This window comes from Chroicocephalus ridibundus, chromosome 2 (assembly GCF_963924245.1).
Source record: "Chroicocephalus ridibundus chromosome 2, bChrRid1.1, whole genome shotgun sequence".
In the NCBI taxonomy this organism is placed as follows: domain Eukaryota; kingdom Metazoa; phylum Chordata; class Aves; order Charadriiformes; family Laridae; genus Chroicocephalus; species Chroicocephalus ridibundus.
The window spans coordinates 33172276-33316454 of record NC_086285.1 but is presented as its reverse complement, the minus strand read 5'-3'; the positions used below and the strand labels follow the sequence as shown (position 1 = coordinate 33316454).

At 38.8% G+C, this 144179-nt stretch overlaps 1 protein-coding gene across 1 annotated transcript; it reads right to left on the bottom strand.

Annotated features, from left to right (window-relative positions):
• Positions 1-46177: 46177 nt before the first annotated feature.
• Positions 46178-113859, bottom strand: AHR (aryl hydrocarbon receptor). The gene is made up of 11 exons (XM_063324953.1): positions 113246-113859; positions 104931-105118; positions 70744-70859; positions 66951-67040; positions 65040-65163; positions 59902-60032; positions 58807-59009; positions 56977-57086; positions 55354-55495; positions 53277-54540; positions 46178-49276 (listed from the first exon to the last, which is right to left on the bottom strand). The coding sequence occupies exons 1-11, from the start codon at positions 113299-113301 to the stop codon at positions 49121-49123; spliced, it is 2580 nt and encodes an 859-aa protein (XP_063181023.1). The 5' UTR covers positions 113302-113859; the 3' UTR covers positions 46178-49120.
• Positions 113860-144179: the final 30320 nt, after the last annotated feature.

The window sequence follows — 144179 nt, the reverse complement described above, 5'->3', positions numbered from 1 at the left end:
GATCTTGCAGGGGTGACTTTCATAATGTGCTTAGCACCACCCTCAGGAAATCTTTAAGATGTCTCCCACAGAACTGGAGAAATGTCGTATCACTACTTTTTAAAATACTTATTTCTTCCTACCAGGGAAAGCTAATGATATGCGACATACGAACAAGCATGAGAACTCATGCATATTCCAAGTTAAAAGAAACCTATAGCCTGAAAAAAAATATTTCCACAACGGGTAAGATGAGCAGCAGGTGAGAAAAAGATGTATGGGGGAGAATCACAGATTATAGCTACCCATAGCTAATTGCTGTTTAGATGAAACATGTGCATCTGTTTTCAGCAATTAGTGTGGAGATCAATAGAAAACATATATATTTAATTAGACATATGGTTCATTTTAGGGTAATTGGAAACCCATGTCACTTCTGGCTCTCCATATGCAGTATGCTCTAAATTGTTTTCTGGGGTGTATTTGCATCATATGGAAGGTGAAGCGCAGACACCAGCTGATACTCAGATCTCATTGTCTTGTGGTGCTGTTAAATGTAGGCATTTACGGTGACTTAACCAGACCAGAAACCAATAAAACTTTGATTTTGAACGTCATTTAACCCTTTCCCTGATGACTGACCACACTGCATGTCTTGTAACAATACCAGCTGTTAATATCACATCTGTTCACCAGTGTTCCAGTTTACCAGTACTTCGAAGAAAGCTGTTTCCCAAATCTCTAAAAACTAAAGAATTTTTCATTTCAACCCTTCTGAGAAACAGATACATTCAGAATAAGGAAGAATGGTAGTCGAATTATGTTATTTTACTGCTGAATGACTCTTAACCAGTGATTTATGTTTTTAAAAAAAGAAAGGAGATAGAAACAGAAAAAAAATCTTCCATCGAAGTCTGAATCGACAATCTCACTCCAGCTCCCAAGATTTGTCCACTTACATAATACCTGGTTACTGTAGGTCAATCTCCTATATATTAAACTGTAAATGAGGGGAAGCTTCCTCTGTGGTGTCCAAGAGCAGATATAATAAGCAACAGAATTTGGAAGGGAATTAGTAAAGCTTCTTATTCTCAGTGCCTAGACTGTCTATTTGTGTAAGTGTGATATCATAACATGTGTTCATAAATATTTTAAGTGTTTAACTCCAGTGTCTAACTTAGATTATTTTATATGCTAATTAAAATATTGCAATATTCCTTACCAGATTTTTTATTAATTTAGCAGATATAAAATGAACGAAACGGGAACAATTTAATGAAAATCACAGCTTTCACATAGTTCTTGGTCAGAATACCTCACGTTGTAAGCATCTGGTTCAGGTTAGTGGATCTATTTTAAGCAGAACTCTTAATTAATAGCACAAGAAAGCTCTGTTAGAGAGGGTAAGGGAAGTGGCAGAAGGAATGTTGCATCAACAGTAGTTGACAACTATTTCTTAGGCTTTCATGTTAAAAATTCTGTGCTCAGTCTGATGAAAGATGCAGATACCAAAAAGTGTAGCAGTGAAAGTATTCTTTGAAAGGATCAATGGGTACCTTTGACATCTGCCTGTCAAATGACCCAGTAGCTAAAGATTACACAGAGGAACTAAAAACTGAAGTAAATCAGATCTCTCTGAGTGAAAGATTTCAAAGCCACATATCAGGAGAGCACGTTTGCAAACGGATATGGGACATTCTCGGTGAGGGAACTTCCAGTCCTCTTGTTTTGTGCCCTGCTAATGTCAGGAAAGGATTGCCATTTCATGGGGAAAGAAGACGAGCAAGAACGTTAAGGCACCGAATCTTGATTTGGTTCCCTTATATACAGCTACATATACATTTTGTAAAGTGAGACGTTCAGTGTGCATAAACAGTCTTTGTTTCCAGGATTATGTTTCAGGGATGGCGATCTTTGAACCAAATACTCTGGACTCAAAACTGAATATTTCCTCCCAATGCCCTACACTAGAATATTTGATCATATGCACTAACATCTCTTTTCAGTCTAGCATGAGTGTAAGCAAACCTTGGTTTCACTGTATCTTAATGTACTGGCCTAAAAACTTCTGAAGTTGCTGAATAGTCTTTTTATAAGAGGCAGAAGATACAGTTTTGTCACTCCTCAAGTTAAGTAAAAATTTTAACCTTTCTTCCCACTTTTTAGGGAAACATTCTAAACTAGTAGTAGGCGCCATCACCACTATTTTTTGTGAATCTGTTCCTGCCAGAGAAGAAGGTCTGGAAAATGATTCTTCTCATGAGTATTACATGGAAAAATATCTTTATATAATTAATTTGAGGAGAAATTTGGCAAAGTACTCTTCAAAAGAGAACAAAGTTGGATTTTAAATGTCTGAAGAACACCAAAATCAAAGAGTAAAGGATTTGCAGATTTAGAGCCAAGTTTATGAGGAATTTTCTAGATTGCCATGTTGGGTATAGGTCCTGAAACTCTATCCACGCCTCCTTGAAAAATGTTGAGTCCTTTTCTTCTTGGACTTACCACTCTGTAATGGTACAAGCTTCCTAAGATGTAAGCTTGTACCCTCTTCTCTGTCTTTGTTCACTCCATATTGGTAGAGTCCATTGACCCAAGAAACTTTTGGTCTTAAGGAAACAGCTGCACATAGACACACTTCCAGGAGACAAGTCAGCTGCATTAATTAGTTTTCTCAGAAAGTTACTCTGTCTTAATTATATAAATGGTCTCAGAACAGAGCAGCCAGGGAGCGAGAGTTAGAAATGCCAGGGAACGTCATGTAGTTCCTTTCTCATGCACTGCTTCAAAGATCCACTTTGTCCTGCCTAATATTTTTTTCCTTCCTGGCCCTTTAAAGTGAAATTGTCCAGATCAAAAGTATTATTCTTGGACTGATGCCTATGAATATTGTTGGTAATTGCCCCAATTAGTGGGAACTTTCTAAGTAATGTTGCCATTGAATAAATTGCCATCACTATCTCTGTTTTACAAGGGGAAGTTTCTTTCACTGGTATCTGCATTCTTGCTCGCTTCATGCTGCGGTCTCATATTGTTGCTGTACCGAGGCCTCGGCATGGAGTGCAGTGATGCCCAAAATTAAAAAAAGAAAAAACACCTCTAGAAATCTATGGAAAGTGAAATTGTGTGTGTGAAATTTTGTTTTCGCAGTTGACAGAAGAGCAGCTGTTTCAGCCAGGAGACAGAGCGTGCTGTGCTGAATTCCCATGCAATGCCCTGTCTGCGGCAAGAGTAAGGGCACAGCTCACATGACAGTTCCGGTCCCCTTTACAAGAGATATTAACAGTTGATATCCTTCTCCCCTACTTTGTTCAAAACAATTTTATAACTCAGGATGTCATCATCCTTTTTTGGCTGACAAGGCCAGGTTTATTGCAAGGGCCACTTGGCCTACCTTTGCCCCAAGAGCATGTTCCCACTTAGGCTCTGCTGGGCTTCTTGGCTTTGTCTTGGCCACATAGCAGGATGTGACCCACAACTGATGGACATGAGAAAAAAGCGTGTTCAGATCAAGATGCTTAAGTGAGAGTGTTGCTCCAAGCTCTCACTCAGGTGGTGTCTATCTCATCCGTGTTGATAAAAGCACTGTGTAGCATTGGACGTTGTTCCGAGAGCAGTCCGTGGAGGAAGGCAGCAGAGCAGTGTCTGTATGAACAGCGCTGCCAGTGTCTTTGTACTCGCCAGGAGCCCTCGCCCTCGGGCCCGGAGTTAAGCATTGGACTGATTCAACACCTTCTGCACGTTACCACCCACACAGAGATTATGCCTCTGTTCAGGCTGAAAGGATTACTGTTTACCTCAGCCTCTGCCACGGGGTAGATATTGGCAAATATTGACTTTTATGTGTCTAGCATTGCTAGAAGAATCAAAGAGAAAATAATCCAAATGAAAGGCTTGGGCTCCATCTTGGTATTTTTTAAATTTTATGTGCAATTTTAACATTTTATGAGGAGTGATGAGCCTATTCTCTTCTCTTTAAACTGATTTTAAAGAGAAGATATTCTTTTGCATCAGGAGGATAGGTGCAGACCAGGTAAATGTTTACGGATGTAACTGCGTTGCCTAGAGATCAGAGATCCGTGCTAGGAAATGCAAAACTACTGCTGCCACCTCAGTGAAAAGCCCACTGCTTGTAGCCATCTCACTAGCAACATCTCTGAAGACTTAACTGCTCTGGGGAAATGGGAAAATGTCATCTCCTCCCAGCCTGAAGTTATTTAAGTGCTCCAGTGTCAAGCAATATTATTCTGCTTTTATGTTTTTCTCCATTAGACAGCTGCTGGCTCTGCCTTTATGAGAAAGCCACCCTTGAAGTCACTTGACCTCTTGGTGCCTTAGTCAACACAGATGGAACATTGAATAAAACCAGGATGTTGCTAGAAATCATATGACTCATTTGAACTGGGGAGGGAGGACATTTTTGGGAGGTGTTTTTCTTTCTCCTTGGGTAAATAGGAGTTTGGCTTATCTAATTATATGCAAAGGTATACAGATTCTGTTTTGCAAGAATGTATTTTCACAGTCCATCAGTCATCTTTAAAAATTCAATAGCTGTATAAGAAAAAGTAGCATACATTTTGATCTGAAGCAATACCCTATACTTCCTGTATCCAGATACCAGGATCACTGCACGGGAAGAACTGGCATATAGATGATATCTGCTTTATGTATCAAGACTTTAATTTGTTTTATAATTATATTTAGAAGTGTAATTGAATTCTTGTTGCATGTAAAACAATTTAATAAATTGAAAATACAATTTTTTCACAGAGACAAAATGCCACAACCTATAGTGATGACTTTTTCACTATCATGACCCAACAGCCTCCCCAAAGAGCTGCCAGCAGTTGCCTGGAGGTCATGAGCTTGTTTCCTTCCCTTTTTTTCTGGCTTTCTGCCAAAGCAGATTTGTTCAGACATTAAAATCAGCTCTACTTACTGCTTCAATATACTAACAATACCTAATCATCCTACTCTGCCAAATCATGGAGTGGATTTACTGAAGTACCATGGGAAGCAGGAGTAAATACACAGTGTTGCTTTAAAGGTGGGCTGAATATAAAAAAATATGGAGCTGTGAAGTCAAGAACCGTGTGGCAACACAGGTGGAAGCAGTAAAGCTTGAAACCTCAAACTGGGAAAATGCACACATTATCTATTAATCTGTCAGAAGGACAACGTCTCGCTATTTTTCTCACATCTACTTGATTGAAGTCAAGTAGGTTCTCCATTGTTATACCTTACTGAAAAGAAGAGGCATTTAAATATTAAATTGATGTGAAGCTGTGAAATGGTGAGCAATTCCAGAAGGCTGACTCTTTCGTTTAGATGCTTGTAATGCCGACTGAGGAGCTCTGGAGGTGCATGATAGGAATTCTAGTACATCGTTATCTATCTGGACACAGAATATCTCTGCTTGCAAGCAAAGATCAAAGTAATTTTGATTGGAATGCAATGTTCTAGCATCGCTTGTTATTGCAGTGCACTGCTAAACAGTGCCTGGTCAGAAGTTTTCCTTTCATGATCCCACACAAGCACTTTCTTTAGCTTTGGCGAAGGGAGCCTTCACCTCATCGCTCCTGATATTTTCATTTAGCTTTCACATTCGATTTCAACATCAGAAAAGGCTACATTGAAACCACACAATATTTACAGCTTCACGTGACTTTTGGGACCACCAATACATTATGAAAGGTTTGTGAGGTTTAGCGGGTCAGTTGACAGCCCTGGTCTGCACTATCTTCTGAACAGGAAAAGATTGAATCAGGATGATCTCAGAATCCTAAAATGCCTCTGATGCTGTGGCCCTCTTAAAGTTCTGTCATCCATTTATTGGGAGAAATAAACTCTGTAATAATGGCAGTAAAATAAATGGCTGCACACACAGTATGAGAAAACTGCATATACCGTAAGGCTTGGAATTCCATAAAAGAAGCACAGAAAAAACAGATGCGTCAGTGAATCAGAAAACAAAGGACAACGGTTAATTCCAGAGGAGAGGATACATAAGCAGTTTAAAGACATGGCTGGAAGCCCAAATCTTAAGAGAAAGCCTTTGTAGAAAGGGTGACATTAGTTAGCACGGCTATAAAGTAGGGGCTGTGTTCAGTCTTGAGGTCTACTGGTTTAGGCTCACAGAAGGTGTTGATGGTCTCACTGAGAAGGGACCAGCCCACCGAGAGGGACAAAGCACAGGCTTGCGGCTGGTGCATACGCCAAGTTCACATCACAAGCTCAGGAGTCCTGGGAAGGATTTTCATCTCTCCTTCCTTCAGGGAAGACGTGACTCAAGATGGAGCTGTGCCTAAACACCGCGATTAATCTCCATGTTAACATGACAGATACTCTTCGAGTGAAATGTACTCACAGCGCAAATTGTATGGATAAGGCTGCTTGTTATTTACAGTGTACTCCATTGAATCCCAGCTCGCCTCAGTTAGTGATGTGTCCTCTTAAGTACCCTATTCATAAGGCAAATAAAGTTATATTGACCATGATCACATGTTTGTTTCATAACCCCTCGCCTATTGTGAAGCGCTGGTAGATCTGTGTAATTCAGAGACCTGCTTCTTGACCTACTTCAGTGATAACTGCTTTTTGTTCCATCCTTTGATAAACATCATTTCACATCTGGAAGACAGTCCCACATATTTGAATATCTGTAACAGATGTTTTGTATATAATTTAAAAATAGTTTTTAAGTGAAAGTTTAAAGAGTTGCTGCATATTACTTTTATTGTTGTTTTTATTGAAAACAAATAATTTGTAAGTTTGCTTCCTCCATCATTACAGTAGTAGAAATGCACAAAGAACTCCAGTTATGTGTAACAGAGGTTTCTACTCAGCAGAAGTCACTTTAATGAAGTTTCATTGAATAGCATTTTTATTAACCATTGATGCAAAATCCTGATGTAGAACTTCCCCCTCCAACCCTATACTAGAAGCAATCATCTCATATTGAATGTCCTTGTAAGTTATAAAAAGAATATATGTTCCTCACAGGTTGTGGGTAGCCAAAAGTTATTGTTTGTCAAAAAATTTTATAAGAAGGGGCTTAAACTCTGATATTAATGCTGTTACGGCAAGGATTATTTTGTATGCAGACACACACTCTGTAGGCATAAAACTTAAGAGCAGACTTCACCCTCCAGTCTCTTTCATTGATATTGTCTTCTACTAACTTTAAAATCTCCGTTGTCATGATTTCTCTTCAATTCCTAGCATGGCAGAACAGAAACCAATGCAGCAGATGATGTCAATAGGCCTTTATATTTGAAATCTCAAGGACAAGACAAGCATGGGAACAGCACTATTTTCAGAGACCTATTTGGCTCTCTGCAAAGCACAGCTGAATCACACTACTCAGTGGCACTGTTGCATCTGTTCTGTGCATTTAAAAAGAGTTTCAATCCTCAGTGTGCTTTTGATGGTACACATTTTAAAGACATGTGTTCTTAAGGAAATCCATTCTCACCCAATAGTGGGAAAGTAAATAAAAAAGCCTCACTGTTCTGTAAGTGTTAAAAGTGGCTAAACTCTGTTACCTAAACAAAAAGGTTCTTTTTACCCGCATCTCTGTTCCACCCAAAAGTACATCTGCAGAAACTACTGTTTCATAAAGTTGCTGAATTGTTCATTGAATTAGCCAAAGGGATTCTGAACTTTATTGCTAATGGGACTGAAATAGTTATTCACGATCCAAATATTCACTTCCTCAAAAACAGTTAAGAAAAAAAAAAACACATGAGATCTTCATTTTGCAACAATAATAGTACAAATATATGCTGGAAAGTTTATTACATTGTAAATCACTGTTATAAAAGAGTTTTCTTTGGAACAGTTATAAAATAAATTAATGAAAGAAGATAAATAGAATGATTCATATCTTCATGTGAACTCTGCTAAACTACTTATGAAGTGAACGAGAATTAGTGGTTTGTAAGAAGTCTCTGCTATCTTAGCTATGAAGTTTTGGTGTTTGACGGAAGAGTCTGATTGAAAATAATGACCTCATCTACTGATTTACAATTGGCCATTCTGTTATTAGGGATATAATGAGGCTTTCTGCTAATTAGAGCTTATTTGGGCTCATTATCTAGAGACTGACATTTCCCATAAAATAAGAGGGTATGCTGGAGACGTGTATGTCGCAGCTATAGTCTGGCATTCTGGTATCATTTGAGGACTGTAATTTTGAAAAATAACTGAAGACCTCATGGGCTGTGAAGAGGAGGAAGCAGACAGTATAAAGGCTGGGCACTGTGCCACTGTAAATACAGAAGTGTTTGCCATCCATCACATCGCTGGTCTGGGCAATACCCAGATTTATGCCTCCAGGCCAAACTCAAAATCAGGTTGCGTGCCTCTCAAAAACAATTAACTGAATCTGGTATTTGTTTAACCCTTTATTGCTTATGGAACTTATATGAAATGTATCCGTAGATAGAACCACAGATGCTGCCTGGCATTCATGGAAACCTGAAGAAAGTAGAGTATAGAAAGTGTTCAGCTTAAAGAGCAGTAAGGCTGAAAAATATTTCTTCCTAAATGTGGGATCATAGAGAGCTAAAAAAGCAGTATTTGATCCTCAAATATTGCAAAGAACCTTCTAGAATAATTACAAAATATTTTTTTTTCCTATTTTCTGCTTTCATAGGCTTTTGATACATTTCAAAATGTTCTGCAAACCCAGTGAAGTCAGTGAAGTTTCTTAGGTATAACTGAGATTGAAAATACACCTTTCTGAGCTTTGTCTTGCTCCCTCTTTTGAGAGTAAATGTAGACACTTGTAATTATGAAAAATTCCTGTCAAACCATTTGAATTTTCAAATGTTTGTGTAATATTTGCAAACAACTCTGTGCAGTATTGGGCCTTGCTCTGTTCTGCTGCTTGAAGAGTGGTGCATACAAAAGGTACAAATGTATCTCTCCTGGCTTCCTTCTGAGCAAAACAATGACTAACCATACATTCCTTTTCCTAACTGTGTAGAATATCTTGGCACATTTCCCACCTCCAAGTGTTTGTATGTCTCAGTGGAGGCATGCGGTCTGACAGCACCTTTTAATATTAATACAAACCTTGCCGTAGCAACACAAGTGTTGCCACAAAAAGGGTCACTCAAGTCACTTAGAGAAATAATTTTAATTACTATGGGGAAAATTCCAGATTAATCCCAGCTTCCCAAAATTGTTGTAAGACACACAGTTGTTTCAGTCCCAAAGTCTGGCTCAGTATTGCATTCCCCATCCATTTGCAAGGAAACATGGCTTCATTTTTCATTAGATCTTAATAGTAAGAAGCAAGAATACACAGGACTCCAGCTCTAATTGCCAGTAATTTGCAGCACTTCAGAGTGATTTATGGTCAACACAGAGAATTAACCCCCTTAACCAATAAGGTCTGTAGGCCCTGACCCTCAGTAGATGTTCTTTCCCTTCATGGCAGCTCTCAGGAAAGAGTCTCAGTAAGGGTGGTAAACCTCCTCCAAGTGCTCAGGGCCTCTGCAAGGGGATGGAGGAAAGGACTCAGCCCTCAGAGCCACTTCAGTCAGATGCAGGAACCAGCTGGCTGCAACCGTCAGTACTTCAGGCCAATCTGTCTGATACGTTGTAGGACATGGAAGAGGGAATTAATAAGAAATGGAAACCAAAACATGCACTAACAGATCTAGCAGTGCCGAGCTGAGAACTGGGTCAGGCAACGGACAGTTTTTATAACCTCTAAGTGTACCTAACTTCCTCCTCCTGTAAAAGCAGAGGACTGATGTTCTCCTATGTGAGTCTGACCATCATTTTCATTATAGGACCATTAATTACAGTGGCAGAGGAGACCCCAGGTACATAGCAAGCAGTTCACATGATATGTCCTTTAATCCGTCCCTTTACTTACTCTCTGTTCTGTGAATCATTGGCACGAGATTTTCCACAGGAAAAGTTGAAGTTAATACGTGAAACCCTTGACCTGAAGAAAATAACACTGAAACCCTCCAACCTCATGCTAATAACTCCTACATGACTCTGTTGTCCCTGAGTTCAGGCCAGAAGAGTGCTACAAATACAATGAGAAAGCACCTCTGGTTAGGCCACGCTGCCACCTCTTCTCCAGACCACACCGTTACTCCGCAGGGTAAGGCAGATTCCGAAGCAATATTCACTGTGCCCTTGTCTTAAGTTTGCCCATGTATTAGGAACAGAGGGGATATCAAAAACCACAGGCAGAGGAGGGAACTCCAGCGGTTCTCTGAGCTCAGCTACCCTGAGGAAGCAACTCTTTTCATGCTTTTTCGAGAAAACACTAAAGAAGAAGCAACAGGCTTTTGTTTTTAAATGAGATGCACCAGACAATTTAGCTACTCTTTTTTTAAGCTTTGTAAACCCAAATGCCTTCAGAAAAAATTTTCAGGAAGAAATTGTGGACTCTTCAGAGCATCTCTACTTTGGATTGGTGCTTAAAGATGAAAAAATCTCTTTGCCTTTTGAAGTCCACTCATCAGTTGTCAAGGAAAGTAGTGAGGAAAATTTATAGGATGTGTCTGGTACTTTGGTCAAACATGAAAAGATTTATCAGAAACAAAAGAAACCATCGAGTTTACTTTTATCACATGCTCAAGGATCACAAAAAATATTTCACAAGAATCAAATAGCTGGAACGGGCGCGGCTGATCTGAAGCAGCATGAAAAGACAAGAAAATTCATCTGTGCTGGGATCTTAAACTGCCGCTTGATGAGTATTTTGTTTGATGACGACAATTTCTTTGCTGAAGCTGAGGGAAGGTGCTATGAGTGGCAGCTACGAGATGATCATGTACAGAGTCTGTCCCCATTGCTGTTGGCAGCGTTGCAGAAGAGGCAACTGTGAAAGTATCATTATCCATGTGAAGACATGGAGACCACTCCCTTCGAGGGACCTTGGAGTTGAAAATTGTCCCAACGGGATCCTCAAATAGCTAAAAGAAGGCATCATCGTGGACCAGCTACATCTCAAAGTTTTGTCCTGAAAAACATGCAAGCTAGAAAATTGCTGAGCTGCGATGAAGTTATTAAGGCTGCCAACTGAAACATGCAAAAGAGTAATCTTAAAAGCCACCACCCTCCATGTATATATGGCAATAGGGATTTCAACTAACTAATTTAATTGCTTCCAAGACCTGATTACTTGTTAAGTGTACAGGATGGTGATGAAACAGCTCTGCTGAAGAAGTCCAGGTCCTCCAATATCCTGTCAGTTGAGACTTGGAGGTACAGCACTAGAGCCTGCTGTGCACTTCCACCTTCCACTGAGCTGGGAAATATACAGACACTACCCCACATAGGCACTATGGTCCTGAGGATCACAGAAAAAAGCAAGGAAAAAAAAATCAGTTCTTTCCTGACTAGCATTTGAAGAGTTTGCAGTAAATACATCTGGGGACTACACACTAAATACAAGGAGAAAAAAATAATTTGAATGCATACTTATTAGGGACACCTTATCTATGCTGAGCATTGGACAAGGCAAGGGTGGTCTGGGATCCTACCTTAATGCATACGCACAAAACAGCCGGGTTATAGTCACAAAGACAGCCCTTAAGTCTTCCGTTTCCTAACTTCTGAATTATGTGGCTTTTAATTTTGTGTTTTTTCAAGATTTTACACAAGACTGTGTGTATAGTTTTAACGTATGGAAGCCAAAGAGTTCAAATGAGGAGATACAGCCTTCCTATAAACCTGCTGAGAATTTTACTCTTCCTTGAAAACCACAAGAGTTCTTGCCAGAGGTTAAATGGATTTTTGTTGCAGTGTAGATTTCTCACTAGGGCAAGTGACTGCAAATCAAGACATCCTTCTTCTGTTACAAACTCAAGCTACAAAAGTTTGGAGAGATTGATTAAACTTACCTTTCTGTCCATTCAGCTCATACTCCTTCCTGACTTACTTTTGATGCTTAAAATCTTCAGGGCCTAAATTCTTGTATGTTTCTGTCTAAATCCTGACATCATAAAACATGCAAGTGTGTAACTCATGACTAGGCACTGCATGTTGCAGAAATATGTTAGTGTGCCTTCCCTCTCAACTCCTTTTAGGAGCCTATGTGATGCTTATCAAGAAAAACACATTGATTAAAGCCCACGTCTTCCTCTGTCCTTCATCACTGAGAAGTCCACGTTGAGAGGATTAGGCAGGATGGGGCTATCGAAATACAAATCATTCCTCTGCCTGATCTGTGTGTGGGATTTAAAACTAGATCCTCTAACCACTGCAAAGCTAGAGATGTTCAGTTCCAACATCCTCTCAGTCTCCCTTGCCCTACTGTGTAAAAAATACTTAAATATTCATTGAGCTTGGACAAAGTGTGAAAATTACTATATTTAGAACCCAACCTCTGCTCATACAGCTACTAATGTGTGTAAAGTGGATCACCTTCAACAAAAATAAAAAAACTTTGCTAAGCTTGTTCTATGGTTTAAGTGTAAAGGAGCTCTCTTAGGAAGAAATCAATTTTATTTCAAAGCCTTGCTCTAAATCACATGTAAAGAGGAATTGAACCTAAGGATTCAATGCTTTTATTTCACTACGATGACAGCCTTCCTCTCTTGGCTTTTATAACAACACTTCTGCATATACCTTACTTCGGAAAATAATTCGTGGCTATAAAGTATACATTAAAGGAATCCTCTGTCCCTCTACTCAGTAGTTTGCAGATGAATCACCTTTTAGAAAAGAGCTAAATCCTACTCTTGCCTGGGAATTCCCTGTTGGCCATTTTAAGTTGCCTCACATGCATCTGGCTGTCTTTTCTGAGCCTCCTGGGCTCCAGATATTCAAATGCACTCTGTCAGTTGCCTGGCACTAATTTGGCTGTTGAGGATTGCCCATTTGCGCAACTGTGACTTAATTCTCCCATAGGTTCTCAGGCCAGACAGGAGGCAGGGTGAATGGCTCTAGTGGCTCTTTGGAGGTGGCAGGGACAGCAAGGGTGACACTGCCTCCTGGGTGGGGTAGAGTGCCCAGAGGGGGAAAGTCCTGGGAGCCCCAGGACCAGGGGGTGGCACCAGGTAGGGCATAGCCCACCCCTCTCTCTGACAGCACCTGGGGCAGAACCCAGCCCTGCAACATCAGGGAATTGTGCAAAAGCCAGGTAGAAAACATACGGAAAGAATGAATTCAGGGAACCTTGTAAAAAGACTGCATTTAGAAAGATGAAAAACATGGAAAACAACCTGGGAGCCTAAAGCAAAACCGATGGGCACTGCCAGTCTTTTTCTGTGCAAATAGAAACCTTTGGCCAAGATTTGAGGTATGAGGTGTCTGTTAGCAATACTATGGCTAACCAATATCAGGTTGGTACACTTGCAATACTTTTATTTTATGAAATGGGGTGAAGTCAGACTTTCAGAACTTCTTGCACTTGACAAATACTAATGAAAATACTTCGGGTTCCTCAGAATTCTTATCCACATTTTTCTCTCCAGTTCCCATTCCTTCAAATTCCCCTAAGAAAATGTGGTCTCCTAGACTGTGTACCAAGCAGAAGCTTCAGGTAAACTCTTTCAGGGCATTGCCTCCCTGCTCCATTTGCTATTGCTCATTTCCTTTATTTGAAGAGAGAGAGGAATGTGTCCTGCCCCAGTGAATCTGCTCATCACAGTACAGCAGAAAGCCAGCAGTACACTTGTTGAACCAGGGCAGCTAAGCTACTCTCAAAATACTTTGCTGACCCGTCAGTTATGGCAGTGTGCTTTGCATCTTTTATGGTGATCACAAGAAAAACAAGAGCTGGCAAAGGTAGTGTGTGTGATCCTCATGGCACAGCTTGCAGCTGCAAGTGTCCGTGAATCTTTGTGTTGCGTGCATACCGTAAATATGAGTGAAGTTTCTTTCTTTGAATACAATTGTCAGTCATCCTTCGAAGCATAAAAATGTTTTGGGATGGAGTAAATTGCAAGCATGCAATTAATTGAATTATTTTTTTGCAGCTGAGCTACTTATTGGATTCCTCTGTGCTTACGTTGCTCAGACCTTTTTACTTTGCTTCCTGTTCGATGTTTGGTTTATGATGTGTAAATATATCACAGGAAGGCTATTGTCAAGGGATACATGAAGCTAACATTTTCTAATTAATAAATTAAGAATCAATAGTAGGTTACACCTAATATTTCTGAGAATCCAACTTGAACTTTTGAAATTGATAACTCTACATCATCAGTGACTAAAGCTAACAATGATTCATTCTCCTTCAGTAAACTGTGTTTTGCTTCCATAGGCAAATTTAAGACTTTTTCTTATATAACCAGAAAAACCAAGATTAGTGTTTGAAAAGGTACCTCACACAAATTAAAGAAATGAAGTGATAGAAGAACATATGTTAGAAAAGCACAGATAAAACCCCAAAACTTATTAAAATTGAAATACCTTGTTCAGGCCAAAATATATTTCATCCCTACTCTGTAACAGCCTTGAAAAGGACTGGATAGTGTCAACATTAAGCTTTCGGCTAGTGCACCTGAAGTGCAGTAAATATGTTTTGCTATTATCTGTACCTGTCTGAACTTGCTGTGCTACTCCAGGGCTGCTCTCCGCACTAGTGTGTCTGATGGCTTTGCTTGGAAACAGCCAGCCTGTATGGTGGGAAATAAACGGGTCTGTGGCACACCTACTTAATTTTTTTGTTATGCCTGCGTTATCAGAGAAGGAATGTACACATTGCAACCTCTCCTGTTTTCTGTTAATGTAGAGTGACTATAGCATTCTTTCTGGATTACTCTGCAATCTGCAAGAACAAGCAATTACAGTAGGTACAAGGTATTACCTATAACACCAAGCTTACACTTATCGTGTAAGCAGTGAGTGCTTACACGATAGCCATGCTCTGCAACTTAGTTATCTAAAACCCTGCCAAATATTTTAAAGACCCGTTCACAGGGTTCCCCACCAGTATAAAAAAAAAGAAAAAACAACTTTAAAAACCCAATATCAGCAGATGATATGTAGCCGCTGTGTTTTTAGCAGATCTGGGCACTGAAAAGCACCAAAGATAATGGTTTATGAGACCCCAAACTAATTTTTCACTTAAAAGCACAGTGGGCATTCTGTTACTCAATGCAACTAAACCAAAAAACTTTTGCTTCAATAACATAATTGAAAACATCAGAAAAAATAAACAAGTTAGTTAGTCATCTAAAATGAATGCAAGCCACCTTTGATCCTCAGTTGGACATTTCCAAGAGTATGTTTCATTCTGATCTAAATTACACTGGGACACCTATTTTTTTACACCGTAGTGCTTTTTGCAGCTTCTTAAAAATAGACATTAGTAATCACTTCCCATGTTGAAAGCTGACTATTTCTTCTTGCTTTATAGCCAACTCCTTACCCATGACAGAAATTTACCATTTATGCTCTTGCCCATTTGTTGAATTAATATTACCTCATTACCTTAATAATAAATATATTTCTCAAAGGGAATTTAATTCTGTATAGGTTATTACAGGATTTCTATCAGCCACTTATTCATCAACCATCTTTTTGTACATCCACTCAGATAATTCTGATAAATTGAGCTTAATTTTCCATGTGTGGAAGATACAAAAGAGTAGTTTAATCACTGTGGACAAGACACCAGGTGTGCATGAGGGTTTGGGCTCTCGTAAAATTACTTTTCAGGTCTCCTAGGAGTTGTCAGGGCCTCTTCCACTCACATTTGTAACCCTTTAGAGCTGGAACTAAATTCCATTGGTAGTACTCAATTTCTCCACACAGGTGAGCTTGTGATTCCTCTGGCAGTGGTGTGCAATGAGTTTGCCCCAGGTCACCTTTACCCACAGAGCGCCCTGAAACATCCTTTCTTCCCCCTGTCAACCAGTCAAGAAGACTTGCTCTCCCCTCTCCTAACTCCTGCAAATGTGCTCTGGGACTGATGGAGGATTGGGTACAGGGAGGTGAAAGATATTCAGAGAGAGGAAAAAGAACGGGGAGGGGACAATTTATCACATTGCCAGCAGCTGATGGAGAGCTTGTTCTTGCCCAAGAGACTCTGTGTTCCCTGTAAAGTACAGGCATATTACCAAATATAATGAAAAAAAATATGTATCTTTGCAATGGCATATGATGCATTAAAAAAACTATACTTGAGCCTCCATCACAAAAAATCTTAAGCTCAGCATCTTCCCTGAGATAACATCTGTCCTTCATTATCTTCACATTCAGTCTTCTCTCTGATGTGTTTGTGAATAGCTCTTTTTTTCTGTGATAAGCCTGACATTACAGACTCTCACTTACACTAGAAAACAAGGGTTCTTTTTGTTGAATTACCGGTACTGAGTCTTTCAGAGTTATGTTTTTAATGAAAGTTTCCATAGATGGTGGATTTTATTTGGATGGCATAATACTTCCATAAAAACCAGTAGATCTTTATTGTTTCCATATATACCTCTTACAGTTGTTTTTTTGAGCTGGTCACAGGAAAAGCTGATGTCATGTAAAACTTCTATGAAGGGACCCTTCCAAAATTTTTTGGATCATTATCACAGAAATAGAATAGAGCAGAAAAGTGTCTGAAAGACCAGAGAAATTTTTATTAACCCACCTTTCTCATATTGAAGTACAAGGCCCAGCTTAGCTGTTCCTGGCCATGCTTACTCTCACGTGAGCCACAGAAAAAACAGAGAGTGTGGTGCTCGCTCTAGACACGGTTAATTTTATTGCTAGGTTTTAATTTCAGTATCTGCAGATCTCTACACAGAAAACGTCCAGACACCTACATAAAGTGAGTTCTAGGACAGTGTAACAGATACACGTCTTCCTATTCCCTTGGTTAAATCAGAGGTGAATAGTATCTGTGGTTTTGGTTTAGCAGTGTCAAGTATGTAGGATCTCAACTCCATGTATCTGGAGAAGATATGAAGATGTTTCTGTTTCCCAAACTTTCTGAAGATACTGAAATAGCTGCATGAAATAATTTTGACGCTATTAGGCAAGGGTAAGAATTTTCCATAGTAACTTAGGGAGAGGGGCTGGATTCGTCTCATGTGACTTTAGGCATGCAAGTAACAGTCGCTGGGTATAAGCTGGTTGCCTAGGCTGCTTCTGCAGGCACTAGAAAGAGAGAAGAACATCTATGGGGCAACCTGTCTCACTTGACTTAAGAGCCCTCAGCAGCCTTTGGATCTATATAGCTGCCACACTTTTGGGAATAAAACTGTGGTAGGCACCCTTAACAATGTACTCATACCAATTACGTTGCCACAAAGCAAGCGAGTCTCTGCTTAGATATACTTGAAAATCCATCCTTCTTATTGGCATCAGTGGATGGATAGCATGATTCACATGATGGAATAAATGGCACGAATGAGGCAAGAACTGAAAGAAATTTTAAACATATCTTCTCCATAGCCTTGAAGCTATGTTATATATACTTCGGCAGGAGTGTGCACAGTACTTTGCAGGCATAAGAGAGCTCCCAGGGAATTTACCATCTAAGGTTATTTGTCAGTGCTTTACATGAAACTACTAAATTTGGCAGGATCCATATTCTTTTCTAATATTATGAGGCATAAAATAAGCAGCCAGGGATCCCACAGACTGAGTAATGCTAAAAGAAGGTGTTTTATACTGTAAATCTGGCACCCTCCACTCCTGTATCTTGAAAGTAGAGATGCATCTGGTTTCAAGATGGCCTGGAGTGGAAGTGGACATCATGGTCATGTATAAAATTCCTCTATCTCAGCTTGAGAACTTGGCTGCTCCCGAGCCGCAGGTGGTCCTCTGCTGGGGACACCGCTTCTTGCCAGGAGCCCTTAGCCGAAATGGGAGAAAGGAAAGCTCCAGAGTTTCCTGTGTTTTTGAACTGAAGTGTCAATGACCATTATTTATTAACTGACAAAGGGGCCTTTTTTTCCTCTCTTTTAATTAGAAACTACAACAACTTGCTTTTCAAAGCTGAAAATACTTGAAGTGATCCCAAGTAATATTCCAAAACCACTAGCCTAAAGCTGGCAGTTAGAAACCTAATGAAATCTGATCGACTGGCTGAGCCCTCCTTTTCCTACACACATACTCACATGCACACACACGCTCCCCTTGCTCCGGCACCGCAAAAAAAAAGACCCCAGACAAGGCGACCGCATTCCTTTTGAACAGCCATCTACATTTGTTACACAGCGGACAGCTTGGGATCCATCCATGAGAGATTACATGTACTGCTTTGAGAAGCAAAACCTCCTTCACGAAACCTCCCAAAGCAGACTAAGAAAAGCACATTCATTTCACGGGCTATTTTTAATGTCATTCCAGGCTCATCACAGGGCTTTATAATCCTCTTCTGTGGGGAATATCTTCATGGTTTGGACTCCCCTTTAGCGGGGTAGATTTAGTGTTTATCGTGGGAGGGGGAAAAGCTAAATGAAGCTGCATTGAGTTGCAGCAGCTGCTCCATCACAGGCCCTCTCCTTCCCCATTTAGCATCATTGCTATTCTAGCACAGGCTTCTGCAGCACACACACACACCGGCTCACAAGATGTGAGAGGGTTGGTTTTTTTTGTTTTTTTTAATGGCAGAGTTTGACAGACAGCTTGCTGCTGAGGTTCAGCCAGATACAGCTGGTCAAAGCAGTGCTGCTCATTTTACATCTGTCTCCCATGCACTGAATTCTGTCAGGTTTTATTTGTCATGGATGGAGTTAATTGCGAAATGCTCAATACTGAGAGAATATGGAAGATACAACATAAAACAAGCATCTGTTCTATGAGAAAAATGAAATGCTGACACAAAGCTGGCCTAAAGCTCAACCAGTTTAAATGGCTGCTTAGGCCCCATGCGTTTGAGTGCTCCGGGACTGTTTAGTCTGTCCCTTCCAGTCCTCTTAGCAAGTTCTTCTGCCATAGCCTGACAACACAGCTTCTGAGCCTGTTCTTGCACTGTGGCATCACAAAAGGTGCTTGAAGATTGTGGTAGGACACAGATAAGTAAGACTATGCCCCAGGGGTATAAACAGAGATAAGGTTAGAGCTGATATATGGCTGAAAGGGTTTGAGGAAGAGGGACTTGTGGGGATGAGGGGTGGGCGGAAGCTGAGGAGGCTGGAAATGCATCAGTCATGAGACAACATAAAAAAAATACTTTCTAAATGTAAAGTAGGGACTGACTTCTTGAATTTTGCTTAAAGCATCACCTCAAGCCTATCTGTTATGCATGGTCTATGCTCCTTTTGCACAGTAATGCCTATCTGCAACATGCTTCCTTAAAGTGGGGTCAGGTCATCTGTATGTCGTCCAGCAACAGCAGGATCACTGTTAGCTGGCCACAGAGCCTTCATGATATATTTGCCACCAAGTGGAAAATAATTTTTAAGAGACTTTTCTGAATACATTATGATGCCCAGAAGTTTCCACAAGGAAAATATTTCATCTTTCTGAAAGCATGGGAAAAATCCACTGATTTGACTTCGGTCAGTGACTGTCTCTAGGAAATCATGGTTGTAGGAGTATATGAAACTGGCATGTGGCACTTCTCACACAGTGATGGATGCAGCAGAAATGCAGTCCTGACCCATCAGAAAGGCTAAAAACATTGACATTCTTGAGTCAGGAATGAGAAACTGTACCAGATGTGAAGAGGAACAAATCACAGCTAATTGCAGAAAACCGACTGACAGCAACCCACGGGAAGATGCAGAGCTCAAACAGGAAATCCCACAAACTTCAGGAAGAAAAAAAATTCCTCTAGCCCGTGGTGCCTTTACAGTCTTTCTCTAAACCCAACCTCTAGTCCTTTTAATGGTAGGTTAGCTAAGCTTTTGCTTCTTTTGTGTGTATCATTCTTTGCTGCTTTTTTTCACAATCCTTTTCCCATCCTCCTCCCCACTTCCAAAAATGTACAAGTAAATAAATAAGCAGTGACTGTGACCTCTCTCTGACTTTGTTCTGCTTTCAATAGAAACATGGTGCAGGTTCATGCCTGAGCAGAATTCATGATGATTGTAATCCTCTTGAAACAAACGTTTCCCTGTTTTTGTCACCTGAAGCCTTAGGATAAACTTAGGAATAAGAATATGTTGTCTATAGTTGTTTTCATTGTTTTCAAGATCTTTATGTCTATTTGATTTTATTGGTATATAGTGTATTGTCCACTACTAAAAGAGAAGGTGAAGTCTCTGTGGAGCCATAGCTATCTGTGGTAAATCATTAATTTTTCTGTGCTTCACAAATTTGGAATTCTCTTCCATGTTCAGGGAGTCAAACCCCTTCAGCAGATCACCTTCACCATCCTTCTGAACAGAAAAGGCAATATTGTACAGTTTTTTCCTTTGTCTTTGAAATGTCATAGAATCATAGCATAGTTTGGGTTGGAAGGGACCTTTAAAGGTCATCTAGTCCAACCCCCCTGCAGTGAGCAGGGACATCTTCAACTAGATAAGGTTGCTCAGAGCCCTGTCCAACCTGACCTTGAATGTTTCCACGGATGTGGCATCTACCACCTCTCTCGACAACCTTTGCCAGTGTTTCACCACCCTCATTGTAAAAAATTTCTTCCTTATATCTAGTCTAGATCTACCTTCTTTTATTTAAAACCATTACCCCTTGTCCTATTGCAACAGGGCCTCCTAAAAAGTTTGTCCCCATTCTTCCCGTAGGCCCCCTTTAAGTATTGAAAGGCTGCAATAAGTTCTCCCTGGAGCCTTCTCTTCTCCAGGCTGAACAACCCCAACTCTCTCAGCCTGTCCTCATAGCAGAGGTGTTTCAGCCCTCTGCTCATTTTTGAAGCCCTCCTCTGGACTCGCTCCAACAGCTCCATGCCTTTCCTGCACTGAAGGCTCCAGAGGTGGACACAGTACTCCAGGTCAGGTCTCACCAGATTGGAATCATATGAAGCATGCAGAAACAATATATTTTTTTTTCTTAATTTCCCTACTTTTTTATGTCAGTAGTTCTCCATCCTTTCTGTTCATATAATTTCTTTTACATCATCTGTTCCAGAATAAGAAAATCTGCCTAGTCTGCCAAAGATACATGAAACTCTGCCACATCCATAGAAGACCAGCTTTTTCACATTGATAAAGCACTGGACACATAGGAGGCAGACAGTGTGAAAGCAGGTTGTCATTTATACCCGCAGCTCACCAAAACTCTGTGACCGAGCACAGGGCTATGGATATTTCTATTCCACAGCATTCAGAACTCCATTCTAAATGCAATAGGTAACTAGTTTTGGACATTTTGCCAGGTGTTTTCCCAAGGAACTTATGGATTTTCCTGGAAGAAGTGAACTGGATTGCCAGAATATGTCAATTAGTGCTTTTCGAAATCCTGTGTTGGGCTCCACATTGTGAGCATGTGCTCGCAGGTTCTGCATTAAGACAATGGAGGGTCAGGTCTCAGCTTGTCCAGCTGGCAAATGGCAATATTTACACTTCCTTGTCTACATTAGAAATACATAACACATTGATTTAGAGCATGTTAACGTAGGTGCCCAATGTGTACCAATTTCTTTGGGCCCATAAATACAATTTCTTGTTTTTAAGAAATCAGAAGGACTAAATAAATACAAAGGAATAAGTGTACTTTGAATTTTCCCACGCTTTAATAGTTGAAAGAGATTTAAATATGTAGTTGTTTCTAGGTCTTGCAATACTAAGTCTGAGATCAAGCAATTTAAAAGAACATAAAATTTATTGGAACCATGATTAGCTTGTTCTTAAACCCCAACATTTTGTATAAACTCAGATTATTTTTGTGGGAAATTAGTGTGTGCTGCTAATAGCTGGATTCAATTCTAAGAAATTATACCAGCAGCAATCTTCTGATAAACAGTTAGAGATCACTTGTAAATTATCACGTGGCCCAGATTCAAACTTGGTCAGGTTCCCTAGTGTCTTCATTTGCATTAGTGAAAGCTAATTCTGAATTAAGGGGCTTAGTTAGTTGCAAATTTTTGAAGGACAGAGATGATGTTGATTATTGCATGAACAAAGCCTAGGATTTTTGAAGAACTTAGGGAATTAAAGACCCAGCTTGCAGTGGAATGTAGACACCTAAAGCTCTTAAAGCTTATTTATATTATGACTAAAAGATGTTTTCTTACAGAGTTACCTCCTTCCAGAAATGTCGTGCTAACTATTGGTTAAGTTTTGACCAGAGACCTCTATTGCAGGCAGGAAGATGAGAAGTGCATGACCCGTATGTAGCATTGTCTTTCTGGGATCTCCAGCCATAACCATTAACAAAAATGCCAGGCATGGCAGAATGAAGCAGTAACCCATGATAGGGAAAAGGTCCTTGTTTCACATCATGTTGTCTTAATGCATCATGGATATGAGCAGAACAGGGACAGCTGGGAAGATGCAAACTCAACGTAATGAGCAGTGGTTGCACGTGTCAGCTTCTGCCACCCCAGTAATTGTGTGTAACCGTCTCAGCTATTAGAAAACCTTACTGCTGTCCTTACCACCCACCAAGAACTGCCTCAACAAAACCCCAGCGGGAGATGGGAATAAGAAAAATAGTAGTTTAAACATGAGGGAGAGCCTTCAGTTTTCCTTTTTCATTTGACATGCCTTTGCTGAATCCTCAGGCTTTCCCTGAAAGTGTTACTTTCAGTTGAATACGTGGCACTGTGCAATCCTGTATTTTGGGCATAGGGGAAAAAAAATATAAAAAAGGGGTTTCTTAATGCTAATTGTAGCCAGTTTTTGAAAATGTGTGGTGTTTCTATCTTGCGTGTTACTGTTGGCAACAGAGTTCTGCACCCCAGTTTGTGATACCATTCACAGCTCTAAAACACCTCAACTGTGCTGCCTGGGGCACTAGGAGGGAGCCAATCTGAGCTGTAAGGTTAATGAGGCGTCAGTATTTGAACCTGGTGATTTCTAGCTGTGCCCATGGATGAACAAGAGTAAAAGTACTAAGTAGCTCTTTGCCACTTGCTCCCCTGAATCCTGGGTAGCCAAGAAGAGCAACAGCTTGGTGAAGTTCAAGGTCAGGCAACATTTCAATTAAACGTGGTGATCTAAAGTAAAGGGGGAAAGATGTCTTTGGTGGAAGAATAAGTTTGGTGATTGGAGATAAGAGTGTGAGATGAGTGTTCCCACTGCCATATAGTACAACAATAATTTTTGAGGTGGACAAGCTGTGCAGTGCCTTGCTTATTGCATTAATTTTATTGGTGAGGTTTAATAGGATGTCATATGTAAACTTATGGGATTATTCAGATCACAATCTCCCCAAAAAGAGAATTTTTTTAGCTGTAACTAATAATTACAGGGCACTAACTTGGAGTTCTGGTCCAGATCACAAAGAAATTATTAGTATAACATTCACCAGATGAGGGCAAGCTGAGCGCCCGTCTCCATGCAGCCACAGGCAATGGTCAGAAATCCTCAGACGCACCAGTGTCATTATGTCCAAGGTGCAAATGTAGAACTGGGAATAAATGCCACAGTCAAGTCGACTCTGGTTATTTTACGTGTGTTGCTTTATGTCAGGTTGCTCTGCAAGCCATCACAGCATCTTTTCCCTCAACTCAGAGGACTACCAGTAGCATCTTATGAGCTGGTCTGTTCTGTGTCTTTACTGATTGAAAGAATAAATGGGCACCACCGATGTTTTAGACACATTTTTAGATCACACTTGGCAAAACCCAAAATGGTTAGCGCGCACACACACACACACTCTCACTTCAGATTATGTTTCAAATTGAAGTGACACCTCTCTCTTTCCATTTACTTTAAAAACAAGTAATAAATCATTGACATGCCTCAAATGAGCAGCTGGCTAGCCCTATTATTTTTCTTGAGATGAAAAAAACCCACAAAACAAAACCTAATAGCCAAAACAGGACTAGTTTAGTTGCAATACAATAGAGTTTTGGCTGTAAACCCCACTTGTGGTGTACTGTAGTGTTAGTAATTCTTCTACCCTGTGGATAAGACAAAAAAGAATATGGTTGTTCTAAAGCATATACACACAAAAAAAAAATACCCCAAACCTTATTCATTTTGGATGTGTTTGTGCTTATCTAACCATAATTGCTAAAAGTATTTTGGCAGTGTAACAGTGCGTTATATAGTTTATTGCTTTTTTGTTTTGGAAAATGAAAGCTGCTAAGATATTGTGGTTTGGAAGCTGTCCGCAGAGCGTGTACAGTGTTCCTTACAGGCATACACTTTCACTGTATTTTTGTTTTGTCAATGGATTGCAGACTTCTCATATAGTTAGACTTTCATGTACTTTTTTAAAGCCCCTTTTTAAAAGTGTATGTCAACTCAACTGGTTTAATTTGAGTCGCTCCTATGATATCAGGAAAGTTATGTATTATACCTTAATAAATTTAATAATAATGTATTATACCACCCCAGGAGACGTTGCTTTTTATGTGTTGTTATTACAGTTATTGATTCCTTACTTAATAACTAAATCTGTATTCCTCTTATCTTTCCTTAAAGAAGGTTTCCTATCTATAAAAGATATCCCTTTCTGAGATTTATTGAATAAATAAAAGAGAATGAAATTCCACAATCTTTTTTTATTGTGTGTCATGTTCAATGCCAAGATACATACAGAAGCAGTGTATGGAAAGAGAGGTGAACAGAGCAAAGGAATTCAAGGGGAAATGATGTGAGGGGTGTGCGGTGGGGGGTTGATTCTGATGGGATTGAAATAGCAACAACAAAACCAGGTTTTATACTGAGGAAGGATCACAATGTCTATGGCATATGGCTTAGGTTATTTTTTCAGGACACTGAATATACAGAGAGATATGATGAGCGATAGTGTCAGGATGGAGCTGGAGCTTAACACTTAACTTGGAGTTAGAAAGGCTGTTGACCAGCTTTACACATTACGGATGCTGGGTCCATCAGAGTTTTACCAGAGTTTTATTGCTTTGCCTGGAGACCTGGAAGGCTATCACTGGGTTGTTGATGGACCGTGTACCTTGTTCTCACCAGTATTTTAATATCTTACACTTGTTTTCTAATTACATCTCAACTATTTAAATCAGGATTTATCTTGCATTCAGTGTGCTGGGTGGTGATGGGGAGATTCCTTTTCAATTTTGCTCAAAATGAATCCAAGCGTGGTGAGATTCCTAGGATTACTAGGGGTAAAATAAGTTGTTTCATTCCACAGGTTATAGCAGAAGCATGAGCTCTGTTAGGTCTCCATGGACCAGACCTCTTTGTTTCCTAGCATGGTCCCAGTCATAATCCTTAATTTGGGATACATAAATTTGGTTTGAGATTTTTCACAGGTTTCTGTATTTCCTCCCCTTTACAAATAAAAGGGCGAGCTGCAATTTAAGCCCATTTCAGCGCCTTTTTCATTTTTTTCTTCCGCTTGTTTAGCACTATCACTGGAACAGTAGCTTGAGCAAGAAATAACTGACAGTTTTTAAAAGGGATAAAAAAGTTCTTTGTTTGTTCACTTTTATCTCAGGATAGAGAGACTGGTGAAAGTACAAGGAAATAAATGACTAACTTATTAAAGCGCTTGTCAAAGAGAATGAGCTCCCATTCTGCATAGCCCAATGTGTGAGTTGAGAGGAAGTGGGGAAATATTTTTCTAGTGGAAAAATACTATCTCCAAGACAGCCATGAAAGCGAGCAGAGGCTGAGGGGTGCCCAGGTGCCAGCCTCCTCCCACCACAGCCGTGTCTCGCAGGCAGCTTGTCTGGCTGTGCCTGGCAGCCCGCTCACCCCCAAGCATGCCGGGGCAGGCACCCTGGATTACGGGCTCCGGGTATGCCTGGGGCCACATCTGCAGGCACACAGTACATGGAGCGGAGTCTGGCCATGAAGAAAGCCTGGTCCAAATGCAGTTGGAGACATGGCCAGAAATTCAGAGCTTGAGGCATCTCCGTTTTCAGTGAGGATACAGGTTTTAAAGACTACAACACATGGGGAATGCAGACTGCATTTTATATGTGGTTAAGCGAAGCATTTACTTAATAACCAAGCAGCTATCGCAGTAACTATACACGCAGTGGTTGTTATAACACTATTCCTTTGTTATTGCTTTCTGTTACTGTAGTCATGCATTGACATATGATAAAGATATGTGGGTGTAATAAATATTAGGGTGTTCTCATCTATGGTATGCCACTGAGGGGAGTGAAATCAATAAAGAGGAGATAAAAAAGGAAATTAGTCTTAGAGGGTGAAGCTATGATTCAACCTTATGTAAAGTGCCAGTCAGGTTTATTTGGTGCTTTTACTGCAAAAATAAATAGCAATAGGAATTGGCTTGTGTGGGTGACATAACAGCAGGCAGGGCTCACAACCGCACCTTTACCTTCGCTGCCAAGGCCTGTCCCTGCCACCACCAGTATGCTCTGACACTTACAAAGGGTCTCCTTTTTTGTGTTAATCTATCCACGAGCATCCTGGCATCTGCACCCGGGCTCCCTGTCAGTGCATGGTGGCCAGCAGACACCTGGTGATGGGAGCCAGCCAGGCTGGCAGCCTGGAGAGACATTGACCTCACCAGCAGGGCTCGCAGGCCATGCTGCCAGGCTGGTTCACCCCCTCTTTCGCAAGAACGTCCTCCTCCCTGTCTCTGCTGCTGTGCAGCCATGCGATTCCCCCAGATCTGTACCAGATACTAGACCAGGTGGGGGCCCACATGCTTCTACGAACTGGATGCAAACTTATTTCCAACACCTCTTCCAGGGACCGTAGCCTGCCTGCTGGCCCGACTGGGAAAGATAAGTGTAGGTCTAGGCTGGGTTCCCAGATCCTGCAGATAGCTATTTGGAAACAAAGGTGTTCTTCTGCAGCCCGGGCAAGTGCTTTAACCCCGCGAGTGTTGCAAAGGGGCCCCTCATGGCAGTGTCTAAAGGAAAGTGGCGGTCACGAGTGCATTCAGCATGCTTTGCAAATGCCTCTCCGATCATGCCCCTCTGGGGATTTAGGCAGAGGAATGCCTGGTTCCCCAGCTCCCAGCTGCTCAGCCCCATCAGAAATGGGCCCATTCTGGGAACGTGCTGAGATGTGAACCCTGGCACCAGGGAATGGCAGCGAAAGAGGAAAGTGCCTCTGGTGTTTGGGTGCCTGCAGGCTTATGTGGCAGCTGCGCAGTGGTATTTGGTGTCTTAATTTTGCATTCACTACTCAAATTCTGCCCGAGACCCCAAGCTTGAATCTAAGGTCTGGTTGCAACCGACTCACTTAGAGTGCATTGACTGGTGCGCAGAATCATCTCTTCCCTTTCTAAAATGTGTCTTTGCTTCTCTGTCTGTTTCCATTCCTTTATTTCACCTCTTATTGACTCCATCCCTTCATCTGGCCCCTAAACTTAACGTCCTCTTCTGACTTGCAGGCCTGGTCCCACTCTGGCCAGTACCAGGGAGCACCTTGTCCAAACTTGGCCTGTCCTCCCAGTATCCCTCCCCAGGGCCTTTCCTGACTCCAGACACATACTACAGCTCCAGTGGATCTGCCTCAGACTTTTCCCCAAATATCTCCCAATTTTCTCTAAGGCTGCAGTCAGGATCCCTCCAGGATCTCCCAGTCCCAGTGACAACTGCTGCTCTTCCCCACAGCTGTGGAGCAAGTACTAGTTTCCAGACGAAAGGGCTTTTATGTGGGAACTGCAGGGTTTTTGGGATCTTTTTTTTTTTTTCTTTATTAAGTGTTTCCTTCCTGGAAGTCTTCTCTGTGAAGGGACGGCAGGTAAAGCACAGCCGTGCATTGCGTAACCTGGTGCAATTATGTGTTTGCTCAGGCAAACAAACAGGGCACAGAGCCCGGCCCGTTCCCAGATTTCATACTTTCCCCAAATGTTTTCACAGGAAAGAATTCACATTTCGCTTCCTCTGTTGTTGCAAAGGTTCAAAGCATTCATACTTGGCATATGGTTTTTATTTTATTTTGAGTTTTATTTATCCTTGTTTTCCCTGAATATAGAAGCCACCATAACTAAACTGTACTGTAATTCAAATATGTGTTTAACTACGTAGTAAAACAATGAAAAGCAAATTTAAACAAAAAGTAAATGAACTTGCCACTAAACCACAGCATATTTCCAAATGGAACCATTACTGCCCCACAGAATCATTACATTACCTGCATGTCAGAAAAAAATGATAATTACCTCTGTGAACATTTTTCAGCAAAACGACAATGGAGACTATACAAATATATGTATATATACATACCTATGTATAACATAACATTGGCTAATATCACTTGAACTTTATTTCTCTCTATGATACCCTTGATTACACAGCCGTTGCCTTTGATTTATGTCAGTACAAGTCAGAGAAGGACCATGCCTTCCTTACCACTTACAGGCAATCGTACCACCATGTTCTCAAATGTAACCCCTCTAACAAGCATGTTGTTGATGCTGTACTTCGTATTTATCTCTGTTGTGATTTTTTTTTCTTCTGAAAAAATGATTCCTTTGTGGGAAGAAGGATTGAATTGATTTAAACAGCTGTTGAAATTTTCAAAAGTAGAAAAAACATTTATTTTCTATCATTTTCTAGTGTAAATTTATACTAAACAGATAATTTTGTCCAAAAGTGGTACTTCTGAATTGTTTGGAAACAAAGTGTACATGGCATAAAACCACCCAAACAAGATCAGAATACATAATCCAACATTTTATTCCACATGAGACTCTAAAAAATGAAAAAGGGCAATCTTCTTTATGAGAAGGGTGAATTCCATACATTAGGAAGATAATACTTTTCTAGCTAAAATAGCATTAGACATGGGATTTATTAGTGCAGGCAGATGTCAGTCATTCATCCTATTTGTTATTACTCCTTTGAAGCCAAATGCTCAATGTAGGTTAACAGAATTCCTACCAGTCACAAAAAAACACTGTTCCAACTGGAGAAGAAGACGTTGGCAAAAATATGGGAGAGTCATAGTTAATCTCATGGAGAACAATGAGCTCTTCAATAAAAAAAAAAATGGGAGTTTCTGCACTGCAGTAATTTTATATCCCCCATTTAAAATGAAATAATGATCAAACAATTTGCTGTGCAGATGCATTCTCGTTGCATTAATTGTGGCAGGGTGAACAAGTTCTAACATTATGGTGATTAAAACCGATCATATTTCAATCTAGAGCTAAAAAGACTGGAAGGTTTCAGTAGATAAGTATTGTGAGACAGTGTCTTTCATCTTTCTATAGTTGGCCTGAAGCAGCCCAGGTTAGTAGTAACCAAAAGTTTTTATTGTCCTTGATAAAGATCTTCCGAAGTCTGTTTTCTAAGTGAAATGAAGCAGCAGTTTCAGTTCCATGGACCAGTAAATCTCTCATTGTCGTCAGGGGCTTTGCGGGCTGTCCCAGCACACCGAGCAGGAGTTCAGCGTTCAGGACTGTGCACTTCTCACTCCGAGAAATGTTCCCCTGGAGGACAGGTCTGGGAGAGCTTGCTGTGGGAACGTCTGAAGGACAGACAGCATTAAAGTCACCCATACTAAATTAACATGTAAAACATACAAATTGTTTCAAATAATTATGCTTTTTCATTTGACATGTTGAGACCTGCTATGGACCTGTTAGAGACCTGCTGAGCATCTTCAGAGCCTGCAGGAAATGTACTGAAAGTCACACGCTAAATGATCTTACCATGAAACCAGAGAGCGTAGGAAGACTTTATCTTCACCTTCTGCACTATTTCTGTTGGTTGGTCTTTTACAAGTGAGTTATATTAACACTCAGTGAGAACCTTATACTGCTCGTTTCTGAATTTGAACCAGTCAGGAAAAAGTCTGCATTAAATTTAGAGAGTAAGCTTTGCCTTCTTTCTTTATTAGTGTAAATGATTTTGCTCTGAGTCAATACAAACCTCAAAGCTGCAAGACTTACGGGAAATGATAAGTAGGCCTCTGTTTTGCATGTAGGAGAAAAAGGTGGGAGGGAAACTCCCTCCGATTTATTTGAATGGATGATAGTATTTCTCTGTTGCCACGTTGTGCAGTGCTTGAGGTACCCTTGTTGAGGAGCTGATGCTCTAGTTGTGGAAATGACACCCTGTAGTGAATCTGAGTAGATGTACAAAACCGGTGGCAAAGAGAGGAGGGCAGGAACAGTGCACATCCCTGTACAAATAGGCACAGGACTCTTGCCTGAGTAAAATATAGCCTTTGACACGGCAGACTGGCTGAAACAATTTTTTCATCTCGTCTTGAATCGCTCAGCCCTATCTAGATGTTATTCCTCCTACTGAGAGCTACTCTGTGGGACTGCTTAGGTAATAGCTGAGTTAGCGAGCTAAATTTGTGATGCTGGAGCATATAGCTGATACCACAGAGATATCTCAGGTCAGACTCCTCCTGCCTCTTTCAGTAGTCTAGACAGATATGTAAAAGTAATTTGGGGTGACAAGGAATTATTTTTTAATTGTCCGGGAACTAATCAGTTAAATTTTTGGACAGCAGATTGGACTGCATGCCTGATACTCATTTATTGTCTTCTAACTTCAGATTCTGTAAATATCTTGCCAATCAAAACCAGCCCGTATTCCCAGAGATCTCAGGATGCTTTCGAAGAATCACTGAAAACATCACTGGTGGCCAGGATTGCTTATGACCCTCCGCCCTCCAATTACAGCCTCAATACGACCCCTCAGGAATTTCCCATGTGCTGAGAAAACCGAAATGTTCTAGAGCAGACTGGCAATTTGCCCGCTTGCTTCAATGTCCCCGTCACATCATATGCCCGGGGGACCAAAAAGAGGAGACCATATGAAGTTAACTCTGTACATTATATGTCTCTTGCAAGTATCACAGGCAGGAGCCTTAGAGGCAGATTTTTTCTTTTGCTCTTGAATAGAGGTAAAAGAATATGTTGGACAAGAGGATCTTCTTGACTATTTTTGAAGCGCAAAATGTATTTGTGGAGAGCTGGAAAAAGAAGAGTAATAATTCTAGATTCAGGAAATTCAATCTTTTAGAGCATGGGCAAAGCCCTGAAAGTCTTGAAAAACAAGGAGGTTTAAGAAAATAAGGCATATAGATACATAAACATTTTTTGAAAGTCGCTGCTCATGCTACCAAGGAAGATGAGAAACTCAGAGAGTCACTTTGCACACATGCCAATGTCACTTTCTAGTCAGAAATTGCAACTCGCTGAAGGCTTTTCACTTTGAAGGCAGGAGCCTGAAGATGTTTTTCTGTGGTGCTCACAAATAAGCTTAAGCTTGGGCAAGAATAAATTTCATTACAAGAAAGCTGACTAGAAGGCAATCAGAGAAATTAAAAGGACTCACATTAGAAGCGTTCGTTCTGCAAATGAACTCCATTTTGAATTCTAATGGATTCTGTTTTGGCTATAGTGTTGTGTGCAAGCTTGATTTGTAATGTTTTATGTACATGTAATGGTAGGTTAAAGTTACATGTTTATTAAAAGAAAAGCTACAGGGCTTAGCCAATATATGATCATCCTAGATAAAAGCTGATTCATTTTGGCCCAAGGGCAGAATCACTGGAATAAATCCTACTAAGCGCTAAAATCAGAGAGAATCAAAGCTACAAATCTGGCATGCAAGAGCTTTAATCTAGAAGCACTATATACATTGTATTATAGTTTGGATTTTAATGTACTCATTGCTTCAGGAAAAACCATCTGCTTTATATTATGCCGGCAGTGCAGAGTACATTGATTTCATCACATCTCTGTACAGAATAACAATAAATGGACTGTGAACCATTCTTCAAATAACTCCTTTAAGAATATAACAACTGGTATAATATTTCAAGGTATGAAAACATAAAGAGAATGAAATAGAATAACTGTAAAAATGCACTGGGAGAGCATGTTTCAGAACTGTATCGGTCATCTTCCATTTATTTTATTCTCCCTTTTGACAGTTGGCTATCTTCAGCTGTCACTGAAGAAATTGATTCAAAACTTTCACTTTGTTCCTATTTTAGAGATACTGTATTATATTAGGAAGAGATATTGATCTGCAACATGAAAGCTGCAGGACATGTCCTGTGCCCTTTTTTTTTTAAGAGAAAGTTATTACTTACAACAGTAAAGAAAAATTTAGCAGAACTTCAGATTTTCAAGAATAGATTAAGGCAGAAAACATTTACAAAGCTTTATAAATTGCTGAGTTTAGAAAAAGCGGATGTCGGGTTGCTTTCTGGACCTTCCAAGGCAAAATAAAAACCCAAAAGCACAGTGCTTGCAAGTGTTTTGCAGAAGTCACTAACATGTTTTGACACAGAAGCAAATCTATCTAGAACTTTCAGAAAAGGCAGAATAGACGTGACGATGGGCATAATGTTACACAAGGTGTATCACTATGCAAACATTATCTACAACACAGGGCGACATACGTGGTTATTATGGTCACCGACCAGCACAAAGGAAGTTCAAAGGATGAGGTAAAGTGATGAAAGTAAATACAGACAACAGCACAGTTTTCCACTGCTTTGATGAAGAATGTGTGGTTGCTCCGTGCAGTGCAAGGCAATGGTATTACAGCAGGAACTCATCCCGAAAATATTGTCGGCAATATTTTGGCCGACCTTAAGTCCTGTCGTTCTATCACTGTATGATCTGGGTTCTCCTACTTTGGAGGATAAATAATCATTGACAAACCATGATTAGGCCAGTAATTAGAAAATTTATCCTAGCTGTCAGAAAAATTCAATGGTGCTTGATAACTTTGCACGTGGGTGGTATGACCAGGTTCCTTTAACACTGAAGGGCCAGCTCTGGTGACCCAGAAGTCCTTCTTAACTGGATCTGTTTATACTAGACCAGGCTCCAATATCTGAATCACTCTCCAGACTTCATCGACTGTAGGTCGAGATCTTTGCTGGCAATAACAATTGCAGCACTCACACCAAGCTCACATGTAGATTTCTAAAATTAGGCGTCTTCATGTGGTGCTTGACTCCCCACCCTTTCACTCTGCTGTTCTTTCTGTTGTGCTTTTTCAATCGTATGAGTCAGGACAGCAGTAAGTTATGACCATGCAGACTGGCTGGCACGGATCATTCTGATTCATCCATGGATCTGTAAATCAAAAGAAGTTTCAAACGCTCAGTAAAATGGTCTCAGATGCTGAGGTCTGCACACAGGGAATATGAAAACATTTTTTTTTTTGACTCAACCTTAATTAAAATAAAAGGCCTCATATTGAAGTGGGGAACTAGAGAGTAGTTACATTTTATCACTGGGGTAATCTCCAGTGCTTTGGGTCGGCCCCATTACATGACTCAGTGCTTCACAAGAGAGCAACCAGGGCTGCAGGTTCCTCATTTCCATCAAGATTTAATCATAATTATGGGGGGAGGTGAATGGCTCACTTTGGAATGAAATCTGCTCCTGCAAAGGCAGTAAAAGAAAAACAATTAAACTTTTCCATGGGAGCCCACTCATTCTCCCTGCTCAGACCAGAAAGGTCCATCGCCAGCAGTTGTGTGGGGTTGCTCAGTGCCTGTGCCATTTCACGTCGGTAATACCTGCCTGCCCCTTCTCCTGCCTGATTCCATGAGGTGGCATCGACAACGTCTGCCTATGCAGTCTTGAAAAACAGAAAGTTTAGAAATAAACTTAAGCAGTTCTGACTTCAACAATAATGTGGCAGAGCTGGTCTATGCTGACTTCTTTGCAAGAGAAAAAAGGGGGTAGGGATAGGGATAGGCAGCAACAAGGGGATGACACCAACACACCTGAACACAGATAGGGATCTTTTTTCTATTTTTTCTAGTCCTCCCTCACCACTCACCTCTGCCCAAAATCTCCTCTTGCTCAAGCACCACAGCACGCCTGCCCCATTCCTACTCGCGTGTCTTCATATCCACCATCTCAGGTGCTTGGCAACTCAATCTCTACCTGGTTTTGGAAGTCCTGCTGCTGCCCCGTGTGCCCTGACATTACATGTGCTGGCCCATGACTGTCCGTTGCTACCGCCCAGCAGCTTCTCTGGCTGAGCCTGACTCTGTCAGGAGAGAAAGGACCAGAGTATTTCTGTGAGTACATTAAATGAGCTACATTTCTTTGAATCTATTTTGACATACTTGTGAAGACGGAAAAAGCAAGAAATGTCTAATAAAAATGAAATATAGGCAATAGGAGCCAAAATTAATCTACATTTACATTTTGCTACTCTACATGTTATTTTTAGCCTGTGACAGAAAATAAGATTGATGCAGGAGGTCATAGAATCATAGAATATCTCAAGTTGGAAGGGACTTGGAAGAATCATGTTATACCCTAGACCTTCATTTTTCCGTTTTGTGTACAATGCATACTTTTTCCACTGCAGTAGGCAGAGGAAGTGACCATACATTTCTAGTTCCCTTTTTGGTACCTAAAAGAAGACTATGAAACTAAATGAAATTATGCTAGCACTTTGCCTGATGTGACATTGTATATATTCTTTTCTTCCTCAATATAAGTCAGTGGCTCTCAGCAGACAGTAGAATCCAAACAAATGGAATAAATAGAAGAGAGGGCTTTCGCAAAACTGATCGAAGTCATGGGGAAAGGCTGCTAAGTGAGCCAAGGGGATGAAAACAAAACATTATGCTATCATTACACTAAATACAAAGAAGAGGTCTGAAGACCTGACCCTACCCAGCATCTGTCTGGACCCAGATGTCAGAATGTATCTGAGATGTTGAGAGTCTGGCACACATGGTCAGTGACTGCATGACTTCAAAGGACAGTCATTCGGTGTGTAGGACCTCAAGGAAAATGTGTTGTACAAAAAACCCCTTAAGTAAATGACCTTTCTGGCAAAGATCATGTTGGTATTTCAAGTAAATCAGACTGTGTTTAAAAGAAAATGCAGTAAAACCTTAATGAATGCCTCTGCATTTGGCATAAAGCCAAAGAAAAATGCTGTACCACTGCTTTTCAGAGAAAGTGAAGTTATTATTGATGGGTGTGGGATAATTATTATGCACTTCTTTGAAGCCAAAGTTTTTCAAAGGCAATTTAAAGCACCAGGCAAATTGCATGTGTCTTCAAAATAAAATACCCCTTTTATTGACAATACACACATTTGGCCAGGAGGAAATCTATGAAAGGAGCAGATTTATTGGAAGAAGTGACAGGAAGGTTTTCTAAAGATCAGGACTCTCTATAAAATACAATACTTCTGTGTGTGTTTGTGACTCTTACTGTCTGTATTCCAGCAAGCTGATTTCAGTGGGAATTTGGTTCCTGTGTTTACAGGGGTGTGTGTGTTTTTATATATATATATACAAATATATACATATAACTGCCCGATTTGCCTATAAGCCCAGACCTTGGTGCATGGTAGGAGTCCTCAGCCTCATTCACTTCATGAGGGAGATGCAGATTCTCAGTACACTACCTCTCTGCTCATATTTTAACGTTATTTAGAGTAAAATCTTGTCTTGGATAGATAGTCCGACCAATTTAATCACTTACACCGGCTAATATGGGGCCTTACATTGTGCGTATGTCCCAGGTGAGCCTTTCCATGCAGTTCTCTAAGTTTTTGAGTCACAGATCAACCAGTTTGTAAAACTGTGCAGAACTATCCACAGAATTTTTGGCCTCGTCAGCAAGCTTGTCTTTGGCCCATTACCTCATCTGCAAGCAGAAAGACTCTTCATAATGAGAAATAGGAGATAAGAGGGGAGCAGTTATGGCAGAGCTTCTATTGGAGAAGTGGATGCATCATCTATGAAAAATATCCAGCACTGTTCCAGCTAGCTGATGCTGCCCAGATACACGCAAAGCATATGCTTGAGGGATCACAATCAGCTTTAAAAGACTTTGCTTCGAAAATATCTCTTCAGAAACGTTCTCCCTCCCTCACCAGGCCAGAGACCTGGGGGAAGAAGAATTAGCATAGAAAACCGAGCTGAGTGCCAGCAGTTCCAGCAGAGCTGAAGCTCTGTGCTCACTGTATCTGGATTTCGTGTCTGCCTAAGGCAGCCTGGACCGATCGCTGCAACACCCAGTGGTTCTGGCAAACGGCCTGTCCTGTGTCACTGGAAAAACTTTCTGGTTGTCTCTCTTATCCCCTGTCACAGAGAGGGGAATGGACAAGACGCCACCGGCTGCAGCAAATGGATGATTCCCAAGGTCTTTTGCTCACAAAATACTCAAAAGCAAGATGCAACCTCGCTGAGTGTGTGGGATACTTGATCAGAATGGTTTTATATTGAAGGCCGAGCATCAGAGGCCAGAACTGATGCGCTATCATGCTGTCACTTTAGGACAAATGCACTGCATTTTCTTTAGTGAGATGAGATTGGCAGTGTTTTGCACATAAAAATGGAAGCTGCTTCTGCATTCCAGATGCTCGGGTGATAAAATTAACTTTATTTAAATTTGAAAAAGTTTTATCAGTACAATGTCAACCAGTTATGGGCACAAAATGACTACGACCTGGTGGCAGATTTGAAAGCTAAAATGTTACTAAATTCAGTTTTGCCCTCCTAATTTCCAGGTCTGTGAGATGGTAGGTAGTTCAAACTGTTTGAATGCTGCTCTAAAAGGTTGCGAGATAGATTGCTTATGTAGATGCCTTGGATAGCCTGTAGCTAAAATGGCATTAGATGCCTGTGCTTAGGTCCCTGAATATCTTCCAAAGTGTCATTCATTGATGTGGGTAGGGAGATTGAATTTACGAGTTCAGAATTTCAAAATTTATTTGTGTAACCACTAGCTATGTATACCCTGAGTAGTTAAATGGATGATCTTGATCTTGACCATTAGTCATGCTCTTGATATTCTGTAAAATACAGAAGAAAGCTACATCTAGCATTACATCTGGTAACAGATCCTTTCCCTTTGCAGCAGTGAAGTATTTCAAATAGTCACTCTTCATTCCTCAGAGTTAAGAGTAAAACGGATGATGACATTATCGCTGAGCGAGAAGGAAAAGATGCATACCAGCAAGACTGTGTCAGTAGATTGCTAATACAGCAAAGGTTTCAATTTCTCCGTGAAGGGCAGGGATTACATTCTTTGAAACTACCCAGATGCTGAGGAGAGGTTGAGGAAAAAAATAGAAAGAAGGAAAACCACAAAAGCTGATTCTCCACCTGTAGAAAAGATAATCTTCCAAAAGGTGTTTAGTTTAGAAAATAAAGTAAAAAATTCTTTCTATTGCCTCAACCACTTCAAATAGTATATCATCATTTATGAAAAATGTCTGTCTAATAGACCAAGTTATGGCAGGACTGAAATGCGGCAAGAGCCCTGCTTTTGTTCTAATGTGATATTTTCTATCTTCTCTGCTTTTTTGACAAGAAGGTCGTAGCCTAAATCAGAAAACTAAGGTTAAAAAACCCCACAACAGTCAGTGTTCTCCCAGCTTGATCCATATTCATTTTTAAAATGGGCGTAAGAGCTTTTCTGTGTTTTATATGAATGACAATTGTCTCCAGCGTCAGAGGCAGTAACCACTACTGCCAGGATGGGAGCGAAATTAGGAGGTCCAGAGGTGAAATTCAGAGCTAGAGACTGCCAGAACTGCTTTAGGTGCATGTGGAGAGCATGGTTATTTTCGCAAATATGGTCTGTATTTTTCTACATGGACAGGTAGAAGTGATCTCTTTCCTGAGGCATATAGGTTCTAAGTAGGGTAGGCCACTTCTAAACTCACCTGTCAGCTTTAAACAAGCTAATTGTCTTACTTTGCAGACTGAACTAAATCCACTGTGACTGGGCCTCCGGGTGAGGGAGAACAGTCAGGGTACGGACACAGGCAGGAATGGAGGGGAAGGCAGAAAGTCAGTGGGTAAATTTAACCGTGTGTTTGTTCGTTTGTTTTCTCCCATAGGCCAAAGGGATTACAAAAACAAATGTTGCAGAAATATTTAGAAGCAGCAAATATAGGATTTACACGCAATTTTTGTAAAGAATGTCAGATAACTTACGCTGCAGTTTGTCAAGTTCCATGAGCTAAAACAATATCACGAGCAAAGGAAGATGTATGTTCAGCTGCCACGAGAGCATCCTGATGATAGCTGGGAACACCCGCTGCAGGCTGAGATACGACACACAAAGGCTGTCAGCTAGGGAGTAAACGCCTTCCCTTTCCAATTTTTCTGGATGGATTTTGAAATGTTTGGGTAAGTCACTTCCAAAGGCTTTGTACGTTTTTCAAAAATACGCGAAACCAAAAAGAAGAAGCAATTTGGCAGGCAACTAGGAGCCCTCTAAAAACACACAGGGAAGCATCCACTCTTGGGCTGTGCACACATGTTTTTCCCATAGACTGAAAGGCCCCAGTCATGGACTAAGCAGAATCATGAATAAAAGATGGGAGAAATCCATTAAGTTGTATAGATTGCTCCCAGAGTACAAGCTAGCTCAGCCCAGGTCTGAGTGCCCCCTACACAATGGCACCTTTAACTAACCCCCATGGGACCATCACTGGACCTGCTATTACTCCCCCAACCTTCCTTAATATTTTGGTCTATCTTTCTTTCACTTTTTTATCTAACAGCTTCCTGCTGCATCCTCTTCTGTCAGAAGAGTTCTACCTTTCCTTTTTGCCTTTATTGTTTGGGACATGCAGCTGTCAACTCTTTCAGAGAATGAAGAAAACAAAGAATTCTTAGCAATGGAGAAAAAGACACTGGATAGGACATTTGACAGGAGTTTGCAACATAATGTTCAGCAAAACCAAACCAATGCAAATTTGGCATGCATGAGGAATTTCCTCATATAAAGAAGGAGGCAAGAGATTTTCCCATGTGTGTATGTCTCTAATGCGATGAACAATGGATTCAAATAATGTCTCTTTGTCCAGCATTGACATAACGGACCTTATTCTCTTTGTCCAGCATTGACATAACGGACTGTATTCAGTTTCAGAAAAAAACCAAACCCCCAAACCCCCAGCTTGCTAAAATGAAAGGATTTTGGAAATGCAATAATAAAAATGGGCTTGTGTTACAAGGGAAAGGATTGAAGGTTTTTATTGAGAACTTGCTTTCTTTTCGAGAAAAAAATAGCAGCTGGTCACCTGCCACTTCTGTTGGATTGGTGTATTTCTTTTAACTTGTCTCTTCATACCAATTATTTTATTGCATGCTGTATGGAAATAGCAGTCCTTGAATCCATACTGTTCAACTATGAAATGAGTAAGTGTAGTAGTCAAGAAATATTTTGTTCTGTGGCTGTCTGGGAGGCAGTATCTTGAGATACCTACATAAAGACACTGGCAGGAAGCAATGAAGAGTCGGAAAAGGTAGGATGAATGAAGGGGAATCTTTCTCCCAGGGAGAGCTTGTACAGGCTGACCACAATCTGGAGTGAATAGGATTTGCCACAGTTGCCCTAGTCAGACAGATGAAGCTTTTATACAACAAGGAGGAATCCTGTTCTGTCGGTGAGAGGAGAGGAATGATGCAAGAGGTCTTTGCATCATTCTGTGATTCACTAGTAATATTTCTGTTTACTGATGCAGTTGATTAAAGTTAATCAGGTGATGTACTTCTACTAAAGGCTTTGCTGTGAAATAGCAATTTTGAAGGTTCCTGACTGATAAGCAGAGATTAAACAGTCTGATCGCAAGCTATAGAAAGCCATAGGTCATAGCTTGTTTATGCAGCTCCCCAGGAAACACTCCAGCAGAACGGTGACAAGACTTTACATGAGCAGGGTAATGAGCACAATAGAGCTGCAACTCCCAGCACGTGACTATTTTTAGTTTCTAATGTGCCTAAAAAGCAGGCTTTGAGACATTAAGAATCAGAAAAATCAGAACAGGATGCAATTTATCCTGCAAGGCCAAGAATGTTAGCCTAAAGATCTCTTTAACGTGATCTTAACGGCACTGTACTGACATTCATCTGATATGAATGATTTTATTTAGGCAGACTAAAAAAAAATAAAATATCTTAAAAGCCACAGAGCCTGCACTGTGGTTACAAATGAGCATGATCCCAGAAGCAGATAAGTAGCTGATTTGCTCCCAAATGCGCAAGATCTCAAAATACATTCATGGTGGGTGAGACTTTTTTAATCTCCAGCCAGAAGTTACTATTTTTCCTCCTTCTGCTACTAGGCAAAATGTGCCTGGACATTTTACAGCGTGTTATAAATTAAAGAACACCAAAGGGACCTTTCCTCTTTATTATAGCAATCTACACCAAAACCACAGTCTGATTTTATATTGTAAATAAAACAACATATCTGGTTTCTAAATCCAGCAAGCTGAGCAGCTAGTTGTTAATGTGGCTCTGAAAAAGCATTTCATGCATGATTTAAGAAGCTGAGTGTAGGTAATTGTATCTGAAATTATACTACTAAAAATATAGTATGGTAAATGAAAGGTCAAATAGTGGTTCTTGAGGGCTGGAAGAAGGTCCTTCATCATTTGTTGCATGCTATTTTTAAGTAGTGTTTCTCAAATTTTGGGTTACAACTAGGAAGTTATAGAAGGCTTCAAAGAGGTGACGGGTGGAGGAAGTATGTAGAAGTTTTATTCCTCTAACATTGTGAGCGACGAGGGAACATGAGTGGGCTGTAATACCTGGCTGGGTATGTTTATCTTAGCCAGGGAATTGCTACCTACCTCTTACTGCTGGCAGTGGCTTGGTTCCTCCTGGGCAGAAGAATTGACTCAGGGCTGCATGAAGACTGACAGGCCAAAAAGTTGAGAAAGACTGCTTTGAGGGAAGACATGACTCAGAAGCGACTGGCAACGAGCGCGCTGAACTATTGCCTTGAGTCTGGCACCGGGACAAGGTCTCTGTTCCCAGCACACGGCGGGCAGAGGAGGAAGGGTGATGACAAGGCACAGACCCAAGACAGGTATCCTACTTTCCAACTCTGCTGTACGACTGACCACCGAGGCCTGAAAACAAAAATCAGTCTCTCTACTAAAGGTGAAAAAAGGACTATTATGAAAAAATTCCCCACATGCTGCAAAGTAGGAGAAGCTGTTGAAGTTAACACACACAGACATGTAGGTGAGATATCTGTGGTTTTTCCAGTGTTACCTGCTCTGAGGTGCTGCAGCAGGAACCAGTCACGGAAGCGCCACGGTAAGGAGAGAGGCTGGCAGAGCAGTGAGAAGTCGCAAAGAACAGTAGCGAAGAAGTGTGGCGAAGCTACAAAAAGCAGGCAACGCCAGCAACTTAGCAGCTGTTCCAACCGGGTTGTGTTACCCAAGAGGTTTTATCAATTGAGGGCTGCTACTTAAGGGATATTGCAAAGTGGACATGAGTTGACCCAGCAGTTGCCACATCAGAGCAAAACAGACACAAAAATAGTTTGGTATTTGCTTTAGGCATTAGGTGTTATAAATCATCCTGTTTACACAACTTGCTGGAATTTTCTCCCCCCACCCCCCTTAAATAACAACTGTTAAGTGATCTGTGTTTGCAAGCGGGGAAGTCAGCTCATTTTGAGCATTAAGTAATTCAGATCGGTTCTTCCAAGTTCCTGGGTGGGAGCTCACCCGGTGTGTTTGTTGTGATGCTCTACATTTGAATGCAGTCCTTCCTGCTGCCAGTCAAGCCCTGGCAGAAGGATGGTACTAGAACTACCAGGCTATTGCATAAAAGGGAGTCACGAGTTTCTCCACAATTGTCTCAGACAAGTCTGGTCTAGGAGCTTACAGTCAGTTTTGGGCTCTGCGGTGTGAGTGGCACTTAGCAACATGGTTCTCCCCGCAGTATCTGTAAAGGGGTTAAGAGCCTTGGCAGCAATTCTGAGCCGTATCCTCCTTTTCCTGTCCCGTTAGCAACTTCAGCTGTGCGCAGTATCGCGGCAGAAGTCTGGCTACCTTGTTCCATGAGGAAACAAGCAACTTCTCCAGCCATAAAACAACTATTCTTGTGACGCAGACTCCCATCTAAACTCCTTGTCTGCCTTTGCCACATGGGAACAACCTACCAAAGTGATTTGAACAGACATTCACACTATACTTTGGCTCTTTCTGCAGAAGCTACTGAGCTGTCTTCATTAGGAAGCAGCATAGGCTACGAGAAACATTGATAACATCTAAATGATAAACTTAAACTGGTCTTATTCCGTTAGCATCTATTGGAGCAGACTCTACACAAGGTTTACATGACTCTTTAGAGTAGGTAGGCAAGTATATCCATTAATACACAAATACCTACTTCTAAAAATAAATAAAAGCACTGAAATATGTTCCAGCGGTGCATCCACTCAGATCTGGGTCTTTTGCCACATGTTTCACTGTTGTCCAAATTTTATCATTAGGGAGCAACTGGCATGCTGACTTCAAAGCACTTTGAACTTCCACAAGTTTTGAAGTCACAGCTGAATCAGAAAATCTGTCTTGCTCTCATCTCTAGCAAGTAACATTTTAAATGCTGGGTTTAGATGTTTGCAAAACAAGGAGGGAATGGAATCAACTTGATGAATGTGACTTCACACAGCTGTATCTGAGGGGAAAAACATGACTTTAGAAATGTGTTAATGAGGTTTATCTACATTCTTTTAACTGACCATTTCCATATTTTTGCTGCTTAACAATAACATTCTTGGACTGAGGTTCCTGCCATTGTTGTTTTACCTAGCAATATTAAAATTGAAGCATTAAGTTAAGAAAACTTTTCTTTGCCTGAGAATTTTTTATTTATTTTATTGAGAACTACTGAGGGATTGAAAGTAGACTTGAGCCATAAAGCTAAGTACATAAAAGTTTACGCGCTGATTATAAGTCTACGTCTGAAGCTTAACGCAAGTCCTTCTTTATATTGAATGAGGTGTCACAGGCTGTTATTAGCCTTTCAAGGTTTGATTAGGTGCCAGTGAAATTAAAACATTCTTTGGCACATGATCAGGTGCCTTCATGATCACAGGCTGCTCTGTGTGCGTGCACGTGCGTGTTACACAGCAATGGTACCACCGCCCACCAGGGACTCACACATGCTGTACCATTTTGTCCGGTAATTTTAGGGACTTCTGCAAGCAAAAGACTGTTCTTATCTTTTTATAATGTTTGGCGCTACTGGGAAGCCCTGACCAGCTCTTAGCATTGTATTTGAAGCTCTACTGTAGAAAGTCATTCTCCTCTACAGTTCCATTTATAACTGGGAAGAGCAATTTGCAGCTTCTGTAGAAACAGGTCTCAGAGACACTGATAAGAATATGATATAATATAATATGATGATTATAATGTTTAAGAGAACTTGGAAAATATGTGCTTTAAAAACCAAATACGGCAGCATGGACAGCTAAAATCAAAGGGAATAACCTCTCTCATAAGACCATCTATAGCATATTTCAGCTACAGAAATCCTTCATTTACTGCAGACGTAAAACCAAACCAAGTATGAAGGTCAGGCCAAGTTGGATTTTTTGTTTTGTTTTGAGTCTTTTACATTTAAATCTCCATCCAGAACTGATGACAGTTCTCCCCTCAAGAGAATGAAAAAGATGCTGGTGAAGAATAGAATCAGTGCCTGAACTGCTGGGCCACAGACTGCCCCGGGCACTTAGCACCTCTTACTGAAGAACTCAATTGTCCTAAGCGCATGTCCTAGCTTCTAGACTAAAGGATGCATCCCTTACGCTCTTAGTTATTCATGAACTCTTTGTTCCAAGTGGAACAATTTAATAGGAGAGTTTGTTTCATTCAGGATGTCCTACGAACCACTTCAGAGACCCTGATTTCATTCACATCCTAACTCCAAACAAGGCAGAGGAGGGAGCTAACTTGAGTGTTCGCTTGCCCATTAGTTCATTTTGACAGGCGGCTTTCTGGCTGCCTTCTGTTGGACAAATTTTTTCAGTATGTTCTGAAACCACTTACTGGTTTGGGCCCCACAAAGATGAAGGAAACACCTGCTACACAACTTCTCGAGGGTTTGGTCGCCAAGTAGCTCAGTGTTGCCAGGATCTGAGTGGTTATGGAAGAATCAAGGTAGCTGGCAGCTGAGTAAAGACTCTGAAGGTTTAAATTTGGCTCTTTAAAAAAGTGTGGATGACGATTCAGAAAGCAGAAAAGAATACAAATACCCTCAGGCATCTTTCAAGTACCTTAAGGGTGAGACCACCCTTTCTCTTCCTGCGCTTCCCTCTCAAAACTTCAGACTGGTGTCACAAAGTAAATTCAATCGTTTCTTCTAACTTAGGTCTTACTTTCATTAGCAAGGAGCCAAATTCCTCTGGCTCATACCACGTACCAACAGATGCCCACTATTCCATGTTGAGGGAAGTCTTTGTGTCCATAGTCAGTAAAAAGGGGGAAAATTGATAATTTTTTTTTCTCATTTCCTTTGTCATTCTGTAAATACAGGAGGGATTGTAACATTGAATATTATTATGCAGTATGAAGGATTGCAATTAGTCCCAACATCCCTCTGGCTTCATCTTCTGTATTTATGATTTTTTTTTTTTTTAATAATGAAACTCCTCAAATTTATTTGTATGGATTTTAGATATCCACACAGTGATGATCACACACAACCTTCAAAACAGTATATAAAAAAAAAAATCTGTTGAAGTTATTACTTTCTGAATATTGCTTATACTTTTATTTGCAGCCAGGCTGGATTCAAGAGAAGATAAGATCCTGTTGGCTTCAGCATAAATTATAAAAGCCACAGTAACTCTAACGTTGAGAGCTTCTCCCTTTCTCAACGACTGGCTACTTTGAAAATTAAATTGTATATAGATTTGTTTAATGCTAATAACATTCCCTGCTGGAAACTTGACTAGAAAGGTTAGGTATAAAAGAAGAAACCTCATTATCCCACAGACTCATCACATCTTCAATTTCCCATCTTTGGTGGAATCACTGAAAATCTTGCACTTAGCTGCTGATGCCTTACAATTATGGTCCTTCTCTACTTGTCAGAAGGATCAGCTTCAAGAGGTGAGAGGACTTATAAAAATGTAGGTTCACCACAAAAATCAATGCACTCAAATTTGCCTGAGAAAGAATGGATGTTTTTTTGACGAGCTGTCTCAGAGTCCCTGGTAAGCAATCAGAGTAAATATTGCTCGCTGGAGGTAACAGAAATGAAAGGGGGAACAGCGACAGTGGCCCATGCTGGAAATCATTAAATGTTCAGATTATGCAGAGTATACACAAAGGGTGGAATTTCATTACTAGTTTTAGATGCCAACTTGTATTCTGGCTGCCTGAAGCTGGTTTGATCTAGTGTTACTTATTCAGCACTAGAAGTGACAGCCTGCAGGGAAGGATGCCTGGGCAGAGAGGGAAGAGGGCAGGAAGATAAGTTGTCAACTTAATCAATGGACAGAATCGAAATACTAAAAGTAGAATCAGCCTCTTATTCTAGATAGTAACTTTAACCTAAATTAATAAGCCAGTTCTCAGGTGAACAAAATCACCTGAGAATAAAACAGCTCTCCAGTTTAAGTGTGTGAGTGGGAAATGTGGTTCCTCACTAGGAAAGCGCATCTCCAAAAGAGCTATTTGGGAAAGCCTCCCTCTGCCAGAGCCTTGAGTAAGATGACGACTTCCATCAACAAACTGCCCGAGCTCACGATGCAGTGGCTTACTGCAGGTTAGGTATCACCATGGTTAACTTTCATGTTAAATTAGAAATAGAAGTGAAATTCCATACGTCACAAAGAAAATGGCTTAGTCCAGGAGAAAGTATCTCCCTCCTTCAAACAAAACTGCATAGTGAGGTCTTACACTTCAGGAAACAGGTTGATACGTGGCCTGAAGGTATCCTTTTAACAAATGTGACAGAGTACAAAAAAGGATGGCCCGTGTTGCTTATATTATTGCCTGATTATTTCCAGATGTTACTTAATAGATTTGCAGCCTTGTTGAATTACTTTTGTAACTTAGCTTATCTTTTTGTGGTATGCAAGAAGAGTAAACAAGAGGACCTACATACAGAGCTCACAGCCTAGTACTGATTCTGGATAAGACATGTGTCTTAATACATTACAAGAGAATAGCGTAGTTGAAGCCAATTACAGTCTCGCCCATCACGTCACTAAACCAAAGAACTATTCTAAGTTTGGTAAACTGCATAGGGGATTACGGTGCAACATTTGGTTCAGCATTACAACTGATTTTAAAAGATCACCATGCAAAGCCAATACAGCGCATGGAAAACAGTAATATCAGTAATTACAAATAAACTAAAAGAATTGTTTTCTTAACTTAAATCCACCATTTGTGAAATGGCAATAAACAGTAGATGGGATACCAATGGCCATCTACAAATCTGAAAAGAAAATATGCTTATTTTTAGCAGAATCTATGCAGAAATCTATTCCTGCCTCGGTACTGTTCAACTGTGAATTTACTGTCACTAAGCAATGAATATAGGAGCCTTTCAACTGCTAATTGTGGCTTACTATTTACAAAGTTTATTTATAAACTCATTTTCATGCAAGTATAAAATACTAATTCCGTAGACAAATACACATTTGTTCACCACTCTAAATTATATACATTGCATTTGCATCTAATACTCAGAGAAGTGCAAAGTCCACAGTGACGTAAATAACAATAGTTCTGTAAACTATTAGATGAACTCTCAAAAGATATTAGGAACTGCATGATACTGTCTTTTTGAATACTGCTGACATCAAACTGTTTTGCAGTAAAAGAACATACATTTCAGCTACATTCAAGTGATTATTTTATTACCATATATTACGTCTTACAAACTTTACTGGAGATGAGCGAGAGCGCTACAAAACCATACCTTAATGCAAGAAGTGTACTGCATGGTATGTGCAGGCATAGCAAAGGAGAGAGAAGAACTGGAAAGAAAAACAAGCTAAGAAAACTTGTACAAAAATGGATAGTAATACTGACGAACACTGGGTTATAATCTTACTTATAACAGACCTGAAGGGCTAACAGAGATTGAATTTAGAAACATCTGTGCACTGTAGGTACAGTTTGGTGCAGATAAGAGTGCGCTAATACAGTCAATGTTGTACGCATAAGATAATGCACAAAATACGCTGATATGCATATAAACAACTAATTTGTTTACAGTAAGTAGGGCAGCACAGTTGTGGTACTGCATCCTTGGCACTTAGTGATAAGACGACGTGTATTTGGTTTAACTAAATTCATAAACAGGATATATACTGGTTTGTAAGATGTAAAACGTACATTATCCCTTTGAACCTTCCAGGTTTATAGCGTTTTTCTAATTTTCAAGTTCAGATGCAAACATGATACACTCGGCTAGATATGGAAGACATTTCAGATATTGGGTTAAAACAAGACCTTCGATAAAAAAATGACAGAATCGCAAATTAATTCACATGATATTAATTAAATCTGTTACTGCTGTCTTGTGCTGAAAACAAAATCTGAAATGTTAAAAAAAGAAAAGCAACCTTTATTTTCCTGAATACTAATCATTTCCTTAATGTCCCTTTCGTATATGGTAATTTCACGTTAAAGAACTGCTGAAGTTACTCATCTGAAAAGTTGTAAATTAATTGGGAGTTTGGCCTAGCATATTATATCACACAGAATGGAAGAAAATACGCTCCTCTTCAAAGAAACCGTGTTTCGGCTATGAAAGGATTCCAATTTTAAGTGATTGTCCTTGTATTAAACAATATTAACAACCGTCTGGAGGGAGCCAATTTACTTTTGCCTGTTTTAAACAAACTGGCTAAACTGCCATTTTATATTATATATAACAAATGTAATAAAACTGTTCTTAACATATAATGATGTAACACTTTAAAATTAACTGGTTTAAAATATTTTACAAAGACATTTTATTATATATGAACTATACAACACACAAGAGTATGAAATACTTTGAACATATACACATTTGTGTATTTTTCACGTAGATTATTATTTTGCACCAAACATTGGTGTCTGCAATTCCAGCAATCCTCTCAGATAAAACCAAACGAAACCCCAAGATGTTTCAAGGATGTGGGTTTTTTTTTTCCTGAAAATAAAACCTATTGCAAGGAGAATGTCTCTAATGACTTTTTTCTTTTCCCAATTTCATATTCTGCACAAAGCTTTTCAAATGGGTCAACATACATAAAAAGAATAACCTCTCTGTACTTTCCAGTGCAATTTGCTAGGGATAAAGTTTAAACCAAAACTGACCCTTTCCCCACTACGAACATTGGAAACTGCAGTCAAAGTAAACGTCAATACCAATCGCTATTGAGACTCCTTTCCCCCTTATTTAAAACGCAATCCTTTTCAATATCCGTTTTAATGAAAGTATTTGCATAGAGCAGCCTTGTATTATTTCTAAAGAACATTATGAGCATTTTAACACAAGATAAGGCACATGTTTTTCAGCATTAATAATCTAAATCTAATCCTGAGGATCTGCTCCTCCCCCTCAGCAAAATCTGCTTTTTTAATATACCCTGTATTACCTGAAGAAAGCAGAAAAGCAGTAGAGAATAAACCAAAACTGAACTAAATTTAGCTGAACTAAATTCAGAACATTAATAACTCCTGATAATAACGTAACAAATCCACAGATAAAGAATTAAGTCAGTCTCTAAACAAATTATCTTTAGGGGGGAAAAAAAAGAAGATACAGCCAGTAGCAATGCAGACGTTAGATAAAATTCACATAATATGGATGACATTTATAGTGAGTTTTGCTAAAATAAGCTCCCATCAGAAACAAGGTAGCTAAACTGTGAGGCACTTAAGGTTAACAAGAAAAGGAGGAACGCAAGGGGTCTGTTTCATAGAAAACCTGAAGTTGCATATCATATCCTCGTATTAAGCCTTCTATTAAAGTGCTAGAAATGGAGACTTAAAACAAAAGGATTTAAATATAAAATAAGTGATCAAAGAGCTTAGTATGCATTAAAATTAAGTGCTTTTGATTCTCATGAATTTAGAGCTTTTTAACAGTTTTTAAAAAATAAAGTCTGGAAATAATCCACGTGTGAAATCATCTTCCTTGTGCCATTGATGCTACTTGTAAAGTGCCCAATTATTTTCCTAAACAACAAAACCATTTGCCTTATCTTATGTTGTAGAGCATGACATAGTCTGTAGTACATATGTAATCCATACTGCAACGACACAGTCAATCTGATGGAAAACAGCACGTGCATACTTTTAGTCAGAAGTTTTAATTCCACCTGCCACTTTAAAAAGCCGGGTCTTGGATTACATATCCACCAGTACATAGTGCAACCAACCTCATATTCTCAAAATGTAATTTAGCTGTTAAAGTCTGATGCTCAAAGATAAACTTAGCAAGCTTTTTCTCAGAGCAGCCTGACACCCAGACAAAATCACAGATGGAGCTCTAGATCTGAATCACATAAATCCACTAGATGCCAAATCTGAGAAGGATCTGGGTTCTGTCGGATGATGAAGAGGCTGAAGATGTGTGGCAGTCTGTGCATTACTGATCACATCTAACTGAGAGGGATATGCTTCATTTACATTTCCTCCATTGAAACCGTTTTGGAACTGGCAGGAAAAAAGACAATATAAATAGTTAGTATGGGAAACTGATTTATTTATAAGTTTTTAAAAATCTTCCTAAAGACACAGATTGGATGAAAACATCTTAAAATATAATGAATAGTTTTAAAACCTTTTTTTTTTTTTGATGATGAATGATGAGAAGTTTATTTCCATTAAACACAGCCTCTGAATCATCATGGTAACTTACCCGTGTTGAAGTCAATGGGAACCCTACTTCTGGCTAAATAAGGAAACCGCTATTATCTAAAGCGTAATATAGTTTCCATTTGTAGAAAGTACAGTCTGACTGCACACTGCTAATTTCCACATCCAGCTGTTACTTTTTTTGCAACCCATTTACATATTTTCATGTCTGCAATGGGATCCAGACTTTACAGCTCTTCCAGGAGTGCACGTGCACGTCCTATTCATAAGCTGAAGCGTACCGCGTTCAGTCCACAGGCTGAGCTGTCGGAGGGTAGGCTTTTTTGACAAACGGTCTTCGTATTGACAATGCCAAGTAAGAGCAATGAACGGCTTTCATCAGCCTTGACATAATTGTTCATAGGATTATTTTAATCATCTGATGTAATGCTTCCTGTCATCCTATGGAAAAGTCACTTTACCTACAAAATACTCCATTCAGTCATGCAAAGAAAATACAACAAAATATTTTAAACATTTCCATCATCTCTTCAGAAGTAGCTTATGTCATAAGTACTCATTCATTCAAGCTTTGTCCTTAAAAACATATATTATACATTCATTTATTCATCTATCAAAATATGCTGCGTTTTGGAAACTTTTTTTTCCTGCTATGCAAACACTGAAATTTGAACAACTCTGCACAGTTCTTCTAAGTTTTTAGCAACAAGACTACAGCCATGTGAGTTATGTTTTTAATCAAAGTTGTCATGCTTTTAAAAACAGCTACAATAACATAAACTAGGATTACTTCTGACAGAAGCAGATTATTTCAATATTCTTCATTCACAAGATGAGCACACTCATTAAAATTTCTACGAAAGTTCTCAACACAATCTAGTAATTAGCAAGTTTTCTCCTGTTTAATAAAGGAATACCGACCTTAAACAAGCAATCAAATTATCTAAGGCCTTTCTGCCTTTCTCCATCACTGAAAGTGTTTTTAGACTACATTGGCTGCGATGCTACTGCAATTACAAGTTAGGCAGAAGGTCAAGGCAGATGACAATAGACCCTTCTGGCTTTCTAATCCCCTAGTCTTTTCATGTAGAAATCGATGGGAGTTAGAAGGCTGCGGAAAGGATAGCAATCATGGCTTGTGTACCAACGTCTGTCCTCTCTCCAGACTCCAACCACTGATAAGGACGTGTGTGCGCTAAATCCCGCCACAAAGACTGCCCTACTTTGGTTTGGCTGTGTGAACGTAGGCTCAGACAGTAGGATCCTATCTGCTTAGTCGCATCCTTACTAAAGTTACCAATCAGCAATAACAATCGAACCTTACGTTTATTACCATAAGCAGTCCTATGTTCTCTCTATTTACAATAAAGAAATGTATATTATTTGCTGTCATGGCTTTGGCACAGGTGATATTTTACAAAATTACTACAAGTGCAGCAGCCATACTTCTGATTTACTAGTTCCAATTGGTTCACATATTTTCAAGTTCTTAACTCTGATAACAAGACTAAATACAATCTCTGTCATATAAGCATATATAAATATAGGGTTATCTTTCTCTGGAACAATGACATTTCTCAGTTAAAAAACCCCCCATTTCTGCATTAAAACATTTCTCAACATAACAACTTTGGTTTACACAGAGCCTTACTTTGCCCTCAAACTATAAAAATATTAATCGGCAGATGCGACTAGAGGCCAAAACTGGGTGCACTGTGATACAAGAGATGTTGGTTTTTTTCCATGTGAATAGTATATAGCAGTATGGCCTGCAAAAGTTAATGCTATATGGTTTAGGAACAAGCAGTCTCTTGCCAGCCCCCACTGCACCCAGTTGGCATACATTGAGTTTTCAACCCCCAAGGACTTGGGGAGAGCTATCAGCTATCTACGATCGCTCTTTTACAAAAGGGGTTGGGGGAATCATCCTTCCTTATCTCATCACGAAGTGCTCCTCTTTTAAGCTCATTTGGACAAATGTTCATCAGTTCTCTTCAGAGGTAAACAGGAGCCAACGCGCACAAGGGTAACGAACATCAGTTCTGCACTGGGCTTCTGCTTTGCAATGCAGCGCAGGTATACCATTGCAAGAGGGGCTGAATTTGCCCCTGAACAACTTCAGTAACAATAACTTTTCACAAAGTGGCCTTTGTTCATTTTTTTTAAGGACAAACAAGCTAAAGGCAATATTGTTATTGCAGTTGCAGCACAGCATTCTAGTAAATACGAAGTAACAGACGTATTCATTTATAGCATTCAGAAATGCTGTCTTAGTCATTAGTCACTCAACTTTTTACAGATAGATGAGAAGAAAAAGTAAGCTAGAAAATAACAAAGAGGGGGCGTAACAAACACAATTAAGGCAGCATAACAAAATAAACTACAAAATAAATGTATTCGAAACCAACCATTAAAAAGAAAGAAAAGGAATTGCTTATGTGCTGACAGTTCAAAACTGATGCACCACACCACGAGAGCTTTTGTGAAAAGAGCAATTCTATACTATTATAGGGGCGAACTCGGATGACCCTGAAACCCTATTATCAAGCACTACGAAGGACTAATACACTGACCACAGCCAGGCAACATACAGCCAAGCACTGTGCAAGCTCGCGCACTGCATTGTCAAAGTCTCTTCATGCCATTTCAGCCCTTGGGCACTCAGGCAGAAGCTATTCATCTTGCTGAACCGTCCTATATTTTAGCTAAATTTCTGCAGTTCTGCAATTATATTTTTTCCCACTAGTGAAGCAGTTTTTAAAAGGATATGTTTTGTACTTGCATGAAGCATACCAAAAAACTGGGTATATTCTACTCGCATTCTTCACCTCTGTCTTGTGTATGTTAAATGCCAGCTAATACTTTAATTCTGTAAATGCTTATGCATGTGCATAAGCATTTGTAGGATCAGTACTTTAGAACATTAACTCCTTGAGGTTAAAAAAAAAATAAAAATGAATTGTGGCTCTGTATTTGAGCAGCATTAACAGAAATAAAAGGTACAATTTAAAGTACTTCAACACAGGTTATTAAGAATCAGGAACCACCTTAGTAATTGAATTTTTTTATTTCTAAGTTAATTTTATCTATGAAGAACTGTGTAAAACTGTAGCCTCTGCTACAGCCAGGCTGCTCTCTTCTACAGTTTATTTTGCATTCTCCTTAGCACAGTGTGAAAAAGGTCCAACTTATCTATTGTGAACATAATTTTTTCCTGCTCTTTTGTCTTCAGCAGAGAATCCTCAAGCTGACTGTCACTTATGGCAATATATGAACATATTTTGCAGTATCATCGTGTATAGAAATGCAATAGTTCACAATATTTCATGCTATTTATGTGATATTATCATCTGATACTGTAAGCAATCCTAAAATCATCAAAGAATCTGAGTAGCTAGAGAACACTTACATTTTAAAAACAAGATATTTTTCTGGATCCTTACAAAAAATGTCATGAAAAACAATGTGCCAGACTGCCATCATACCACTCCTCTAAAAAAGGTATATAAAGCAAATTCCAAGCTTTTGACCATTCTGCTTTTCCTTTGCTCCTACTGGGGAAATTACTGGTAGGTACAACAGACTACTTCACTCAACTCTTCCTTTAATACTGCCAAAGAGAGTTACCAGGATGTGGATAGGTGTACATAAAAACTTGACCAAATGCAGCTCTCTTCAATCTAATGACCAAATAAAAACAAGGACATTCACACATTGCTAACCCATCAGTTTCAGACTCAGTGGTTCAATTATGACAAACTCTGCATGCTGGTAGCCACCCAAAACAATAAAAACACAATTCAAAATGCAAGCAATATAGCAACGCCGTTCACTTTACCTTGTTCAACAGCGTTTGTTGACTTGACGTCATAGGATCGTATTGCATTTGATCCACACAGCTGGGCTGTGCTTCTTGCGTGCACTGGTACATAGACACAGCGCCTGCATAGCACGTTTGAGGAGTTAGCATAACCGACTCGGAGTTTATCCCACACTCATGACTTTCAGGGACTTGCTGCAAACAACTGAGAAAATCCTCCAAGTTGGAAGAAGCAGAATAGGTCGATCTGTCAAAACCTGCTACAGGGAAATCCATTGGAGCAAAATTAGAAAGCTGTGGCACCACCCCTGTGTGTTGCTTGTAAGGAATAAACTCTTGCCTGCACGCATAAGGGGAAGCGTTTACTTCTGATTTGTAGAACTCGGGTGCAGTGGCGTGCACGCCAGGGAACGCGTATTGCTGGGGCTGCTGCTGCGAGCAGCCAAGAGGCATGCTGGTGCCAGAGCTCCAATTTGTGAACATCCCATTGACTTGCATATGTTTCATCTTTTGACAGAGCTGCTGCTGCTGCTGCTGTTGCTGCTCCACGAGCTGTTTCTGGTGCTGATGAAGTTGATGTGGATCTAACTCCTGCTGTACCAAGCAACCTTCATTCTGGACCAGGGGCTGCTGCTGGTTACAGCCTGAATATAAGAAGTCAGACTTACTTAAAGAATCCTGAACATAAGTCAGGATTTCATCAGTTATGTCAATGTCCCCAATATCATCCACACCAGATAACTCAGTTTTAAAAAACTCCTCATCCTGCTGAATACACTTGAGATCTTCAAAGTCAATACCCAGGTTTTTCATGATGCTGTACAAATCACTGGTTTTGTTGTCTTGAAAGAGTGCTGCACTGTCTTCAGGAAGCGGAACAGTACTGTCCTGGGAACACTCCATAAGCTCCCGTTTGAGAACGCTGTGATTTCCAGCAGGCAGGAAATTATCCGTCCAGCCACTGCTAACACCACCCCCCAGTTCATCCCTGCTGTCTGCAAAGAAGTTCCGCTCAAAGGAAAGTTTATGTGATGCTGGAGGACAGAGATACACAGACTCATCTTGCCTTAACATGGCACCTAGGAGGGAGTTTGGATCCACAGAATCATTGTGCAGCGCTGCTTTGGTGCCTTTTCCCGTTGTGCTTTTATTCTTCAGGTGAGAGGGATCCATAAGGCTCGACATAGGGAAAGATACCTCATACAACACAGCCTCACCAGTGGCAAACATGAAGGGCAGCTTCATGTTACGCTTTCGTAGATGTTCTGCCCCTTCTTCATCTCTGAAAATAAATCATATATATATATATATAGCATAATCCTGCAGTACTAAACAGTTACTGTAATCTTTTTGTCCCCTGGAATTAATATTTAAAAAATGAACTATTCTATTTGCAGGCATTTTTCAAATTCCCAGCTATTCCAGCTCAACTTGGTTGAGTTAAACCAAGAGGCAGATTATGAAATAAGGAGCTTATGACTGTAATACCACCTTTACATATTACATTTGTAATTAAATCTAGATAGCATACACCGTTTTCTGTGCCTTATGAGCTGAAATGAAAATAAGTAGGCTTTGTTCCATGCGTTATGTTTTTCTTGGCATAGCAAGTAAACGAATACTTCAGTACTGAAGTATCTCTTTTTCTCCATTTTACAGACTCCTTAGCAAAAACCTGTATAACAATGCTGAATTCCATATTATGTAGAATTTAGTTCAGCACCATAACGACCTGATTTCTTTATGTTATCTGTTGTTTCTTTTACACAACTGCAGTTGGATTTCTTAATTTTTGCTGACGAGGATACTGAATTAAAAATAGGTTGGATAGAATAACTTGGTGCTAGTAGCACTGCTCTTATTCTTTACATGAGATAAAAATGTCTAAAGATTTGCACATAAATGACTATGACACATAAGTACCCAAAGACCAGAATTCTTTTCAATGTTTGTTCAATAATTGAAAGAGCTTTTCTTTTTGGAGTTCAGGATCTAAAGGGGGTTTATTTAAAAATAAAGAATTTCTTTCTGAATATAAACAAGCTCAAAATTTTCCAGTTTTTGAAGTATACTGCTTTATGTGATGATGCCTTACGTAAGAGGTCTTTGCGTGGCAATGATGTAATCCGGTCTTCCATTTTTGTAGACAAGACGTGCGTTTGCCTGTACCCAGGCCCATCGATTTTCTTTGGTTAGAAGCCTAAATACAGTCATTCCACTCTCACCTGTCTTCATCACTAGAGTTAAAGAGTGAGCATAGTGTTTACTGTCCAGTGAACAAAAATAGGAAAATCTGGCATGTCATGAAAATAATCCCATTTGTACAGCAATTTTACAAATCTCATGTTCTCAATCACTCATTTCTACGTGGCACTAATGTATTCCTAGTGAAACAGGAGGATCGATTCCTTCAAGATGTCTGCTTTAATTTTCTGGTAAAATAAACGCCAAAACTGCAAGCAATTGTATCCGCTACAGATTGGCAACATCCTATATGGAGCTTCATCCATTATTTCTGCAATAACAGAAATTAAGAAACACTAGAACACGTAAATAACAAAAGCCTAAGTGTCTTTTACATCTGAAAAGTGACTTTTACTTAAGAAATCAGAATAAACACATTAGCTCTGAATCCAATTCTTTCACATTTTGACTAGTTAATGCAGAGGTACTTCATTATTTTCACTCCCACTATCACTTCACTAGCAATGCTTGATGAACATACTACATTTTTGTTGTACATGGTTGAAAAAGCTGCATTTCTAGACATAAAAACTAAATACAAAAATACTAGGAAAGTTTAAGAATACTAATAAAAAATGAACTTTGCTACAAGACTTAGCATAAGAAATGGAGAAAAAACAGTTTCAAACCAAAACTTCAACCCAAAATTTAATCCCATTCTACTCTGGCAATATTTTCTTTCTTATTCCTTACCAAACAAACAAAACCACTGATAGGCAACAGTGACTGAGCTATACCTGAAACAGAAAACCTGCTTAATACAGGCTGAGAACTAACATACTGAGGGGGGTTACTTAATTGTATATAAGGGGACAAAAGAAAAAACAGTTTTTCAAGAGAAAACAGTAGTAATGAAGCACTACCAAAATATCCTCAAGATGTTTCTGTAACTTCCAAAGACAAATATGTTACAGCTAACAAAAAAGTAAAGAAAGAAGTCCACTAAATAGTTATATATCAGATAGCGGATACTTATTTCCTTAGCTTAAAACATTATACTTCTCTCCTTAAGTAGTTACTTAAACCAAATCAAGCTGCAGAGAATGAAAACCACAAACCTACAGGACACTGGCATGCTAAATCAGAGATTAATTTCTGTTAAAAATCTTACATTGATATAAAAATGAAATTCTTTATTTAACTTCCTAACAGGAAAGCTATCTTTGAAACAGTCCCTTTGCCCAATGGAAGTTGTAGAAATAGCAGAAGTTGGTTTGAGCAGAGAAGGAAGCAAGAAGAGCAAGACGTGACAGAAACTGGAATATAGAACCTAAAAGGGTCTAGACAGGAATATTAAATATTTCTTCATCCAGTGTAACGTTTTATAGGGAGGGAAAGATCACATGAAATGAATAGTATTTTGTTAAAGACCACTTTTTTTTTTTTTTTTTTAAAGAGTACTTCATAGTACTTTTTCAGTATGAATATAATCCATGCTTTGATTTTTCAGCCTTTATTAGGGAATGAAGCTTACTTCGGACATGATTTTCAGCACAATAAAGCATATCAGCTGCGTGAACAAACTGGTATCCTGTTCCTCTCATACACAGCTCTGCTTCGGTGTATCCCAAGACAATCTTTCCTCTGGAAAGTAAAAACAAAAAATTGCAACACTGCTGATGAACCAACTCACAGAACAAATGCCAAGCAAGTTAATTATGGCTAGAACATTTCAGACGTAAATGCTAACTGCACTTTCTTGCAATATCAATTGTATGCAGAAGCATGACAGTTCTAATAAAAAATACAGTCAACAAATCATAAAATTTTTACTAGTCCCTCAAGTTGCCTTCAGTGACTAGTAATGGGTTCACAAAATTATTAGATCATTAAAAAAAGAGGAGTATGTCTACAGTTCAGCTGGACTATAATTTCCATACTTTTGAATTTATTTACTTCTAGCAGGCAGCTCCCATTTGTTGCAAAGAAAGACGCTGTTTGCCTCACCCTGTTTCACAGCATATACCTGTAAGTGCTCGCATGTAGAATTAAGTAGGGTCTCAACTTTAGTTATCTAGAACGTCTTGCCTAAATTAGTATTTTTAGTAGCTTAAAATTAAAAACAGGGCATTCCTCAGAACTACATCCCTTTTGCTATTGAGTGTCTGGGGTCCCCTTCAATTTGCATTTAAGCTTTCTAAGATACACCTCAGAGGAGTACAGTCAATAGAGTCATGTTTGACCTCCACAGATAACATTAGAGTACTTAACTAGAGGTCAGGGAGATGAAGAATTTTAACAGCATTTGTGTGAGCACTATGAGATACAGGATAGAAACAGTCAAAGTGACTGAAACAGGATTTGGAACAAAGAAATGGAGATCCGAAGATGGTGCGGGGGGGGGGGGGGGGGCGGAGAAAAATAGGGATGGGGAACGATATATGCAAAAGCATAAAACATGGCAAAAATTGAAGGTTTCAAGTGAAGCATAATGAGAAAAAAATAAATCAAACACAGGAAAGAAAAGCCTGCATTAACATTTTGTTAACTTTTACTCATATCAGTTCATAGAACCCAAGAAAAACATTTTAGTTTATCAGTAGACAGAATAACAAGTAATTTCACTCTACATGATCCTATAAATAGACATGGAAATCCATATGAGAGATTCCACTGAAAATGAGTCTGAAAACACTATTGTCAAAAATAGGAGGGAGGGGAGCAAGAGGGAAAGAGGCCAGAGGCTTTTCTTTTGATAAAGAAGCATCTTAATTAGGCTTCTTGTCATATTGATGCATAGTTACATTATGTTGATCTAGTAATGGAATAGCGTTTCCAGTTTTTATATAGGGAAAAGAATGGGTAAAAGTCATAGTGGGGGAAAAAAAAAAGAAAAAAAAACCTTAATTTATTTAAAAGTAAATATTTCCATTGTATTTTACATCTATTTGAACTGAAGGGGAAAATATGCACGTAAACCAAAATGAAACACTTGTTCTATCCGTTCCAAAACTAAATTTCAACCAGATTTAAACATTAAACTTTTCTTCTTCCCTAATTCATTAGTATTCTGTCTTTTGGGGTTTTTGTTTCGGTTTTTGTGGTGGTTTTGTGGGGGTGTTGTTGTTTTGTTTTATAAATGATTGAGAGTCAGAAAGCAATATGCACTTTCAAGGAAATGCACTCTGACAAGCCCATTTCTCTTTTTTCTCTTTCAGCAGGGCTGAAGAGAAAAATCCTAACAGTTCCTAAACAATCATCAATATTGACTGAAACAGTAGCCAGCTTTGTATTTCAAATACACACTTGAAGCCTATCTCATTAGCAAATTATTAGAGTATTATGCAGAATAATTTAGACCTACTTTGCATCACAGCCAGTAGGCGTGAAATCCAGTTTATGTTTTGTTCTGAAGATGAAGTTTTTGGTTCGTATCTCAAGGATAGATGGTGGCTGCAGGGGAGTAGCTACTGCAAACAGAGCAAGCTGAGGAGACAAAGTAGCACCATCCTTCCCTTTCTTGTTTTGTCCATGGAGAAACTTTAATCGTCCTTGAAAATTCATAGCCTTAGGGTGAGGAAAAAAGTAATCATTATATGTTGGAGATACTTAAGAGTAAGATATTTCTGTCACGATGTAAAAACATATATTTATTTCTTTAAGACTCATCAGATTCAAGCTTTGTAACACAGCATACAGAGAAGTTAGCAAACGAGTACAGAATACTGTTGTTATACCCCTGAGCACATCATTTTGAGATCTATTAATAAACTCACTAGAAAAAGAACTAGTGAGAAGGTTGTTTTTTAAAAAAAAAACACAAACACAAACATAGAATAGCAAATGCCAACTGTATCTTCTAATATTCTAATGAACATGGCATTATACATATATACAATTAGCGTAACATTATTTCTCTTGCATTTCTGTCAGTCATTATTATAAAGTATGCAAATATGCACGACTGCAAAATCATATATAAACAATTCTATTCATAAGAAGTCACCTAAAGGGTGATAAACCTATATTTCTTCCAAAATCTACAGCATTGACAAGCAAAACCATGTATTAAAAAGAGCAAACACAGACTTTTCCAAGTAAAAGGAAAACTATGGTTTTGTTAGTTATTATGACTTATTGCATCTCAAGATACCTAGCAGAAAATAATCTTTGTAATGCTTTTTTATCCGCAAATCACGCAGTACTTCACAAAAGCAGATGCTTATTCGTATTGCACCGAGGAAACTGAGCCATGAGAAATGAGAGAACTGGCACCTGGTTGTAACAACGTGTTAAAGGGGACACATTTAGCGTCACTAACTGAAACATACTGGTTCAAGCAGCTCAGGTATCTATGGAGACTTAACAAATAAAGTAAGTTGCTGTACATACTGTAAGGATAATGCAGATTGCCAACTTGCAAGCATGTATGGAAGTTTTTACATAACTCCATACTTACCAGGAACCCAGATGAATTATCCAGGAGGCATCGTAACCTGCAGATGAAATTCCTTTCCATAAAGGAAGAGTTCTCTGGAGGAAGTTGGTCTGGGTTATAATAGGTTGCTGGCTGTGAAAAGCCATTATCTCCTACAGGAAAGGATTATTTATAAGGATTATTTTTAGAAGAACACCTAGCGAAGGCTATCTATAACAAATCATCTTCCGTCTCATAAACAAAGTGTTAGGTCGTGACCTGAGCAAGAACAATGTAAACTGGAAAAATCCTATGAACCTACACTGATTATAACACTAGGTGAAGTATCAGTTCTTCTCATGGGATTATGTTTTATACACTGTGCTATTTGAAAACTGCATGCAATTTTTTTTTTTTTAAGTGGTGGTTTTTGTTCTTTTGGTTTGGGTTTTTGTTTGTTTGGGTTTTTTAATTTATTCATTATGTTTGTCAACAATCCAGGTTCTGAATCGGTTGTAGAAATTAGAGTACTCAGCAGAGAGCACACCACATTTCTGCAATGGCAGGATCTGCAAAAGGCACAGTAAACGAGTATTCCGAAGTTCAGTAGATGGTATCGAATTGTGAAACTGTTACTTTCCAGATAGCCAGGTGAAAGCTGTAGCAATAAATAAAAAGAAGGGAATCACCACAATAAACCAATGTGAGTACTGCCTCTAATGGATGCAAAAAACCTCTGCTAAATAGTGAAAATGTTTCTGGGCCATGCTGATCAAGAAAACAGTGGTTACCTCTCCAGAGGAACCTGGAGCATTTGGGTTTTGTTTGTGGGATTGCTGTTTTTTGGTTTTTTTTGTTTTTTTTTTTTTTTTTTGTTTTTTTTTTGTTTTTTTTTTTTTTTTTTTAAAAAAAAAGACTCAAAAACATGATTGACAACTAGGATAACATGACATTCTTCTGCAATTTCAATTTGCTGCTAAGTGACATTTAGAAAACAGACTTAAACATTTGGAATATAAAGTAAAAACAGAAGGTAAATCTATAAACTTATGATAGAATACGTATGTTCTGCATGAGACTACGTATACAGAGATACCAGAGCACGTCTACTCAGAGCAAATTTAGCAAAATTATCTCGTTTGTAATACATACAAAAAAAAATTTACAAACTGTTCATTCCCTAGGAATTCATACATGCAGAAAATTAAGAAAAAACAGCGTAAAATGCTATTTTAGAGTGTTAACACTGTAATTTTAAAAGTAGTCCATATGCTCTCAGAGAACGGATTGCCATGGACAGACAAAAGAAGAATTCAGTTTTTAAGAAAGAACCCATATTGACCTTCCAGACTTGGAGATGAAGTCAGGGAGAGCAAGTCACTTAATCACATACCACATTATGTTCTCTGGAACATAATTCTGTCTCTTGGACAGATGGAAAAACTCACAGATAGGCTAGGTGGTTTTTACAATGGCAAATCAAAGCCAATGGAAAACAAATCAAGACCAAAAGCCAGTTCAAATTAATCTCCTATTAATTCAAGGGACTGAACTGGAGTCAAATAAGGTTGCTGCAGGCTCACCAAGAGGCCTTGCAACCTAAGGCCATATAAATCCAACAAGAACACCGAATAATCCAGTTTTTCAGATAAAATCAGGAGATACCTTTTTTTTTCCTTAAAAGAACTGCCATGCAAGGTCAATTTTTGCTGAACAAACTTCAAAGTATAGAGAAAAAGAAAAAGGGCTGTAGCTGATAGTGCATATGAAAAGGGATAATCTGAAATTACAGCCATCTGCAGAACTATGTATTGGCCAAAGCCACCATTATGAGCTGATCCCACAGGTACAGAAACTCAGATTCTTCCAGTCCAAGATAGTTACCACCTAACTTTGATATTAGAAAATAAATTGCCACACACATGGTTCTCAACAGACAAAAGCAAACTTAATTCCTACTGCTGCAGATTATTTTTTTAATTGCCTAATTGCTGGTGAGAATTTTCAACACTTCTGAGGCACTGCTTCTCCACAAGGCGCTGAAAAGGGCTAGAAGCTCTCTGAAGAAGCAATGAGTATAACAAAAGGACATCAAAGAAACAGCTTGCAAATCCCAACTCACCTTTCGAAAACGCCAACTCTAACATCCTTGAGAATCTCTGCATATACATTACTCGAGGTCTCCTCAAAATGGTTAATACACCGCATATATCAACATTCATGAGTATCAGCACCAAGGAAACCACTAAAACACTTCTTTTTTTACGCCACCACCACCCCCCCGCCCCAAGCAATCCCAGTATTTCTGTTCCTTTTCCATTGCCATAACTTTATTCCTGCAAGACCAGCTACTACTGAGAAAGATACTGACAGCAGTGAGTAGTTTAGAGCCTTAAAGACCCTGTGTGTGTTTCTTCATCCAATTTTTTCATGGAGTTTAACCAGACTATGGGCAACTTCTTGGAGGGGATGTAGGGAAAGACTTTAATCATCAGTAGCAGGCTCCTTGAAGGGCTCTGATTAAGTCCTCCAACTCAGCTAAATCTGGCTGAGGAGCGCCTACCGAGTATATCTCTAGTATCCAAGAAGCAGTGCAAAGCTTTCTGCTGGCATCCGTGGCACTGGTAGGTATGCCTTTCAGCATCTCTGCTACAGGAGCACCTCAGTGTTACTCTTTTGGCAAATACAGAGCATTTGAATGCAGTTATCTTTGAATACAGGTATCTTGTCTGGGTTCTCTCGAGCCTCTGTCAGCCTCTCTTGGAAAATGGGCAGTTCCCAAGAGTGAACAAGGCTTTGGTGGAAGAAGCAACAGTCTGTAGCTCGCTAGAGGAGGGGAACAGCACTCAACACAGGAAGGAATGGGCTTCAAGCCCAAGCCTCCTACATCTGTGAAAGGAATATTGCTGCATTTTCCCAGGCAGACAGGAGGCAGAGAGGTTTTAGTGCCAGGATCTTGGAGAAGTGACTCACTGTAAGAAGGCATAGAGTCTTACAGAGCATCTGCAATCCCTGGAGCAAAACTACCAGTTAACACTACAGTGGTTGGACCCGTATCCCTCATGAAGCTCACACCAGATGTCATCAACACCATGGAGCGATGTGCAGAACATGCTGCGCATTAAGTCCTTTTCTTTCTCTTTAAGCTGAAGACCATACATGGTTCCATAGCAAGCAAACTTTAAAACATAAACCAGACTTAAGGGCCCAAAGCAGATATTTGGGACTGAAAAAAATCCAAATTTTGCAAACTTCTCCAGGAACATGACAGGACTGGGAGGAGTGTCTGTGAATAGACACTCCTAAAACACAGAAGGATATTGAATGAGAAACAACCAGTCCAGGCTGAGGCAGAATTAGTTCCCAGACTCAGGTTGTAATCTGTGCTTAAACCTGAGCACAATTATAATACGTCTATAAATATCTACAAATGCTATCTGAATGTATTAAAAAGGAAATGGATTAAATTAGCAAAAATGGAGGGGATCCTTTGATCATAGCATTATCCTTTGTTATAAATCTCAATTCAGTTTAAAAATCCTCCGTGTCCAAACATTTTACATTAACTGAGCCCCCCCCCCCCCAAATTATCAGCTTTTATTAAACTAGGAACACGAGATACAAAGCAAACGATTGTTTGTTATCCTGCTCAGCACTTCCTGTCATTCAGTCAAATCTGATGCCAAGTCAACCTGGCATCGTACTTTTCAAACACAACCTTTTCTAAATTCATGTGTACTTGCTCAAGCGCTATAGAACACCATTTCACTCTAAAGCAAACAGTAAGCCACCACATAAAAACCTGATTTCTGAGGGCCAGCACCTGTTTGCTATACCAAATTGTAATATTAACTAGTTCCGTAGCATGTTTTCAACTGGATTGTGTAGATTGATCCATAGATGATATAATAATGTTGACCATTAAATGAAAAATTGAAATATACTGAGCTGTGAGACAACAAGTAAATAACATTTGCTGGTTTTTTATTTCTCTATAAAAGTATGGCATTTCCATACTATAAAATATTAAATGGTAAGCTGTCAGAGTTTTAAAATCAAGTTGCTTTATAAATGAGAGATTTATTAAAAAATAATATGGAGTTTTTCTGAATTAAAAAAAATTATCTATAAACAAGTAACTTAGAGTAACATATAGCTTTACCTACATATTTCAACCACTGTTGTGCAAAATGGAGCATTACAGTTGTCTCAACAGATCTGTTATTATTATCAGGCAGGTATATGCTTCCCGAATTACACATAACTACCTGTACCAACACATCCCTGGACCAATATGTAAGCAATGTGTTTCTCAACATAGCAGGTCACTTAAGCATCAGTCAATAACATGTGACAATCTGATGCTCTAACAAGCATACTATTTGGTCTTAAAGGATCATCTATTTAATCTTTTATTCCTCTTCCCCTTTTACTCCCAAGAGAAGTACTGGTCTATGCGGCAGCCTGCATATAACAGTGACAGATGGGGAAGAGTAAAATTCTTCCATGACCAGGAATGCACTATTCCATATATTAACACTGTAACTAGCCCATTCTTAGTCATGGAATGGATCTACCAGCCTGAAGAGCTTAAAGAAGCTGTCATACCCAATTGTCTGCTGGCCTTCCTAAGCTAATAAATTTGGGGTCATGATCTGTACCCAGGAGTAGCAGATGTAAAAGGGAGATCATTACTTCAGAGAGATCACTTCCTCATTCAAACAGTGATTAAAGGCGAGCTGTATAATTGAGGGCGAACATAGGAAAAAAAAAAAATAAAATCAAACGTCCTTTTTTCTTATGTCACCAAAAGAAACTGTCCACTTCTGACTGCCCTGTTTGCAACACAAACATGCAGGATTACCTGCTGTGCTATTTACCACAGGACTACTGATCAGGCATGTGAGACGTTCAGTCATTTATGCTTCAAATTAAAGTCTTCCAGTTTCAAGCAAAATTAGTGTTTTAATGGTGCTATGCTATAAATAGCAGTGCTTATTTTAAGTGCAAAAATGACTAATTCCCACTGTTGGTTAAACATATCCATAAAATTCAAGCCAGTTTAAAAGATGTTATTCCTTCCTTTGTTCATGTAAAAGAATCTAATTTTTTTCACATACAGAAATTAAAAAACCCCAACTAATTAGACAGGCAAACACAAGAGTTGGCTGTATACTCACCTTGCACGCTTGGTGCAGAATCTGCAGACTGGGCAGGATTTAATGCCCAATGTAGCTGTCGTTGAAACTCAGGTCTGTCTTCCGTGTGAATCAATTCAAACACACTCTGGTGTATAATATCAGACTATGTACAAAAAGGAAAAAGGTGGGAATAAGAAACATATATCAATATGATATAAGTTGCCTGGTTGACAACACTGCTATGGATATAGCAAAATCCATTTTGCTCAGAGATAAAGACATACATTTGCATGCACATGGCAAAGCTTCATGAAACAATTTTTAGCAGCACAGAGAAGAATTCAGTCACACCCATGACTGCAAAGACGAGAAATAAAAATAAAAAAAATATTACCTTAGAAAAAAACAACATTACATCGGGTATTTCTTTACCTGCTTTTACCTAAGCAAACCTGGAACTATTACGCTTAAGTCTTCTTTAAATCATTTAATTTTACATACTGGTAGATAAAGTCCTTGCCAGCTGGTACTTGGATCTGACCCATTCTAAGTGCTACAGGAATACAAAAGAAGCCAAAGGCCCAGAACCAAACAACTTCCGAAACCAAGCAAAGTAGACTACAAACATTGGTTTTGTTTGCCTGAAAGCTTTGTCACTCCTTAAGGATGCATTAAAATCTGTAATTATTAACCTCTCAATATCACCACCAATTGCATGGTTACAAACGTCATCTAAATGGCAAAGCTACAATAGCCGGGATCAGTGGTTGAAAGAAATTAAAGGGAGGGATACCCACCCAAAATATTCAAGAACAGCCTCAGTCAACTGAGAGGAGTTAAATTACCTGTTTTCTGCATGGATCAAAAATTAACCATTATATAAAGCAGAAAATATTTAAAACAACGTACAGATATAAAGAAATTAAGATGAGCTGGCAAAAGCAGAAGCCTAGCTCAAACTGTGCTTTGATGAAAGTGCTTTCATAGAAGAATCAGTATTTTCCAGAAATTCTAATTTTTTTAACTTTAGGACTTCACTTCTATATCATGCACTTGATTAGCATTACTATACAAATTTTATGCCAAATTTGTCTTCCAAGCTTTTTTCTTCATTCCCCAACACTGAAAGAATCTGTAACCCCAGGAACAGCAATGTTTTGCTTGGAATATTTTCTTTTACACAAACATTCCCCAATCTTTTATCGGTTAGCTAAAATTGCAGACAAAGCAGAGTTTCTCCCTATTTTTAGACACCAACTGAATCTATCATCACCCAGTACCCAAAAACATGCATCGATAACTGTAACTAAGCTTCTATCATCTTAACATAAACTAATCCCAGGAGTTCTCTAAGGAAGGCAACATGCGCCCGCTGGGTCTTGGTCTTTACTACTTTGGTAACTGGCTTGCAAGCCCAAGAAAGTTAGCCATATGTGATCTGCACCATAAATTGTAAATACCAAATGCTTGTTTTGAAATAAATAAGTAAATATATAAAGTAAATATGAGCAAGAGAACACTAAAATTCTGAAGATACTAAAATCACTCAGTTGATGCTTAAAACTCTACGGCATACGGAGTTAATTTTGTATGAAAGGTTTCTATTAAAATAATTACCTTCCCATTGAATTATGTCTCACTCAGCATCATAAACTGGGTAACACCACAGTATAAATTTCAAACAGTTGTTCCAGTAAAGACTAATTAAGTGTGAAAATTTCCTATCTTGCCTAACTCAGCTTTGGAAATTATATTCCTGTTGTGTTTGGCCTGAGGTCCCATTTCAGCTATGTTAGCGGGTAGAAAAGTAGTATGATTTCAAAGTAATCCATCCCAAAGTACCTAACTGAGATTTTTATTACACAAACTATCAGATCCTAAATATGAGCAGTGATGCCCTCTGAAATTAAGCAAAACCTTTAGAAAAATTAGAGGAAAAAATATACTTACTTGTTGGAACCCCAAGTAGTCTTGGATAGTAGAAGAGACATAAAAAACCAGAGCATCGGCCGTAACAACTAATACAAAACCATTTAATGCCTGCGGAGGAAACACACCAATGTGTCAGCTTCAGAGACAAAATTCCAGATAATTATTGTGGCTGTAAGTCTACCTATATCCTAGTGTCCCAATAAAATGTGAAGCATGCAAAAACATATCATTATCTAACAGCACAAACAGAAGGATTCATCATTGCACCTCTACAGTATACCTGGCACCCCTACAGTATACCTGGCACAATGAAGAAAACAGCATCTCATGGAAAAAAAAAAAAAAGTTATTTTGGAAAATTCAGGGGAGAAGCCAAAACCTGTTCATGAGTTTTAATTACTCTTGATTGTAGGAGATGAGGGACAGCGGTATGAACAACTCACTATAAGTTTATCTAACATCAAGCATCGCTCACAATGCTCACATGGCTCAATCTTTCCGTACACCCAGCTTCCCCCAGCCCAATGGGGAGCCATGTCACAAACCCCTTCCCCAAATCTGTTCTATTCATAGCACAGACAGGCCTAAAGTGGACAGGAAATCAAGTGATCAAGATCCCCTATAAGGTCCAAGAAAACATTTTATGGCTTACTTAAAATAGAAGACCTCTGCACAAGCAGACTGTTGCGAGTAAACAATGTTTTTGAAGAGATTTCCCCCTTGGTGAAGCAGCAGACTGAGCGGCTCCTTACTCAGAAGTCACGCAAAGGGCATTTATCTGAACTCCCAATCAATACGGTTCATGGCAATTGTTGTGATAGCAAACAGTACATTTGTGACTTGGCAGCTCATCTGAAAGGTGCTGATTTACTTCTATGGAGTTCAGTCAAGATTTAACAAAAGGCTGTCTCGAGGGATTGAATTAAGTATATTGTGCCACTTAATTTCCTCAGCTGCATTCAAAGTCAAATTTGGCCAGCGTACTCAAAACACATTTTTTAAAACTCTTTATTATGCAAAGTTATTGTAACATAGAAAATGTAAAGTAAGTGAAGGAATCCTACATCTTACTGTAACAACTTACTAATATATTTTTATTATAAACCAGCATCGTTCTTCCATAAACATTAACTCCCATAGCCCCACACAACGGTAACCATCATAGTTGCTTTTCTATATTGTGAAGGGATATGGTTTTACTATTTATTTTCTTTTACTAATACAGTCTTAATTAAGTCAATTTAAATATCCAATTCAATGACTGGTCTTTAAATGCTGTGAACCACACCCATTTAATGTGGAGTCATTTCTTAGTCTATTCTCATAAACAGCTGTGCGCTCTATAAAAACTCCTTATATAAGTTTAGTCAACTTTACCTGAATACAGTACAAGCTAAAAAAAAAATTTAATAATAATCTGAAATTAAATAGCATAGACAATCCAAGAAATCTTAAACAGTTACGTAGAATCCTTGGTTCTGATGAAGTTCACAGTAATTCCAAGGGAGCAGAATGCGGCAATGGCAGGTGCTTATGTCCTCTGCTGACCTATTCTGCAGGGCAATTCACCTTAAGTGGCTGATATAAAAAGCCTGCAAGCTGCACAGTACCTAATTCTGGCGCACATGTTAAAATTGGTTTTTCTGCTCCGTTTCATACAAAGCTACGTACAGCTCTTGTACCGGGAATTCAACCACATTTTACAGTGGCTCTGGTACGCGGTTCATCTCGAAACAGGATGGTTACTGCAGAAATCAGATGCTTTCTGTAAGCCAAATATTCTGTAAAATATAAGTTTTTTGCCCCAAAACGTAATGCAACAAATTACTGGAAGTTCCTTAAAACATGCAGGTATTCAGGATATGCCAATAAACTGGGGATCGGTTCTGATGGAGGTTTTGGCAAAATGCAATCCTAAAATAATTATCTTTAAAGGCATAATGAAATTTCTCAGTGAGTTTATTCTTCTGGAGCACTGGAGATAATATTTGTGCTTGTAAAAAAATACTCTCATTATTCCAAATACAGGGGCAATTATAAAACTGTTCATTACTGTTGAGAATAAAAAAAGATGTCTTAAAAATTTCTGAGAGGTTGTCATTTGACTCACACTTCGTATGATAAATTGCTTAGACTGTCATAGATTATGTATCTAAAATAAGAATTTGAAATAATTTAAATAATTTTAAAGGAGACGTAGCTTAATTTTAATGAAGGCACGTCTATGTATTTGATCTCTATTTCCACCGACAAATTTCTGTTTGTTAGGAAACAAGAAAAAACATCTGATGAACAAATAAAACCAATATGGTATATATTCATACCACCTTTGCAAAAAATAGAGAGAGAATGAAAAGGAAATGTTCATCATCAGTTATAATTTATGGAAAACTCTGTGACATAAAAGACTTCCGAGCTTATTCAGAAGGGAAAGATTTTACCAATATTTACATCTTACTGATGCTCAGTATCTTCTAGAAAATCCCCACTTTCATCACTCATCATTTCTTACACTCCCTAAGAAAACTCAATCTGCATATTCATTCTTGAATTTTTTTTAATATGTAAAATATTTACAAAACAAATTCATTTAAGAAATTCAGTTATTTCCCAAGGGGGCAGAATTTGCAGGAAGAAATGCATCACCCATTTCATTTTCCTGCCGGAAAGCACTTTGCTATAGCAGTTCCCTCACGTAACTTCCATTCAGAAGTCATGGAAAATAACTAAATTTCACATCTAATAGATGCCTCCAATATAAACCATACACTGTAACTTTTTAGATAATTTCTGTTTAAAAGAAAACCATTCGCCTGCAGTAATTCCATAACAGTTCTTTGCCTTTGTCATATGTCCATAACATACTTTATTAAGGTTAGAAAATTACATACGTGTCCTAGTTTAGTCAGTTAGGAAACAATTTTCAAACAGCACTATTTTACAGTAATTGTTTTGTGGGATTCTTAGAACCTGTTTTCATTTCTACCCTTTGAACAGTGAAATTAATTTTGTTCTAAGCAAACCATTGGAGCTGACTGACCTAATGATCTGCCACTTCTGATAGGTACATCAGTGTGAAACCCGTGCACAAGACAGATGATCAACACATTTTAAATGGAGCTGCAGGTCGCAGTAAAATCTATTTTGTGAAACTAATTAGAACATTGGAATACTTACATTAGTAGTTCTTAAATTTAAGCTAGACCTAGTATTATATAATTACATTTCATATGCTTTGACACTCTAGGACATTAAAACAGACTATAAAATTAAAAAAAAAAAAACCCCTATTTTTCATTAATACTTGCCATTAGTTCACACTGTTAAAACTTATTGAAAGTATTTTAAAATTTGTCCTGAACCTATACTGTGAACTCTGAGTTCTTTCAAACCACTGAGAAAGCAAGATATTCCAGCAGGTCCAAGATCTTTTAAAAATAAATTGTTTTTTTTAGACAATTAGTCACCAAATTTACAGTAGATGACTAATCTATCTGACCTTTAAGAGGACTGTTTCTTTATATTAATATCTTTATTAACAATATATTCAAAAATATGGGAAAACACAGCTCTAAGAAATGACTCAGAGTTAAGAGGACCCTGTAGTCTAACTGCTCTCCGAAGTCACAATTATCACTAGAGAAAAGTGCAGGAGCTGTATAATATTAACCTAAAGAAAATGAGGAAAGAATTTGACAATAGAAAACTTCCTTTTTCAATCTCTTCAGTGAATAACTGGTATGTTAAATGCAATATAATAGGTTTTTTTTAAATGTAAATCTCTGTATAATACATCCACTGCAAAACATACCTGCAGTAAGAGTTCTCCTTCCAGGATCTGCATCCCTTCTCCACGTTTTGCTGTTCTGCAGTTTTCCTGAGCGCCATTTCTTTCTGGTCTTGTAGAGTTAGAAGATTTTAATGCAACTAGAAAAAAGAAAGAAAAAATATGAGTGATCTTTGAAAGGCTCAATTTACGTGATGATGTGCTATTTAGCAATTTACGTGATGATGTGCTATTTTGTTTAAGAAAAAAATGATATTTTAAAAATACTTATAAAGTCAATCTAATGAAAGATTTCTGCTTCATCGTCAGACTTTTTTCTTACCTTTAGGTATAACCCCCAAGTTTGTCATCCATCTCCTATCTAAACTATAATACTTTCACAACAGAATCAGTATTATTGAAATCAATCCAAATCTCATTATTCCTTTTTTTTTCCTTCTCTTTCTTTTAACTATAAGGCTCACTTTCAGTTTGTCACTCTTGTTAACAAAGGACATTTCTGTTTTCATAGAACAACCTCCTATAACCTGATAACAACTCTGCTTTAAGGTATGACAACACTTACACTTATTCTTATACTACCTAATTTCAGACATCAAACTATGGTACCTCAGATATAAGCCTGCTCTAGGCCTAAAGCTCCCTTCAGAGAAAGGAGGGAAAGACACAGGAACCCTAAATGCATATTACACATTGAAGAAAAAGTAAAAAAAGCTAATGCAAACAGAAAGGCTTTTTTACTTTCTCCCCCCGCCATAGTTAAATTTTAACAATTTAAACAATTAAGTATATTTTTCCAATTTCAGATAAAATACTATAACCAGGAATCACCAATCACCATTATTCAGCTCACAAATAAATCCAATTGAAAGAAAAAAAAATTACTCAATGAACAAGGGATGAAGAATCAGACCACATTGCTACAAAGTACCTGAAAAACATACTATCTCCCATCTCTGCACTGTGTCTAATAAAGAGGATGCTGTCACATAATACTAGATACTCAAAGACTGTCTGTAACTCAGAATTTATCTACTTTCCACATAGTTCTAAAAAGAAAAAAAAAACAAACCTCTCCAAATCTGAAATTAGTCTGAGTGGATCTGTAGTATTTAAACAGCTTAAAATTACTTGAGTAATTGTGCCTTAAACCTTTACCATAAAGTTAAACACCACCCCCAACCCTCCTAAACCCAAAATTTCTAAACTGCAAAGCAAGGGAAATTTATAGAAGCAACTGCACTTCTGTAAAATACCAACAGTTTATCTCATAACGATCATATAGTCACCCTAAATACCAAATGATTTTTCAACCTGCTGAAAACCTTCATTTTTCAGCTGCTCAGAACTTTAGTCAAGAATCCTAAAGAACTCCTGCTCACTCACTTTTCAGCTATGTTAAATGATATTTTACACTAAGTATATTAACTGAAAGATAAATTATGCCTTTCAGGTTTTTTTAAGCTATCACTGCAGCTAACAAATTTCAAGCCAGACAGTTTTCATTAAAATATCCCTCAAAGGCACCGCAGAGGAAAAACATGTTCTCAAAAGACATTAACTGATTAATCAGCCAGGAATTTATCTGAGTGTTTGCTTTGAAATTAAAACCTTAATGTTCTTCTTCCTACCAGATAGCCAAAAAGTCCTGTAATAGGCCACACAAAGTTGCAATTATAAATTCATTTTAAATTCAACTGAGTGCAAGATGTAGCTTTTTTTTTTTCCTAAGCATTATTATATCCTAAACGATATCTAGAAGATTCACTAAAAACCCCTGAAAACCACTGGCAGTAGAAGAAAACCTATTCTCCTTTTAATGTTTACTGTATGATTATTGAGAAAGCCCATACTCGGCTTTGGAAGTTGCAAGTAAAGATACCTAATTATGCTTGCCATTCTGAAAAATACCGTATAAAAATACACCCAGGTGGGTTGGTTTGTTTTTTTTTGTTTTGTTCTTTATAATGTGCAAATAATAAACGAGGGGGAGGAATTACAGGTGCTTGACTCTTCTGCTCTACATCTATTATCAGAGCTCTAGAGCTCAAGCACAGCCTACGCGCGGGTATGGCTATATTCCTCCTAACTTTCAAAGCCTTGCAATAGGTACACATGAAGTTACATATTTTGCTGAACGGAAACCTTCACCTTTGCAGAAATCAGAATGTGAATGAAACCAAGCTGCTGTAAACTGAGACAGACGGAACATTGCTGACCATCTGAGTTAAAAGCAAAAAGGAAGATACAGTGGAAATTACAGCTGTATGCATCATTGGATGTGTACAACTCCTGGGAAAAAAAAAAAAACAAAAAACACACGACTCAAAAAACCCCACAAACACAAATTTACCTTGTTCTGACAGATAAATCACAGGCCTGGTAGTGCCTGCTACAAGCCATGCAGTCCTGGGAGTTTCTTCCCCAACACCCATACACACGGTGAAGGGATCACACTACAGGGGACTTCACGTTCTGAGACTTTGGAGAGACATCACTAAGTGACAGCTCTGAAACACCCACACGCTTCTAAAGACTAAGTTGGAAAAAGGTTAACTGTTCCATCCACGGAAAGGAAAATTTTTATCATCCCTCCTCTCACTTAATAAAGGGGCATCAAAACTGAAGTGCAGATGTTGCTTAGGTAGGTGTGGTCTTCACTTGATTTAATAAAAAATAAATTGTATTTATTAAATAAAACTCAATTTTTGTTTAGCTGATACTGAAAAGGTCGATTTCACAAAAATCAATTCAGCTAGAAGCACATAAAAATCGCAACAACAGAATTGGTTTGCAGTTAGGTGGAAGTGAGAAAAATTTAAATAATAACATAGAAAAAAAAAACAGGAAAGATGAGCAAGTATTTCTATTTAGTACTTCTGAGAATAAGTGAGATATTCACATTTCACGATGACAGTCCTTTTAGTCCAGCAGAGCTAAACAGAAGTGACTGAATACGGATATTTTAGATCAACAAGACTTGATAAATTTTAGTCAAGATTTTAAAAACAGCTTGCTGAATTTCCTGCTGGGGAGACAAGACAATGGAGATGGATGATACAGAACTTTGAATAAGAAATATTTAAACAAAGGTAGTAGTAAAAACAAAATAAAAAAAAAAATCAGTATTCAAACTAAGTATAAACTTTTATTAAAGAAATTATAAATGTAACTTGTAAAGTTTACAATGTTAATATAATTAAGGTATGGTAATTACCAGCCCTGTGTGATTAAACTTCTTTATCAATACTTTTTAAGAAAACATTAAAAAAAAAAAGACTAGTAAGATTTTAGGTTGACACAAATACAATGGGAGTAACAGAGAGAGACAAGACAGGTCCCTGACACTGAGCAACCCCCGCTACCTGGATGCAAACTTGCAAGGTGTGGTTCAAGGCTACCAGATCCCAACAACAAGTGGCCTTACAGTATGGGAGGGACACCCTGGGACGCAGTAATTCTGAAGAGAGTCACTGTGCACAATGCTGCAGCCTCAGAAATACCAGCCAGAGATACAGTAACAGATGATGATACGGAGAACTAAAGCTAAAAATCCTGAGGTAATACTACAGTCAACATCGCCTAGTTGAAAATCAGCCACATATTCTGCTGCTTCCCAGAGTCTATGTTACTCATGTTGTCAGACGAAATAATCCGAATAGTTCACTGCTTTATAATCTTTGAATCTCTGACTTAAGTACAACACGCCAGCCTATCCCCTCTTAATTTTCAGCCACAGGAAATTAAAACATGAATACTCCCATAGAGTAAATAGGGAAAAAAAATCCCTATACACACTCTAAAAGACACAATCAAATTACTTCTCAGAATTTCCTATCAATAACATGAAACAAAAAAACCCCAAACATAGTTGTTTATACCTGTACAAAAAAAAAATATTTCCTGCTACGCAATTTTAGCAAGAGGACTGGACCGTAAGCACTCGCTTTCCAAGTAGTTTAATGACTGTCACTTAATCCTATGCCCAGCAACAAGCATCATTTCCATTGCCTGGACTTCCCTGATTTGAAGTAAAAGCTAAATCCCAAAGACAACAAAACTAGATAGCAACATTTAATAGGTTTTCTAGACACAGAACAACATTATAGTTTCTAGTACATTTGTTTTACAATTGTGAAATGCTTTAGAACCCAAACCAGCAAATGTAAAAGATAGTTTTATATCATATCTATAAAGACAAATTATAAAGACAAAATTATATCATATCTATAAAGACAAATTAAATAACAATGATAACATCAGTGGTTTACCAGCTCCTTATCTCTGGCTCTAACTGTTACTTTCAAGCGATGGGAGATTTGTACAGAGATGTAGTGTACTTTATTACAAAACAGTATATCTGGGAAAAAAAAAAATGTGACACACAACTACTTCTTCAGGTCTGGAACAGAATTCAGGCAACTGAGTTCTAATTACTGCCAAAAGCCATCTTTCATTTTAAACCCATATAGTAGTCATTCAAAAATTATTTTCAAAACCCAAGGAGAGCAGGTATTAAGCAGTCTCCCTTCTTTCCAGGGAGTGACATTCAGTACGAGAAAGTGCTTTGGGATATATCCTAATCTGCATGAGTTACAAGCAGTGTGCTGAATCAACTGATAGTACACGATAGATGAATTTCATGAACTATTTGTTGAGATATTTAGAAATTATTCTCTTTGCTATGATGCAGAAAGTCAGTATGGTTTGCAGATGCTGGAGTTGTAGGAATAACAACACATCTAGGTCCTAACTGGCCTGTTAAAACACATTTCTCTCAATATTAGACCTATTGCTTTCACCTTTTATGGGAGAAAATTCTCAGATTCTTCCTCCCTTCAACCAGGTCCCTGAACTAAGACCCACTCAACATCAACTGTGATCACTCAGTGGATCCAGCTGGAAACAAACCTTCAAGTCATTCCCTCATTAGCTGGGACCAGCAACCAAATTAACAGATTTTATGTAATGCAATACTCTTTACTAACGACACAAACATAGCAAAGAATATGAGGAAAATTATTTAAAAAAAACCCAAATGAGTCTATCCTCCATCTCATTTAATCTCCACGCTGTCCTCCAAGAGAGGCCCTAGACCAGGGTGACAAAGGCCTCTCACCTTCAAACACCTGATGTCCAGGGTTTCTATCTGGCAGATGTGCTTCCCCCCATCTTCAACCCACAACTGGTGTCTGCTTCCTTCTGGGCTCCCACTCCTGTTCTCAGCAACCTTTTGCATCATTTCCTCACTTGAGAGCCAGTTGCTTTGAAGTCCCATCTCCACTATTTCAACCACTTCAGCTTGCAAAATCAATGACCATGCAGCCACCTGCAGCTACCAGAGCACCTTCAGCTGGAATCCTGTAAACAGTGACTCCTTACTCTGTTTACCAGAAGTTACACCACCAGAATACCGTAAAACTGTCACAGAGCAAGTGCAAATACACTCTACTGACATACTCGAGGGGACACTACCCATAGTAATCGTTGATAAAAATAAAGTAACTGGACATACAGAGAATTCAGCGTAAAGTATGTGTGAGCAACTATCTAGCCAACTTTACGAAGGACATTCACACAGAAGCCTGATTTAACACACTAATGCTTGTCTACGATTACTTTAAGAAAATAATATTGTCAGTTAAACTTCTTAAAGTAATTGAGAGGCATTAAAAAATGGTTCCAGTTCCCCTTTCCGTGAAAGAAGTGACAACACTTACAATATTTGGACAAATATGCAAAAGGAATAGCAGTAAAAACGAAATCTAATAAAAATGCCTTTGTCCTGTGTGTGACTACTGTTTTATGGATTATTCAGTTGTCCGGCCATAGAAAGAGATAAGAATCCCTCCTAGTAGTGTATCAGGACACTGGCAATACTCAACTCAGTCAAACCAAGTTCTATTATACTGTTTTCCTCAAATCTAGAAACTACTTAATTTGAAAAAGAGTGCATTTTGCAAAACATCAGAAAGAAGAAAATAGTTAGCACAAATAAATAAAGGTACTTTTTTCTGTGTTGAGTGAATAAATAAGTTTTTCTAACAGAAATGAAGAAAGTACACTACATGTGCTGGTGCTCAGCTGTGGGGGCTGGAAAGATTATTCTCAACTGAAACCTGCACGTTCCCACACCAAACGTCTCTTATTATTATTAAAGGAGTGAAGAAATGTATGATTAAACAGACTTGCCATCTCAAAATTTGCCTAAACCAGACATGTGAATACAAACCGATTCAGTGATTGCTAGCTGAAAACCTTTATGGAAACCCTGTGAAGATACTCTGCAGTTAGAACCTTTTCTCTTTCCTACTCTTTCTTCCCCAAAGAAAAAGCATAGCAAAAAGTTTTTGAGGAGCCAGGGTACCTCACCCGCAGGAGATGCAGAGAAAGGAAAAATCAAGATGTCAAATTTTAACTGGGCCTTTTAAAATCGTATTGAGAGGCAAAAAATTACTTAAATCAGGCTGGCAACAATTTTTACTTTTAGGTGAACGACCTGTTCAAGCTTAAAACTGTATTGAAGTAACACTTGCCTAATATCACAAGTATATCGTTAGCACATCAGTCATGTACTTCTGGAATTTAAGCTTCCCAGAACTGCATTATATCAAATTTTGGCACAGTTCCCACAATTTGGCCGAACAGGTCAAAGTTTGCAGTCAGAGCCAATTTAGACTGTTTCATAACCTTTTCAGTAGAATTACAAATTCAACTAGTCTGCTCCAGATTACTTCAAAAACAACCATTCTCACGAGGGGGATGGTTTTACTCGATTCAGCAACAAATGCTAACCTCTAACACGAAGTTCACCAGCCCAAACAAGACACCAAGGGCACTAGTGAGAAAGCAGAGTTTAATATTAAAGTCTTGCCTAAATCATTAACATACGCTAAGCTGTTTATACTGGCAAAAGATCCATTCTAAGCATGAGAAAATACATTATATATATCAGTGTATCTATACACAACCTGAGCTATCTCCATTTCTTAAGATTATATGAAACATTTTGCACCTGCTATCTCTCAGACTGTAAAGTGAAAAATGGTTGTGAAAGTTATTAAGTAACGCAAAGAAAAAAAAATGCAATTACTGGTTTTTTTTAGAAAGATAAAACATGCATGGATTGCACATTTTGTAAATAGGTACACTTGTACTAGATAGCGTAAGCTGTACATTTCATTAATAAAACTTGCTAAAGATTGGTACTTAAGAGATACAAGAGAAAACAAATATACTGAAGTTTTGCATTTCCTATCCCTTCATTTATGAATTCTGAATAAATTTCAAGATAGCTTTATATTGTTTATTGATATCCCACTAACAGTTGAGCAAGTATTTACAAAGTACTAAAAAAAAGAAGGAAAGGCAATGTATGATAGACAATTTCTCTTTGTTCACAGAAATTCTGATAATTCAATTAAATTTATAATTATTCCATCAATTTAGCAAAATTTTGTCATTTATTTTGTCAGTTGGCTCTTGCTCTCATGCACTCAGTTTCCAGGTGATCAGATTTTTGACACATCCTTGTTTTTAATACTGACAAGTTTTTAATATTGAAGAGCTACATATTTTCATCTTCTAATTTCAGTATCTTGGCCGCTAATTATCATGCCCTCTATTAACAATTAAACCTGAAATTTGTGATATGCATTAGCATTTTTGTTTCTTACATGTCTGAAGAGGAAACAATTTAAGGGCGTCTTCCTCATAAACTGTATTACAATTTACTATACAGCTTGTAAGTTACAGTAAACTGTGAATGGGTGAATGTATAGCATGTTTTTTCCACAGTATCAAAACACCAAAAAAGTAAATACCTTAATAAAACTGTAAAAAAACCTCATGACTATTCTGACACAGTTCGTAGCAATACGTGCAGAAAACAATTTACAAAACTAGTCGTTGAAGTTGAATAACAGGATTTTGCAAACTTAAGCAAAATTAGGGTGAAATTGTACATTTGGGAGTGACTAGTAACAAAGGATACCTTTTTGCTCTTAAGCATGTGAATGACTGAATATACCAAATTACGACAATGCTAGAATTGCTTTCAAAGAATGTATTTTACTTTTAAAGCAGAAAAATACCAATAAAAATAAGCAGGAGCTGCCTGTATTTTGACATTTCCATAACAAAAGCCAAACAAAGGGTAAAAAATTAGTAACAATGCACCTTTGACCTCAGAGGAGGACATGGTGCTTTGATTTATGAGTGTATTTTCAGCTAGCGTTGAGACATATAAACATGTCTACATATTTAGGAAAAACAAGTGAAAGACGCTATGAGCCATGGGAGACAGGTTTTTCTTCATTTGGCCTCAAAGAAATCATTCATGGTTCAAGAGAGAGAAAACGCCGTGAAGCAGCTATCACAAGAGGATAAACATCACCATGAATACTTGCAAAGAAATACTAGTAGGTTATGGCTGGTTATTTACGAGAATAAGTTTTAACAAGAGAGATGGGGAATAAAAAAAAAAAAGCCTAAAAACCATTATTTCCACTAACTAAAAAAGGAGAAGAGAATAAGGGTAAAAAATAAGTGGTCAGGTTCTGGGAATTTCCTGGGCTTTTGCAAGTCAATAACTTAACTGCTGTACAGATAAAAATCACCTACTGATGTGTAGAAATCTCTAGAAATCAAGAATTGCCAGGCATGTGTCTCGTTTGCGATGCAGATTTTGTGCCAGTGACTCAAATCAGAGTCCCTCGGAGCCCCTCGGTTCCACAGACCTGCACTAAACACAATACAAGTTCTGCCCGTGTGCATTCCTCAATTTTCAGTCATCCAGTACTTTCTAGTTCAACCCAAATTCAAACCAAGGAAAACGCAGACTCATCAGCTATAGAATCAGACACAGCAGAGAGAGCACAAGTCCACCCAGCTGTGAGGATGTTCAAGTATCCAAGAAATTTTCTTTAAGGGAGGAAGAAATGTAAGCTTTGCCCCAAAATGCTCTAGCTGGAGAGAAAACAGAAAAAAAGAAATTTTCATCTCCTAAAATGGATGACTCTGAGGGTTGAAAGTGCCTGAATGCAAAAAGGTTTCAATAGATACCATCAGGAACCTTTAGGGGTTGCCACCAAAGCAGCTACTAAAATAAAGCTCCATTTGTTTGCTAGACTAAAAAGCACCATTTATACCATTGGTATAAACAAGATAAAGAACTCGCAATGTTAAAGTTCTATTAAGAACTGTCCTTGAAGGTTTCACAGACCATGGATGAAAACACACTTAAAAACCAAAAATAAACCAGTAAATATTTTGTCAGTATTGGAGTGAAATTACTCAAGGTACAGCTCCAGAACTTCCCGAGGGCCTGCTGTACTTACTTTTCAGACATATCTTTATACATATTTTATACTCAACAACAGAAAAGTGCAGAAGTGGTACATGTTACTTTAACTGCTGCAGGAGTCTAAAATAGTCTCTGAACTGAAATCAAGATATAACCAACATACACGAGGAATAAAACCAGCACACAACATTTTTCTCAATGCCAAGTAATATGGCTTTTGAATATGCGGTATTTCTGATTCACCTAAGAAAACCCACCTAATTTTAAGATGACCTTGGGTTTCCCCCACTATACAAAAAAGGTCCAAAAATATTATTTTCCATTTATCTGTGATCAAACACCGTGCTTAAATAATTTAGCACAAAAGCTATTTTTGGCATAAGGAAGTGTGTTGCTTGCCCTTTCAAAAGTGACATTTCTGTGAGCTCAGACCAGTGCTACTTGGTTTCCAGGTCTATGGCAAGGATACATTTCCAATGTTCAGAGTTATAAATCATAAGATGGACAAAAACTTGGCAGAAGTATCACCTTTTTTTCTATCTAAACTTCAATCAAATTTCACTGGCCAAGACTCAAAGGGAGCCGCGAATTTCCCAGAAATTACATTTCTGGATCACAAGATTATTTATGAGACAGTAAATGAGTTTACTGTTCTACTGCAAAAAAATATTTTTTTAAAAAAGTCTAATATTTCTGCTTGGTAAAATTCACTAACACCAACAGGAAAACAAAACGGGAAAAAAAAACAGGAAAAAAAAACTTTCAAAAGGTTTCAAAATCCTTCTGTACAGCTTTTGTTGATAAAGCACTTTATCCTGCAATACTGTAACATATTTTAATTTCCCTTTCTTCAGTCTGGTTTTGCTATGTTGTACTTTAACACAGTATGTATTTGAATATGTGTCTTCCATAGAAGAAGATTTTTATTTAAATTCATCATTTTTGTCATTTAAATAATTTTATTAGATGGTATATTTGTAAAAAATTTCATACAAATGCACATCGGCAACTTTTAAAAGTTACACAAAGGTGAACCAACAAGTCAGTAATTTCCTTGGCGTTTTACTGCATGTAAAGTTATGCGTTTACTGAACTGCAATTTCAATCATAAGACTCATTTATAATAAAACTAGGAGATATATTTTAATAGTTTGTTGTATTGACAATGCATTGTTCTGCTAAGTGCGTAACTACATGGGTAAATACTAAGCAGGAGGAAGAAGAAAACCATAAACCCCTTCTTTCTAGCACCTGAAATATGAGAAAGCCTCTATGAAAAAGTTCCAGCTCTCCCTGGTATTATTTTTATACCAGCATAAAGCCTCTTAGAAATGAACTTTAACCTCACTCTCCTACAGAAAGCCGAATAGGTAACAGCAGGTAACCAGGACAGGAATTAGATCTTACCTAATGAGTTTATTTGTGATGGGCTAAGTGTACTGCAACTTCCTGAGCCAGAATCTGGACAAGACACTGGGTTTCCACTGTGATTTTGAAGAATCATCACAACATTCATGGTTAAATATCCTGAAAGAGTGACGTTTTAATTGTAAGAGTCTCCAAAAGTGAGAGCTACGTTTCCTCACGGCTTCAGCCATGGCAGGGCTTTAAGGCAATAGAACTCGTATCTAAAAATGAGAAAGGCCATAAACAGTACAGCAGCTGGGCCTTAGGTATATTTTTCACATGGCAACAGATACTGTTATACTTTTCAAGTAAATGCAGGTTTACAAGCTACACTACAGTGCACACATGGGGCAAGGTGTGTGGTGGGCGAGTGAGAAAGGGAAAGCCAGAGAGGCTGAAGACCAGGAGGAAGTTATCGAATACATGCCTAAAAGTGGAGAGGATGGATGGTTTTGTGGTTCCGACACAGTCTTCCTGTGCGATGTGGTGGAAATCATACGGGCACCACCACACGCTTCATTTCCTTAACTGTGAAACTGGAATAAGAGCACTTCTAACTCCAGCAGCACCGCAAGTATAAATGCAGTAAAGATTTAAAAGTTCAGATTCTCTAACTGGGACAGATTTCAGAGGCTCATATGAAAATCATAATAGATAATATATTATTTACAGGTTATGATTTCACATTATTTCAATATCATCTTTCCTGACAACTTTAGTTTGTTACACTGAACGGTAAAGTTTATGAATTAAAGACCTACGAATGGTTATGGTCTAAATATAACAAACAAGGTAAAAAATTCAAGATCTTTCTACAGAGAGAGCAGAAAAAGAGAAAAAAAAAAGGTTGGACTGGATTTTATCCCAGGCACTTTAACTGAGGACTGTGCTCTGGGGGGGGTCACACAGGACAGTGGTCTGTGGTTTTGATCAAGCAGCAGAAAGCAGAATTAGCAGCAGCAAGCATTACATAACTTATGTTGTTGAAGGTTAGACTGTGACGCAAAGGGAGACTATATTTTATTCATTGCAACCCGAAGGAGGAAGGAAGGAGAAAGGCAGGGAGGGCTGAGAAGAGGAGGCACTGGAGCACACAGGCTAAACTCTGGAAGAGGACTTGAGGGAAATTGGAACCTCTGCCTCCTGTCATCTGCTCTCCCCCCCCGAGGGCTGCATTTCACAGAGGGCCTGTGTTAGTCCACCCACGAGTGAGCCTGTGACTACCTCCATCTTCATACAGAGGCGGTCTGATAAAACCACAGACAAACCAGGGGTGTAAGTCTTGCAAAGCTTATTACATTAATTCTAACATTAGAAGATTTTATACTAAATATTAAAATATACCTTGGATACATTACACTGAGTATTAACACACACGTGCGACTGGACATTTACTCATTTACTAGTCTCTCAGAAGAGTAACTGCTCAATTGAGTGGAAGGTGTATGAAGACAGCCGTGGTAAAGATAAAGCAAAGGGCTAGTCTGATTAGTGCGTTACCAGGCATATCTATCAGTTCTCACAGACAGAACCTTTTTTTTTTCCCTTAAATATTTTAACGTATTTTATGTTTTTCAGATGCAAAATTTAATTAGAGTTTTACTTATGATTTAAATAATCAGTCCACTTAAGGGTCTATTCCCAATAATTCTAAATACAGAAAACATACATCCCTTTCACAGCACAAGCTTTTCAGTAAACCAAAAACTACATAAAAATTGTCTGAATATTTTCAATACTTTCATTCTACTGTTAATATACTGCCTCAGAAATCAAGGTAGATACTCAAGCAGTATTCATTAAACATCACCACTTAATTGACCCACTGATATACATAAACAAAGCAAGCTCCTGCCTTGAGAATATTGCACTGGAGGGCAACCACACAAAAATACCCAAAAGATGAGTGACAGTATCTCAGACTTCTAATACAAATTTCAGTTTCTTGTTATAGTTTCACTCTTTATAAGAGCTACATGACTTGTGTGGACTTGCAGAGGTTTGCTTTTTTTGCAGTGGAAGGGAGGGATTGAGGGATTTCGACAGTTTGGCAGTTTTTGTTTTCTGTTTGTATTGTTCTGTTTGTATTGGGGAGGTTGTTTTCAAACTATTTAGACATACAACTTGTTGTGAGAATCTGACAGCACAAAGGACCTTTCTAGAGTTGTGACACTACTCGGCCATGGAGCTGATAAGGTACCCATGATGAATTGTTACAGTATCTTGTATCTCTGAAGCTGACGATTCTATGCCACCATTTAAAAGGTATTTCCATCTGTTTCCACATAACTTTGTTCGTTTTATGGAAACTATAAGACTTCACTAAATGCACAGAAAGAACGGCCCACTTCACTGACTTCATTTCACACACATTCCCTTCTTGTTTGGGAATTCCCTATATCCTTATTTCTGAAGAAACTTTGACACTTGAAAGGCTGAATGTCAGTAACTACCATTTCCTCTCAAAATGCTTTCTGAAGCATATTCAACCTTCACTGTGGCTGAAATGCCATTAGAAAGCTAAGCTGGAGGTGCAATGTCTTAAAGGAGACAAAGCAACATTTTCAGTCAGTAACTGCTGTAAGAATTTAAGACTTGAGAGAAACCACAACACCACAGTAAATATCATAAATATCAAGCTAAATCTTAAGAATACTTAGTCCCTTCCTCTTTTTTTTCTGAAATTCTAGTAAGGCTTATTTTGCTACTAGAAACCTTCAGATCTCCAGTGCACATTTTATCATGTCCGGTTTATTCCTATGTCCTCCTGTGACACCACCACCCTCCCTGGTATATTCATAGACAGTAATCATGACCCCTAGCCTTCGTTCTGCCACGCTAAACACGGTAAACTCAAGAGTAATTTCCTGTAATAATATACACTCTCTAGGCCTTCTCTGCACCTGTTCCAATTATATTTGTAAAGCCCTAACTTGATTTTACAAACTGAACGACATCTCGCTCTCTCGGATCTTATAGAGAATCTCAGTTGTTTTAAATTCAATTTGATAAATGGAGTAACCATGTATCATGGGGACAGACCATCCAATACTATCTCCAAGACTGCTTCAGGGGACTTCACCAGAATCCTCAAAAGGAAGATACGAGAGACAAGTAGTCCAACTTAACAAACAGTCTTCCTCATCACCGTATTTAAGTCCCACCAGAAAAGCTGAAAGAAGAACAACTACAAGTTTACAAAAATACTTTTCATCAGTATTTATTAAACTGTAGATACTGAAGTGAAAAAACATTCTTAACATTTTAGTAGGTGGTTTGAACAGTTATTGTCTGGTTCCCCGACTTCTGAAAACAGTTACATAATAGGAAATACTGTTTTAACATGAACAATTGTAATAGAGATTGATATGGCTGTAGGCCAGAGTACTGTACAAATCGACTTCAGAAGGCCAGATCCATATAAAGGACTTGATACATGAAATTTGGGGTTCTATACCCAATATACTACTTAGAAACCTCACAATCTCAATATCATGCCTACTTCAGTTTCCTAATTTTCACTGTATGCCTCACCACGTACAGCTGCCATACATCCCTCTGGATGGGAAAGAATGGCTTGGTACCCACTTCACCCTGACTCCAAGTGTGGTTTGGAAACTAGGTGCTCTTCTGACTCTCCCTCATACAGCTTAAGTCTAGGTTCTTCTGACAGCTGGTAGCCACTGATTCTTTTCCATGTCTGGATAAAGTGACATAGCCCTTTTTCACAGTATCAGGATATGCTAAACCCAGGTTCCCTTCCCCCCCCTCTACAGGTGGTTCCCACTCCTTTCTTCCCCTGCAGTATAAGTAAGTCTTAAAGCTGGGGGTACAGGTAATACCTACTCTTTCTGTTGAAAATTTTCCATCATACAGAAAAGAATAAAAAAGTTTCCCAAACCTGAAAGTTAAAAATCAGGAAGCAGGTTCCCAGCTGGGGCAGTGACCGCAAAGGCCAAGATCAGTCCCTGATCCAGTCTCCACTGAAAGGGCCATTCCACTCTTACTGGATGGAGGCTTCGTGGGAAATGCATCTCCTAGTCCAGAAAACTCAGTTTTGAAAGGACCTTAGATCTAGTAAGTTAATTAAGAGAAACCAAAAGTCATTTAAATAGGGAGCATACTGAATTAATCTTGACAGCACATTTCTTATGATGTAAAAAGTGTTTTTTTACAGATAAGGCTACATCAGTAAGGATATCTGCCCGCAGAGTGGACACTGCAAGGAAGAATTAGGATTTTGGCCTCTGCATAGAAAGAAAAACAAAAACAATCTTAGAGCCAAAGTTTGATGGCAGCTTTATTTATAATGAATGTAATAACGTGCATACATTTGCTTGTCGAACACCTGCATGATATTAAACTTGTTTTTACAGTTACATAGATTGTTCAGGTTCTTACCAAGATAAATGTACTTTGGTTTCTTTGCTTCAAAATTTCAGTTAGAAGTTGGTGCCATGCCTTTATCAAGTATATTCAGATTCATATTAGAGTAAGCACAAATCAACTCTTATTCTAATGGTGCCATCTGTCATTTTTTTTTGTAATCTTCTGCCAATACAGCGGAAGATCAAATAACATAAAATCTAAACATGAGGTTTCACTTACCCTGCCACAAGAAATAATGTTCAAGGTGGCAAAGACAGATCTGTTTGATAATTATGTATTTTCTGCTAAATTGTTCCATATGCTTAGAATATTTGGGATTTAGCCAGGAAGAAAAGCAAAAGCACTTCTGGTAGTTGAGCAGTTCCTCCTCAAAATGTGCATCAAGTTGTCTTTGCACAACTGATTCTTACATAAAAAGATTTACATTAACTATTTCAGTTCATTATGTTCACCAGAAAAAAAAACACCACATAACTCCAAAAATACATGCATTTAGCTTAACAGTTTAAAATGAGAGAAAATTGTGCAAAAATACTTTGAAATGCACTATTGAAAGTTTCACTCAGTTGACACTATCTGCTTTACTAGGCCTTTAGAATTATGAACAACATTTATAAATATATTCCTTTGTCAACTGTCATTAATGAAAAGATATTGTTTTATATAAACAATCCAGCACAATTGCAACTATTCACCATCTCTGTTTAATCTTTTAATAGAAACTAAGTTTTACTCCCATGTTTATAATTTAAGACATTTGCTTTAGTTCTAAAATTAATCCATCTAATTAAAGATTAACTTTGATAAGACAGAATGAGAAACTATAATTAGTTTTAATATGTCAGTGAGGGAAACACATAGCGGACAGATTACAGGATGACACGGAGCTCTCCGTGGGATTCAGACGGTGACTAAGACGAACCCCACTTCCTTCCTGCATCCCAGACCTTTGTGGAGGGGGAATCTGAACTCATCAAGACTCTTTTAATTAGCGATTGTAAACGACATCATATTCTGATTTTCTTCTTCCCCCCCTTCTCCAAATATACTGCTGCCATGAAGTGTTTTGTACAAATGAGTACCACTTGATTCCGGGCACAGCTTTGTACTATCTCCCAGACACTAAAGTACGAAAGAAGGAAGCACCATGAGAATTTCTGGCAAAAGCTATATGCATCTCCCTTACTGCCTTGCACATCACCATTTCTGTAACAAAACTGCCAATCATAGTTTAGGGAATTAATTTCACCTTTACATTTAATACATCACGTTAAGTTTGTAAGAAGAAATAGAAAAATGTTTCTATTTCTCCAACAGAGATAAAAACTTCTTAAAAGAGTTGATAGCACTCACATACAAACAGATTTTGGATACAGTTTATTAATTCTGCAGTTCAGTTTCAGATATCTGCATTCCAAATGAGTATGAAGTTGAATGATCCTCATTCTGACAGCAAAACACAAGTAGCAAGATGGAAACAAAGGCAACAGTTCAAATTATGGAAGGATCTGATTTGTGAAGGTAAGACAGCCGTCAAACACTACCCCCAGCTTGCTTTCCCACCTGGAAGGGGACATTACTTTAACAGGGGACATATTTGCCTTTAAGCTATGATAGTTCACAGTATATGGCACGCATGTAAAACAAAAACAATAGTTCTTCCTTAATACAGCAAATAACAGACTGCTGCAACTCAACATTCATAGCCACCCAGCTTCAGCCAGTGCAGCACAGCTCAACTGCTAACGCAAGACAGAAGCCCAAATAAAGTTTAACAGAACAGGTTTAGTAGCATCAGCTGCAACCTCTAATTTTGTAAGCCCCCTTTGCATACATTAAATTATATTTGCAAATGCAATGACCAAATATTAAACACCGCTGAATCCAACATTACATTTATCATCAAAGAGACCAGACAACCCCTACTATCTTTTCCCTACAAATGTTATTATTCCATAAACAGCTCTTAACTCTCTCTGACCCAAATTTATTCAATTAAAACTAGGCTGTGCAAGGCTGCTAAAAAGTTAGTGATTTATGTTATTTTACCAATTTAGGAAAAGTGAAATGAGCCTGTACTGTCTCCAGTTTAGTGGTACATATGTGTATCAACCACTAGCAAAAAAAAAAAAAAAAAAATAATTTCACCCTGCTAAAAGCATAACTTCCGACTGGTCTCTCAGGTATGTTTAAACAGAAAAGTTCAAGTGCAAAAGGGAATTAAAAAGCCATATTAATGGTGATGACTATACTAACGCGTGATCAGAGGAAGGTACCAACCTGTACAAAGCTAGGGTAGACACGGTCTGTTTTGCCTAAAGCATATCAAGAACCTCTGAGATGGAACTGATCTTATTCAGTCACATAAAAAGACAGATGCAAAATTGCCAGGCATTCGTTCTTCAGGACGGCCTGGCTTTCCAAGGCAGACAAAAAATTATCACATTGCTATGAACTTTCCTAGCCTACTTGTAGCTTTAGCAACAAAAGAAGTTATTAAAAAAGCAGCATCTATAGTATCAGATTTGTTTTCCTGCTCTTCAGACATGGAAGGTTGTGAAAACTAGCAATAGTTGCCTCTCTCCTCAAACATAACTGGCACAATTTAATGTGAATTATAAATAAACTAGATGGAGTTCAGTAATGTATTTCTTAAGGAACTATGGATGTTTAGTCTAGTTAGTACTGTAGTAATTTACAACCTTCTGCTTTTAAGTACCAAATGGCATTTCCATCCTTAGATCCTAGTGCCAAAAAATCTACTATTTCATTCCAAACATTTAGCAGTATTACACTGACTATGCATACATAAACATATAGTTGCCAGCTTTGCAGAATAAATTCAAGTGACAAGGTACTTGACACCCAACCTGTTCCCTGGAAGCAATTTACTGTACAAGCAAAACAGCAATAGCTTCTGCTATAAACAATTCATCCTGCTCATAAAACTAAAAATAAAATTTGGGCATCACAGCCGATTACCACTTTCATTGTTGCATGGCAGAAAAATACAAAAATAATCAGCTTTTATAAAATTATTTATTATTTGCATCTCTTAGCTCTATTTATCTTGTGTGTGTAACTTTGTTATACAGAGTCTTTAAGTGGGGTGATGATTCATCTTAAATTCAATTTGAGAAATGTGCAGTCCATTATCCCATTCAGAAAGGAGACAGCAACCTTTATTTTCAGAAAAGTACATAGAAAAGATGACATAGTAGCAATGTTGTATTTGAACTTACTGCATCAGCTAACAATTTACTAGGTTGAGATTAACTTTTGAGTTACCAAGAAATATCATTTAAGTGTAAATCAGTTAAGGCTATTATCAATGCCTTGAGAGGAAAAAAGTTCCACTTCTGGCATTAATATATATCTAAATATAGTAAATATCCCACAATATGTATTTTTTTTATTTCCTAGCTTGATTTTTGACAAAAAGTAGCATTTAGTGAAACGTTTTAGTGCTTCGGTTCCTACTGATTTAAACAATGAAGTCACAAACAAAAATACAAAGCTATTAAAATACAGAACTGATTCCCTAGACATCTCACAGATGCTGTCAAAAGAGCTACACCCTCTGTTAAGCATTAAGTTTCTAATTAAGCGAGATTAAATCCTCCTATGTCATATCACAGTGGTAACATTGAAAGCGATAATCTTGACTGCGTATCTTCCCAGAGAACCTTCCACACAGGTATGGATCTGAAGTATGCCTATGAGCATGTAATGGTATGATTTGCAGGTTCAAAGTCCCTCAAACATGGAGTTCAAAATCTTGATGCTAGGAATGGTCCTAATAGCACCTACTGGGTTCTTCTATCAGAGAAGGTGAATGGAAAGGAGAGAATCTGGTCATGACATATAGTCAGTAAACATCTACGTAAAGACAGCAATTCCCTCCAGGGAAAGACCATGGAGCCCGAGAAGGATGCCTCTAAGAATCATGTAGCTGTGCAGACAGTACTCTGAGTGAAACCTGAGTTAGAAAATCTGAAAACGTCTGAAATGCAGCTGTATTCTCACTGCTGTAGCTTGCTAAAGGAAAAAAAAACAAAACAACACAACACAAAACTGACAGAGAGAGAAGAATTAAGGCAATTCTTTCAAAAGTCTCTTGTACCTTCCATTTAATTTAATATGGCTTTAATTTGACATTTACTTTAATATGGCTGTGGGTATGGGTTTGGCTAATGCAGCCAAAGAATCTTCAGACTACTTGAAAGGTAACTCAAGTATGAAAATATTTATATACAGTGTAAATTCCCATGTTTTATTTTCATCCTGAAAGGAATGTGACCCATTTTACAGAAGAGACCAACTGTAGGCTTGGGGGCCATTACCAGAAGGGAGACAGATCTTTTCCCGTACAATTTCACAAAGATGAGATCCCATAAAGTTTCAAACAGCAGATAATTTTGAACAGCACTGAAAGATTCTCCAAAGGCCACTTTCTCTAAGACGTGTTTAAAGCACAAGTGTTTTCCAAACAGTTATAACCATCTCACAGTGTCTCATTTGAATCTCCCCCTTTCCCCTAATACTGCCTTCTCTCCCGGTTCATTTCCATTTATGTTGCTTAATCAGACAAGTTCTCCACAAGAGATTATAAAGTAATTTACATAGGGGCTTCCTGTGAGAGAAGAGGCAAAAAATGAATATGGCTATATTCCTTCCTAGGACACTTAGGAGCTTAAACTGGGAAAATAAGGGGAAGGGCTAAAAATGAGAGAGAGTCTTAGCTATTTATCACCAGGTTAGAGGAAGGCATGAAAAGACATCAGATAATCTGTCCCCACTCTTGTACTTCATATAGTTTCTCCATTAAAAGACAGAATAAGAACTACCTATAAAATGTTAATAGCGTTCCCCAAAACATGTCTTTGTATATAGATAGATAGATGTATATAGATATAAATAGATGTATATAGATAGCAACTCGTTTGAGCCATACTATTCCAGAGATGAGACGCATTTCACAACACAAGCTGCTCCTCAGCATTGCTACCTGAACTGGTAAATGGAAACGTAAGTAAATGGTAGCACCAGAAACACATCTCCTTCACACTAGACAAACATAGACAGGAATGGATGTTGCAGGTGACATACAATGACAGTCAAGTAATTTGAAGTTGGGAGGTGTGGAATACAAACACCTGACAAGGTTCTTCTCAAACACAGCCATATTTCCCCATTTTTTGCAAGTGTTTTGTTGCATTCTTCTGTTTTGGTCTAATTCAGATGGATTCAAATCCTGCGAGAAAAAAGCTTGTGTGCACACATAACAAGTAGAGCCTGATGCCATATTATTTTTAAAAGTTCACCTGCTCAGACACTTCCTTTTCTGTCATTAGTATCTCTAATATTGTTAGAAGAGTCAGTATAAGGCTCACTACATTTTTTACATTATTAGTAATCCAACTCTTTGCTTGAATTTTTTTCCCCCCTATATAGCTTATAACAGTTATTAGACTATTCCACCATTCCATCTTTTTCCAGGCTTCCTTATTGCTTAATGTAAAATGTTCTTCTTTGTTAGTCTCACTGTGCTTTTAAACTTCTCATTTGTATACACGAATTTTATAGCTTTCCTCTCTCTTTGACCAGGTGTCTGTCTTATTTAATTCTCTGACCAAGCATCCTAATGATTTTATAGAAGTGTCCTCTGCTTTTATCCAGTCTTGACTCCAACTGCCTTTTTTTTTTTTTTTTTTTATTAAACAGTCTATATTTTACTGGAAAAGGATTTGCTGAAAAGGTCAAAAATACAACAACAAATGCATTTCATGCATTCTTCACTTCTTGAAATTGAAATTTTGCCCCAATTTTTTATTCTGAACATACCCCAAATCACATTTTATAAGCCGGCAGCTCAGATTCATTTGGTGAAGGGTGATTCTGCTTGCATACACAGGCTTGCTCTCACAATATTTTTTTTTTTTCCTTAATATTGAAGCCTGTTATTGTTTACAAAAGTTAACCTTTACTTGGCCTGCACAGCAAAACATGATCGGGAGGGGGTTTTAAAGTCTGTTCCCACTACCGCAAGCACTTTCAATTAAGCAAGCAGAAGTTGTGTTTGAGAAGGAAACCACATTGTACAACATAGTGCTCAAGAGGCCAGGCAATTAGCCACATTTGTTTTCTTTAAATATTTTCTCAGTTGGTGTTTCTTTCTGTATCAATAATGCAAAAATGTTAAAACAGCAACAGAAACACAGTAACTTATCGTGAACTAAAACTGCCTAGTAACCTTTTCTTCTCATATGGTTTGAGAGAAGCTAATGTCTATTTTGCTCTTGAATTCTGAAGTGAGTTAAATATTTAAGTGCTGGGTTTAAAATGTTTTCAAAATATACAAATCAGACTAAACGCAATTGGAAAACCTGCTGACAGTGTTCCTCTAAACTCCTCCTAATTCAGCTCAAATACACAAATCTCATAACATCAGCAGTTTATCCTCAAAAATTTCTTGATAGAGGTCTCTTGACTTTTGAGGTACCAGAAATATCACAGGTCTGGGGGGGGGGGGGAGGGGAAAGACAACCCAAAAAAATTCTAGTGCTAGACCCAGTGAAATGAAAAACTAGCATGAGCATCAGCAGTTCAATGCCTGAGCTCTTACTGTTTTCTCCTCCCACCCTGAAATATCTACAAACTGTTGGCTAAATCCCACTCCTGAAGTCACAGCTGCTACTGTCTATAAAATTTACTGCTACCAAACAGTAAAGTTGTATTAGCAACTACAGAACAATTATGGCCAAAAGTAACGAATTGGGGTAGGGTATTTTTCCACATCTGTAGCATTAATTCCATTTTCCATACCTTGCATAATACTGAAGTCCTTCATGTGAGACATCAGAAGAGGGATAGTTTATCAAGTTAGTTACATGGCAGATGATGTTGATCAACCCCACTGGCTTACAGAAAAATGCCAGCTGCAGGCTTAGAGCAAAATGCTTTGCAAAATGTAAGTTGCAGAGTAATTGAATTCTTCTCCCTCCAATATCACAGCCACATAGAGTCAGTGTTTCTTTTAAAAGCATTAACAGCAGCTACAGCATTCTTAAACAAGACTGAAGTTATGACATTGAAGAAACACACTTACTGGTTTTAAAGGCACTTTACAGAATGAAGACATTAGATTTTACTAGATTTGCCTAACATATATGCCATAAAGGTATAAAGACATGTTTTAAAACATTCACATAACCCGAGCACTTGAAGTTTAACCAGATCGTATACGAGATTTTCCTCGGCTTTCATAGGATACTTTCTTTTGACCCCTTCCCAAAACGCAGCTCAGCAGGCCTCGAACTGTTTGTTGAAGCAGATTGGTGTTTCTCATATAACCTTTAAAAGACTAAAATAAATAAAAAAATCTGCTGTTAAAGATCTGAAAAACCATTATACACCACTGAATTGCCCACAATACAGATTAAAACCAACTCAAGCTCTGCTACACAGGACAGCTGAACTCAGGGTTTTTCTATGTTCTTATCCTTTTTAATGTTGCTTTTTAAAGAAAGAGTAACAGCACTATTAAGCGTGGAATGTTAAGTGTTTATGCAGTAGTCTCCCTTAAATGAGGGACATATCTTCAGTTGCCACAAAGTGGTACTTAACACACTGCTATGTTTTCTTAAGTAGAAGGAAAAACCAACAACAAAGTTGTGTATTTTTTTTTTCCTTAAGTGACTAACTGAGTGATGCTGAACTTAGTTCATAGCGGGCTAATTAATCACTCCAGAAACACCACATAAGTCAACATGTGCCCACCTCTAAAAATGAAACTTCAGTCATTGCATTTGGAAGACTCAAGTCTTTGTTCCCACAAACACTTGCACTACCTAAGGCAGATGTTCCTAAACCGTGCTATGCAAGACACTTCGAAGTTACTTTATGTATGCGGTAGGCATTAGGAGCCACTGAGCCAGGGCTGGGGGGAGAAATAAAGATGAAAAAAAGAAAAAAAGTCAGAAGCTGTCGCAATGATTACGTAATAAAACCACATCTCCTTAAAGCCTTCAAGCTTGTGTGTGCTTCTTGCTCAGAATACCCCCATCAGGCTCCCAAATTGGGAGAATGTAAAAGGGAGACAGAACAAGACTTTTATGGGGGTTGAAAGGCAAGCAGTCATTTTTGAGAGCAAGAAGCAAGCAGAGGGTTACAGGACCATGAAGTGTAGGATCAGGAATAAACTATGATGTCTTTGTCTGAGAGGGTCAGACAGTCAGGTATCTATATGCTGTCTGGAAATTTATGAGCTTCTAATACACCAGTGATAGTTCTCCTCAACTTAAAGTAGAGCCTGGAGTTGAGAAAAAACAACCCTGAAGAATGACTGTACATGACATAGCTATAACGCAGCAGAACAGCAATTAGCGTGCAGTGCTTTTACAGCTAGCCAGTTGTACCTACTCACCTGATGCCACAATTTTAGTTCAGGATTTTGTTTTAATTTTTTTTTTTTCCAAACACACATAGGGAATAACACTTTACTTTTGCTTTTATCATTCACTTTAATACAGAAAAGTAACTATCAGGAAGCATGCAGTTGTTCAAATTTGTCAACTCTCACTTGGGCTTTGAAGCTTAACAACCACATACCAAACCATACACTGCTTGTGGTTTCAAAATTTAGAGGCAATGAACTCTGGTTCCATAACTATCACAGAGATGACAGTCACCTGCTGAATCACCAAACCCATATCCTGGCACACCCGCATTTCTTCTGAGGTATTTCCCATTCAATTGCTTGTCTGGGTACATCTTCCTTGCTTGTACAGAAAAAAAAAAGTCAGCGAGAGGTGCATGCTTGTAAACTGTAACCTACCATCAGACCTATTAATATGATACTGCTTTAGCCACAAAAAGGGGAGGAAAAAAAAAGCTTGCTAAATTTTTTTGATGTGAGGGAAGTGATTTATTTGCTTGTGGAGTGAGATCTACAGGAAGTTGATCCTAGATGCATAGAGGTACCTACCTATCATGTTCTTGAACCTTCGGTTCCTAAAGCAGAGCTTTCTTTTCCTATAACTTAATGTTTAAAAACTATCATCCATTTGTTATGATTTTCATTTGTAGAAAAGACAGGTTAATACCAAGTAGAAAATGACAGTTAATACCATAGACTTTTTTTTAATTAAATCACTAATTCTGAAATAAATGGTTAAACTCCTCCCTAAAAAAAAAAATGTAACAACCTCTTATCAAAATAACTGTTTCTCAGTTTTACACATCAATAGTCATTTTTTTTTTATTATAAAGCCCAGGAATCTAAAGTGATTTTTAAATTCTCTTTACAGTTCACAGTTATTTTCTCACCTATCAGTTTCAGTGAGGAACTCGACTCACTCAAACTTGGACCTGGTACTACTGAAACAGCACCTTAACTTTGGCTTCACCCAACTGATGGCTCAATTGCACAGTATTTTTGCCTGGGGAATTTTCTCTATGATTTTAACTAAAAAAAGGAAACAGTCAATCACATCCCACATATGAAACAGGACAGTTTAATTATTCTGCTAGTAAAATGTGATGTTGAGTTGCGCCACTGTTATATTAGAAGGTATGGAGGTGGGTTTGGAAGGTGTCTTTACAAGACCATTCAAGTCCAACCCTTGCTCTATAAGGGTATTAATGAATAACAACTTTGTAACATAAATATCTCTTATTAAAATTGAGGAAAAAAACATGCATTCCACCAAAAGAAATTAAGTTGTCTTTTTATGCCAACTCAAAATTTTTCAGCAATTTAACAGAAGACTTTCTGCAACGATTGAAGCACAGCAAAGGAGTCAAGTAGGCTTTGGGAGGGTTGCTTGCTTTCCAGCCCAGGACTGCCTTTTCTCTACTTGGGATATTGGACATATTCCCAGCTTATTTCACTGTCAAGGCCCATGGATGTATCCTGTTAACGCCACATGTATGTCCTCAGTTTGAGAGAGGAGTCCTTCCTTGTCCCCTGCAGGAACCTCTAGTCACCCCCTGCACTTCACAGGTTACTGTTGAGGTCGACAGTTAGACCTCAATTGTACTACAGAGGGGAAGAGGAACTGATCACTTGGGACAGAACCGGAGGGATGCTCTGGAGAGACCCTAATGCACCAGCTTGGTGATACAAAAACAGTAAGAGTCAACACTGAAGACCTTGTTAAAGTTATAGGAAACAACATCCACCAGTCTCCCATTGTCCACAAAACCAGGCATCATTCATAAAAGGTAGTCAGGTTTGTCAGGCATGATTTGCCCATAGTCTACAGATGAATAAGACTAGTATTCTCACAGGGTAAAAGCTGAGGAAGAACTTCTTCGCTTAACTAAGGCAGTAGCCATTTCAGAGTAATATATCCATGTTACAAGAAACACTGAGGAATTCAAGGTAGCTGATGTTCCTTACACTGAAGGTAAGGAATTCCAGCAGAGGGTCCCCAGCCAGCTAATACAGCTGGAGACAAGCAGAGGAAAGGGGGACACTTCAGAAATACACAGGCTGACGCATTCCTAAAACTTCTTACAGCCACGGGGCCCAAACCCTTCCTGCAGGAGAGCGTAAGTTTTGCGTTCTACCCTCAAATGCTGATGAGGTGCATGAAGAGGGGAAACTTTTTTTTACCTTCCACATCACTAGGTATAACTCATTAGCATTTATGCCACCTGATTCACATACTGACCAGGAATTCATATTTGCATTGTTATCCTTCTGAAGGATCAGCTACAAAATGCAAAATTACATATATTAGGCTCCACCTGTCTACAAATATTCTCATTAAACAGGTCAAGAAAGAATATTAACAAAAGCCTTTAGTATCAGTGTGCTGTATGACACCAGATGCATTTCAGCATCCTTTAGTATGATCAAATCAGCAGCCTGGACTCTGGTTAAGATGCTACATACAGCACCATACAGACCATGACACTATCAAAGCAAAATTAAGAGCAGTTGTGAGAAGGACAAGATGAAAAGACTGCGATTGTTTGTTCTAGATGCATCTCTCATCATTGTCTGATGAAAGTGCACCAAGCAACAACTGGTATAAGCAAGGGGAAGACTGGGGGATACCCTTACCTTTTCCTCCAAACACAAGAAATATTTGTGTGTCACAGTGACTAATTTGTCAATAAAGAAAATAGCTTGTCAATAAAGGAAAGATATCATCCTTCACGTTGTAACTCTGATGTAGACAGCAAGAGACCAAAATGAATTCACTACAACTGAGTATTTCCGTATGAAAAGGTAGTGTCTCCTGCTGGCCCACAGGACTTGTACCACTGAAGACACGACAATGGAGTCTGATGGGGGAGTCAGAATATTTGACCAGCCAGGCCATGGACTTGCTCCAGTAAATTCCTACTTTATGCAATCAGTTAGAATTTGTCTCAAGGGGCCAAGTTATGTATGTCTTTCAGCTTATTAGATGTTATATGATGCCACGCATAAAGTGTGCAGTGCTGAGCAATTCAAAAGGCACATGGGTTGAATTTCAAGAGGCAATTATTCAGTGGAAAAAAACAAGCATCTCTTTGTTCAATTAAAAACAGAGTTTAGCATGCATCACTGAAGGCGACTAATTCCTATTTGTGTGTCCCCTTTAATGTTCACAGCTGGCAAACAGCAAACCTACATTTTCTTAAGGCAGTTCCCTATATTCTGGTTCTTACAGTTTACTTCATTTAAGTTTCCAGAATAACTATGGTAAGTTTTATCATTAACATAATGCCTTATTAAAGTCCATCACTGCACTGAGATGCAGGAACACCTGTGACGCTTTCCACAGGAAACATTTATCAACACATCATCTGAAACTCTGAAGAGCATTTTTGAAATTAGTTATTTCTTTTACCTTTTTTGAAGTCTCTTAAAAAGAAATTCTAAATTAATCCATTACAACAACCAAGCTCTGGTAAGTAGAATTAACTTCTAGCTATCTAGCTAGATTTCCAAAACAATTCACAAAGTAATCATTCTTTAACCAGTTAGTGCCCTATCAAAACACGTATGGAGCAGAAACTGGTTTAACAGAGCTAAAGTTTTTGTTTACTCAGGAAAAATAAACAGTGTTATAACTGGCTAGAACTGTAAACATCTACAGAGCTTAATCATACAAGCAAGTCGTATTTCCTTATCAGAATACAGATAAAGTCAAACAGGAAAAGCTAGGGCATTTCTCCTATCAACAAGCACATACAGGAGGAAAACTCCTGAGTCATAATGGCACAGGCAGCATTAAAAGCTATTACAGTATTAATAGATTATTTGTACACATTTTTAAAGTGTATTCACACTGAAGTCTTAAATTACCAGAATGTATTTTTAAGGTCGTAGTCAAGTAAGCTATACTAGTACAAATAATGAATCACGAAGTCCACGGAAGCCAGATGTTGAGACACTGGTGCTACCTCTGATTATACTTCTCCACTCGAACTGTCTTTGGAGGAAGGATCAACAGTCATTGTGGCTTTAATCACAAAAACTCCAAATCTCATTCTTTTTAGGTGCCACAGTATAGTAATAAAAATGTTAAGGATTGCAAGATTTGGAATACACGGATTCAGAGAAGCAGTGGGTACTTCCTGAGGCCAGGCTTTTTACCTTGCTACCTGTTCTGGATTTGAATATCATACTAACCCTAACAATGTCGATCTGCAGAACACTTACATGGTTAGCATAGGATAAATTCTATTTTAGGCTCTGATCTTGCAAACGAGAGAATATTCACTGCAACAGGTATCCAGAGCAAAGCCCAGAACAGTATGCTTAAAACTAATCTCCCTATTAACAAGGGCTATAGAGAAAAGACAAGCGCTCTGCATACTGGGACAGGGTTTTCAAGAAATTTTACAACAGCTTTGTGGAACTTAAGAGGCTCCTACACTGACTTTCCATATGCCTTTGATTAAACAATACATACAGGGCAGAGAAGAAGAGATAACCTTTTATTTCTCTTCCTTGCAAAGGGAGTTTGAACAATTATTAACATTAATCACTGAAATACTACGGTGTGAAAGGAAAAGAATACCCAAAGAATGCATTAACTATCCATATTTGTACGTGGTTTCTCCTCTTTATCCTACAAATATATTGACATATTGTGCTCTTACTTTGTGATATAAACAGAATTTTCAATTTTAGATGTTTGGTTTGGGGTATATTAAAAATCAAATATATCAATCCATAGGGCTGCCTAGCTGCATGATGTGCCTAGTGACACAGCACTCCTAAAAATAAAGTGTTTCTGAGCAAGCTAAGAATGAGCATGTAACAATGAAAACATACACATTTAGAGATTTAAAGTGATGTCACAGCTATGTGGCTCTCTAATCATTATTTTTGAAGATCAGAATTTAGGACTTCAAAGCCTAAATCCCTACTTATGTTCTGTTACGTAAAATACAGGCTAAAATAGCCTGCAGCAGACAGCCACAAATGGCCAGTGTGAATCTCGGGGGACTGGGGGCAGGCGGGGAAACATTTGAAAAGAAAAAAAAAAAAGAAAAAAAAAAGAACAAGTACAGCAGTGTGGAAGAGCAAGCATGGATTAGGAAATAACTTGAATGGAACGATAGCCCGATACTGAAATAACCATACAATTCCAAGGTTCACATTTTGTAATAATTTTGGATTAGGGCCAGGAGGGAAGACAGTACAAAGGGAAACACAGTTAGTTTGTTTGGGGTTTTTTCAATTATTTTTTTCCTTCAACTCTCAGATAAGATTCAAAGCAGCTCACTTAAAAATGTGAAAATGAATTCATATGCATGGTAGAAATACTGAACACAAGAAAAGCTAATTAGACAGAGAACGACATAACTTCCAAGGCAGGAAATGAAGCAAATTTAAATCTGAATAATATTTTAATAGGATGATATATCTGCTAGAAGAATTACCAAGAGATGTGGTGGATTCTCCATTTAACTACTTCACATCAAAATCAGATGGTGTTCTACAAAACCCACAAACAATCTCTCTCAAACTCTGGGGCGTTTTGTACCTTGGGAGTACAAAAATGGCTCATGACTGAATCATTGAATCAAATACCACTATTCAAGCCTACCAGAAGCTGCTGGCAACAGTCAACTCCTATATGGCATCAACATAAACAGTTGAAAGGAGTAAGTGCAGCCTGACTACCTGGCTCCATCCTGGAGGGCTTTCGCTTTTCCTGAGTTGGGAGTCAGGAGGGGCTATGTACGCAGCAGGAGGAGCAGGGAAAGGGTAATGTGAAAGAGAAGTCACACTTTCAAAAAATACACTAGGAAAGCTGCGTTAGACAAACAAGACAGGTAAATATAGTGACAGTCTGAACTAAAAGCAAGTCAGGCCAGACCTGCTGTATTATCCCAGCCTTAACGGGTTGAGTTTTAATCAGTTGGTTTTGTACTTCAGGTTTATGTTTCAGACTGCCACCTAACCCTTGGCAGAAAAGATATCTATACGCGCTAGACTGCAGATATGTTGCAGCCCTTCTCAATGTGACAGAATACGTACATTGTCTCCCACTTTGCCTGTCTTTCCCATCTGTACATCTTATCTTAAGCTATACTCTCCAGAGCAGGAACCACATACAGTCTGTTCTCTCCAGTACACAGTACGATAGAACAGCGGGCATCACAGGAAAAATAAAATCTATTCCTTGATATAATGTATGTGATGACAATGGGTGCGTTGCGAATTTAAGCTATGTTATGCCAAGGAATGTGTGTTAATTATATTACAAAGTAAAATTAGGCAATGCAAACTTACTGGAAAAAATTCTTAATTATTTTGTTATTGCTCTGCTTGCCAGAACCACTTGCATACAACATAAGAAACCAATTCTAAACTAATTTTGAGCAGAAACTTTCTTCTGTAATTGCAGAATACTGTCCAATAAGCAAGAGGGAAAAAAACACATACTTTAAACCACAGGAATTCTTAGTGAAATGGATGAAAGGATAATTAATAAGCAACATGTTAAATTTTGTTTCTAATATATAGATACACACATGTAGCACGGCTACTTCATTTTAGATTGTGCAAGCCTCTCCTTAATTCTCAGTATACCTTTAAAATGAAAAATCATGCCCCTAACATTAAAAAAAGCGATCAATCATACTAACTCTACTTTTATCCCTTTAATCTAACCGCTCCACCAAAACCCTGAGAAGACTCATTATAAATGTTCTTCCTTACAGCTGAAAAGCACTTAAATGATTATCAATTCATCATATCAGGACCAAAGCTAGAGGCAAAAGGGCTTTTCCCTTTAGTATACATGGGGAGCACAGGCTATGCCTAAACGATCATCCAGTTGTGCTCCAGATGCTGAACTCACACCAACCTGCACCCACACAAAGAGCTGTTGTCCCATATTCCACTCTATATTTTTCACCGCCAATTGCACACATGCATGGGCACTTAGCATCAAAACGGAGTGAAATAATACCAGGACAACATATAAAGTCTTTCTTTACTGGCTGTCAGCAGATACCTGCCTGATTTATCCTAGTCTCTTAGAAATAAAAGGCTTGCCTTAAGCCACTTTCCGAAAGCATCTCACAGGCACAAAATAAACACTCCAGCGGTGATTTAAGCTAACCTGCTTGACTTTGAGGACTGCTAATCCACTTCAGTACAGGCAGGTAGCATCGCACAGCTGAGAACTGACACCACCTTAGATCACTTCTTAGCTTTGAAATCACCACGCAAGAACTTTGACTTTATAAAGAAACAGACATTATTTTAAGCCACTACTGAAATTTCCTTCTTGACTACAAGGTCAAATTCATACATATAAAAGCATGCCAGAGTGCTTGACATGGGGATACAGAAAGCCTTCTGACACCACGTGGCCTTGAGACTAACCTGACCACACACAACTAGGGTATCCAAAGGGTAATGATACAGAAGGATCACTTTGCACAACTTCACTAACTACAACAATCAAAAGCAACTTCTTAACAGAATACAATCACCAACAGAAGAAAAAAAGATGTTCTGAGGTCATGGAAGAGGAAAATAAACCATACACCTATTTTCTACAACCTGAAATATGGTAAGCATGCAGAAGTCTAACACATTTCAGTCAACGCTATGGAAAAACTCGTCTGTCTTTAGCCCTGAAGACAATTCGGTACCATCTTAATGACTGAGGGCAGGGGAAGATGCTTTTTTGTTTTGGGTTGTTTGTTTGTTTTGGTTTTTTAATATACACACACTTAAATTTTAAAGTAACAAAACCATCCCTTGTAGATGTCTAACTGAGGTACATTTATTCAAACTGATGTAACTCCTTGAGATGTCTTGCACAAAACAGGTTTTCCCCCCTTCCCCCAGACTTCCGCCTTCAGAAAATAGACATTCACTCTGGGTTATTTAAACTTGGAAAAATGCAAGTGTTTTCTTTGAAAAAATATCTATTGTTACAGCAAAAACTTGGGTTTCCTTTCAAGCAAGATCATATGATTACGCGTTTATATTTTACTTTCCGCAGGAATTTACACACCCCCCATTTGCATCCTGTTATTCATTTAGCGTTTCCCTTTACTTCAGCATGCTGCGTTAATAAAGTGGACCTGTTGGCTCTGTCTAGGCACTCAAGGTGACAATCAGTGCTCACTCTTGCATTTGTCAGATTTATTCTATAGGGCTTTCCGCATATATTTAACAACACAAATCATTGCTTCAGAAAAACAGTTCTGTGAGAAGCACTGCATAGACAGATCGTGAAACTCTGACCTAGGGGGTTTCAAGGTATTTCTGTTAATTCTGTACTTCAAAGCACTAATTTCTCTTTTGGAGAATAAGTTTCAACTGAAATAGATTCCATGTTATTTAAGTACATTGAAATAGTACAAAAGGTCTTACTTTCAGTACTGGATCTGTCAGTCATAGGTTGGTTACTCTTGCTTATCTTTACCTTAGTTATTGATGTAAGCCTTTAAACACCTTCAGACAGATACTGATTACTAACCTGATTTAGTCCTACAGTTCAAAGGCCTAAAAAAAAAAGTATCAAAAATCCTTTTTCTGCTAAAAAAGGTAAGACAGCTTCTACTGAAGCTATTCCATCTGAAGGTGTATGTTAAACTTGCTTCATCTTACACTGTTCAAAGTGTCTTGCACAAGATGAGCAACATCAAATTATTTATCTTTTCACATTTACCAGGCTTTTTTATTTTATGGAAACTACAGGAAAAATATTTTTAATGCACCTAGAATATGCACTTCCTTGTTGCTTGAGAAGTCCTTTCCCACGAGGCAAATCAAAATTCTCCTACTTAATTCATTATAACACAATTAAATACCCTATACTCTACAGCTGTAGTCCAGTATGGTAGCATTAGCTACATATGTTTGTCTGATGTGGATACCGTCTTAATAGTATGCTACTGAGTTGAAAACACAGGTTAAGTTTGCTTCAATTCTGGAACCACAGGAGTTAAATTGCAACCTGAAATGCAAATGTAACTTCTCTGTCACTAACGCACACCTAACGTCACCACTCTAAATGGCTGAAAGCTACCTTAGTGTTCAAATTAGAAATGAGCAACTGATATAAATTTTGGTGTGAAGTGATTCTGCCTGACTCTTTACAGCCAAAGACATGAATTTTTTTCCTATATAGAAATCATAGTCTTAAATCCCTTTATTCCAGGACCTTCAAGTCCATTTTTTTGGGGGGGTGTGTGTATCAAAAAATCAAGCACTTCCATCGCATCCCAAGTAAGGCAAAACACTTGCAATCTTCCATTTGTTTCAGACCCATAATTTTTAAAAAAAAAAAAAAAAAAACAAACAACAACTTGAGCAGATTCCATACTAACAATTGTCCTGAACAAGTACAGAAATCAACACACTTGCATATATTCTTCAAACAATAAACCACCGTATATAAATTTATAAGCACTACTAGATTGAAGCCAGTAGACACAAAAAATGAAAATAAGTGTTCTGCATTCCTGCAGGAAAAAGTGGCACTATCTTAGGCAGTTTTAGGTTTCTTCAGTCCATTCCTCCATGATATGGAGTCACTATCAAGAGACTGAAACAGGAAATCTTAAACTGCTGGGGACAGAGGTTATTTTAATATCCAAAAACCTTAGTAAAAAAACCAAACACCAAAACAAAAACAAAAAAAACCAAACCAAAACAAAACCCAAACAAAAAAAAATCCCACCACACTTGCAATTTAATATCAACTCCATTGCAAGCAAGATTCCTTAATTACAGCTGATCAACACAATTCCATCTTCAGCATAATATTGTAAAACTTCACTGACTGATAAAAAAAAAAAAAAAGGACAAGCACTTAAATAAAAGCTCCCTGCTTTATTCCAGCAATGAAAAGGACCAGACTACTTCTGCCTTTGAAGAAACTGGCATGAAGCCAGCCATCCTCTTCTCACCCTGCAGCACAACTCCAGTAGGGAAGGAGAGGGGTAGGACTCCTTGGCCAGCTCCGAGATGGTGTAAGACGACACGTGTTTCTGGCCTGATTAATACTCCGAGCACTGCTGTATCACCCTTGCCAGGGCTGGGGCCAGGGAAAACCTGCCCACACAACTGGAGAACCTCAGCTGTCGTCTTAATGCCTCACGCCCTGCATTAATCAGGGCTTGAACACAGGACAGACTTTGCCTCTATTTCTTTAGAAGTCGCCTTTGCAATAAACTATAGGAAGGGGCACTAGCAATCACTTTATATCAAAACAAAGTCATTTCTGATGCATCATTAAGCAAAACATACAGCTGATGGGAACTCATATGACTTGCTTTGATCAGTAATGGTTTTATGAAGTCGATTTTGAGAGGGGAAAGAAATAAGTCTTCTCAGTGTCTTTGAAAGTCTAAGGAAAAGAACTGGAAGATTCATTAAGGGCAATATTACTTCCAAATGCAAAGCTTTGAAAGGCTGGTGATTTAAGTGAAATATAAGTAGTTACATTTGGTTTTCAAGAAACTGGAAAGCTTACTTTATCCAGTTACATTGTATATACCCAAGAAACTGGATGTTCCATTAAAATACAGATAAATTAACGGTTTTAAGTACTTAAACAGCTGAAATCAGCATACAGCATGAACAGAATTTTACAAGCAGTCCAAACCCAAATAAATTCCCAGCTCTTACCATCAAAAAAACTTTTGGCTCTCAGGTAACTGACACTAAGCCTAAGCACAGACAGCTTATCCAATTTGGCGATAACATCTTGAGGGAAAGGCAGAAGGCTGGCCAAGCGGTCCAACTCTGCATTCAAGCGGTCCCTGTGTCTCTTGGATGGATTGGACTTGACTCCTTCAGCTGGGGATGGCTTTACTCTGTGGCAAAAAAAAAAAAAAAAAAAAAACAAACCACAAACACAATATAAATATCAGTTCCCACACAAAATTAAGGTAAATATTCACCAAGCCTAATGTTACAAATTGTCTTTTAAAATTTAACAAGCAAAATGTTTTTCCCAATGACTTCTGCTTCCCATCAGAAAAATAAATAAATATCTAAGACGGTTTAACCTCACCTCCAATACACATGCTGTTAAATGAAGCGGTTAGAGCCACAATAGCTATCTGAACAGGTAACGAGCATTTGAAACCTTTGACATTCAATGCTTTTTTATAAAAAGCTTCCCACACTTTCACTCAAATGTCACATGAATTCTTCCAAATGTTCCTATTAGAAACAGTTCACTAACTTTTAGTAATATTTGTGTACAAATGCATTTGACTGTACACTTTTTCATTTCAATTACAATTTTTCCACAAGTGTCCTTAATTTCTGTCAATGTTTGGAATAGGCTACTGTCAGCTGAATACAACAAAAGTTTTGGTAACTTGTTAGACAACGAAGCATCCGAAACTGCACAAGAAAACAAGAGATACAGTTCAGTCAGCAAGTAGAATCTTTGTAGCAAACACTATTGAGCTTATCCTTTAAGTCACCTCCTAGCTGAAGGCATTTCAATTTCAATAACGAAGGGATGCCTTTGTACCCTACAAAGTACAATTTAAAAAGCTTTCAGTACATAATGAAGTTTTTGGAAACTTGCTATTTTCCATTCATATCCACCCTGAGCTCCAATTCCAGATACTTGGATACTCACACCTTCCCACGTACGCAGAAGTCCTCAGAACAGGTTTAAACCCCTACTCATTTGAATTATAATTAGTCATTACAAGCCAACACTGAAACCAAATAATTTATCTCCACAAGCCATAGTACATTTTATGATATCTATTAAACAGTTTTCTAATTAAGGAGTGATTCATGCTCACTTTTCCAGTATTGCAGTTCTACTTGAGACCTGCAGCAGTTACCAATTTGTGCTACTGTCATAGGAACGTTGGTTCTGCAAGACTTATCACTCACAAAAATAGTGGGCATAAAGACTTTCAGCAGTCAATTTCTTCAGTATTTCATTTAGTCTGCTTCCAAGCTTCATCCTCACATCAGTTTTACGATGAGAAATTGCAAAAGCTACAATAGTTTTACCACAGCTGAAAGTAAACCATACTGAAAAATAATTTCATTTTTTATTTCCAGTCAAATAAGTAGCAATAGAATAGACATTCCTATTTTCAGCTTGTTTTTACTCGATGTTTCAATTACACTTCTTATTAGTTTAAATTCAAGCCCTTTTTTTCACAGGCATTGTTTATTCAAGTGTCTCTTGTCAAAAACTTGCTCTTAAGTCTTGCTGCCTGTTCCCTACCACTACGGCTGCCCTTTGCACATTAGAGGCGGCTCCTTATGCGGAGCCTGGGAACTTGAAGATGCCGTAATACAAAATGTTGTTAACATAAGAAATATAATATATCAGCAGCAACTACTTACTCCCCAGATGGATAAAGTTAAGCTTGCTGTGGGGTAAAGATTGTCTATAACACGGTTCTAGTAGAGCTTTATCCTAAAAACATTGGAAAAGTGGGGAAAAAACAGATCACAGAATCATAGAATCTTCACGGTTGGAAAGGACCTTTGAGATCATCGAGTCCAACCATATGCACACAAAAAACAAAAACAACAAAAAAAACCCCACCCCTACAATCTCTGCCACTGGAGATGAATCAAGAAACATGAAAATTCTCTCTTAAAAAAAAAAAAAAGAAAAAAATAGGTTCATCATCAACTGCAGTGGATGACAAACTAAATATTCAGTTAGATGCGTGTTTCAGTCACAAGCCCTGACTTTGAGATCTGCAGCTCACCATATCCCCAAGTGTATATTAAACTTAAAATAATTTAGTAAAGCTTTCTTCATATTCTCTTATTCTGGCAGAACATTCACTTGTAAAAGCCATTTGATTAATGCAATTTAAATATAACCCTAACAAAATAAAGTTCAAAAATCACCAAACATTACCAGTAACATTAAAAGCTACTTCATAAATTTTTTTACATATTAAACTGCCATAAATGAGACAGAATAATAAATTCCAAACTTTAAGCAGATAACTGTTGTATAACAATCAGTGAACAGCTCGCCGCTATCAAGTCAAACAGGTCTGCTTCCAAAAAGTGGAGGTCCCCATGGAAAGCATTCAAAACACACAGTCTTTTCCAAATGAATCAGCACTAAATACCAACTTTTCTATTTTCACAATTGTGCTGCGCTTTGCTTAAAACTTCTATAAGCAGTTCACCAAGGTAATTGAAACTATATGCAACTGCACAGTTACCTCGTCAAGTTGCTAGTTAGACCAAATTGTCTTTGCTTTACTTTGTAATGATTTCTCTTACTTCCAACTGGTTCAAAGCATAAAGATTTTCTAAACGTAGCATCCAATATTTCTGAATATTCACTTTACTGGTATTTGCAGCATAAATCTTACCACGTTCTCTCCCTCCAAACCAAACACTGATTTTCCCTAATCTTCCCTTTTGTCACTGAACTAAAATCCATTATATAAAAACGGATCCCTTAGTGACAAAGGGAATAAGGGCGGAAATGCCGGGGGTATAAGTAGCAAGCTAAACCTTTTTCCATCCACTTATGTAAACCCTTGCTGCTAAAGACAGCCCTAGCTGTGCCGCAGAAAATTATCTTCAAGGAAAATTACACGCTATGTCATGATTAAAGCCACGCATGTGTTTTATTTAAAATGGGGGAAAAAAGACAAAAAAAGACTAAAGGAGGGAATGGATTTTAAGCTGATCTTTCAGTTCTTGATCTTTTACCTTTCACAGGAAATTTGAATTCCCTAATCAAAGGCCAGAGGTCTCTGTACACTCAGCGTCCCCGAACTGAGCTACAGTCCTTATCAACCAACAGCTGCAAGACTAGCAAGCACTCTTAACTCTTGTTTTAACAATTCAAAAGGATTTGCCATCATAACATTAGCTGACTACTATTTTCACAGGTCTGCTACAGACTACTTAATCAGAAGTTCTCACAACACATGCTTACCATGTGCACCTTCACCGACATTAACAACACTAAATTATTAAAAAGAAAGTGCACAGGTACCTGAGTCTTAATTATTATCAAAAGACCAAAATAAGTTTCAATATTAAAATGTTAATTTGTATTTTTTAAAGGGAAATTGAAACAGTTCTTTGAGAAGGTGAAAAGAAAGCATAAATTTATTTTGTTCATAATATGACAACAAAAACTTTGAAGAGAAGGAAGAAAACCCAGCAACCAAGCACTGAAAAGCATCGTACCTTATTAACAAGACTGAGGTGTGAAATGACATCAGGAAATAAAAGAATGTGCAAGAAGAGCACTAAAGATACAGTGACATTTTAAAAATTTAATTCTGTTAAAAACAACTAATTAGAAGCTCATCAGAACTGTTTAATTGCTTAGGAAAAAAGGACATAAGGAAGAATATGTATATTAGCTATATATTTAATCTTTTCAGCTACATATAATTTTTCATCTCATATTTAATAGTACATGCAATAACATATTATTCTTATGTATATTATTTAATTTAATGCAGGTCAGGGATATAAAATGCACTAGTTACCACTAAGCAAGTATTACAATAGGTGACATGCTCCAAAATTATCTATTTACTTCAGCAAATGAAAAATACTTCTGAGCACTTACTCTTCTATTGCCCACACTGAATTTACAATTACTCAAAATTTAGCTGAAAATTCCTTTGGAAGCAACAGATGACTGATCTCTTTGATCAACAGTTGTTGGCAACCTATCTTGAAGGGGCAAGACACCCTTTGCAGTGGCTCCTTCAGCAGGCGATGAAACCAGCAAAGATTTCGGCTGCTGAAGGGATAAAGTTGTTTTTACTAAGAAACCTCAACCAGCGCTGTGCTACTCATCTGATGCTGTGCAACTGTTTGTCCTCCAGTGGCAAGCAGAGTTCTAACTTTGCTTGTGGTGTTTTGGTGTATGAAGGACTCCACAAGAGTGACAGAGACAGCCAGAGCACCAACCAAGAATGAAAGTTTCACACCCAGTTTTAATGTATTTCATTACTGTTTAAGATGACAAGCCAAGATTATTTGGAAATAAATAAAAAAAAAAATAGTATGTTCCTATCTACTGACTGTGTTATCTACATTTGTCTACTCCCATTCGCTGCAGATTCTCTTTCTAAAAATTATGCTTTTGCAAGAAGCATTGACCAAAACCTAACCAACAGAAAAAACCCAAACCTTAATTTTAAGTAGCAGCCTACATGTAACATACAGGTACCCCAAGACTGACAAGGTTATCATTTATATATAATAAATTTATTCTACATATGACAACAGCTTTATTGCCTGTGTTTCAAATAAGAGGTGCAAACTGCTGTTTGTAGCAGATAATGCTACAATCTTTTTATGATGATTTTTCTTTTCTGACGAACTTCTATTTTGAAAGCTTGTTCTGGCAATTCTTATTTGTTTGCCTTGAAAGAATCCATAAATGGTTTAATTTTTTAAATTAAAATATCTCTACACTGCTTTCTGAAATTACTATATCTACTCACAATTAAGGATCAACCAGTCAAACATACTTCTCTGGAGTATTTAATAACATAAATACCTTTAAGCTAACAGAACAAAATCATATCATAACTTCTTATTTAGTCTGCTAAAGAAATATGCCATTCTGCTTTTTGCGCCTGCTTAGTATGGTGCAAACATTTAGACCTCCTCACCCCGTTCCTTGTCTGTAACATTTATGTCCTTCCTTGTCTGTAACGTTTATGCAGTTATGGAAAACAATTCCTATCCAAACACTACAGTAAAGAAGAACAAGGCAAATTGGAGCTAGAAGGCAGAAAAGTGGAAAAACTACAAGGTGGAGCTACTTTTATATAATATCCTTCACCTAATGTTAGAATCTATCTACAGTAAAACCCATTTCCATGAAATTTGCATTTTATCCTTCCTACTCCAATACTAGTATATTAATTCAGCAGTTCAGTTAATCACTAGAAAAAAAAAAAAAAAAAGAATTCGAGACTTTAAAAAAGGAAGAAGAAAAAGCAGGGGCCACCCATTGCTTCCCAAGTTTCAGTGGGGACCGAAACACCCCACAGACGTGCTGCCACCAGGGGGACTCGCAGTATTCAAACATTAAATGAGGAGGAAATTCAAAGGCTCCAAGGTTTTGAGAGTGATTTCTGTAGCATATTACATGCAATTGGAGTACACATGGTTCAGCGGGCTTTTTTTTTATTTTTTAGATGACAAGATAACAAGATGAACTGCAGAAACAGTTGCCTATTAAGTTCCCCCATGATTGCTTTTCTTTTTCAGCTGTGATACTGTATTTCCCTACTGAATCAAAAAAGCACATTTCAACACTCAGCACTGTAAGGCAATAGCCCGAGTCTCCTTCTCAAGTGCAGTTCTTTACTTGGCACATAATAAAAATAGGGAGTTGCAGGGGGGAAGTTTCTTACGCTAGTTTTGAATTACCATAATGGCTTTAATAAGTGATTTGCACCTGAAACAAGTAGTATTTCTTCTACTTCATTTTTTTCCCATAGCAACTACGGCATTATGTGAATAGCTTCTTCCATTTCTATAAACTAGCTGCCTATTGCCACAGGTTACCAATTACCATGCTCCATTCAGAGTTACATATATGACAAATAAATCATTAGAAGAACTATCTACAGAAACAGTCTCTTCTGTAAAAGATACTGGTCCCAACAATGTGTCACCTCTTCCTTTTTTTGTTTTTTGTTTTTTTTTTTTTCTTTTTTTTTTTTTCCCCTCCCCTGAAGAGCTACGAATTCTACTTGGGGGGAGGAAATGCCAACTTCAAACAGATTAAAATCACAGTAGTGTCAAACCATAGGACATGAAAACACAACACTGGAGCTGTTCATGAAGTTTAAAATCTTTCTTAACCACCAGCAAGTATATCTTCCTTCCCTCCTGCAATCATTTACAAAAGCTTATTGTCTCTCCTACTTTTTTTGGCCTAAAGGTATGGTCTGTAATTAGCTACGTGAGAAATCAGAGCCCTCTGACCCACTGGCAATGTTCTGTAAGGTTGGTCTAACAGAAGAAGCAACCAAAGAGCATAGCCATTATGAGGAGAAAAGCAACACAGAAGCGAGTTACATACGAGACAGATTTGTCTTGCATAAACATAATGTCTAGAAACACACACAAGGTGGGTTAATAATCAGCCTCTGCTTCAATTTATGAGTGAGGAAACTATTTTAATATGAAAACTTTTACTTTAAGAAGAAACACACACTTCTCCCTTTGGTCCTAAAGGGCAAAGTCCCTCAATAGATAAATGGTTCCCATTAATAATAGAAAAAGGCTTCAAGTTCAACTAATCAGAGAAGCTCAGCCAACTTACATAAAGAGGAGATGCATGGAAAAGGATTACTTACTTAGATACTGTAATAACGTAAAAGAGAAGATTTCACATCCTCTAACCAAGACTAACCAGAATTTAATAGTAAGCCAGACATTAAGTGATCTTACCAAAAAGGCACTTCACCCTTTCACAATCAGAACTTAAGATTTGCCTTTAGCAACTAATTCACCGATAAATTTTTTTTCCTTCAAAAAACCCCACTCATTTCATTCTTAAAATCCAGATCTACAGTGTGCATTTAATTCAGTACCTCTACGTTTTTGTTTGGAAATGAATGGTCAAAAAAGCAAACACTGCTATTTTCATAATGAATAAGTCTTCTAGCAAGGGACTTTTTTTTTTAAGGGCATTTTTAGACACACTGTGTTAATTCCTAGGGTGAAAACCCAGCTATGTACATGCATTCATTCTAACAACTCCAACCGTAAAGAAACAAGCACTCAAGCTAATTCCCCTGCCCCCAAGACAGTTGTCTGCTATAAATCTAAAAACATATCATTCACAATAGAATTTCATTAAATATTTGTCATTCTCTCCTTTAATGCTTTTGTAGTCTTGCCAGTTATTTCACATCTACAGAAACACCCCGCAGAAATACACTGGGATTTTTTTTGAGCTTTGCATCATGGTTAGCTTATTTTTCTTGCAACTCAGTAGTTTAGCTTTGCTACTTTTTATAACCTATAGATTCTCGACTTTCAGCTGAAAGTGCAAGTTAAGCATCTCCTCCGGCCTGAGAAAAATCACTCTCATGAGACCTGTCTTTTAGCAAAGCATGCAAAGCCTGGCAGTCAAAGCTACAGCAGGTGCATAATATGAAATTACTCAGGTACTAAGCTGTTCCCAGAGTTTCAAAAAAGAGGAATTAATAAACAAAAAGCCACCATACGGCCAGACTTCCCCCCCTCTCTCCTCCCCGCCTCTTTCGACCGGTCTGCAGCCCTTAGGTTTGGTTGGAGCCGAACAAATAAAAACATCTCATGTAATACCGGAGGGTTAAAGCCGGTTCAGCCCTCCCGGACCGGCTAAAAATAGCCCTAAAACGGTGGGAATCGGCCGAGCCTTTCCCGGCTCCCACCCGGCGCTCGCCGCTGAAACACCTGAGCCGCCGGCGGCCGCGGTGCGGGGGGGAGCGGAGCGGTGCGGGGGGGAGCGGAGCGGTGCGGGGGGGAGCGGAGCGGTGCGGGGGGGAGCGGAGCGGTGCGGGGGGGAGCGGAGCGGTGCGGGGGGGAGCGGAGCCATCGCTCGGTGGCCGGCCGGGGACGGCGCGGCACACGCCGGCGGCACCCACCAGCGGGACCCGCTGGCCGGGGGGGCGAGCGCAGCCGCCGCTCGGGAGCCGTCACCTCAGATGCCTCCCAATCTGGGTCAGCCGGCTGCGCGGCCGGCACCGCTCCCTCCTTCCACCGCCCCTACGCTCCTCGCTTTCTCTTGTTTTTAAGGAGAAAAAAAACAAAAACAAAAAAAGCAACAAACACCCTGGCGGCACCCCCAGGCACCACCTATCGCGGGCGCCCCTGCACCCCACCGCGCCACCGGCCGACCCCGCTGGGCCTCCCCGGCGCGGTGCGCGGCAGGACGACGAGCCGCCGGGGAGCCGGTCCCTCCTTCCCTCCCCGCCTCTCTCCCCTCCCGCCCCGCCGCTTACATTTTCTGCACAGGTTTCCGCCGCTTGCGACTGGCGTAGGTGACATTGGGATTCATCCTGCCGCGGCTCCAGCGCCCCGCGCCACAGCCTCCGCCGGCCGGGGGCCGCAGCCGCCGCCTTCCTGCCCGCCTTCGCCCCGGCTGTCGGGAGGGGGCAAGTCCCACCGGCGCCGCAGCCCTCGCCTCGCTTCGCTTCGCCCGCGGGCCCCGGCCCTGCTGCCCGCAGCGCGCTGGATCGCTGGCAGCGGCGGTGGCGCCTTCCCCAGGCGGGCGAGGACGGGAGGCGGAGGCGCTACGGGGCGGGGATCCCAGGTGATCGGCGGCGGCTACACCCACTCACCGCCCCCGGAGGGCACAGGTGTGGGGGCGGCCGGGGCTTTCCAGCGCCGCTCGTCCCGCGTCTACCCCGCCGAGGCGACGCCGTCTCCCGGCCGGTTCCCTCAGCGGCGGCGGGAGGGTGCGCGGCGGCCTCTGCACCCCGGCACGGCCGCCGTCTGCTGGCCGAGCGCCTGTCAGTGTGCGCGGCGCCGGGCCGGGCCGCGCCGCCCCGCCCCGCCCGGCCCAGCCCCACCACCGCTCCTCCCGCCGCCGCCGAGCTCCCCCGGCCGCGTCCCGCCCCGCCCGGCTGACAGCCGCCGCCGCCCCCTCGCCGAGGAGGCCCCTGGCGGCGGCGGCGGAGGGAGGAGGGGGGCGGCCGTGCCGCCATGTTGGGAAGGTCAGGCGAGGAGAGGGAAGACTGGGGCCGCGGCGGAGGGGCTCGGGGGTGCGGAGGGAGTCGGAGGGTGGCCGGGGAGCGATGCGGAGGGTGCCCTCGGCAAGGTGAGAAGGAAGGTCCGCTCCGAGCGCCCGTGTAGCCCTAATAGCAAAAAATAACCGGGGGGTGGGGGAAAGTCACAGCGTCCGATTTTGAAAGAAAAATGACGCTACCGCAGTGGCGCGGTGATGCGCGTGTCTGTCACCCACCGCCATCCCCAGGGCTGCCACCTCCCCCGCGTCCCCGGGCGGGAACCGTGGCGGCTGCAAACCGCCTGTCAGAGAAACCAGAAATAACAACACCCCGCCGCCCAAAATCGGGCCGGGGGGGAGCCGCGGTGAGGGGTACCTAGCAGCGGGGGGAGGCGGCGGGGTCCGCCGGGGACAGGGACAGCGGGACACCTGGGGAGGGAAAGGAGGTGACCGGGGACGAGGCTGCCACCAAGGCGAGCGGACCGGCGGGGCTTCCCGGACGAGGACGTGGTTCATATCTCGTTAGGGGATAAACCCCTGAGTAATTGCACTGACGTTTTTAAGCTAAACGCTTATTTTAAAGGAGAGGAGCAGCAAAAAAAAAAAAAAAAAAAAAAAGGTGGTGCAAAACTGCTGACAAATAAAACCATCCGAGAAGAGCCCCCCGTGCCTTTCTGACCCGCCGCCGCCTCTCCCGCCCGTTTTCTTCCCCTCTTTCCCTCCGCCGCCGCCGCCGCAGAGCCCTTCCCCCGGAATAACCGCAATAAATTGTGTCTCGGCGCTAAACCGGGAGCCGGGGAGTCGCCCTGGGTAAACATGAGTTGTCCGCGGTCACGGCGGAGCCGAAGAGCCGGCGGCAGCTCCCCTTCTCTCCCCTTCCCCACGCACCCGTGTCCCGCAGAGCCGCGGCTCGGCCCCGGCCCCGCCGCTCGGTGCCCCCGCAGCCCCCGGTGCCAGTGGTGCCTCTGGCGGTCTGTCCGCCCGCAGGGGCTGGCCGGGCCATCAGCATCGCACCAGCGGCTGGGACCCCGCACCTTCCAGGTATTACCCTGCGGTAAAAATAAAAAAAACGTGGGATTGGGCAAAACCCGGCCGTCCCGCCGCCCGGGCCTCCTCCTCCGCGGGCGCCTGCGGCTGGGATTAGGCAGCATAACCCGCGCTTGTTTACCAGTTTAATTGCTCGGGTTTAATTGCCTGGGAAGCTATGCCAGATGCAGAGTACGCTGAAGCCACAACATGCAGATAAAATTAATTTGACTAAACCTTAATGATGTTAGCAAGCCAGGAATTGATCAAATGATGTTCTGAAAAATAAGTCTTCAGCATACAAAATTCATGAAAAAATACGGTAAAAGAATTGTGCACCTTATGAGGTCGGTGCCTTGCAGTCACATTCCTGCCACATTCCTGGCCAAACGCCTTTGCAGAGGACATCAACTATTTACTAACTTCTTTCTCTCCTCAGTCCCTTCCCTCTTCACTCTCCTCTCTCTTCACAAGGTCTTACCAGCATCCTGGAAAAAAAGCTGGGCTTACTCAATTGCCTTCTCCAGCCCCTTTCTTCTTTCAATTTTAGGGCTGAAAGTGGAAATGAATGCATTTTCTTCACTCCAAACCCATCCATCTGTCCAAGCACTCAGTTTCTTGCAGCCTAAACTTCCCAGTCCCTTTCAGTACCCTTTTCATCCCTAGCGTCTCCCTGCTCACTGGTTTCTTCCTCTGTCAACACAAGTGTGCTGTGATGGCTCCATACACAACATAAATTGCTGCTCTGCTTTCATTCTTCTCTTCAGCTACATTATCTTTGTGTTGAAAGCTTACAGGCATTGTTTAAGGCTCCTCTTCTAATTTTTAATTTAATTGCTTCCAGTCTGTCTTTTACTTCCTCACTGAGATTGAACAAAGTCTCTTATTCTTCACTGGACCTCAAGATCTCATCTCTTTCTTGATCTTTTGTGCTACTTAGATACTGTCAGAGACATCCATACTTACGCTGTCTCATCTCCGAATCTACTGGGGGCTACATGAAGAAGGAAGTAGGCTTTAGCCTCCTATGGTGGACTTCATCTCCCAGTTCCATTCTGGGGCCATGGGAACTTGCAAGTTACCAGTGAGGTACTGTGCTTACTCTTCAACTCCCTAATTTGGGAATAGAGAGCAAGGAAAGCTCATGTTGCTAGGCAGAAACCACATCTTCTGAACATTTGCAATCCACTGCCCGCTATTGGAAATCCACTTCTATGGGTCAGCCACCCATTTAACAACAAATATGACATTTCAGATCTTCAGCACACAGAGAATCACAGAATGCATGGAGAGCTTCCTTATGTGTCACTGGGGCCTTCTAGACATGGTTGTCTAAAAATTTCTATATCACATTATCCGCAGCTTTTGTAAATCTGTCCTCACCTGGTGTTCTTTCTGTCTGATGTTCTTTCCTCTTTGATAATTTAGTTGCACTAAAGATCTTGCCTCATATTCAGTGTAAAACGAACAAACACTATACAACCAAGATTCAGAAATCTTAGAGCCTTCTTTACAGCATAAGTTTTTTTGTTGGGCTATTGTTATTATTATTCTTTTTTGTCAGGTTTAACAACACGTTTGGTCTTGCAAAAGATGACTCTGGCTGATGTCATGTAGACAATTAAAAGGACTTAATTCCTATGCAGATCATTTTCATGTGTATTAGCTCTAACTAGTCTCTTCTCATTTTATCTGTAGGCTACTACCCAGGTGGCTTACTAGGTCTAAAGACTACATCTTCCCCTAATAAATTCTTTCAAACCACTAGTGATCACTTTTCTCTTCATTGCTCAAATCCAGCATTTTTGCCTTTATAATCATGAATCGTGATGCCATCCAATAATGAGATTTTTAAGAAAAAAGTGTTTGTGCATCTAGTGAACCATGCCTTTCCCTACCACCAGCATGTGTGAGGTGCCATATTAACGAACACATTCTTCTGTATCCAGTGTGCTTTGTGGTTATCATCCTCTGAAGCTTCCAGAGCTCTCGCTTGTCAGCAGTCGTGTCTGTTGCCCTGACTCCAAAACGGGTGATGTTCACATCAGTCTTGCCCCATTTCTGCTTCTCCTGCCCTGCACAGTCCCCTCCTCAGCTCTGTCTCCTGGTCCCTCACTCATTTCACAAGGTGCGAGCAGTTTGGAAGGGGGGACTTTTACTAAGCAGACAGAAATTCTTGAGTGGGCTGGAGTTTTACAGGATCATCACGAGACCAACAAAAATCTTGTCATTTGGAGGAATTTATAAGAATTATAAACACTGCTTGTTATCTTAGGGTCATCTCTGACTCATTTCTAGTCTTTATCCTACTTTTTCTGTCCATGGCCAAAATTTTACTTCCCTCAGCTTAATTCCGTCTGCTGACTTGTTCTAGCTGTTTCCTGTGCAAATAATGCAGAAGAAATCTTTTGACTATCTGTGATTTCTTTTCTGCCTCCCTAGAGGCAAGGAAAGAGGACTGTGATTTTAAATTGTGATTTAAGCAGCTCAAATTTTGAGGATATACAGAACTACTGCCGATTTAGGCGTTATTTTCCATACATCTTTGTTCTGCTAAAGAAGAATATCTATGGTAACTCAGATGACTCTGTTTGTACCCATTTCAGGGAACTAGTCCTCTGGGGAATTTGAATTAGAGTCAGTAAATAGCTGACATACTGATTCTTTAGTGACTGTCAAGGTCTCATGAACATTTTACTGTGAGGAACCAGGAATACTGATGGAAATTCTGCCCCCCTTTTTAAAACTTAAACAGAAATAATTATATCTAGAAAAAAGAAACTTGGTAATGGGACTAATAGCACACGGCTTTGTGATGACTTTTCTTACAGAAGCCTCATTTGCAGGTACTAGTTGAACTGTATACAGTTTTAATGAGAACTAGATTGATGAGAAACTTTTTTTTCTGTCTATTTGTGTTTTTTGTCAATATAGGACAGAACCAGCACATTCTTTTTTTCTCTTCTCCCATCTCCCACCTGGCTTCCCGCTCCCACTCCCCTTGCAGGTGCTTCTGATAGGCCAGTGTTTAAAATTTCACTCGAGTTTCTATTGAGTGTTTAACTTTGGGTCCATTTCCAGAACTTGAAGAACCATATAAAGAATGAAAAATATGAAATATAATTAATATTTGGGCAAGTAGACTATGATTCTCACATAATGGTTAGTGCTGAAAGGTCTTTGTTAATAATGGTGTTTTAATTATTTAGAATTCATTGAATTGGACTAATCCAATGAAATCTATAGTCTTAATTGTTCCAACAGGGGCCAGAAAAAAATCCCAAGTAGACAAAAGACACATTTAGAGACAGTGTTCAAGATTTTTCCACTTTGAGAAAATTTGAGAAATTAATAAGCATCATCTGTGAGGCAGCATCATGGTTCTGCTCACATCCTAGGATGCATAAAATGAAAAGCATGTTTCACCTGTAAGCACAGGAATAAAGGAACAATATCATTAGAGAGTAAGTATAAAAATCAGTACATTGCTTACTGTTCTCAGGTTTTCTCTTGTATACAGAAATGAGCAGAAGAGAAAAAGTATATGGAAACTTCCTCTCAGTTCAAGAGAACTCTATTTTTTTAATCTAAATCAAAAAGGTTCTGAAGAGCTATAGAGATATAGCAAGGAATTTGAATTAACTTGCCTGCCTAAAACATTCATCAACCCTCTTCCACCATTAAAAGCATTAAAAGTAAATTTCATTATATATAGCTAAAATAGTCTCATGTTATCTTCCCCAATGAGCTTCATGGTTTTGCCCTGAAAAGTAAAGAGCCACTCATTATTTTAATCCAATGTAATCCACTCCTAATCAAGTACTGGAGAGCCATAAAGTAATCAGTGGTAACAAGTCATCTCTTCCCAAGGGCAAGTCAGGAGGACTTGGTAGAGCCTCTTAACCAAGACACCAGCAGTTAGACACCTGTATGGCCGACCACCACGCCTTCCTTCTCCCCTCCTTCCTTGTTGAAGGGGTAAGCTAATGTTTGTTATGTGAATATACAAAGAGTTATGTCTGCAGCTACAAAGCCATTTAAAGAAACATACTGTTTCCACATACATTGGACGATGTTTCTTTCAGTCAAACTGTCAGGATCATCAAATACCTTCTGTTCCCAGGATCCTTGCCTGCCACCGAGGCTCACTGGCACACAGCGAATCAGACCCATATTATTATATTTCCTTAGTTTCCAAACTAAGGTGGCTGCATGCTAACCCCTGAACTGCCCCTGGGAATGATGCGGGAACATGCCAAAACTGTGTAAAGCATGATTTTGACCATTTAAAACTACCGGTGACTGAGTTTTAATGTCCAGGAAGTTCCATAGCACTCGTTAAATTTACTAGCACAGATATAACCTTAGAGTATATTTCCAATGCTTTTGGCCATAAATGTTACAAATAGCCTACAATTATTAGTATGCAGAAGCAGGAAAGTTTTGATCACAACAGTAAATCACCATGACAATCAGCAAATGTGGGCAGCATATGATCCAGCTGCAGCAGCATATGATCTTGCTGCACTAAGATCTTCTGTGCTGTTATATGCAGAACAAATACATGAAGAGCTGATCATTTTCGAGCTGCCCATTTTCCTTCTGCTTTAGAAACGCTGCTGAACCGTATTTATTAACAGGGCTTTGTTGCTAAATTGGCTTATAATATTAACTAAACCTGTGGTTTGAGAGGGCCTGAAACAAGCTTACAATTATGATGGCTAACCCAGTAGGCTGCAAATTCTCTTTCTGCTCTCATTAAGAGGAAAGGGTATACACAAAGTAAGACTAATGAGTAAAAAAAATGATCTAAATTAGAAGTGACAATGTAGTTGCCAAGCCAGAGTTTAATTTCTGTACCAACAAACCTGAGCTAGTTTTAATAAATATAGCTAAATTATATTAGCTAAATATAGCTAAATTTAGCCTTATAAAACCTTTCCGTGATTAAGAAAAGCTACAGGTATTGTATTAATGGCAATTGTTTCCTCCCTTTTTTTAATGGGACTTCCTATCAAATCTAGTAGGTATACATAGAGAAGAATATGAAAAAACATCAAATAGATACACAGACATCTGAATGCCAAAGACCAAGGCTAAAAACAATATGAAATTTGCATACACAGAACATGAACACAATGTGTAATTAATAATAAACAAGAACAAACAAACCAGAAAGCCCAAACACAGTGATTTTAATACCTGCTTAGGAAATTGCCTGCTTGAGAACAGAAATGTTGTATGTGGTACTGTTTTCATTGACATGAGACAAAAGGTAGTTGTTCAATGAGCCCATAGTTCTGGAAAACACAGTGAGCTGTACCTGTGTCATGCCTGACAGATAATTGCCCTACCGATCATTTACAGCCTTCTGTCACAAGGAGACCACATCCTTCCGGGTAACGTGTCCAGGGCTTATTCCTAGAGACTGCTTCTCCATGAGCAATTGTAATTTTTGTAGGTTTTGTAATTTAGACCTGTAGCATCTTTCCCCATCCAGAGTGACTACAACTTTCCATCATTCCAACAATAAATTTTCTTTGATTTCAGCTGTGAGTGAGACACCTGAGAAAGCAAAGAGAGGAGAGCGGACAGTGAGGCTGTTAGGGCAGGAAAGTTGGGAAACAACTGTCTCTGGAGAATTAAAGCCAGCATGAATCTAGAGAGCTACCACATTACTTAGGCCAAACAATAATACTGGAGAAAGGGTAAGAGGAGCAGGTATCTTTGCTATGGGAAACACTTTTGTTCTACAAATAGTAGTCACGGCATGTTATTTCTTCACAGCATTGCAGGAGAACATGCATGTACTGAAAACTGCCCACAAACCGTTTGATATATTGTTTGCTTTATCCTTTCTTTTTTTTTTTTTCCACATTTATCCTGTTAAGTGTCCTAACCAGACTGTGTTTACATGTATCCCTAAGCAAGCCACAACTGTTGCTAGCTACATATCATCTTTATAGTCCCATTATCTCCAGTTCTCTGAATTCAGTCTGGCCCACAGAGTAACTTGTAGTATTTAACACTTGCTGGGAATGAGTCTTCTGAAAACCTTCAAATCAATGTGCCCTGCATGCAAGATAAATATTTAGCTCCTCAATTATAGTGACTTACCTGTTAATTTTCACAACTAGCTATGTAGCATCTGCTTCAATGTAGAGCCTCAGGTGCTGTCTGAAAAGCAAGGTTTTAACAATCTCAGCTATGCAGAAGCTGTCTCTTAAATGTTTGTGTATTATAGACATACAAAAAAACAGACCAATGTCTAGAGTGTTCCTTTGCAGTTCAGCAAGTTCTTTAAATATTTTTCTGTTTACAGTAACATCATTGAAGAAACTGAATTAGAAAACTATCTGTCTGGTGAAAAAAGCAGTTCTTCTGTTTCTTGTAACGGAAGTTGCCTTATTTATAAATTGTATTCTTGATTATATGCTTAACTTTGTGATGTCCCTGACAAATAAAATACTGAAGTAGAAAAAAAGCTATCATGGGCATTCTTTGTAATAAAAGATCTTCTGAAAATGAGTGCTTATTTTTAGTGTATGTCTTTAATATTCTAGAAAATAGGAGATAAAAACAACTTCAAAACCTGCACAGTGCCAGTTTTTATGACCGCCAGTGCTCTTAGCAATTCCAGTGATCTCAGCACAACAGTGTTCAGAACTGTTTCCTCAGTGTTTCACACACATATTCTTGCTGTGTCCCTGTAGCTACAATAGGTTGCATCACCAAGAGGCCATGAAGCTTTAGAAGTTTATCATTTCCCCTAAATAGTCAATGGAGCTGCTATCTAGTCTAGCTGCCAGAGATTAAAAGTTGCTCATTTCAGAGGTATAAAATATTGCTAGTTTATTTCTGAGGACGTGTATCTGGAGTCAGTTCACTTTTCTTTCAGTTCACAGTTCTTTCATAAGGAAGGCTTACTAAAAGAGATATCCTAGAGGTAGCTGGACTCCAGCAAGCATGAATTTTTCATCCAGGATTTCTCTTATAAGAATTTCCTGACTCTGCACTTGGTAAATTTGGATCTGGGCTCTTTCAGGTTATAAAATTAAAGGTGAGGTTTGCCTAGTAATGGGCAGCATGATAGATGGTCCTTCAAAAGTGATAACCCTTGATTGATAATCCTTGATTGGAATCCTTTCAAGGATTCCAATCCTTTCAAGGAACACGTTACAATATTAAAAATAAAGTGGGATTTGAAAAGAAACCCAACAATAAGCACAGAAATTGTGTGAGGTGGTCTCATCCATGCTAACAAAAAAACCCCCAGCCACAAGGTGGTCTATCTGAACCTTTCAGCTGACCTTCAGGCTTGGTTTAAGGTGGCCTGTGGCCTGCATAATGGCCCAAGACCAGTGTGATTGGTTTTAAGCATGTTTTCAAAGATGGAAGAAATTTCTGATCTTGTTGCTACCCCAAACCTAAACGAATCAGGAATTACAGTTGAAGGTTACTTCAGTTATTGAAGTTATCTTTTTAAATAAAATGCAATGACTCTGTTACATTTTCTTTTTTCTGATTTCTAGTAAATATTCCTGCTAAAATTATATATAGTTATAACAATATGTAGTAAATTGAGTCGGTGTTCCATTCAGTTCTCTAATTCCATCAGATCAGAAAATCTGGCAAATAGTCTTGTGCATGCTAAGTAATAAGAGAACATCATGTTGGTTTTGGTGCAATTATACATTCATTACCTGCTAAAAGTAACTAAGCACCTCTACACAATCTTGAGACTTTTAATAACATAAAGTCTTGTGGCATTTTGTCAGAGTCACAGACCTTTTAAAGACTTACACTCTAAAAGTGGGATTCATACAGTACATTACTTGAAATGCTACCAGAATTGAACAGGAAGACAAATCTGGAGAAAAGGAAAGAGAATAAACACAGCAGACAAGGAAATCCAGAAATAACAATAAGCCAATCGTTAAAAGAGTTGCTTATTGAAGAGAAAACTGGCAATGGCTAAGAAAAAACTTGTGACCAAAAAGGAGACTTAAAAAATTAGAAAAAAGGAGACAAAAAAGGCAAATTAGAGTTCCACTAGTAGCTCATAGAACCATGGAAGCTATTATTTCCTAATAGTTCATTTAGGAAAGTGACTCTAGGATCTAGAGATCAATATGTTGTTATGTTAAAAAGACCTTTCGTAGAGTTTTTCATGGCAGTAATTACAGTGGCAGAGAGCCATACAAGGAATTCTACAAAATTAACAGTGTATGTGTGCCTGAGCTGCAGTATCTGGGTCATTGCCAACATCTAGGCTCTACATAATTGCCTATGTAGATATTGCCTTTTATGCCCATGTTCTAGAATCAGCCAGTCCAAAAAATGGAGAAAGAAGGGGAAAGATATGGGATATCTTCAGCTTGTTCCCTCTCTATGGGAGCCTTTTGGCTGCGCAGAGCATCTTGTTAATTTGTAATAATTCTTCCTCAGTGAAGCCCTCAGGGAAAGGCATACACAGGGAAACCTCTACCTCCCCCACCACACAGTCCTTCTGTAATAAATCGAAAAAAGAAAGCCTTTCTAAAAGGAGACCTGAAAACAAATTTACTTTGGGATATTAGTCTTCCTGTAGGAACCTCTCCCTGGCCACAATTGTTTCAGCAGTCCATGTTCCAGAATGTTATGGCTAGATAATGTTTGTTCAAGATGTATTGCTCCCCTTGTATAAAATATTTAGGTCATTCCCATAACATTCTCAATATGTTGCAAATATGTATTTCATGGTGTCCATTGTTTAAGGCCAAAGTTTGAACTAAAGTCATGACAACATTTATAATGGACACAATGAGGCAGTTATCTTGATCAGGGCAGAACCTCATAGTTACCTTGTGTGTGTTTTCCCCTTGTTTTCCTTCCCTTTGTAGCTACACAGATGGAAGAAACACAGCTCAGTGGTTGGTTTGGGTTTTTTTCCTCCCTTCATTTCAAATTATTCTATTGTAGCCAGAGTAGAATAAAGAAAACTGCCAGTTTAGGATTTTGGGCCTAAAATGTTACTGTTCTTATGGTTGGAAATATGGTTACTTTAAAATCATGTCTGAGGGTCACCTGAACTGCTTTTATTAGATGAAAATAGCATTAAATACAAGAATTTCAGGTATGTTTGTGCCATTCTATTCCTGCTATGGCTATTGATGCTCTGACTTTGCTGAGTTTGTTCCTTCAGCATCTATGTACGCTCTACCCGCAAGCAGCTGAACAGTTGCTACCATAAAGTAATTTCCCACAGACATGATTAGCGACATTGAACTTGATGATGGTGCTGTAGGTAGCTTAGGCTTGTGGGCGGCTAGAACAACCTACCATGATCCTCTCCAAGTTTATTACAACTGCAGTCCATAAGCAGTGTAAGCTGCATGATGCATATATATGCGTCAAATTATTCTACAAAGATTTATATATGCCTAACATACAGTCAGAAAACCAATAATTTCTAACATCAAGCTACATGCAGACATAGAGCAGAATTTTCTGCAAATGAACAAACGGTTCTGGTTTAAGCCACAACGTGTTGCAGGGGAGGGAAAGGAAACAATATGATATCTTTTTTGATGTTGCATTACTATTATTAACTCGAGGCATTTAATGGAATTTCTTGGTACTCACATGGTGTAGGAAAGCCAATATTGATAATATTTGATATATTTTGCTCATTTAATTGAGCGTCTTTCACACTGATAACATATTTGCATGTATCCAAACAACAGAGTTACTACATGTTTTCAGAGATACTTTATAATAATGACATAACTTACAGAGTGAGCTTTGAACAGTAGTCCACATTCTAACTCACCTATGTCTTCTTTATGAAATAAAACATTATTTTTGAGTAGCTAGGTTATTTCCGTCTATAAAAAGCACAGAAATCACAGTGTTTAGTCTGGTAGTATTTCCCAATCCCTTCAATCTATTTAGCTTAACAGATGTACAGAGGCACACAGATGGAAACAAATCAGTCCTTTTCAAGCTTCTTGTTCAAGAAAATAATCAGGACAGCAAGCTGATGACACTGCTCCTGTCTTCTCTCATAACTGAAACTATTGCAATGGTGATATAGGAAGAAAAATCATATTAATTTCTAAAAAACTATGGCTTCCATGTGGGTTATCTAATATCCAGCCTATCTTCTTCTCAGAAATCACTCCGATTTAAGAGAACAGGTGTCTCTCCTTGTCAAGTCTGAGCAGTGTACTGCTTTGCAAAGACTTCTGTTGAAATTAATGGTTCATCCAAATGGTGGGTGCTGCTAGTCCCTGAGCCTGGGTGCAGCTGCTGGCTGCATTCTATGGTGGGATGAAGTGAGCTGCAATTCAATATCATTTTCTCTGTTCCTCTTCACTTATTTCCTGTATTCTAGTTTACACTGGAAGAAGAAACACCAATAGGAAGGAAAGTCAGCCTGTGCTGAGCATCAGGGCAGCTGAACTGTAGGATCGATTGCAAACTGCTCTAGGTCGGTAGTCTAAGCGCAATCCAGGGAGAGATATTACTGAATATAAAGTGAACAGAAGCTAACCAACAATGAGTACTTTCGCAATTCCATCATGCTTTTCTAAGGAGTGATAGGATTCAGAAAAAAAAAACAAACAACCCCAGTGGTGCTCTATGGTTTGATGAGCAGCCACCTGTATTGCCAGATGTACAGATCCTCGGGCTTTTGTACCTTTCAAGTCGGTATTCTGCAATCCACTCACTCCGACCAGCAATCAGGTAACAGCCTCAAACATTCAGCGTGGCTCACTCAGGAATTTCAGCTGGGATTTGGACCCTACAGGACTTTCCTTGGGGGAACTTGTCATGGCATGTTTGCGCTGACAGAGGGCTTTAGAAACAGAGTAATTTATATTACTTTTTGCAAGGTAAAACAGCCTTTAGGAAAAATAGTGAATAAATAAATCCCCTTTGTGAGCAAATCCCACCACTGAAAAGAAAACAAACAAATCACTTTGTTGTTTTGAACAGATATCAATGGCACATTTTTGATAGCTTCTCCTTTCTTTTCAAACTTCCTCCTGTTTGAAGGATTCTTGAGATTTTTTGTTTCCCCTAATCCGAGGATTACTGACTTATCTGCGTTGTATTCCTCCCAAGCACTCTTATCCCAATAACCCAATGTGCAAGCACTTTTCTCTGTAGCTTTGAAGAGGTATGGGGAGGTGGTACCAGCACCTTTTATTTTACTTTTCTTTCTCACTTTTTTAAGTCTTCCTTTATTGCTTTCTTTTCATCTAACTCTGAGCTGTTGAACAGGCAGGCAACAACACAAAGCTAAACACATCAGTTATTGAAAGTACCTCCATCACCCTTTACCAGAACGTGTTTTGTTTCTTCTGCAGCTGTACACTGCACAAAGACACATTCATGAAACCACACACAACTTTGGTTATTTCGAAGGCACGGGGAAAACAAGCAACAAGAGCAAAACAAGCAAAAAAATCCAGGAGTAGAAATATTCTTTTTAATTCCTTTCTTACTGAAATTAAACTGTAATCTTCAAGAATGAATGCTTAAGGTGTCTAAATTAAATACATGGAAAGTGATACTCGATATAATTAAAATACTTTTATTTTTTAGTAGTTCTTATGGCAATTCTTACATGCAGTTTTACCTACTGTCGCTCTTATTGTGTTAGTAAACAAATACAGAGGCTGAAATTAGAAGATATCAATAATTAGAAGATATCCACAGAACACAATGGAAAATTACAGGTGTAGTGTCTAAGTTGAAACCTATTCTTATAATGTTGACTCAATTTTTTTTTTCGGGGGGAGGGGGGAAGTGGGAGAGAATCAGAAAAGTGATTGATTTGGGCTGAACTGAAAACAGCAATAATTCAGGCTTGCTAGAAAAATGAACATTTCCTTATCTCCCAGCCTCTTTTCCAAAAGAAAATTCTTTCATTTAGGTGTGGGTTAATGTTTCCAACCTTTGGAGTAAGCACTAAAAAGCACTGCAATCTTTTTTTTTTTTTTCTTTCAATGTCAGTTGAAACAAAATCAGGATTAATGCACAGTGAATTTGCTGAAATAAGTGAATCTCATACACATAATAAATTAACTACTTGGATCCAGCTTTACTCAAAATGGATGCAAATTTGCCTTTTGATATGGGTTTATACATAGGGTTCGTAGAGTACCATGCACAATGAATCCAACACAGATCCAGAATTCAATTCAGGCTCAGATTTTGAATGGAATCTCAGGCACACTGTCCATGTGTTAACTATTCCATTTGAAGCTATCAAGCTGAAATAAATACACATCAGTTTACATTCTACATAATAATTAATTAGTACATTCAAATTATCCTGAGAAGTTGAGTCTTGAAAAGTCAGACTTAAACTGAACATCCTGCCTGAAATCTAACAAACATGGAATACCTTACATTCCTTAACATACCACGTTGCAAATACAAATAACACACAATACAGGTAATAACAAAACCCAAACAAAACCCCAGTAGCAATGTATTGGTGCCCAGTTGCCAAATTGCTCCTGAAGAGCTATTGTTACTGGGTGGAAAACAATGAAAAGCAGTAGAAAAGTTCCCATGGAAATGTTGTTTTTAAGGAATTGTTTCTTTTGAGTGGTTATGCTGCAAGCAATCACATAGATAATAAGAACACTAATTTAAATAACTAATAAATAGTTCCTGAACCATAAATACACTGCACAAACCCTGACTAGGCAAAACCCTAAGTCATGCCTGTTCGCCTTCATTCCAAATTTTCACCTTGGAGGGAAACGAAGCCAGCCTCCCCTCTCAGTTCTCCTCATAGGACCTCCAGGAATCAGGTGTTTCAAGCTCAACAGAGGCAGTGAGAAAGCATGGGATTTTAGGGGTTGTTCTAAGCAACTTCAGAGGGCAACCACGGTATGAAATCCACATCTCTATCCTATCAACCACCGTAGCAAGCATTTAAAAACTTCTATAGTGAGTGAGCTAAGATTCATAAATCCATACAGCTTTAGCCTTAAGGTGAAGTTCTGACGGCTCTGAGATTTCAGCATGAAAACTGCAAACTCCTGTTACTAACAGGGGCTTGTTCACCTCAGTTTGTGAAGAAGGAAAGAGAATCTTATTAATATCAGTGTAAATCCATGTTATATGTATGGTACAACTAGCTAGTTATAAAAATGAAGAGATAGATATGTCCTAAAATATAATGCTGGTAAGTAATCATAGAGCCAAGCTATATGGTAGGAATGGGCCAATAAATATTAATATAAATAAATAAAGTAATAAATCGAAATAAATAAATATAGTATGATGAAAATAAAATGAAAAGAGTAACCTGGAAACAGCACACAAACTCTTTCAAAAATCAAGCCAAACTGATGTAAAGCTTGGAGGCAATGAAGTAGAAGGGAGGTTAATCTGATCATGCAGCAGTCCTTATGACCCCTTTATGTTGATAGGATCATTCGTCTTAAGAGGAATTAAAACTTACGAAGGAATAAATATGCTAAATTGTGCTGAGATGAAAATGCTTATCAAATCATATTTAGCTGAAAGTAGCTGTGCTGTGAAGGCTGCCCATGAGACGTCACTTGCCATTACTGCATCACTACCTGCTTCTGAAGGCAAGGTGCTGATTTTGAACAACCTGCTTCTGCAGGAATCTATTGATTTGCTCAGTGTGTTGCCTCACTGCTTCAGTAGTCTTCTCTCTTCTCCATCCTTTAGCAGACCACCACGAAGCACCTAAGTTTTCCATTTGCTTCAAGTAAAAATAATACTAATGAAATATCAACCAGCTTGCGTTCATGACTGGTCTAAGTTTGGCAGACTGAAATGAGTAGGTGCTATTCAATTTTCGTATCATATGTGATACAAAGACCTGGATGTTTCAAGAAAATTTGAATTAAGATGCCTATAATTTAAGATTTTGAAAGAAATCCAACAAGTCTACAATTTCTGGTACAGATTGTGAACATGAGATCGTGCATAGTGTGTATAAACACTGAAATAAAGTTAGAAAGCTCAATCAGCTTTCATGGTTTGAATCATCTGGAAGGCAAATGACATTTTTACAAGAACAGCAAATGGACCAAATAAAAGGGAAAATAGATGTAATGAAACTAGTTAAGCAAATATTTCTCTTCAGTTACGATCTATTACTGTTAACAATGTTCACTTCAAGCCTTTAGCTCATTCCAATGGTGTTCTTCCTTTGGACACAACTAATCAAATTGCCTCAGCATAATTTAATTCTTTTGGGCTTAATAAGCTTAATGCTTTATATAGCAGTGCTAAACCTAACAACTGTACAGAGTTCTGTACATGGTAAGAGTAATTCGTCATCACATAAACCACCAACCACCGTAGCAAGCATTTAAAAACCTCTGTAGCAAGTAAGCTAAGACTCATAAATCCATATAGCCTTAAGGTGAAGTTCTGATGGCTCTGGGCAAATACCCCAATTTAGACAAAGCTATAAAGTACTTCAAGTCAGATTTCAAAGGTGTCAGCACATGGCATGACACAAAAATATTTGTGCAAGAGAAATTTCCAGGCACTAAAAATATATTTCCAAAGCACAAATGCATTTTTTTTTCCTTTTGCAAGACTCCGCAGCACAGTACGTACTGCACTCTGCACACGCAAGATGCTCAGATGCAGTTTCAGAAATGTTTTCCTTAAAGTAAGTTATCGATGGCTTGAAAATAAAAACCCTCAAACACTTCCTTACTCTCTTCCCACCTGTGAAAATTTCTCAGTATTAATGCTTTCTGGGGGGGAGATGGGAGAAGGAAGACAGCTCATAGATACTTTTTATCATAATGCTGAAGTCTATGTCTGTATCTGGTAAGCAGTATATAAAAAGGCAAAGTGTCATTAAGTCTGTTTATCTTTTTTTTTTTAAACCCAAAGTGACTTCTGAGTATATTGAAAAATATCCTCTGAAAAATCAGCCAACCTTTTATTCAAAAGATAGAAGATCTCATATGTATCAATATATTTTTAAAACCTTGTTTAGACATAAGGATCAATATTAACATTGATATTATATGGTTAAATTCGCCATTTATATTGGAGTATAGCTACTGTTATTAAGATACAGTCACAATATCTTTTGAATCTGGATTTCTTTTCCTAAAAGGTTTTCTTAAAATTGAGTTCCATTTCCTCTCCTACTATAAAAGGTCAGTTCCAGTAGGACTACTTCAAATATCAATAACAAAATTTTCTGCCTATGCTAGGTAGCCACAATACTTTGGATTATTTTGTATTCCAGTGCACCTTCTGCAGTATTTGCTTTCTTTTTTTTTCTTTCTTTTTTTCTTTTTTTTAAACTGCTTTCTTTGTCTTGTACAATAGAAAATACCAGAGTTGTGAACAGACCTGAACGTTTCAGGATTTTGAGTCATGATGTAATTGTACAGTTTAGTGTGTGTGAATTATTCTGCAGAAAAGCGAAACCCATTTGTATAGTTTTCAGGCTTATGCAACTTGCTGAACTGACATTTGAAAAATACATTTGACTCATACTGCCTCCTACTTTTGGGAAAACTTCTGGAGCCCCACAGTACACAAGAAAAGAAACCTGCGCAGACCTTTTGAGTTGACTAGGCGGTGTGACCAAGTTTAACGGCTTCCCATCCCCAAACATGACACCGTTGTCTCTCCTTTTACTGCCTTTATAGCAACTGGACACGAACTTATGGGGGAAATACTGAGTTTAAAGTTTGTTCCAGACAGAGCAGCAGAGAGATGGATCCCTCTTTGCATTAGACAGTTGGGAAGATATTGAAGGAGGCATCAACGAGAATATAGTCCCAAGGCCAGCGTGAGGGTGTGAGGGTAATGTCATGGGTAAGGGTGTCAGCTCTCTTGAGGATTGAAGCAAAAGAAGCAAAGGCTTCCACCATGCTGGGGAGTTACCTCTTCTTCAAAAGGAAAAGTCTGCCTGTCCCACTTTATTATCCATCATAATACTTCTTTATTTCATCTAAAGAGACTATAATGTCAAACAAATGCTGCTAATTGTTGTAAGGTTCAGTTCTCTTTACTGCTTTACTTAACAAGGGAGAGTGGAAAAATAAAAAACAAAAAAAAGGTGTGACTATAAATAGTCATTCCTTCATGCAACTTGATACATTTGCTCATTTTATTATTTTTACCAAAAGAAGGGAAACCAAGCAAAGATTAAAAAAAAAAAAAAAAAAAAAAGAGGAAGAATAGTGAGGTAAGGTGTTTCCCGAATTTTGTCAGACTTCTTTATTCTCAGAATTTCTTTTTCTTTTTTTCACACAGAGTCCACACAGAAATACACTGGCAGTGCTGACAAGTCCACTCAGTTCAGGTTTGCTTCCCTTTTCCTTTTAACATAATAAAAATGGTAACAACAATAACAAAGATATTCCAGTCCTCTAGTTTCACAAGAAATTCAATAAATATCTGTGACTGGTGCGTACAAAATAAAAAGAGAGAAATACGCTATTAAATCATAGCCTTTTCCTAACCTTGAAAAGATTTCTACTATAGCTTTAGTAGTTCAAGAAGACCTTTTTTTTTTTTTTTTTTAGTGCAGCAATATGAAACAACTATTTAGGAAGATGGGAAAAGACGTAAGGCTGAGATCCAAACCTGCTATTCAAACACTCTCAGGATCTGCACACATTCAAATCCAGATATGAAAATCCCTGTGTGTCTACTGACCCTAACCTAAACACTCGCTCCAAAGAAGCTGGTATGCAAAATGAAAACTGATTGCTACGGCTTAACTGTGTTTAATGATCTTTATCATAGTTTTGAGAATCTAAAAACCTTGCGTTGCAGGAGACCCTTCTAAAGCTCTGAATGAGGACAGCACCTCTGCTCAGGAATACTGATCATATACACATTTTGCTTTGGGAAAAAAGAAAAATAATAAAAAAACCCCAACATTCGCATTTGGACCTACGCTTTCCTAAACAGGGATGGATTTTAGAAGACTCTCAGGAGTTTCTCCAGCAGATGCAATGTCTGGATTAGTGTGCCATTTAACTTGTCTGTCATGCCAGGGAATGTGTAAAACGGACAACATCGTTTCTTTAACCACCACCCCAGAGCATTCTGTCTTTTGATAAGAAACAATACAAAGAGGAAGCTGAATTCTCTTTCTCCTCATCTGTGTCCAGAATGATTGGATGTCGTTAATCTCTCAGGACTGGCGGTGAGAAGACTGGACAGCTGTAATGATCCCATTAGCATGGAGGAAGCTAGGCCCAAAAGCGGAATAGTCAGCACATAAACTAAAGGAACTTTATTTGATCGTAGTAGTTAGAAACAGGAAGGCCTGATTACAGATTAGAGAATCCAGCCCTATGCTAATGTATGGTATAGTCACCAGACAGAGGTTGTAGCAGATAAAAACTATAAGATATCTGTGATACTCTAAAATATATTTAATATAGGAAGAGTATCTCCTGTAAAATGAATTGAAATGCAGAAAGGAAAATGAACAATGGTTATTTTGACAACCTGTACCTTGATCCTTATCTTAGGGGTTATTCAATGATTTACCCAACACAGGTGTGTATGTAAATCACCTATGGGACTTCTGCTTTTCACTATGTAAATATTGTCAAATATGATATTCTGGCCTTTATCTTGTGCTTCTGTGTTGTTCCTGTAACTGGACCAGTGGGAGGGATGACCAGCTCCTCAGTGTCTCACTGTAATCATCAATTCTCCAGAGAAAGCTGCTCCCTGCAAATCAGAAGCATTCACTCCACTCAGGTGCTTTCCCACAAAATCCTTCAGATGGGAAGCTTAAAGTAAGCCTTTAAAGGGATCAGATTGTGCTCCTGGGGAGTAGTTGCTTTTATGTTCTCTTCTTTCTCTGAGAAAAGGATCAGCAAAACATCTGCTGTAGGGTATCAGGTAGTTAGAAGAAGAGGCTTTTGATAGGCCTAAAGAAGAATGAGGGAGAAGACGAATCCTAGAAAATGGCTAAGTGGTATTAACATGCTGCTTGAATGTAGTTTTGTAAACTACCAAAGATACTTCTGCCATATATACCATTATTACATACAAAAGAGAACAAAATTTAGCTTACTGTAAAGCAAGAAAGTAAAAATTATAGGTTTTGGAGTAGCCTGAGAAACCTTAAGTCTTCCTTCTTATGTAATTCTTGAGAGGTCAGAATAAACATAGAATGCTATGGAATAAGATAGCATGTGATCATTTATTGAAGCCAGTGTTGTAATAGGTATATACAAACGCAACCTAACACTACTGGTATCTTTTCCTGCACTATAAAGCTTGTGTTCTAGACTTAATATTTTGCACTATGCAGTCCTTTCTTCAAATATTTCAGTTCCGTATCTCATAAAACTTGGGATAGCCCTCAAACCGTCAACTGTAAGACACCTCAGCTATGGAGAAACTTTGCAACTGTGATGTAGTTTTATGCATGTTTTCATCATCTGAGAAAAAATGCCAAAAGGCCTAATGGGGTAGGTAAGCAAAATTCATTCCCATGGAATATATCTACATTGTCATGTGTGTTTAAATAATGTCTGAGGAAAAAAAATTACTAAAAAAATACTAAAAGAACCTTATTTAGGATGTAAAAGGAGCAGTTGAAATGTAGCTCTCATAGATTATGAAAATGACACTTTCATAAGTGACTTGCTCTGCAGCAAGTTCTGGGTTACACAATCACCTCCTGCTACCGAGGTTTGGTTGCTCCCCCTTCAAAGTTCCAGGAAAAATACATGAGAAAGAGAATATATTGAGACTTTGTCAAAAGTTTTGTGACAGTAGTCACTGATGTCTGGGACTGTTTCCAGTAACAACTGCCCTGAAGAAACAGCACAATCAGCAGCTATGAAGTCCAAAAATTAGAAATTAGTTTGGCATAAAAAATCAGTAATTTGGAGGAAAGGAGCCAACTGAAGAGCACTCTATGCATCTGGCATCTAGTGAATAGCTGCTCTGTATGGCACGGAAGGATATTGTGGACAGAGATTTGAAACAAACTGGAAGTAAGTGGCTTAAAACCTAGCCTTCTGGGGACCGAGAAAGATTCTGTGCTGATAACAATATGGAAAAGCTAAAATATGAGGCTCCTGGGAAAAGGGTGAACCACAAAAGACCACAAAAGAGACATTGCTAGGAATATGACTGAACAGAACTAAGTATCATTTTCCAAAGTCTTAGCATGCAGACAAGCTAAACTCACATCTCTCTTAGTAAAGAAAGCAACTGAGATTATGAATACATTATTAATTACTAGACAATAGAAAAAAAGTTATTTTTAATTTGCTAGAAATATGAATCTTAACATGTCAGTTTTTGAACCATTTTCAATGCCAGTGAGAAACAGGGAACTGGGATCTACAGTATTAAAAAGACTCAAAAATGATTTAATATAGGGCTTTGTCTTGTGTTAGATGAAAGAAGGTTGTGAATAAACTAATGTTCTTTAAGCCCTAATGGGATTAAGGCAGCAACATGATGCAATTTGATTAATCTTTCCAATAAGAAGTTGAACACATTTGGTTTTCACTGCCATAAAAGAATCACTCTTTTCTAAGTGTTTTTCATTTTGATGGAGTATCCAATATAACATGATGTGGATCAGCTTAAAGGCAGTTGTGTTTGATTATTTTCCTCTCTTTGTTTATTATGGTCCTACTGGTTTTTTTTAAATAAAAGGATCTCTGCAATGCTGAGGAGAACAAATTCAAAAGCTGTAATTAACAAACTCTAGACATGGGCAACTCTAAATGTATACAAATATAAAAGAAGTCTTGAGCCAAATCGGAGCATGATGAGTAAATTATTCTAAGAACCATTTCTTAAGTATCATCAGCAATGCCAGACTGCAGGGAACAAATCGTAAATTGAAAACATGACCTTATATTTTCCCTAATTGCAAGCACTGAAAATTTACAGAGCCTGACCTGCTATTAATTTTGACATCCTAAATCTCTGTTAAAGAACCTTTGACCTGGGTCCATGATGCCCTTTTGTAAAACCTGTGGCCACACTGGTGTTGGGTTTCTTCCCTGCCACACTGTACAGGGTGATGGGCATGTTAACTACGGCCTGCAAGGCTCCTTTGGCCTTTAGCAAGAGCAAGTTCTCTACTCTTTTGCCTTCCAGTTCTTCAGCTTAGCCTCTGATTTTAGCATTAGAGTTTTAACCAAATGTTCACTCATGTTTTCTTTGTCTGGTCAGCTTCTCATGGAAGAGTCTACTACGTTCATAAGCAGGCACTGAACATTAGCACATGAACATTGTCCTGAATAAGTGTTAATGTTGATCTCAGAAGTCCATCTATCTGACAAAAAAAGAAGGTGATATTTCTATTTTGTCAGACTACAAGTCGGTAGTTTCACATATACAAGAAACAAAAATCAAAATAAAAGGCAAGTGTGGGGAGACAGTCTTCTTCAGCCACTCTCAAATCCACAGCTTCTGTACAGGCTGAAGAGCCCCCAAGCTACCTTTGAAATATAAACATTTACTGGTGGCAAAGAAAATATGAATTTTCCTTGGGACATTGCAGTGTAAGAGCCAGGTCGAAGGATTCAGAGAGCAGAGCTTTTTGCTGCTTTCAAGTTGTCAGATTTAGCTTGTGCCAAAAGCCACTGTGGTCCCTGGTGAAAGTTAAGAGGCTGTTTACACCTCACAGAGAGAAGAAACTACCCTTGGCTGTTGTTTGTGAGATGTTTCCTGCAGCCAGAATCCTTCATAGTCCAGAAACCTGGTTCCTCTGCCCTGGCACCCAGGCAAGCTCCCTCTGCTGGGGACTTCACCAGCTTCATGAGGGAGAAGTTCAGACCTTGCTTCAAAAGCCAGAACCTTACCTCAGTATTGAGGGCATTCTTCCCTCGTCTCTTGACAGAGCGAGGGATCAGGAATAGCTGCCATTGCTCCCAGTTTAGGCAGACTTGGCAAAAAAGAGCAGCATTTGTCTCTAAAATGTCTTTGTTTAAAGCTATGTTTAAAAAAAACATGTGCTGCCAGCGTTCAGGGCGGGGAAGGAAGGAGGGGCGGGGTGGTTATTATTGTTAATTTAAAATTTAGATTTGAGTGGATGTATAGCGAGCAGAAAACCTTAGTCTTTTAAGGCAGGTTTGCATTCAGTGCTGCCGTGTTGATGCTGAGGTCTGCTGTACTGCAGCAAAGGATTTTTGGTTTGGGTGTTGACATTTCAGTTGTGCATTCTTAGTATGCTCTAAAAAGTCTCTAAAAAGGTGTCTGACACGCCTACCATGCCGTTCCCCTTTATACAAGCCCTGACATTGCACGGTGGGCATTTGCCTGGATATATTTCAGACCAAAGCAGCCTAGTAATGCTTTAAGGCTTACTCTCCTGATCCGTTCATCCATCTAATTCAGACAGGGGTTGTAGCCTTACCATTTTTGTCAGAGTTAAATACTCGGGCGTATCAGCTCAGAAGTGAAAATTTCTGCCATTTCTTCACATTTATACCAAAGAGATGCTAAACCACTTGATAGACAAGACGTTACTATATTTGTTAATCAGATAACATGACGGAAATCCAACCGCGACTGAAAAATCATGTTTTCGTTCTAATACCAAGTTCTCACTGATAGAGCCAAATAGAGAAATATAGATCTGAAACTATACCCTTTGCTTCTGAAGCTGACAAAATCTTCAGTGCGATTTCTCCCCCCACTGTATCTTTCTGTACTCCTGCGGCTTTTTAAATCCATAGGCTCACACACCCACGCAGAGCAACTAAATGAATCATTTTCCTCCACGACTTCCCCCATGTCTACCAATAATAAAAAAAAATCTTTTAAAATTGAATAACCAGGCGGTTAGCAGTCAAGTGTATAAAAATGAGAGAAAAATCAAGGAAACACGACTTCTCAAAATGTCACCAATGCCATAAGTTCCATAAAGGGCTTTGGATGAGGTCACAGTTGCATATAGAGACAGTGTATGTTATGCTGATCCGACTGTCAGTTCCCTGTCCAAGGGAGGCTCCCTCGTAAGAGCATCTGATCACTTCCATACAAGAGCAATCCCATTGAGGTAACAGGCATATATGATTGTAAAGTTTATCTCAGCCTATTAAAATGTCAGGGAACAGGGAAACACCCACTTCACTCCATGACTGCTTTCTCCAAGCATCTCAAACCAAAAGCATTCTTTCAGTGCTGGCTATTATCAAGAAAGCATATATGATACTCCCACAAACTGCGCAAAAGTGAGCTCCGTTTCAAACCGTAAAAACAACGAAATCCAAAGAAAAACAGTTAGAGAAAATCATGGCACCCCACCACTGGGGAAAGTCGTAACCAATGATGAAATAATCTTTCTTAGGATCATAGCTGAATACATCAGTCTTTGAATACCATGCTGCTTACCAAACATACTTCTGCTTTTCAGTAGTAGGAAGCAGCCAAAGGAAAAAAACAGTCTAGGAGGAGATAAGACATCTGTTACATTAACTACTTAGCTGTGGGAATACATTTTCACATGTTTTAAAGAACCAGCCAGGATATATGAACACATATTTTTATTTCCCGTATTCTCTAGAATCTAGAATGCAGTTTGCACTTCAATTTTAATAATTAAGAAACTAAGTTGAGCTTTCCGGTGGACAAGTGAGTGTACTATCTGTTACCCCTATGTGTAACATTGGTTTTAAAAACTTATTTACATGTGAGTACAGGGCTATTTTCAGCCACTCTATTTTTCTCTCTTTTCTTGTAGAAGTGTAACTTTTTCCTGTAACATGATACTGGAGAAAAATTTCTTTTCAATTGTATTTTATATGCTATGTGGAGCAGGGGGAGCATGTGCGTCTGAGGTTTTTCAGGGGGTGTGCGAAGAGAAGCTGTGAAATTTCTGTTAAATGAGTGAAACTGAAGAAACGGGAAAAAGAGAAGGCTAGGTATGAAATTACACATGTACCTTGACTGGATGAGTACTTAGTTACCTAGAGTGAAGTCTGTTGCAAACATTGAGGCACCATCCCTCTGTTCTTGACAATTGCAATGGATTTTCTTGGGATACCTAACAAAGCAGACGAGGTGCTAGCCTTAGTGACTACCGAGGAATACTTATACACAGGGAAATTTGGAAGTGTGCAAGGAGCTAGCACACTATTTATTTTCTTCTGAGAATTCGCTCGGGTTAGAGCTCGAGAAGAATTTGAAGGGGAGGCACTTAAATGCAAGAATGGATTTCAGAGAGATCTGCCTTTGTATTGTTTAAACTTAGAAAATGCATAGACACAGCAGAAGAGTTGGTTTATACAGTGCTGGCTGTTACTGACTGGGACTATCTCAATCTCCTGTAAATAGCTCATCTTGTTATTGTCTTTAAGCAAGGCTGCAGAGAGGTGTTTTACCCTTCGAGTTGGTTAAAAAATGGTTAAGCATCTGCCAGCTGGTTTTCTAATGAAGAATTTGTGGCAGGAAGATAATGGTCTTTAAATTCAAATTTTTGCTTTTCTCCTACCTTTCTTTTCACTTTCACTATGCAAGAAGCACATTTCTTCTGTTTTATATGTCTTTTGACTAAGTAAGTAAACTAAATATCGTAATAGCTATTTAACAGCTTAAATAGCTACAGCCAATAAAGGTATATAATACCAGAAAACTCTGACGGATTCTTGTAGACTATAACCACTTCAGAGAAACAGACGTCTCCCTCCCTTCATTACCAGCCTACGTACGTGGTGCTTTCCCTAATGCAGTTAAACATATCATCAAAACCGCAACACTCAGGTTTCATTGGAACAAATTATAATCTGAAAGAAATTCATTATGCTTTCTACACTCCCATGTGATACCCACGCAATATCTGTGCCATTAAAATAAAGTATCAATAATTAAGAGGAAGCAATGTACATCCGCAAAGATTACATGCGTGTGTGTGTGTGTGTAAGAAGAAATCTATTGGTAAGAAGTATTATAGTCACGCTGGCATCTTGTAAGGATGTCCATCAGGATCTGCAGCAGGACGGGTGCACTCCAGCAGTACCTCTTGGCCATGGTTAAAGCTGGAGGCTCATCTTTCTCTCTAAAACAGGTGTTACAAAGAAAGAAGCAGTACAAGCTCCTACATGGTGCTTGCACTTTGTGTAGGTGAAAGGATAGCTCGTTCTCCCCAGTTTGCCCACATTTGCGGGCTGACGTGACAGCTAAAAAGAACATTAGAAGGGTAGTTTTATCTCTAGGTCTGGCCGTGGTGTACTGCACTGTTTATGCACTGAGAACAGGAATGAAATGTAACATATTCTTATGTAATAGCAATTGTCAGGCAAAATTTCTCTGGTGACTCGAAATTAGGACTGAAGCAGAGAATAAAAACATTTTGAAGGTATTACTGACTCACCCAAAAGTTTGGCAAAGCTTTTAACTGAGAAAGTAATAGAAGCTGTTTGAGCAGCTGATGATATCGAATTCTGTGGCACTAAAAAAAAGCCACAAGTTTCATCTTTTTAAAATTCTTATGCATAAAAATTGTTAGTATATTAATAATGTCATTACCAATGTTTGCATTGAATACAAACATTTTGAAGTTCCTGTAGATATACCAATATACAGTGTTCCAGTTAAGGCAGCCTGAATTTCAAAATACTCACAAGTTTGCCTCTCCATCACAAAGCATTAAGGTTTCTTTTCATGTGAAAATTCTCACACCAAACCGATGTGGAATTCCAGTTCTCTTCCATGTTACAACACGCAATGACAGTGTTGTCTCGGTCACGGAGGGATTTCAGGAAGCCCATCGGTATCCATTGCTCTGTATTGCAAACCGCAACATCATTTCTCCAGGAAGGTAGTGTTGAACTGCGGTACTAGTTCTACTGGTTGCAAATGAAACCATTCAGTTTTGCGCACATACAGAGCAAGGAACAGCTGTTTCTGTCTCTCTCCAGGTGGCATGGGTGTACTAGGCAATCTGCAGGTGGTCCTGCATTTCTCACTCAGCTTGCTGGTGCAGGCCCGGGCTGCTTTGAGATTGGGAATCTGAGATGGGACTTCAATTTGTTGAGAAAGAGGTTGCATTTCTTATCTAAGAGAATTGTCCAGGCCATCAGGTGTTGAGGAGGGTAGACATCGGTTGGATTGGTAGACATCATGGAGCACACAGCAGAAAGGTCAGGGATCTTCTACTCCTTCTGGGAGTTATTGAGAAAGCGGGTAGAGAAGCACAAGGATGCAAAAGCGTGGCTATCTGATCTAGACATATGAACTCTATTTGGAAGCTTGGGAGATGCCACCAGCAATAGGTGGGTCCTGTCAATGAGTACTCGGGTTGTAACATGTTAGACAGTTCCCATTACAGCGCAGTAAACTGCAACTGAATAAGAAAAACTCTCTGCTCTTAGGACATAAAGCTGGATTTCCAGTTGAACAAGTGTTTCTTGGTATTTTAAGGAGCCTTTTCTCTATGTAGTAGAAATGATTATATTTTATGGAATAATAATTTTGATTATATCATTTTAAGTGATAGAAATAGTCTGTTCTGCAACAAGACTAATGTATACAACTACAACCTGGAAATTATGCAAATCATACATGGTCAAATATCACATGAAGCCTTTTTTTCTAAACAGAAAAAATGTTTGATCATACAATTAGTGGGTGATGTGCCAACTCAACTGCAACTGTGGGAATAGTATTGTCACATGTCTTGTGATGAGTCTGTTCTTACTGGAGGAGGTTATAAAGAATACATATTTCATCCACACACCACAAACTATCTACATTTCAGCAGATGTTTTCTCACAGCAGAAATTTTGGAAACAAAAGCCAATCTTTTTAACCACAAGATATGAATCACACTGCAGTAGCATGAAAACCAAGGTTTTAATATGATGCACATTCAGAAATAAAAAATAAAGAACAAAGATAGCAGTCTCTCATGATAACTATCATTCTTAAGAATGTCTACAGGAAATCTTGTTTGCTCTATGAACAAATTAAACTTTACAGTTTACTTATGAATGAGACTGATTAAATTCTTCCGTCTCTGAGTAAAAGGGTTTTGAACCATTAATTATCCTTTTTTTGCAGGTAGTTCTGATTTATATTTAGTCTCATATTTGAAATTATGTCTCACTGAGTTTTATGGAACTGAGATGCTACTTGCACTTAAATTTTAAAATTGAATACTTTGGAATTTACAAAATTTAAAAATTAATTTCCATTTCTTGAATCCTTCCATCCCTTTTTGCCAGACCATTTCTAGATTCTCATTCTTTTCTTCTTGTAGCACTACAGTGTCATCGTTCCATGACTGGAGAGTAACAACTGGCTTCTATTCTAACCACCTTGTATCTGTGGTTTAAAAAATAATAAATAAAAAATCTGAGTTTCTGGGCATCTTTGATTTTAAATAAGGTTTGTTACATCCCAGCTGCTAATTCTGCAAAAGGATGTAACCTTGCAGGGAGGTCTCTAACCCGGTCCAGCTGCCTCTGCTCTCAGTATGACAAGGATAGGGAAGGCAGCACCAGCATCAGCGCAGCATGGTGTGCTGGAGAGATGCTTTGTTGGCCGGTGCTGTGCTGTGAGGTGCTGCTTTCCCAGCGTTTCCAGAGCTGGCTCCAGGACAGTGCTATATGCTGGGGGTACTGCGCCTCGCTCCAGCATTTCTTCCCCTCCTTTGTGCTTGCATGGTGTTCAAGGCTTCCCTTTCTTCCCCTTTGCTGATACGCTCATCCTGCTGTCCTCTCCAACACACAGTACTTTTTCTCAGTACTAGTAGTAGTTACTCAATATTAGCATTTTTTAATTTCATCATAGAGACTGTGTTGCAACTGCGGCATAGATGGGTGATGAGGGAGAGGAGACTCAGCACTCAAAGGAGAAGGTGCACACCCAGTAGTTACACAAGTTTGCTGGGCCTTGTCTTCATGAAGGAGCTGTAACCCTGACCCACCGGCAGGTTCTTCGTTTACCTTCCACAGACACCTAAAGTCTAACACACGTCTGAACATCCAACAGACATTGGTTTGAGGTTAGGAGACACAGATCAGTGTGTTGCAGAAAGTAAATGTATAGAAGTGAAAAAAATCTGAGTGTTGACAAATGTACATCTTTTTTTGTTAGCAATCAGCAGAGATACAAGCAAATAAAATTCATCCACCCTCTCCAAATTATTAGAAAAATCTCTGTTCTGGATCTGTAGTTCGGTCTCATCGCACGTTTTGAGATTTTGGCCTGTGGAATACAGGATGGTTTGGCAGAACAAAGAATATGTTTACCCTCCTTTCCTCCTTGTTAAGCAAAACTGAATTATCCTGCATTTAACGATTAGCAATGACATAATAAGCATTTATGTATTTAACAAAATCCTAATTAAAATTAAAAACATGAAGTTAATACTTATATCCTTCACTGTTCTTACATACTGCAGGGCAGAAACTAATCAAATAAATAAAAATGAATGCAACAGACCTCTGCCTTCAGCTAAAATTGGGATTATTAATGCATGCAGACAGGTCAAATACTGTTGTGGTTTCACATCAGTTTCTTCTGTTTTACTTCCATATTTCTGAGAGCTTCCCTTAGGTAAGGAACACATCTGTTTATGTCTGAAAACAATAGATGTGCTCAAGCTGGAATGTGGAGGAGGTTTCTCTTCACAAAACAAGCACAGCACTCTCCTGGCAGGCTTGCCAGAGGGCACAACATAACTAAGAATATGAACTGCTCCACTTACCATCTCTATACAAACAGAAGATTTTTCTCCAGCATGCTCTTGATGATACCAGGAGAATGTATCTGAAGCTAACACTGGAATATTCCCATTTACTTCCTGACACTGGGGTAACCTATCCATCAAACTCACAAAAGCAGGTTATAGCCAGTGTAGTATTATTCAGATTATTACACTGCAAAAAAGAATAATAATAAAAAATCCAATGTGCCATATCAGCAATAAACTTATGCATGAACAGAGCAAAATGCCGGCCACCCTACAGTCAGAGTGGTTTTGTCCTCTTTTTTAATGAAATTAATAGTTATCCTTAAATGTCTGCAACTATTCATGCAATTAAAGATGTAGTCTATTGAAAATTAAATCAGGTCTGCATTAACGTGTTAAAAAAACCCATTTGGCCAGGCTTTAAAGAATCAATCATGAAAAGGTTACATGTGCACTACTAGTACGAGATCAGTGTCAGAGATAATACCTTGGCAATGATATTTCCTTCAAGCTATGGTGAGAAGAGAAAAGTATATTTTTAGTGCAGTCATTAAGTTAACATCTTTCATAATTAATAAAGAATCATGAGTCAGTTTCTGGGAACAGCATTAAAGGAGCTTCAGGACACAGTATTTGAAGAAAGAGAATTTGGGAAGTCGTGTGATATTGTGGAACTGCATTTCTTAATAATTCAGACAAGTGATTTTAAGCAACTTTGAAGGGGGGGGTGATAATTTCTTTTAGTAAAAGTGAATCACAGAAGTAAGGGATGCCGGAATCTGACAGTCAAAATGAAACATCACCAAATTATACAACTACCAACGTAGTCCTGCGATACAAGCAAACCACAGGTTTCTGGCAAGTGTTTTATCAAGAAAACTTGGGACTAGTCACAGGAATACAAAGCACAGAGCTATTAGCTTGTTTCCATGAAGACTTAATGGTTTAGCAGGTGATACTGGTTAGAAAATTACTGCTTTTATATACATGCGTATTTATATGTATGTTTGCATAAGTTTACAGCATTTGTTTAAGATTTCAAACACAGTTATTAAGAAACCAATAGTGATGGAAATCCTTCTGTCTAATTTGTGTGCTTACTTCAGATGTAACTTCAGCAAAAGGTTGGGGTTGTAGCCCCTACTTCCAGGACTGCTTTTGGTTTTGTTCAGTGATGATCTAATATAAATACACACATAATCACGGCCATGGCATTTTAGTTGTGTCTCTTATCAGGATACTCCAACTGCTAGGCTGGGCCCTCTTTCACCTGCTTTCGTTTTCACCCCATGACACCTCCATTGCTGGCAGCATGGATGAATCAGCTTCATCTGCCAGAGCAGCGTCTCACTCAGGCAACTACTCAGCCTTGTGGTTAGGACACCGATACAGGAGCTCAGCTTCAAGTCTCTCCAGTGTGAAGCGTCCAGTACTACCCACTTCCTATGGCAGTATCAACCTCCACCAGGGTTATCAAACCAGCATATCAAACCTCTCGCGTTTTCCTGCAAGACTTTGATGAAGC

What these genes read in the sequence shown, in the direction of transcription:
- AHR (XM_063324953.1), bottom strand. Translation starts at nt 113,301, where the DNA reads ATGAATCCCAATGTCACCTACGCCAGTCGCAAGCGGCGGAAACCTGTG. An exon ending in CGGAAACCTGTGCAGAAAAT is followed by an intron (nt 105,119 to 113,245) that starts GTAAGCGGCGGG and finishes TTTTTGCCACAG; the next exon opens with AGTAAAGCCATCCCCAGCTG. An exon ending in TGCTGAAAATCATGTCCGAA is followed by an intron (nt 55,496 to 56,976) that starts GTAAGCTTCATT and finishes CTTTAACTCTAG; the next exon opens with TGATGAAGACAGGTGAGAGT.